The sequence below is a fragment of the Euleptes europaea genome, chromosome 17, assembly GCF_029931775.1.
Source record: "Euleptes europaea isolate rEulEur1 chromosome 17, rEulEur1.hap1, whole genome shotgun sequence".
Lineage (NCBI taxonomy): Eukaryota > Metazoa > Chordata > Lepidosauria > Squamata > Sphaerodactylidae > Euleptes > Euleptes europaea.
This window is the reverse complement of record NC_079328.1, coordinates 516,461-638,356: the sequence shown is the minus strand read 5'-3', so window position 1 is coordinate 638,356 and position 121,896 is coordinate 516,461. Positions and strand designations below refer to the sequence as shown.

Sequence of the window (121,896 nt, the reverse complement as noted above, 5' to 3'; positions counted from 1 at the left end):
GGGGAGAGGGAAGCAGCCCCCCCACCCCCGGGAGACCCTCTCAGCGCCCCCTCTGGCGCAGCGCCGCCCCTCCCCTGGCGGCCCGAAGGCGCGCGCGTGTGTGTGTGTGTGCGTGGGGGGGGCCACAGGGGGCTCCCGGGGAAGGGACGGCCGCCCCCCCCCGGTCTCTCACCCCGCTCCCCTGGCGCCCGTGGCTGCCGCGGTGCCCCCCGCCCCTCCCCGCATCAACAGATGGTGACCCCCCCTCGTGCGGGGGGGTTTCGGGTAGATCTCGGCACTTCCCCCCCCCCCGCGGCCCCTGCTGTGATGGCTGCAAACGGGGCGGGAAACATCGAGGTGGGGGGAGGGAGGCCGGACCCCCCCCGCTCCCCGCCTCTCCCCCCCCCGCAGCTGTCGGCTGATGGTCAGAGCCGCGGCCGCGCGGATCAGGCCGACCCCCCCCGTCCCATGTCCCGGGGGCGCCGGGGGGGGGCCTGGATCTAGCGCCACGTGTGCGGGGAGGGGAGGGTTGGGGGACCTTCGCACCCGCGCGCGTTGCATTTCCCTACTGGACACGGGGAGGGGGGGTTGGAGACGAGCAGGCCCTCCTGCTCCCGCCATTCGCCCCCCCCCGTCTCCTGCAAAGGGCCACCGGCCCAGCTTTACATCAATTAAATTGAATTTTTAATCTAATTTTACCGCCGCCCCCCCCCCCCGAAGTAGGTAATTTCCCCAAAAGATTAGAAGCAGGAGCTGTTGAATCTGCCTGGCTGAAAACAACAGCAGCGAGGGGCGACCTGAGATTTGGCGGACGGGGCTGATGCCCGCTGGGGAAATGAGGCCTCCCGTCCTGTTCTTCTATAGAAGGTGGCAGGCACATTGAGGGAATGGCGCCAGACGGGGGGGGGGAGTTTCCCCCCCTCTAGTAGTCTAGGCACAACGCTGTGTGTGTCTCCCGAACAGAGCAGTCCTAAGCAGGTGTCCTCAGGGGGTAGGTCCAGCTTTATTCAGCGGGGCGGGGGGGGGGGGAGGGGGGGCTGCTCCCAGCGAACTGCTCCATTAGGATTAGCAGTCTGACTCCTGTTAGCTGTAGTGCTGCTTGTTTGGCGAGTTTAAAGTTTTTACGGAGGGAACCAGTTGATGTAATTGTCTTGGTGCTCAGGAGTCATGGCAGCACGTTGCTCTGCATAATCTCCCAACCGAGTTCCTCCTCCCCCCCACCCCCCAGACCCTTTCCCATATGAGCCTGTACTTAGACATCACATCCTCAGTTCATTCTGGATTGGCAGAATAGTAAAATCCTTATTCCTTCATTTTCTTAGGTGCCTTAAATCCTGATGCAACCAATTTCATTCCAAAGGAAATGCAGACCTGCAGTCTACATTGGAACAGTCAGTCCAGGTGGGAATTGGATCGGGATTCAAGCAGCAGCAGCTTACCACCTCCTATTCATCCTAGGCACAGTAAACATGATGGCTCTTCAGCAGACCAGAGTAACTTTTGCAGTGTAGAGAGCCAGCACAGACGGCAGCCAGATTCTTTGCTTTCTGGCAGTATGGGTAAAACAAAAAGCCGTAATTTTCAGAGTCATCGGTGGCAGAGGTCAAGGAATGATAGAGCGCATGGCAAAAACCAGGTAAAACAAGCAACTGCCAGCGGCTTAGAAGACCCTGCATGTTTAGATACCAAGCTGATTTCAGGACAAAGACTGAATCCTAGAGAATACAGTGACTTCTCCTCAGATAGTGAAAAGGAAGCTGCAGATAACAGAGGAGCAAAGCCAAAGAAGACATACACGATGCATTCACGTGGAAGAGGGTTGAAAGAAAAGGAGAAGCATCCACCCAAACGGGATAAAAAAATACCTTCCAAGTGGAAGGATGAAGTCTATGAAAACATACCAGTGGTCGATCTGACTCAGTCAGACTCTTCTGAAGCATCCTTTGGGGGGAAAGTTGTGTCAGATGGCTTTTCTGACAACAGCATTGTGCGGAGAAGATATCCTTTTGCAAACAAATGTTTTAGGGAGCCTGTGCGGAATAAAGAGACCAGCAAAAAGCAAGATATGCCTAGGAGCAAAAATGCCAGACACAGTAAGAATGCATCCCTTCCACATCCTCCTAAAGAGCGCGTCAGCGAGAAGAGGAAAGAATCTGTGCTGCACGTAAGAGGAGCAAACTTTGTGAGTGTGCCGCAGACTCAGCCTGTGTATGAAACAGCCGCACATGGTGGCAGGAAACCCCCCATCCTTCAAGAGGGACATAAAAGCAGGCACTGGAAGAAGCAAAATGATGCACCGAGGAGTAAGGAAACACACACAGGTAGATTATTCAGTTCTGAGTCTTATATTTTGAACGCCTAAAAGTCAGCTGGTGTGCATTAATGCCCTTTCAAGAGGGCTTTTTCCTAGTGTTGCTTTTCCACACACAATGTGCAAAGCTAAGTCATCTTGATAAGTAGCTTTCTATGGATGGAAATGGTACAATTAAGCAAGGGTTTTTATGGCACTTGAATTATGGTGACGTTTTGTGACATTCAAATGCACATTTGTGATTGAAGGAACAAAAACATTATGGTTTCATTAAGAGCTGTATTTAACTCATTAAAAATGGATGTGATAGTTTAATATGAACCTAGTTGATTTCTTAGTTGCGTATTGGTGGTTTTCAAAGTGTGTTGTGGAAAACTGGAGTTTCTTGCGAGATTATTGGGAATTCCTCAACCAAAAGATCAGTAACTGTTAAAACTTCCCCGAAAGACAACTTGCCCGCCACGGCCAATCCTTCTGTGGCACAGTGCCAGGCAGCAGAGAGAGGCTTGGGATGCACTGAACTCTCAGTTAATGTGGGGCAACAATGAGGTCCAGCAGGACTGCCCTGTACTGTGGGCAAACCAATAGCATGCCCTAGAGCATGTCCAATTCCTCTGGCTTGGTCATGGGTTCTGTGGTAGGCATGCAGAAGTTCCTCGGATGTCAGGGTAGAAAGAATTCCATCGCGAGGAGGCTGTGTCACAGCACTGTAAGGAGGAGGCCGTGCTTTTTCTGCAGGTCTGCAATAAACGACATCCTGAAATGTAATGCTAGGCTGCTTGGGAAGGTATTGCACTGACGTTGTAATGTCGTGCTGTGCGAGATCGCTCATCTTTGTGGCGCTGCTGGGCCGACTGGTGTTCTGACATGGCCTGCTGTTTGGCTGTTATTGCCATGCTTTACATCTGAAGGGGTAATTACATAAAGTCCGGGTGCTTGCTACTGTGATGAAACAAGTATGTGAAATATCATGACCTTTACTGGTAAGTAGTACAGTGCCTTTTGCCTCTTGGCAATGTAACAAACTAGGCTTGAAAAGCAGGATTTGGGCAATGTTTAGGCCAAATCTGCTGCCTAGCTGAAATATTTTGCACTGCCCGATATTCATTCGCTGTGCTCCTTGTTCTGTGTGGTTTGGAGCAGTGGACTCTAATCTGGAGAACCGGGTTTGATTTCCCACTCCTACACATGAAGCCAGCTGGGTGATCTTGGGCTAGTCACACTGTCTCAGTCCCACCTACCTCACAGGGAGTCTGTTGTGGGGAGGGGAAGGGAAGGTGATTGTTAGCCAATTCGATTCTTTCTTAAGTGGTAGAGAAAGTCGGCGTATAAAAACCAACTCTTCTTCTTCTTAGGAAGCGGTCCCCAACTATTAACCGTGCCAGTTGCTAGTTTAACAAAACACGACATTGGGAAGGAAAGTGGATAGAGCAAAGCTAACTCTCATGAAGCTGCCTCATACTGAATCAGACCCTAGGTCCATCAAAGTCAGTATTGTCTACTCAGACCAGCAGCGGCTCTCCAGGGTCTCAGGCAGGGATCTTTCACGTCACCTACCTGTCTAGTCCCTTTAACTGGAGATGCCAAGGATTGAACCTGGGACCTTCTGCATGCCAAGCAGATGCTCTACCACTGAGCCACGGCCCCTCCTCTCCAGCGGGGCCTTGTGCCATTACATTGTTAAAGAGGTGGTTCATCCACACCCCCACTGTTGTCTCTGAGGACAGACAAATGGGGCATGGAGATGCCTTGGCTGGGAGCTGGGCGCTGCTGACTCCTACTTTAGAGAGTCCGGTGGTGGGGCCATTTCTTCTGTGTGAGAGGAGTGGCTGACCGCTGAAGGGGTTTATGAATCTCAGTGGGCCATGCTGAATTAGTTCATTTAGGATTCAGCTAGCACATCCCCACGTTTTAGTTGCATCTCTCTCCCTAACTATGTTTTCTCTAAAGTGGTGGCACCAGCACGCTTCTCGAAGAACTGGAACAGGAGAGAAGTGGCTTCCCATCTTACTCTTGCTCAGATCCCTTCCCCCAGTAACAGAGTGGAGGACAATATTTCTGTCTGTAGCGTCATTGGGTGGGAACACATTGTGGGGTCTCATTTACACTAATCGGTAAACAAAGAAACCGCAGACAGTGGAGTCGCTTGGTAACTTTAAACTCACCTCTTATAAGGCTGAAACGGACATAACGCATGTGTGCCGTCAAGTCACAGCTGACTTATGGTGACCCCGTAGGGTTTTCAAGGCAAGAGAGGTTCGGAAGTGGTTGGCCATCGCCTGGCTGAGAGAGTTCGGAAACTGACTGGCCCAAGGTCGCCCAGCAGGCTTCATGGGGAGGAGTGGGGAATCGAACCCAGTTCTCCTGATCAGAGTCCGCTGCTTTTAACCACAGGCAAAGCACACATGTGGCGTCTTCTGTGAGTGCCTTGTCATGTTAAAAGTACTTAACATGTGTGCCAACCGTGTCAGGGTCAGTATTCATGAACACATCTGCCTAGGCTGTTGATTGCTGCTTTCTGTGGGCGAGTTGGCCGAAGCAGTAGAGGTGCAGGTGAGCCTCCGTGAGCAAAGGGGCCTCTGCTCTCAACTACGGTTGCATCTGTTGCAACCCACATCGATAAGGTCAGGTTTCTTTTCGGAAAGAATTAGGCGGTTGGGTGGGGAATTTGTGACAAGTAGAACGTATAAGCAATATACATTCGTGTTTCTGTAATAAGGAAATACTGTAGCATCCCGGTCCCCTGAAGAGTTGAGGTGCATCCGAGCCCAGTGACGAGTTCCTTTAGGTACCTCTGCAGAGGATGAATACAGACAGCAAGGGGTTCGTGTTTATCAGAAGCGTTTGATGTTAAATTCTCATATGAGCCTGTCTGTAAGGGAAATGGTTAGGAAAGATAAATTTTTAAAAGAAATGTATTCTGACAGCAAAAATAACATTTATGAATCTGAAGTTGCCGTCAGGAACATGGTTAAGTGTTTAAAATGTTAACGGAACTGTTGCTTTTGCTTCACCCTGACTACTCTCCTACCATTTATTCTTGGGATAACACTTGTGTGTGTGTGTCCTCAATTTTTTTTTTATCAGGGTCTCTAATAGAGCAGCTTACCTCAGAGAAATACGAGTGCATGGTGTGTTGCGAGGTGGTCCGCGTGGTGGCCCCAGTGTGGAGCTGTCAGAATTGCTATCATGTATTCCACTTGAACTGCATTAAGAAATGGGCACGTTCACCAGCAGCACAGGCCGAAGGTTAGTATGTGCTCCCAGTTGCTAAATGTGTGCAGACGGTCATGGTGTCAGATCAACTGGAAGAAGGCGGAGTGTTTGGCTCTATGTTGTGCGGTCATTATGCTAGCGAATAGCCTGGTTCTAGGCATGATGAACTATATCAAAATCCAAAAATCTCAAGCACATATTTTGGCAGCACCATTGAGTTTTACTGGTTGACATGATGCGTGGCAAAAAGGGGGTTTGAATGTCAGGCTGTTGTGGCCCTGCACTACTGATGGTACTGATGCTACAACATGGTGAGACGCATTCACTGAAGACTCAACCATGCGTCAGAAGCACACAGTGAAGACAGGCTGTAAGTTAATGCTTTATGACGAAAACTCTGATCCAGAAGCAAAATGTTACATCTGTGAAAATACTGATGCCAGTTAACATACATTCCAGGAAATTTCTTCCTATTACACGGACCTACCCGTTCTGTGAGACTTTCCTTGCACAAATACTTGTGAGGATGATAATATAGCAGGGAAATTAAATATCAACATAGTGCCTAAATGATATTGGCACATTCACACTTCCCCCCCTTCATTGGATATTTCAGGTCTTGGATAAGGTTGTACTAATTATAGATGCAATACTTCAGTTTTTGCGAAGTCTTTTGCCTTCACTTTTTAACTAAAATTTCCACAGTTTGGAGAACTTGCCTTGTGCTTTTTTGAAGTCTCACTTTAGTTTTTGAGCAGTTAAAGGTGTAATTGTGTTACATGTAAATGCATACCTGGCTCTCAAGTGCTCCCCCCCAGTTTTCAGCCTCATATTCTGTTGCCTCCTGCTCAGTTCTTTTCTTGTGACAAGATTACCCAGCTGAAAAAAAAAACCCAGCATAGCTGCTGATGGGTGCTGTATTTTGCCATTGTCCTTTAGATGAACAGAAAAAAGTAGAGGGAATGCTCTCACCACCCACGCACCTGCTTGTTTCCCCTTTGCATCCAGGGCTAGGTATTTGTGAGACTGTTTGGCGTGCAGCCAGTGCAAAGTTGTGCTATTTCTGCCACCACATGATGTGAAGTAGAGGAGGCACGCACAGCCGCTGCTTCTTCCCCGCAGAGATGTTAGCCAGCTGCGAGTAATGCGGCAGGGCCAGTGGCTGGGACTCTGTATGGCTTTATAAATGCTGGCACCTCCTTCGGTCTTAGCATAGTAGGTACCAGGGATCTTTCCCGTCTGTAAAAGCACGGTAACCATTGCTGACTTAGTAAGTGTTCTGGTGGCTGATCTAGTTGTTGGCTGGAGTGAGTCAGTAACTGGGATAAATGAGAGAATGCTCAGACTAATGAGAGATCTGCATAGAAGAGGTTTTACAGTATCAGAATAGCTGTGAGTGCTAAGAAAGTATCTCCCAGGGAACACTTTATTTGATACTTTTGACAGTTGGCTATGATCTGTGTGAATGCATCTGGAATAGTTTTATGCACATGCGATTCCCCCCCCCCCAATTATATGCTAATAGAAGTATTGCAGCATTTGAAACAATCACACAAATCCAGAGACACAATTCCTTTATATGTTAAGAATCTGTATTTTTAAAAAATCTTAATTTTTTCCCTTGGCAGATGGCAATAGTGGTTGGCGCTGCCCAGCTTGTCAAAATGTTTCATCGCACATTCCTAGTGCTTACACCTGTTTCTGTGGTGAGTGTTTTTCATATTGGGAATTGCCTTGATGTTCTTTAAGGAAGACTTAGGCAGGGGTCTGAAACTTGCATCATTTCAGCAAATGCTTCCTAGCTACATAAATAGCATTTCCCCCATGTAGCGTTATGAACTTTTAACATGTTAACCGTAACCTTTTAACCTTATATTACAATGCCAGTCTTTTATAGCTGCCGTCTTTTGCATTTATCTGCAGTGAATTTCATCTTGCGGTTCTCCCGATCCCCCTTTCTCGTTCCGTGCTGAGGGGGAGAGAGAGAGAGAGAGAGAGAGAGAGAGAGACTGCTTGTTTGCCAGAATGCTTATTTGGAGTTTCATTTTCTCCTTCTCCTTTTCTCCTCAGAAGAAATGAGACACCAGAGGCTTTTTCAAGTTAACACCAAAAAACAGAGATTTAGTAAACACTGCAGTATTTTATAAGTTTCACTTCAGAGAAGGCATAGAGCTTTCATGGCTTAGTTGGTACAGTATTACAATCCTTAGATTCAGTTTACAAATTCAGTTCAGTTCCCAGAACTTCTTATAGAGAAGTTGGAGACCATACAATCTCTCTTCCCCAGAGAAACACAGAAATAGGGAGATTTCTCCTCAAATCTCTCTTCCAGTTCTCACTACAGGTCTACCCCACTTTTGTGGCAGTAATCCCTAAACAACACCCTGTATTTGGAACATCTCCTTCCCCAGAGCCTCTTCCCTTCCAGTGACCTGAGGAAGGGTCCCTTTCCCTCCCAGTCTCTGCCTGTCGCTCCGCAAGATTTGTTTCACACCAGTTTAGGCAGAACTGAATCCTCAAGTTCCCAGAGTCAAAGAACAGCTGCTGAACACGCAGGTTACCAAAACCAGAATACTCTGTGTGTTAAATGTATATGCTTATGACTTTGTTAATGAGCAATAAATGACGACTACTAAAAATCAGGATACAATCCCTTTCTTCAAAACAGAGTGAGCTCCTTAGCCCTGCCCACTCCCTTCCTTTGAGCGACTTTCAAAGATTAACTCTTTGTTCACCACAACTGTATTTATTCTGTCCTTTTATTACTTTTCCACTTTTCACTTTATGTTGTAAGCAAATGTTCCCTTCGTTGTTGCATTGGGAAAGATCCATGCAAGTCATTAGAACACCACTGAAGCCGTGCAGAATGCTTTTCAATAATCTTTTAAACTGGTTGATACGTATGTCTGTGTCTATCATCTTTCTTTCTCTCTGGGTGTATAACTCAACTGAAAAACTGGTATGGATAAAATTCTTACATTCTTTCTCTTCCATTTATGTCTGTGTGCCTAACATTGCTGTGTATGGATATATCAAACAACCTTACTTCCCTGCCTTGGGAAAGATTTTTATGAAATGCACCTGTGCCGTATGGTGTGGATCCTGCCATTTTGTCGGCTGCTGTACAGTTTTCTGTCACTATGGAAACATTCAGCTCCATTTTTTAGATACAGCTTGAATGATGTATGTTTAGATTTATAATGAGATACTAAGTTAAGTAACAGTTACAGTTGTAGCTGAATATCTGAGGTTGAGAGAATATATTGGTAGAAGGATAAAAGAGAATATGTGGGGCTACTAACTTGCAAGGACTGTGGAAACTTGGATTGTATTTACAGGTGAAGATTTGTGTAGGAGACCGGCGTACAAAGGAATGGAGGACAAAAAAAGAGGAAGAAAGGGGCGCTGTGAACTATGAACTAAGGACATTAGCTGGGCATTTGATACTGATTCATGGTTCTCAGGTAAATTATTAACAGTGCAATCCTGTGCCAGGTTACTCCCATCTAAGCCCACTAATTTTACTGCGCTTAGACTGGAGTAACTGAAGCATACGTTTATACTGTTAATCTGTTGGGAGATTATCAAAGAGCTCTGATAACTTTACAGGAGGAAAGACATTTGTAATCTGAATTGTAACTATGTTTAATTGTTTTGTTTAAATTTCATATAAAAATGTAAATTTTGGATATTTGCTTCCTTTTGTAGGTCGGGTTAAAAACCCTGAGTGGAACAGAAATGAAATTCCACACAGTTGTGGGGAACTCTGTAGAAAAAGAAGATCTGTTCAGGATTGCCCTCATTTATGTAATATGTAAGTATGCTTATAAAAAATTATGATGGACTAGATGATGTGCCTGAACTCTTGGAACAATTCGCAGTTTGTGTGTTAAGTGCTGTCAAGTTGCTTCTGACTTACTCCAACCCTATTGTGGACAGCCTTGCTCAGGTCTTCCAAACTGAGGGCCGTGGCTTCCTTTATAGAGTCAATCCATCTCATGTTGGGTCTTCCTCTTTTCTTACCGCCTTCAACTTTTCCTAGCATTATTGTCTTTTCCAGTGACTCTTGTCTTCTCATAATGTGACCAAAGTATGATAGCCTAAGTTCAGTCATTTTAGCTTCTTTTGATCTTATTTGTCTTTTTGGCTGTCCTTTTTTGGCTGCCCACTTATTTGTGTTTTTGGCTGTCCACAGTATTTGTAAGAGCCCCGTGGCGCAGAGTGGTAAGCTGCAGTACTGCAGTCCTGAGCTCTGCTCACGAACTGAGTTCGATCCTGACGGAAGTTGGTTTCAGGTAGCCGGCTCAAGGTTGACTCAGCCTTCCATCCTTCCGAGGTCGGTCAAATGAGTACCCAGCTTGCTGGGGGTAAAGGGAAGATGACTGGGGAAGGCACTGGCAAACCACCCCGCAAACAAAGTCTGCCTAGAAAACGTCGGGATTTGACGTCACCCCATGGGTCAGGAATGACCCGGTGCTTGCACAGGGGACCTTTACCTTTTTACAGTATTTGTAAAACTCTCCTCCAACGTCCCATTTCAAATGAGTCAACTTTCTTCCCGTCAGCTTTCTTCATTATAGAAAGAGAATTATAGAGTTGCAAGGAACCACCAGGGTCCGGCCCACTGCTCAATACAGGAAATTCACAACTACCTCCCCCCCACACCCCCAGTGACCCCTACTCCATTCCCAGAAGATGATAACAAAAACCCTCCAGGATCCCTTGCCAATCTGGCCTGAAGGGAAATTGCTTCCTGACCCCAAAGTGGCGTTTGGCATTGTCCTTGGCATGTAAAAAAGGGCCACAAGAGCCAAACACTGACGCAACCTTTCCTGCCCTCCCTCTGATGATCTGCCTAAGTTCACAAAATCAGCATTGCTGACAGATGGCCATCTAGCCTCTACTTAAAAACCTCCAGAGAGCTCACCACCTCCTGAGGAAGCCTGTTCCACTGAAGAACTGCTCAAACTGTCAGAAAGTTGTTCCTAATGTTTAGCCGAAAACTCTTTTGGTTTAATTTCAACAAGTTGGTTCTGGTCCCAACTTCTGAGGCAACAGAAAACAACTCTGCACCATCCTCTCAATGGCAGCCCTTCAGATACTTGAAGATGGTTATCATATCCCCTCTCAGTCATCTCCTCTCCAGGCTATACATACCCGGCTCCTTTGACCTTTCCTCATAGGACTTGATCTCCAGATCCCTCACCATCTTCGTTGCTCTACTCTGAACATGTTCTAGCTTGTCTGCATCCTTCTTAAACTGTGGTGCCCAAAACTGAACACAGTACTCTAGGGCAGTGATGGTGAACCTTTTAGAGACTGAGTGCCCAAACTGCAACCCAAAACCCACTTATTTATCGCAAAGTGCCAACACGGCAATTTAACCTGAATACTGAGGTTTCCTCCCAGCTGGGCGTTAGGGAGTCCAGGGAAGGGGGGGCGCTTTGGAGCGGCGGGGAGTCCAGGGAAGGGGGGGGTGCTTTGAACTGCTCCGCGCTGCCTCAAAGCCCCCGCCGCCCAGCTGGGCAGCGGGAGTCCAGGGAAGGCAGACGCGACGGCTGCGCGTGCCCACAGAGAGGGCTCGGCGTGCCAAGTCCGGCACCCGTGCCATAGGTTCGCCAACACAGCTCTAGGGGATGTCTAACTAGAGCAGAGTAAAGTGATACCATCACTTCCTGTGATGTGATCACTATACTTCTGTTTATACAGCCCAATTATAAAATCTCCAGTCACTTCTAGAAGCTTTACTGAGTATAAGGGCAGGCTAAGGGAGGCCCATCATTCCTAGCAGCCCATTCTCCTAAGGTCTTGTTTAGGATGGCAATCATAGGTTTCTTATTGCATGCAGGAATATTTTCTATCAAGTACCAATATTACTTAATGCAGTAAGAAACCTATGATTGCCTTTAGGAGGACTAAGAATTTAAGGGAACATCTGGTTGAGAGCAACACTAAAAATGTGTAAGTCATCAAGGGATTCTACCTGGCACGAATCTGCCTCTGGGGCATTTTGCCTGTGGAAATTGTAATTGTTGTAAACTAACACGTAATATGAAAGACTTTCTCAATCCTTTAGATGAGAAAAAATATATACGAAAGGATTTCACAACCTGCAACTTTACACAGGTTACCGTATTTTTCTGTGTATAAGATGATGTTTTTTAATAAAAAATGTTAGTAAAAAATTGGGGGTTGTCTTATACACGGAATATATGGAAAAATATGGGCGGGGGAGAGAGCGGAGGCCATTGGAAGGCCTGATTCCGGCTGGCCTGGGCAGCTGGGCTCTTCCCCACCCACTCTCTTCACAGCCCGTCACCCCATCAGAAAGGCTGGACCCAGGGGACATGAGATCAATACAAGACTGTCAGACTTTTTTAAAAAATTAAACTTATTCCTCTGTTTTTAATTTGTTTCGGATTCCCCTTTCATGCACCGGGGTTATACTCGTTTCAAGCTGCCAGATCACAGTGCGGTTATTCCAAAGCAGCCTCCCCTCCTCTTGAGGGAAAGCGCCGCAGGAGCCCCCTACACTGGGGCCTGGGTGAGTGGCCGAGGAAGTGGAGGGAGCTAAGGGCTTCTCGGCAGCCATTCTGATGTCGGGCACAACCAGCCCACACACCCGAGTTCCGCAGTATGCCCAGAAGGATGTCGACGGCAGGATGAGGATTGCGCCGCCAGTCAGCAGCAGCGGGCATCCTCGCGAAGCATTTGCAGCTCTGGGCGGCTGTTAATCAAGCCTCCGTCCAGCGCTCGACTCTCCCCTCCTTCCCCTCCCTTTGCCTCACTCTGCCGCGTCGCCCTTTCGCTCTGTCGCAGCCTTGCTGCTTCCCAGCGTGGCTGTTCCTGCCAACAATTCCTCCTCCAACAATCCATCACCGCGGCCCGCACGCCGCCTCCCTGCCCTCCCTTTGCTCTCCTCCCTGCTGCTTTTACACTCCTCCCTCCTCCTCCTCAGAGCTGAGTGCAGGGCCCATGGGACACTCTCGGCCGGCATCCAGCCTTCTGATGGGCCCTGCTCTCTTCCCCTCTCGTATTTTTCCATGTGTAAGATGCCCCCATGCATAAGACGACCCCTGATTTCTTAATTTTTGTTTTCAAAAAATAGGGGTCGTCCTATACATGGGGGCGTCTTATACACGGAAAAATATGGTATATACGTCATCCAGTGCCCCTGCAATAAGCTTTATGTTGGAAAAACAACAAGGGATTTAAGAAAACTTATAGGAGAACATACAAGTAATATAAAACTGAAAAGAACAAGTGCCCCATTAGCAAAACACTTTATTGAAAATAATCATAATCCTTCTGAGTTGATATTCTGGGCAGTACAGAAAATAACTTGTAAAAATGAGAAGTTGCTATTGAAAAAAGAAGCAGATTGGATTGTTATACACTGACACCCAAAAGGTTAAATTTATCCCTAGAATTGCATCAGCTTTTGTAAATTAGAGAGATACTAGTATATAGTAAGGTCCTTTCATTAGCAATTTATTCTCATAAGAACTACTGCAATAACTACAGGTTGGTAGTACGCATTTAGGCACAAATAACTTTTTTAAAAGTTTGAGCTAAAACCTGTTACGTGCTATACAGCTGTATATTATCTATCTCACTAGGATTTTTTCCTCTTTCTCCTCAGTACAATCTCAAAGACTAATAAGCTCTGGCAGTTTTTTTTGTATAGGATATAGCTTCATCCCCAAAGAAGCCCCTTGGGCAAAACGCGCAGGGAATTTTTATTCTGAGTAATCTACACGGTCAAAAGTTGATTTTCCTCTAAAATTCTCTTGTATGCTCTGGTAAACACCATGAATTTGCAATATGATCTTTAGTGCCTCTTGCTTTTTTGAATCCAGCTTGAACATCTGGCATTTCTCATTCCATATATGGCAATACTCTTTGTTGTAAGGTTTTGAGTATCGCTTTACTCGCATGAGAAATTAATGCTATGGTCTGATAGTTGCTGAGGTCTTTGGTGTCTCCTTTTTTGACAATTGGAATGTAAATTGAGCATTTCCATTCTGCTCTCAGTGTAACTTTTGCTTCACTTTCTAAAACTGTAGGTTCTTCTTCAAATGTTTCTTATTGGAAGGAATCTGCCATCTTTTGTCTCTTTTGTATAGTACTTCAGATTATTGTTTCCATATTTTCTTATTTTGTTCTGTTCAGTTAATGTATCACTATCTTGATCTTTCAGCATGCCTAACCTTGCTTTAAATTTCCCTTTGATTTCTTGATTTTTGTGGAACAGCTCTCTTGTTCTCCTTTTTTTGTTGTTCTTTTCTATTATAATCTCTTTGTCTCTAGGTACGAGTCACCGAAACTCTGCGTTTAGACTTTTGATTCTGTTTCTGTCCCCTTTTACTTTTGCTTCTTGTCTATCTTAAGAGTCATTCATCGAGGTTAAATGTGAGGATTTCTGTAACTTTCGGTAATAATTGGTCCATTTAGCCCCAGGCAGCAGGAACCATCATGAGGTCCTGGCGGGACTTTCAGACTAGGATCTGGGAGGCCTGGGTTCAAATCCCCTTCTGCCGTGGAACCTTTCTGGGTGACCTTTGGCCAGTCAGGTTCTCCCACCTCATCTGCCTTTAAGGGTGGTTATGAGGATAAAATGGAGAAGGGGAGAATGATCTTGTAAGCCGCATCTGGTCCCCAATGAGGAGAAAGTCAGTTATAAGTACGTAAAAGAAAGGGGGGAAAATCTTTGAAAACGTTTTATAGAAGGACATAAGGAGAGCTGGTACAGACATTACAGTGGAGATCCTTAACTTTGTGTAAGTAAGTAGGAGCAGCTGCTGAATCACATATTCCCTTTTGTTTAGTGGAAATCCTTAGTGGAAATCCCCTGTCAGCATTTATCACAGAGACGTGTTACATGGAATTTATCACAGAGACGTACTACATGGAATCTATGGTTAAGCAGAAAGACAAGGGGAATTTCAACTCCAGAAAGGAAGGGTAGGGGTGAGAGAAGGCATGAACTTGCTTCCCATCCCTTAACCACTGGATTCTTTGTTTTGCATCTACATCACAGCCTCTGATTCTGTGGTGGCAGGGGAGATGTGTTCGCTGTTATTATATCAGGTGCCTTCTCAAGAATCTTAGCTTTCGTTTGGGGGAAATACTTCTCTGTAATGTTAAAGAATGACGTTAATTACTATGGACACTTGGACTGAAATGGGAGCATCACACAATGATCAGGAAGTGGGGGTTTCAATGCCCTCTACAGCTTTCTGTTTTTTCTTCATTGCCTCTGCTCTTCTTCCTGTTGCTGCCTCTCTGTCCATTTCCAGGACCTTTCCCCTTAGATCTTTGCCACAGCCTGTGCAGAATTTTTGTTTCATCTGTACAGTGTGCCCTGTTATTAGATATAAACAAGTGGAAACCCACAAGGACTTATGGGAGGCATCTCATTTCCCACCTTTTCCTTTCCTGAAAGCCCCCATAGATTTTTCCCTTTTCCTGCTTCCTTCTCTCCTTAGGGTTGCCAGCTCCAGGTTGGGAAATTCCTGGAGATTTGGGTGTGGAGCCTTGGGAGGCAAGGTTTGACTAGGATGGCAACCCTAGTTCCCCTGGGGGAAATGGCTGCTTTGGAGGGTGGAGTCTGCGGCATTAAACCCTTCTGACTCCTCCCCTCCTCCAACCCTCTCCTCTCCAGGCTCCACCCCTCAAATTTCCAGGAATTTCCCAATTTGAAGTTGGCAACCCTATCTCCTTCCACCTACCTTTATCTGTCTTAAGTTTTTTGCCTCCCTCCCCTCTGCAGCTTCTATTTCGGAAAACGACAGTCTTTCTCCACAGTGGGGTCCGAAGCAGCTTACATTAGTCTCCTCTCCTTTTTATCTGTACAACAACTCTGTGAGGTAGGTTAGGCTGAAGGTATGTGACTGGTCCGGAATCACCCAGTGAGTTTCCACGGCGTGATGGGGATTTGAACCTGGGTCTCCCAGACCATGCTCTGGAGCTCTAACTGCTATACCACACTGGCCTTCATAGGGTGGCTGCTGTTGAACAGTAGCAAGCAGCCAGGCCTAGTTGAGTCATGCAAGTCTGGTGGTATCAAGTCACCCAGAGGATGCTGCCAGGCCTAGGGTTGCCAACCTCCAGGTGGGACCTGGACATCCCTCAAAATTACAACTGAACTCCAGATGACAGTGATCAGTTCCCTTGGAGAAAATGGCTGTTTTGGAGGGTGGATTTTATGGCATTTATAGCCTGCTGAGGCCTCTTCCCTCCCCAAACCCTGCCCTCCTCAGACTTCACCACAAAATCTCAAGGAATTTCCCAACCTGGAGCTGGCAACCCTAGCCAGGCCTGGCCCAGCGCGTCCTCCCTTAAAGGCCAAAGTAGGCCTGGGAAGGGCCCTGCCCCTTCCTGCTGCATTTTATTTACAGAAATCCAGCCTGGAATACTGTGGTTGCCTAATAACAGCGACTGAGGGAATCTGTTACTTAAAGCTACAGGCGCTTCTTTCATCATTTTCAGGTTTAAACTCCAACGTATATATTTTTTAATTTTGCATTTTTCTGCAGACCTGGGGCCCTTTTCAGGTTTGTAGAAAGATATGTCTTGCCCATTTACAGCTCCAGTCACCGGAATTAAGTATCTAAAGATTTAGCCGACTTCACTATTAGAATATAAGACAAGTGGGGGCCCACAAGAAACTTGGGAGAGCAGCTATTCCATTCACCCGACCTTTGCTTCCTCCCCTCTCCCCCTACTTCTCTCAGTCTTTCTCCCTCCTGCCACCCCTTTTCTTACTCTTACTCTGTAATTTTTGTTTCAGTTCAGAAATATTAGTATTGTAGTTACTCTCTCATACTACTGTTAGCATGTGAGAATCTCTTGGTCATGATTATTGCTGTTAGCTTTGGTGAACAAGATTGAACTGAAATTCTTTTATTTTTAAGTCTCTGTCATCCAGGACCTTGCCCATCATGCCCTGCTTTTATGACCAAAAAATGTGAATGTGAACGCACAAGGTGAGATCTTGGGGGGGGAGTATAACAACTTTTTTATTGTTCACAAAATAGTTATTTGGAGGTGTGATTGTTGTAATGCCTGTGAAGAACCAAAGGTACTTGGTTGGCTCTAAGCTTCCCCCTCTGTGAATGGAGAGCATGCGGGGGGGGGGGGAGCAATGTCTGCAAATGTCTCCCCCCCATACTGATGTCAAGGGTGGCTTTTTCTAAGGGGGTTTAGGGGACTGCAGTACAGGGGGGGAAAGGGGGGGAAGTCTGTATGAACAGAACTCCACATGTGGCTGTTGGCTCCTTCCCATCTAAAGTGATACCTTAAATCAGTGGTACGTGCTGTGCTGTCCATGGAGAACTGCATTTACCACCAACCCAAGAGCCCCATTTGTGTCTAACCCTGAGATGAGGCCTGTCCCTTGTGGGTGCTTTCACTTGTTTTAAAGTTGGGACCACCTGCTGACTCCCAGCCCCTCCAGGCAAGGGCCTTCCCCCACTTTCCTGAAATGTGGGGCAGGTGCCACCTAGGGTTCCAAAGAGGTGGCTCCCAAGGAAGCCCTTGGGTGAGTTTCGCTGCCTTAAATGTAGCACAGACCATTTTTTTAGGAATCTGCCATATCACTTCACAACGGTCCCGGTAGCTCTCTCATCTCGATTACGGTCTGTGCTTTTAGTGGCCGTCGGTCTGTCCTGGAAGGGCGCTGTTAGGGGGGAAAACAGAGTTACTTGAGAAGGGATGCAGGGGATGTATATTGGTATTTTGAGCCTTTAGTGGGATATTGTAACGAAGCATTTTTTACAGTGTGTGTTCTCTGCATGCACAGTGAACAAAAATGTTTTTGACTAGTCCAGCATGGTGTAGTGGTTAAGAGCGGTGGTTTGGAGCAGTTGGCTCTGATCTGGAGAACCGGGTTTGATTTCCCACTCCACCATATGAGCTGCGGATGCTAATCTGGCGAACTGGGTTTGTTTCCCCTCTCCTACACACGAAGCCAGCTGGGTGACCTTGGGCTACTCACACTCTCTCAGCCCCACCTACCTCACAGAGTGTCTGTTGCGGGGAAGGGAAGGTGATGGTAAGCCGGTTTGATTTTTCCTTAAGTGGTAGAGAAAGTCGGCATATAAAAACCAACTCTTCTTCTTCATAAGCGGATGCCACCTCTTTCTGTTGCACTTGCTTACCAATTACCTTCTGCCTTTATGACAAGCTAGATTCCCTCCTAAGAAGAATTTCCAGACAATTCGCTGTTTTTATCATTTATGGGATGGACCCTCATGGTTTCTTTTTTTAATGGGAGAAAATTGATATCCTGCTTGTTCCCCCCATCAATAGATTGGATCATATAATTATGTTTGCTAATGGAAGAAGATTCCACTGTTAGCCAAACTGATTCATAGGATTCATCCCAATGTGATTTTTATTCTGTGTGAATTCTTGTTGTTAAACCTTTATGGTGCTCCTAAACCACAAACTGATGCCTAGAATGGTTAACAACACTGTACCAGAAAAAGCATTCAGTTTAAAAACACTAAATGGGCACAATTAAGATGCAGGTTCAAGCAACACAGTAGTAACAATGATCAACATAGCTTAGTACATACATCAAAACCATAATACAGAAAGGAAAGGAAGACAGTCAGTTCTACCTGAAAGCCTGGAAGAATAAATAAGACTTTATGTAGTGCCAGAAGGACAACAAATCTGCTTCCAGGTGAGCATCAAACAGGAGGGCTTATTCCAAATCTCGGGTGCCACAGCTTGAAGAGGCCCTGCTCATAACTGCTGCCTGGTTCATCTCCCAAATATGCAGGGGGTGGAGCAGGTGCCTCATATGTTCCATATGATGTATGGCATGAAAGTGTTGCTGTGGACCAGCTCTCAGCTTGTTGAACCAACAGGTCCCTTAGGTTGCATTTTAGATCTTGGTACTGAGTAGTATGTTAACAAGGGGTATCCTTTTCTTAACAACTGGAGCTTTATTTTTTGTTGGCCAAAACTCTTTCAGTTACATTTCAGACTTAATTTATTCAGCATGTGGATTTGATCTGAGGTGGGCCTAAGAGAGAGAGATTCCTATTTAAACTGTGGGATTCGATAGTGAGATATGGCAAGCAGAACCTGTGTCTTTGGGTTGGGAGGCTCCCATTCAGTCTTGTATAGAAGAACGTGGCCAAGTAAATATGCTGAAGAGTTCATAATGCACAACTCCCCAAATCTAGCCACCTGTTTACCTCATCTTTGTCGCTGTGACACAAGACACAGCACACAAATAAAAACAGGGCAAAAAGACATCCTTGGCTATCTGGGACCTTAGATGGGACCGGGTGTTTTTTTTTTTTCCCCTGTTCATGGTGTCTTTTGCAAATAGGCCTTCAGATGCAGTGCAGAAAAACTATATGAAAAGAAAATACAGCTGTAGTATTTGTTTTCTTTCAATGATTCATTAAGCAAAAATGGCCCTCAGTGTGGATGCTGAGACTTGCCTTGAATAAAAGAATTTAAAAATGAGACCAGTTTTCACAGGGCATAACAATTGTTGAAAGCCAGTGCAGTTGTGGCTGATTACATCAAATGTGCATGTGGCTAGGAGTCTTGGTAGATCTCAGCAGTAGCAGATGTGCCAGCATGATGAATTTCACTGAAATTTATCTGTATGCATGCATTTCATTTTCAGGTGTATTTTATGGATTCATCTAAAGCATTTAGTATATGAAGTAGGTGTGACAAATGTATTATTCAATTTGTAGAAGAGATGTGTGAGAGGAAATTGGGCTGTACATGAGAGTGTTCTCATATCAAATGGAACTATTAATGCTGGACCCATATGCAGATTGTAAATTAAATTTTTGGTACATTGAATATTGATGATAATACAAATGCCCTTGTAGCTTGTGGTAATTTTAGTGTTTAGGATGCTGGCAGCTCCCCCTCCATGAAATGGAGTATCACTACATCCACTAAATTCAAGGTGAACTTTTGAATTTCATCTTAGAAATGTTCTGCATTTTCAGTTTTGAAGCACTGAGTCGCTGTAGAGTTTCTTTTTGGTTGGGGTGGCAGGGGGAGGACGCTTTGCCAACTTTAAGAATCAGTCTTGTCGGGAAGAGGACAGCAAACCATTAAACAGGAGAGCTGGAATATTGTCGAAGGCTTTCACGGTCAGAGTTCATTGGTTCTTGTAGGTTATCCGGGCTGTGTAACCGTGGTCTTGGTATTTTCTTTCCTGACGTTTCACCCGCAGCTGTGGCAGGCATCTTCAGAGGAGTAACACTGAAGTCCTATACCGTAGGTTTTGTGAAGGACTTCAGTGTTACTCCTCTGAAGATGCCTGCCACAGCTGCGGGCGAAACGTCAGGAAAGAAAATACCAAGACCACGGTTACATAGCCTGGATAACCTACAAGAACCAAGGAGAGCTGGACTTTCACAAAGCCCTCATGGAGGTTTGATGCTCCAGAGGGTTTATTTCCTTTAACCATGACTAACCGTGCAATCCTTAATGGGGAGGGGGGGTGAATGCCCATAGGAGACAGCATGACCCCTGCGCTGGCATCTATGCCACTTGCACCATGCAGACTGGCACGGATGCCGGAGTAGGGTGATTTGGGCTGGCTTCTTTGGACAGCGGTGGCAGTCCAAACCTTGGATGCCGGCACAGCCCCCCCGCCAGCATGTCCCTGGCTTATCTCCCCACGCTTCCTAACCCCTTCCCTCCCGGGAACAGCCACTCACGCCACTGTGTTGCTACATCAGCTGTGTTGCTGGCATAGCCTCACTGAAGTGAATAAGGCTTTTTTTACGGGTTTTAAATTTTTAAATTGTTTCCCTCCCTTTTTTTCAGCTGGGAAACCTCACGAGGGTGAGGCGGCAGTGCTGTCCACAACTGCCAATATGCCACCCCTCCACTCAGGAATGGGCTTGCCTGTGTTGCGTCTGAATATTTAAGCCATGGCGAACGGTTGGGCCCCAAAACTGTACATGGAACTGAAGTGGATGGCAGACTGTGGCTTGGATCCAGACTAGATTTTCCACTGAATTCCTCCTTGCTGCTGCAGACCCCCCCCTTTACATCCTCCCTCACAGTTCTGTATCCCCCAGGATCAACATTTCATAGAGATTGGTGGGAGGAAGGAGACAGGTAATTTCCATTTGACCGCTGGAAAATTTAGTCTGGATCCAGTCCCATGGTTCATTGCATCTGCACCAAGGAGTTGAAAAGTTATGTCAGTTTCCCATCTCATTAGCTTCTCTGCTTGCAACTGGACAAGCCAGTCTCTCTAGTATCTCTCTCTAGACATGACGTGTCAAGTCTGAGCTTGGAAAACTATACCGTAGGTTTTGTTGTGTCTTAGTCAGGGTTAAAGGTAGTCAGCCACTCTTTGTCCTACCAGCGGCTCGGTGCTTTGTGTGCCCCTGGGCCAGAAAGAAGGTGTTGGTTTTGAGACCTCTTCACTCATTTCAACATGCAGCACAATTTCAGCTTCAGAATTTAGATGCAAAAGAAAGGCTGAGTTTGGATCTGGGTGGTTTTGTATGAAGCACATTTTCTAACACCTTTATTCTATAGGACAAAGAGCTGGTTATGAGTCCAGGAGCACCTTAGAGACCAACAAGATTTTCGGTTCATAAGCTTTCAAGTGTCCGGGAGCTTCGTCGCTCAAAAGCTCATACCTCCCAAAATCGTGTTGGCCTCTGAGGTGCTCCTGGACTCGTATCTCGCTCTTTTACGGCACACCAGCATGGCTATGCTCCTGAAGCATTCTGCAGGATGTGCCCTTAAGAGGAAGAAGGCTGATGTGTTGGCAGCAAACATCAATTTGTGTTTCTCAAAGCCATGTCACCCTAAATTGCTGCTTTTAATTATTTGTAAAAATCATCTGTGCTGATGATAATGTATCAGTTGTTTACAGGGTAGGACCTGAATCAAGAGAGGTGTCATGTTCCGTTACTAAAAAGAAGTGTTTGAGGTTGTTGTGTTGATATAAGGTTTTAAAATCAGACATTTATGCTAGATTACCATCCAGGAGAGTGAAAGCAGGCAGGTTTTCTTATTTTTCTTACCATGGCTTATATAGATATCACATATCCAGTTCCATTGTTTTGGATTTATGAACTGTCTTCAGAGCATGCACTGGATTTCTCTTTGCTGTAGGCACACAAATATTAACAGAAAGTACTTCAGTAACTCCTGTTCTTTGTTCAAATGCCATTTGGCCACTTCACAAGATGACGAATGGAACCAAACTGAAAGGGGGTATATTCCGGGTGTTGTCTCTTGGGTGAAGAATGTCTGTCTGGTTGCGTTAGCAGCTGACTGCTTATTTGCAGACATACTACATTCCAACTAATTGTAACAAATTTGCATTGAAGAGGAGGTGAATCAAAATAAGACTGCCGCTTTAACATTACATTTTTTGTATAACCTGCTCGGTGTTACTACAACTGTGTAATTGTAACAAATGGTTTTAAAGTTTCAGATGGTGCAAAAGTATATGTTTTAACACACGTTCACAATGTGGTGCCAGAAGCATTTTTCCTGCTTAAATAAAGATCTCTGTGGTTTCCACTATTAGGAAATCTTACTCTCTCTAATTTAGCAACACCCGTCACTACAGCATATATCAGAGCCCTTATGGGAAATTCATGCTTGTATTTGTGCAGGTATTAATAGCTGTTTTTGCTAAATATATTAAGAGACTTTAAAAAGGAATGTAGGTGAATAAAGCTCCCGGACTAGATGGGTTAACCCCCTGAATTCTACCAAACTTTCTCACATTTAACTCTACAACCACTACAAGCAGCAATAAATCATATTTTTGTGGAAAAGAGGATGCCAAGCTCTTGGGAGGAGTAAAAAACGATAGTCATTCGAAATCAAAGATCTGATGTTAGATCGTATTGCCCAATACGGGGGCCTCGCCTAGGGAGCATATAAAGCAGGTGCTTTACCACTTGCACTGGCTCCAGCTGGAGTATCGGATCAGGTTCAAGGTGCTGGTTTTGACCTTTAAAGCCTTACATGGTCTGGGACCCTCGTATCTTCGGGACCGCCTCTCCTGGTATACCCCCTGAAGGACATTAAGATCAGCAGATGAGAACTTACTAGTGATCCCTGGCCCTAAGAGTGTGCGGCTGTCCTCGACGAGAGCCAGGGCTTTTTCGGCCCTGGCTCCGGCCTGGTGGAATGGCTCTGCCTGGTGACATCAGGGCCCTGCGGGATCTGAAGGAGTTCCACAGGGCCTGTAAGACAGAGCTTTTCCACCAGGCCTACAACTGAGGACAGCCGCTGATACCATCTTTACTGGCCTCCTCTCCCCCCACCCTCCCTTTGAATGGGAATAATGTCGACTCAAGGAGCGCCACCTGTACGGCGCTCACAGCTAATTCAGGAACTAGTGCGCCATCATGTTGGGAGTTTTATTAAGAGTTTTATTGTTTGATTTTATTAATGACTAGATGTATTGAATGGTATTTTATGTTTGAATGATGTACCTGCCCTGAGCCTGCTTGCTGGAGAGGGCGGGTTATAAGTTTGAAAAATAAATAAATATGCCTTCTTAATTATGAATATAAAGTTTTAACATCCGTGTTAACTAATAGAGTAAAAAATATGAAAAATATTATTAGTAAATGCATTTCTACAGATTAAATGGCCACAAGTGATATAATGCAACTGATATAATTCAATGCGCAAAGGCTTCTAAATCTAAAAATGGCTTTTCTCTTTCTATATGCTGAAAATGCCTTTGACAGGGTTGAACACATTTATCTGTTGAACTGTTTAGACAATTTTGGATTTAGAGATTACTTTAAAGATTGGTCCAAAATTATATTTGAACTCAAAAGCTAAGTTATATATAAACAACATACTATCACAAACCGGTCGAAATAAACAGGGGTGTTAAACAGTGCTTTCTCTCGTCAGCACCAGTGTTTACCATTTCATTGGAGCAAAGGTAGAATAAGTCCAACAAATTAACGTTTGACATCTCCAGTTGACGCTTATTGTGATAAGAGTACACAGATTAAAACTGATTACATAATGTATGAGAAAATCATGGATAAACAAGGAAAAATGAAATCCTGGCAAACAGTTAAAGATGAAGGAAAGAATATTCTGTGTTTTTTGTATTACCACATGGCATCAGATTGAGAGAACAAATAATAAGGTAGTCAATTAAGAAAGAAGACTTTTGAACAACGAATCACTGGAGACTCAAGACACTTACCGTATATACTCGGGTATAAGCCGACCCGAGTATAAGCCGACCCCCCAAATTTGAGGCCAGAAAAGGGAATTTCTTATTGACCCGCGTATAAGCCGAGGGTCAATAAGAAATTCCCTTTACCGGCAATGCTGCGCTCTAAAATGGCGGCCGCCATTTTAGAGCGCAGGGCCCTGCCCCAGGTCGCCCTCCTGCCGGCCTCCGGGCCCTCCCACCCCACCCCACCCCACCCCAACCCCAGTGCCATCCAAGGGGGGGAGGGGGGAGAGCCCCTGAACCCCCTACTTACTTGAATCGGCGGCGGCGGCGCAGCCTTCCTGGGCTGGCAGGAGGCCCCTCCCGGCCGGAGGAAGGCGGCCAGGCACACGGCCGGCGGCGGCACGGCCGGCGGGGGCCTCCTGCCTGTGCAGGAAGGCCCCTCCCGGCCAGAGGAAGGCGGCCAGGCTTTTTTTGGGCTGAAAAACTCGGCTTATACGTGAGTATATGCGGTACTAGGGAAATTTTATAATCTGTTATTACAATAAGATACTGAAACAAAGCAAGTAAAAGGCTGCATGATAAAATAAATGCAACACTTTGGAGGGGACATGAATATGAATCAGTGGGAGAATCTTTGGACTAAACAAATTAAGTTCACAGAATGTCAACTATTAAGAGAGAATTGGTATAAAATAGTTTTCATATGGTATATCAAACCTAAAGACATAGCAAAAGCTAACAAAGATTATAATGGGAAGTGTTGGAAATGTCAGAACACAGATACAACATTTTAATCGTATGTGGTAGACGTGTAAGAAAGCAAGATAATGATACATGATGAAATGCAAGATATTAAAACTCAAGTTTGTGCTGGGACCCAAAAAGTATGTTGTTAAATATTTTGCCAAGCAATATCCTAAAATACATAGCGAACTATTTTTTTTTAAGTATATGGTGATAGTGGCAAGAGTAATATATGTGATAAAATGGCAGAAATATACCCAGATTTGACTGAATGGATGAATAAGCTAACATAATATGCAATTATGGCAAAACTAACTTTTTAAATACATATAATAGACCAGTTTCAGGAAAAATGGAATGTTTTCTTTAATTATATAGCTAGAAATTAAGAATAGAATAAAACAGAAGAAAAATGATTTAAGTAATACATGTTTTATAATAAATATATCAGATATGAAGACATAGAGAATATATAGAGTATTGTAATTCAAAGAAATGAGTTATTAAAATGTAATTTCAAAAAAGTAAGCTCCATATAAACTATAATATGATTGTTTATGGTTAAATGTTTTTATATTTGCAAAAAGAAATAAAATTTTAAAAGCAACAACGGAAATTCATTGGACCCATTAGCTATATTAATTAGGTTTTTCACGAAAACTCTTAAATGCCCCTCGATGTGTTGCTGGCGTTACCCTTCGCTCCAAGTTTGGCCAAATGTCACTGGAAGCTAGGGCATGGTTGGCCGACTTTAAACTACAACTTAAGCTGCCCTTTAGCACTGGGGGGCTCATAGCTTCTCTGAAGCACGACCCTTTTAAATCCTCATGGCAAAAAATCTTAGATGAGAAATTGTCATTGTTGGGCTTCTCGCAGGATATGTTATTAGATCTTGGGAAAACTGAAGCTTTTACCAAAATTAAAAAGCTCATTAAAGAGCTCGATTATAACAGCACTACTTTTCGTGCTCGTCTCATCTGTTCAGCCCAGTTCTTCGGAATACCCCCTCCACGTGGTCTGCCTGCCTATGCCTATTATCTGACAACTCCTTGTCTTTGTAGAGCTTTTTGCTTGGCTAGATTGAATGCTAACCCTTCTATGGTAATGCAGGGCAGAATTCTGAATTTACCATATCCAGACAGGACCTGTCCTTGCTCTTCTGGCTCTATCGATTCATTAGCTCATTCCCTCGTGGAATGCCGCTTTTACGAGGAACTTCAATCACATTGTATCTCTCCCCTTTTAACATATAAATCTAATGCCTCTGTGTCTGACATAATACCTTTTTTACTAAGTGACAGGGATCCCAAGGCTACATTGTCAGTGGCAAGATTTGTTTCAGTCCTTATATCCCTCAGATGTTAAATATATGCTGCTCAAGATCAATGGATCAAGGAGCTTCTAAGGGATAAAGGAAAGGATATTAATTAGGCAGCGGTTCCCAAACTGTGCTCCACGGAGCACTTGGTGCTCTGCGAAATGTCTCCTAGTGTTCCGTGAAGAGTAAAGTAAATTACTACTGTCATTCAGTTTAGTATATAGGTGCTAGGTGAAAATTAGTGCACCATGATTAATTTCTCTCCTGAAAAGTGCTCCATGACTCAGAAAGTTTGGGAACCGCTGAACTAGAGAATCACTCAATAGAAGGAGTATTAAGATTGGTGCTCACCACTACTAGCTAAATTTATTTGCTGATAATTCACAGTGGGTAGCCGTGTTAGACTGTCTGCAGTAGTAGAAAAGGGCAAGAGTCCAGTAGCACCTTAAAGACTAACAAAAATATTTTCTGGTAGGGTATGAGCTTTTGTGAGCCACAGCTCACTTCTTCAGATACAGCTAGAATGTCTAGCTGTATCTGAAGAAGTGAGCTGTTGTGGCTCACAAAAGCTCATACCCTACCAGAAAATAAATTTATTTGCTGATGATATTGTTACCTTTTTAACTGACTCTGAGGATTCAGCAGATAATTTAGGAATGCTTATAAACAGTTATGGCTGTGTAGCTGGTTATAAACTAAACATTGAAAAGGCGTTGTTCTTTAATATAGGTTTGGGAAGATTCCATCTACAAAGCTGGTTAAGCAGAATCAAGGTTGTAAAAAAAATTTTTAACTGACTACTTGGAAATTAAGTTAAGCAAAAACAATGAAAACTTTCTTGACAATACTTTTAAGCCTATCATATCAGATATTAAAAATAATCTTGCTCTTTGGAAAACCTTAAGATTAAATATTATGGGTTGGATTAATGCTATTGGTACCAAAATTTACTATGCAATCTCCAATTTACCAGTTATTATCCCAGATAAGACTTAAGAGCTGGCAATCTATGATCCATGAGTTCATATGGAATGGCAAAAAACCTAGAGTTAAATTGTCAGTAGCACAACATAAAAATAAGAGGGACGGTTTAGGCATTCCCAATATTAAGTGAATCCACAATGCTTCTCGTTTAGCATGGATTGTTAAATGGATAGATGGTAGTCAAGACGTTTCTGAAACAGCAAATACAACAATATTAAGATGCCTCTTTCCATGGTTGAAAAAGCATTTAAGAAACAGTGTATAATAAAGAAAATTGGATAATGAACAGTCTCCTGCAAATATGGGATCGTTATAAGAAAAAAATATCACCCAATATTTCACCTTTGGCGTTGGTAGTAAGAGACCTATTTAGTTTACAAAAATCTAATTTTCATTCTTTGGCTAAATGGAAGTTCTACAACTTAAATACATATAATTGGTTGATTGTAGGTAACACTATTATTGATTTCCAAGAAGTTAATCGAACAAGCTATAGTAACATTAATTGGTTTGAGTATTTACAGATCAGGTGTTATTTGATAAAGTATTTGCATAGAGGTTTAGGAATAAGATGCCTGACAAAATTTGAAGAATCCATAAGCAAAAATCAGGAGCGGCTACCTTCCAAAATTCATGCGATTTTATGTTCAACAGTTAATGTGTCTAAACATCCGTTTTAATCCAAGTGGGGAAAAGATCTGGGTTATGAAGTTTCTGAAGGAAAATGGAAATATATCTTTACACATGATTTAACTTTTTCAATTTCTCTTGAATTTAGAGAAAATCTGAATAAAATGTTATACCAGTGGCACTTGTCACGGCATAAATTATCTAAAATCTGCAGAGATGTACACAATATATGTTGGTATTGTAAATCAGTACCAACTAATGCAGATTACTTACACGTATGGTGGACATGTGATAGAGCAAAAATGTATTGGTTCTCTGTCATAGATTATTTCAAAAAAGGTTTTGGAATAGACTTCCCTTTTTCATCTGAAGTTATATTGTAAAGCTACACTTCTATGATTCCGAAAGATAAACGTTATCTAGTTTCCCATATGTTAACAGCTGCTAGATTAGTTTTGATGCATTATTGGAAATCTGATTTAAGCCCCACAGTTGATGAATGAATCTTGAAATGTAAGGAAATCTTTCTTCTAATCATTCTGACTAATTTAAAAAAAGGTTATGTGTGGTAACAACAGAAAATTTTGCAAAAGTTTCTTATAAAAACGTTATAATGTATAACTTTATAATGTTAATGCAATGGATTATTTAAACTATAATAAAGTGAGTTGTTTAAAAAAAAAGTTTAAAAAAGGAATGTATGTGACTGCTTGAAGTATAAATGTCCGATTCTGCTTTGGCCAGCAAATGACTAGACTGTGATGACTGATTCAGTTTTCTTCTGTAGCCATTCAGTTCGATGTGGGCATTCTACTGCAATTCAGTGTACCAATATATGTGGGAATATTTTGAATTGTGGTAAACATAACTGTACCCAGATATGCCATTCAGGAAAATGCCAACCATGTAAATTGACTGTAAAGCAAGGTGAGTAAAACATTATTAGAGCATACCCAGTTTTCAAAATCACCTGCAGGAAGTTAATAAAACAACGTTAAACTTTGGAAGAGTTTATTGTTTGAGAATAAACGTTTTCAGAATTGTATGCTTGACAACCTAAATAGCCCAGACTAACCCAAGTATGGAAGCTAAGCGGTGTTGGACGTGGTTAGTGTTTGACCACCCAGAGACCACCCAGAAAGAGCAGGGGAAGGTAACGGCAAACCACACTTGCTCATTTCTTGAAAGCCCCTTGAGTTTTTGCCATAGGTCAGCTTCGACCTGATGGCACTACAACTACTACTACGACTACTTGTTGTTGTTGTTGTTATTGTGATGATGATGATGATGATGATGATGCTTAAACCAGTTCTTAGAAGGAGCGATGGAACCATCGCATGCCGGAATTCATAGTCTGGAGTGGCCTCTTCCCACATTGCTTACCTCAACAAAGGTAGCTGCTGGGGGTGGGAAAACTGAGCAGAGCAGGTTCAGGGGGGGAAAGGCTAATCCTGCACTGGGACAGGGGTAGGTGGCTGGGAGGTTGGAGAAGAAGAGTAGTGAGGGGGCTGGTACTGTCCCCTCTTCCCCAGTGCAAGGGTGGGGGCTGGGGGGGGGGAACTGCACCTGGTCGCTTAAGTTATCTGTGATGGCTCCAAACAGCCACGGTGTTTGTTTTCTTCCCATTCAAGCCATTTCCCTCCTAGTTGCTGAACCTGAGAACTGAACACCATAGGAAATCTATAGTGAAAATAAATGATTTCTTTCAAAGAATTTTCAGTCTTTGATGGGAATTGCATAGTAGCCATGATTAGATCATGCTGCTGAGTTAATGCAGATTTCCAGAGCTTTCTGGGTTCTTGAGTCTTAACAGCTATACCTGGTCTACCTTTCTGTCACAAAAGTTACTGGAGTATTTGCTTCAATGCTAATGCTTCCTAATCATCTAGTAGAGGTTGCTGGTCCTATCTGAATGATGGATCATAAGACAGGAACTGCAGATCCTTAGAAACTGTATCTTGTTAGTATAAGTGTTGTCCTTCCTAGAATGGCTTATGAATCTTGCCTTATAATGAATCTTGCCTGTCTTTCCCCCTCCCCGCCAATACTGTTCTCCATGTAGAGTGCTACTGTCAGAGTACCTTTCGAGAAGTCTTATGTGGAACAAGTGAAGAACAATTCTCCTGTCTCAGAACTTGCGGCAAGTAAGGGTCTTATTTTCATTTGGGCTGGAAAATTCAGTTAGTCTACTCCCAGGCAAATGGTAGACTTAACGTGGGTCCAATTTTCTTTCTAATTTCAGAAAACTGTCTTGTGGGAGGCACGACTGTGCCCAGGTTTGCCACCCCCAGTCTTGTCAGCTTTGCCCACGGCTTCCGGAAGTTGTGCACAGCTGCCCCTGTGGTCAAACTCCTCTTAGCAAATTATTAGAGCTGGGGTGTACGGAACGTAAACTCTGCACGGATCCCATCCCATCATGTGGAGGAACATGTGGCAAACCTCTTCCTTGCAGTAGCTATGGTAATTAGAATGTTGCTTACTTGTATATATAAAGTGCCTTTAAGTGTTAAATTTTTGCATGCTCCAAGCTGGGTTTTTAAAATAAAAAAACACGCTTGTTTTATATAGAAATGCATGCACCTCTATGAGAACAAGCTAAATTGAATGTTTGCTGATTATATCTCCCCTTACTAGAGTTTTCTCCCTCTGCTCCATTTCTCTCCACACATGTTTGCAAGATACATAGTTCCAAAGAATAGTTCCCTGAGCTAGAGCATTTGTGATGAAGAGTTAATAAGTTGGGTGTTGTCCCACTGTATGAAGAGCCTATGTGGCATCACAGATGGAGAACAGGGAGCAAAGCCCCGGCTTGGCATTGAAACTCGCTGTGTGACCTCCAGGATAGTCTTTCCCTCTCACCAGATTGTTGTCAGAATCAGTGTGACACTCTTTATGTGTGATGATCTGAACTTCATAGAAAAATTTTGTGTCTTTAAGAATAGTTTTGAGAAATGCTGCTAATGAAATCTATATCCCAGAATTTGTGACCACGTACCCCTTGGGGGTGCTAACACTTGTGCATGATAGGAGATAAATTTTGTTATTTGTTTTATTTACTTAACCACTACACCTGATGTGGAAGCAAGTGGATTAGGAGTTCCTCCAGGACATAACCACCAGCAGTCTTGCTTTATAAGAAACAGTGTCTTTTATTTACAGTGCACAGATAAAACATACCATCACATACACTTCTCCACTACTACTTCCAGGCTGTAATTGGTATTATTGGTGTTACAGAAGCACAGTTACACAGCCTTATATACACTCACTGCAGCTGATCTGAATTACGCCACCTGTGGACCTGTGCAAAGCATTGCATCAGCAAACTGCCCAGATCCGTATTCCTGCAGTTCCCTTTGGTACCAGCAAGGCTATTGATTCTGCTGACATCATCTTTGACCTCTCAGATCTCTCAGATCTGACAGCTATCACACAGCTGTTACTGTCAGATTATTACAATCAACTTGATACTCTGACAACACCATGCTAGGAGCCAGCATGGTGTAGTGGTTAAGAGCAGTGTTTAGAGCAGTGGACTCCGATCTGAAGAACCGGGTTTGGTTTCCCACTCCTGTGCATGAGTGGCAGATGCTAATCTGGTGAACCGGATTTCTTTCCCACTTCTCCACATGAAGCCAGCGGGGTGACCTTGGGCTAGTCACAGTTCTCTTAGAGCTCTCTCAGCCCCACCTACCTCACAGGGTGTCTGTTGTGGGGAGGGGAAGGGAAGGTGATTGTAAGCCGGTTTGATTCTTCCTTAAGTGGTAGAGAAAAGTCAGCATATAAAAACCAACTCTTCTTCTCCTCCTCCTCTTCCCCCCCAATTGAGGTCCAAAGCAGCTTGTCATCTCTTCTGTTTTATCTGTATGACAACCCTGTGAGATGCACTAGGCTGAGTGCATGTGACTGATCCGAGGTAACCCAGCCAGCTTCCGTGGCGGAGTGGGGGCTTCGAATCTGGGTTTCCGTATCCTCTTTTGGTTCTCTGACCACTGGCCACACTGGCTTGACGGCACGCTGGACCCTTCGATCTGCAGGCACTTTGCACTCCACTTTCTGCTCGCGGTGGAAGTCTAGCAAAGCAAAGCTCTCAGCTTGTGTGAGAGGAGATACATTTTCACTCCCTTCCCCTTCCACACTGCACCCAACCTTCAGCATCAGCTTTTGGGGATCACAGTGGGCTGCTAGAGGAAGAGAAGATTTGGAAAGATCCACCTCCCCACATTTTGAAGCCAAGAGATGCTGTACAACGTTATATATCTATCTCCACAGCCTGGAATTGTTGGTTGTTTAAAGTTCAGTTGTAGGTTTTAAAAACTTTGTTAAAATACATTTTTTTAATAATTATGCCCAGATGCTGTTCATACGTGTGAAAACCTCTGCCATGAAGGAGAATGTGGAATATGTTCTCGCACATCAAAGGTTTACTGCAGATGTGCCTCAAAAACAAAGGTAATGGAAATGAAAGGAACAAAAACCACTGTAACAAGACCCTCTTGTCTTCCTAAAAGCATCAGTATGTCACGAGATTAGCTAGAGACATCTCTACTACACTAACGATGATTTTTTTCAGTTCGCACACTGTTATGCTGTTTATCTGTATCTGCACCGTAGCTGAAAGCAAAAAGCCTGCAGAGAGTACTGTAGCATATGGAGGTCTTAGCAGACCTTTTCATAACCGTGCTTTCTGTATGTGTCTAGTCATCTTTTGCAGAGCTGTCTGTCTCTATTTGTACACACGCATACACATGCTGCCGCCTTCCCCCTCCAGTCCTGCCTAGACACTGCCCTCCTCCCCTCGGCCTTTGTGCTCCCCCTCCCCAGTCAGTGGCAATGAGGGACGGGGCCTTTTCGGTGCTCTTCCTCCCAGCTCTGAAATGCCCTCCCCCAAGCTTAGTGGCATCTTTGGATTTTATTCGTTTGCTGCCAGGACTTCGGTTTTCGTTAACTGTACGTGTATATACCTGGGATGCATGCCAGCGCCAAAATTTGGATTTAGAATTTAAGCCACTTGCAGTTTCAATTAAATTCAATAAGAAACAGCCATTTCCCAAATACATTTTAAAAGCTGCTTTCCTTCCACCTCTCTTTACTTTGTCTGTGCCAGCGCCATTTTGCCCCCCTGGGGGTATCATGATCTGGGATGATTGTATTATAAAGAAGAAAACTGTGTAAATGCATAGAAGCCTATTTGACATTGATTTCAGGCTTTTTGTAGTTTAGAACTTAGTTATATAGTGTTAAGCATATATAGTGTGCATATTGCAGTAGTATATCAGTAAAGGTGCATATGTTAAAGAAAATTAGTGGCTGTGTACTGAGATTATTTCCTTAGGGATTTACTAACCTTATATCAGTACACCTCCAGTTTATAGTAGCGCCATTTTGCTGGCAGATGTGGCAAGCGCCCCGTGAACTGTTGCAGTCTCCAGGCTGTGGAACCCAGGAATTAGGCAAGGACTGTGATCTGGCATTCAGCACCCTGAGTGCCAGTGTCCCCAGGGCAGTGGTGGGCATGGCTGTCGAGGCCTGCCAGTGGCACAGCAAAGCAGCAGGCGGCTGATACTGGAAGTAGGCAAATACCCTGGGCAGGCTTGGTAGGCAGGCCGGAACAGCAGACAGCTGGTGGTAGAAAGGCAGGCAGCTACTCATAACAGCATTGGGCACAGGGAAGTTGAGTGTGCCCAGGGCCAGTCCTGGGAAAGCGTTTGGAAGAAGGGAAGATTCAGCAGTCCCTGCCTATGAGTCAGGACTAGAGGGTGCCAGTTATACCTGCACAAACAAAGGCCACATCAGGGAAGACCAGCAGTGGGCGGTTAAGCGAAAAAACCACTTTTCTACCAACGTGTAGTGGTTCAGAGCGGCGGACTCTAATCTGGTGAACCAGGTTCGATTCTCCCCACTCCTCCACATGAAGCCAACTGGGTGACCTTGGGCCTGTCACAGTTCTCTCCGAACTCTCTCAGCCCCACCTACCTCACAAGGTGCCTGTCGTGCAGAGAGGAAGGAAAAGCGATTGTAAGCCGGTTTGAGACTCCCTAAAGGTAGAGAAAAGCTGGGTATAAAAACCAACTCTTCTTCATGTTTCACAGTGCTGCTGTGTAGGCACACTGTTACCTAAAAAACATACCTGCTGCAGTAGAATACAGATAGGCAAAATGAAAAAATATCTCATGCATAATAGACAACACGAAGTTTGTATATTTATCTAACAAATCTTATACACCTGAAAGGGACCTAGCCTACATATAAAGTTTCCCTACTAGTGTGCAAAGCTCATTGGTTTGTGAATCTACGAATTTTAAATCTTATTTTTAATTATTCAATAAATATATACACTAAGGGGTGGAGAAGGAGTTAAATATTGGACAAAGTGCCTGGAGAGGGACTGTTTTAGCACACAGAATGTTAATCATAGCAAGTGGTCAAGGAACAGCAGGTGGTTCATGACACTATTTCCTCCTTTCAGTGAGAAAGCACTCGCATGGAAGTGTTTTCTGTGTCTGCGTTAGGATTCCATAAGTGCAGTCAGGCAGAAATTCTAGCCTTTTTTCTCACCCAAGTCCTTCACTCATAGCAAATCCACAGCAGTGCTGTTCAGGGTACACTTGGCTCCTTGCTCTCCCCCCCCCCACCCCGGTTGGTGCCAGGCTGAGTATATTTCACTTTCATTTTATACCACTTGACCGCAGATCATTTTGCCATTTTCTTTTGTCTAACTTTTATAAATATGATTAAGTAAGAAATCCAGACCTAACTAATTTTTGGTCACTTTGTGCACTGATCTTAACTAAAAACTAGATTTGTAATTATTTATGTAGCCATTCTAAAATTATGTTACCTTTTAAACTGTGTGTTCCCAAAAATTTTTTTTTATGAATTTTCATATCTTGATATTTAATGGATTTCCCCCCAACTAATCCACGATTGAGTCTACTTGGTTAGGAGTCTCTTGGGGAAGATTTGATCCAGCCAGAATTATATAAAGCTTTCCCATGCTGGTGGTCTCCAGTGCTAGCTAAACTCTTCTCGCAAATTAACCAAACAGGTCTAATACCGACAGGCTGGAGGCTAAGCATAGTTGTCCCCATTCATAAGAAAGGGGACAAAGCAAAACCACAGAATTACAGACCTATAAGCCTACTTGACACAGTGGCAAAAGTATATAGCAAATACTTGCTACGTTAGTTAGAAGAATGGGTAGAGGCGAATCACATCATACACCTGCACCAGGCAGGATTCAGATTGGGTTACCTCACCATGGATCACTGCCAGACTCTCCACCAACTGGCCTTCTCGGGTATAAACGGACCAACGAAAGTGTTATATGTAGCATTTGTCCACCTGGCTGCTGCATTTGATTCTATTGATAGGAATCGATTATGGCAAAAATTAGCAGATTTGAGCATTGACAAGCGGTTATTATTTTCAATACATGAGTTGCACACGGACACTTTTGGCCAAATTAGAGTGGGAACATCTGGCTCTCTGACTAATGAAATCCCAATTTGTATGGGGGTAAAGCAGGGTTGTGTCTTGGCACCTCTGTTATTTAATTTGTGTATAAATAACATAGTTGAAAGTCTATCTGGCCTTCAATTTGTCTCACCATCCCTAGGAGAAAACAAAATATCCATTCTATATGCAGATGACATGGCTCTAATCTCTCTTACAAAAATGGGTTGAGAAGGCTGTTACAACAATTAGGTATTTACTGTAAGGAGGAGGCCCTGGATATAAACTATGAAAAAACAAAAGTGGTGGTTTTTAGAAAAAAAGCTAAAACCTACCTATGGAGTATACTCGGAAACCAAATTAAGCAGAGCAGGTCCTTTAAATATCTTGGTCTAACATTTAGAGAGAACCTAAACTGGAATTACTATCTGGCATCTATAAGGTCCTCTGCAGCAAGGATCGTGGGTTCCATCCTGACGCTTTACTACACTAGGGGAGGTCACCTCATAGAGCCCGCCATAAAATTATTTAAAAGTAAGGTCATTTCTCACCTCCTATATGGAGCAGACGTCTGGGGTTGGAAAGAGGACAATATTGCAAATATAGAAATAATTCAAAATTTGTTCTTGAGGCGTATTCTGGCCCCTCCTAAGGGTACTCCAGTCGCAATGATGAGAGCTGAAACAATCTTACCATCTCTTAGGGCCCGCGTCCACCTTGAGGTTCTAAAACCATTTAAAAAAAATAGAGCGGACAGATCAGACTCATTTAGCAAACTGTCCTTTGATGTTATGCTCTCGAGGGACCCGGCGCGATCAGGCTTTATAAACAAATTACTAACCCAGTACTCCATCCTCTATGACCTTCTAAGACCTTCAGCAGCCAACATGCAACTAAGAGACTGGGGTGTTTAGGTGCAATGCCCTGTTTGACAGGGCGTCAATTCAGAAAGCATAGTCTGCACCATGGTTTAAGTTATTTAAAAGCGACCATCTTAGAGCCCAGTATCTAGCTAAGATTTCAAATTATAACCTTAGAGCAGCATTTTCTGCTCTATGGTTTCAAACTATGCCAACGGCCATTTTAGTCGGGCGGTACAAACAAATCCCCAAGGATGATCAACGCTTGTGTATCTGCAATACCCGTGTGCAGGAGGATTTACCCCATTATTTATTTCATTGTCCACTCTATGCACAGCCCAGGACTAAGTTTCTGGATGGGCTACTAGTGGGTACAAACCTCCTCTCAGAAAAGGAGAAAATCATATTGTTGCTGTCTGACTCCAACGAGTATATTTCTCATAGGACATCATTGTTTGCTCTGGCAGCAAGAAAAATAAAGAGCTAAGGTAGTTAGCTCTAGAGCAGAATCCCACAAATGACGTTGTTTTTGGTGGTTCATATCAATGTTAATCCTACTAGATTTTATTTTCTTGTACGTGTCTCTTTTTTACCATTGTGCTACTCTGTGGATGATGTTTTGTGAAGGCCTATGGAGCCCCATGGGGCAGAGTGTTAAGCTGCAGTACTGCAGTCAAAAGCTCTGCTCGCGACCTGAGTTCGATCCCGACGGAAGTTGGTTTCAGGTAACCGGCTCAAGGTTGACTCAGCCTTCCATTCTTCCGAGGTCGGTGAAATGAGTACCCAGCTTGCTGGGGGTAAAGGGGAGATGACTGGGGAAGGCACTGGCAAACCACCCCGTAAACAAAGTCTGCCTAGGAAACGTCGGGATGTGACGTCACCACATACAAATAAATTCTACTACTACTACTGGTTAGGAGTTTCCAGTTCTTGGTGCTTTTGGCGTAAACAATTTCAAATAAACTTAAAAGAAAATTTATATACAAGAATCCAGTAAGACTGTGCCCCATAATGATACTTTCAAAGAAAAGGGAATTTTGCAACCACAAGAGATTGTTTAACCTGTTAAACCAGGTTTGAATCCCCAACCTGCCAGGGAAACTTGCTGGGTGACCTTGGGCCAGTCACGCATTCTCAGCTTTGACCCTGGCTGGTATTGGGATGAGAGACCTCCATGGAAGTGCGAGGTCATGACACGGAGCGGGCGATAGCAAACCACCTCTGAATGCCTTGAAAACCCCACTGGGGGTCGCCATAAGTCAGCTGTGGCTTGATGGCCGAAAAAAAGCATGCAGACCACCTCTGATCTGTTAGGTCCTCTAACTGAATCAAGTTGCTGTCTTTATAGTGTCCTTTATTCAGAGGTAAGTCCTGCTGAGCTCAGTGCAGCATACTCCTTAGTAAGTGTGCTTAGGATTGCAATCTTAGATATTTGAAGTCTTATATGAAATGGTGGTCTCAAGGATTAGTAGGTTGGCGCTTATGGGTTGCTTGATGAATATGAAGTGTATACTGCAGTGAAAGCTTCATTATCTGGCACTTCGGGATGCTCAGTGATGGGGCCTCACCCAGCGGGCAAGCCCCTTCGTCCCCAGCCGCCAAACCCCCGTGTCTTCGGGTACAGGCACACCCCACTCCCACCTCTGCTGCCACCAGCTTGATTCTCCTGCCATTGCTGGGCTTCTGACAAGTGGCACCGCCAGTTGTCACCATCCCCAGGAGCCTCCTTCTCTTGAGCATGCCTCCGTCTGTCAGGAGCTAACTGTGCTGGGCGGCAGCTGGTCTGCTTGTCTTCCTGCTGTATAGCATGGTGCCGCGGCTCAAGGGAGGGAGGGGAAAGGTCCCGTCACAACCGTGGGGGCCGTCGCTCTGCAAAGCGTGCTGACTGTGGATTCTTCTGAGTAGGGACCGGGTCAGAGTCAGTGGCTTGATTGTCCAGCATATTTGATCAACTGGTAAACCCCATTGCCCATATGAGTGCTGGATAGTGAAGCTATGGCTGTGCTCTCCCTGTCTGGTGTTGAAAGCTGACAGTTCCTGTGTGCTTCTGGAATCATTGCTCAACAGCTTTTAAAACAAACACAGTTCTCATCCTAGTGATTAGAAGATGTGCAGAATTTTTTTTGTGGTGATTAAACTATAAAAGTTGAGGTTTCATACAATATTTTATTGTCCTTGAATGTTGTTCTTATAATGTGCAGAATTTAGTTGTGACACCATTTTCTTTCCTTTAGGAAGTTCCCTGTGCCAGTCTCAAAAACCAAGGTAAATAGTTGTAAGCTGCTTGTTATATATTAGCACACTTATGAGAAAGAGAGAGAGAAGCCTGTACAACGTCTGAGCTTCGGCTGCCCTCCCCCCAGCAGTCTCGCTGCTGCTGCGCCCTGGGCGGAAGCTTAATAGGGATGGAACCTTTATTCACAAATTTCTGTTTGTCACAAGGAACCCTGTATGTACCTAGCATTCTGGATCACAACCACTGTGGTAACTCTTCCTGTTAGTCCATACACTGAATGGTAGAAGCGGGCTTTTAAATTTAAAAAGAAAAAAAAAAGAATGGTAGAAGCAGGCTTTTCATAGAAAACAGTCGGTGCTTGTGTGTGTTGTAGTCCAAATACACTGGAGATCTTCAAGGGGCTTTGCACGGCCTGGGTGTTTGTCAGGGCTTTTGAGGGGTTTAAACGGGAGGCATCTGAAAGGTGGGATTTGGGGTTTGCTATTCTATTTTGGTTTTTTTAATTATTATTGTAAGACACCTTGAACCATGAGGGAAGGCGGGCTTCAAATGCTTTAATTAATAAATATAGGTGAAGATTACTCTTCAGTTTTTTCCCCTTGAATGTTTACAAACTGAGAACTCCTGCATATACAGGGAGCACAGATATTTGGCAGATTTTCCCACAAATGATCTATAATGATATTGTCTGTTAGTTGTGGCATTTCTTCTGAGAATGTTACCATCATCTCCTGGCCTTGTCGTTTCTGATTTGACCTGAATGGGAAAAGAAGCTAGATAATTAATGGTATCACACTTCAAATCTGATCCATAAGAGGGGGGGCAGGAAGGTTTGCATCAGTGTTTGGCTCTCATGGCCCTTTCTTGCATGCCCAGGGTAGTGCCAGTCGCCACTTTGGGTCAGGAAGCAATTTTTTCTTCCAGGCCAGATTGGCCAGGGATCTTGGGGGGGGGAGCAACTTCTGGGCATGGAGTAGGGGTCACTGGGGGTGTGGGGGAGGAGGCAGCTGTTAATTTCATGCATTGTGCAGGGGTTGGACTAGATGACCCTGGTGGTCCCTTCCAACTCTATGATTCTATGAAATCAGTGGTAATTTAAAAAGAACAGTTTTCTCTAAAAACACAGAAACGTCATATTTACAGATACCGAGTTATGGTATCTGTATAAGAATGCAGTTTGCCTTCTGCCTATTTCATTACTCTTCTTACATTGAATCACATCTGCTTATTAGAATTTTAAAGATAATAGTTTATGTATGCTAGAGATAGTAATTTTCATTTCATTATATGATGATTTAAAATGTGGTTTCTGCCCTGTAGTTGAAGTTACATTTTTGTGTGACAAGCGGTGCAACAAGAAACTGCCGTGTGGGCGACACAAGTGTGGTGGGGTGTGCTGTGTGGTAAGTGCATAAATTGGTGTAAAAGGAACTGTCTAGTTCCTTGAAACATTTTTATTCATTATTAGCATATTGAAGAACGGCCAATAAGCGCTGCAGCTGCCCCCAACCCCACCCATTTAATGCCCTTCTTGAAGCTCCCCCAGCGTTCAGAGATGGCTTTGTGAAGAGGGGCACAGGGGGGAGCTGCACTGAGAATTGGAAGGTGGGGAAGATCCGTTCCACCGGTTAAGTTTTGCTTGTTGTTTTTTGGATCCAGCTGATCAGATGTTTCCATTAAGTCTGGAAACATCTGGAATTCTGGAATGCAGGACCCAGAGCTCATAGTGCATTAGTTGCGCATATGTACTGTAATTGTCAGGTTCTCTAGCCAACCTGTGCAATTCCCAAAAAGCCACTCGCTCAGACAGCCAAGTCAGAAGCAGGTAAACTTTATTGTAGAAGCATCATGTACAGCTAAGGTAACTTGCAGGTTTTCAAAGCTGCTAATGGCGGGCTTGGTTACAGGATAGTACTTAAGACATTGTTACATGATTACACCACAGGTGCACATACTAACAGGCTTGGGAAAGGGATAGATAACAGGAAAGGGACTGATAAAATGTCTGGTAGAGAGGAGAGCGAAGCAACCCAAAACAGACTGCAGCTTGTTAGCTGCTCAAGGCCAAGGTAGAGGGCGGGGGAAACCGGGAGTGAGAACAGCAGAGCAACTATGTAAACACCTCGCAGGGCCTTAACTCATGTCAGGAGCCTGACTGCTTGTACGAGTCAGGTCCACCACGGCTAGTATGGTCAACTGAAGAAGAAACAAAAGACCACCTCTGACAGTAATGTTACAAGTCTTTATTAACAAGATTCTGTGACCGTAGTATTAGTAGCAGTTAGTGTTTAGGTTTATTTTGTGCTTAGGTTTATTTTGTATAATTCATTATGGTCAGTTAATTTGGTCATTCACTGACTGGTACTTGCATTGCTGTTTATTAATATTCATAGAACATTTCTTTTCACTCATTCAAAAGAGCTGGGGAAACCCAGACACTTCGGATCAAGAAGTAGTTTAGCATAACTATCAACATCTTGTTTTTTTTATCAAATACCGTCGTTCATGAACATTTTTTTAAAATTGAGTTTTTTTGCAGGATAAGGAGCACAAATGTTCTTTAATATGTGGACGTAAGCTCAGTTGTGGTATTCATAGATGTGAAGAACCTTGCCACCGCGGGAACTGTCAGAAATGCTGGCAGACAAGTGAGTGTACATTAGGATTCTCTGTTTTTCTGTCAGTTAAAGTGATTAAAAAAATTAACAATTCACATTTTTTGTGATTGGCTGCAGTTCACTGGAAGTTAGTTGTGGCTGAATCCCACTTTTAGTGGATAATGCCCTAGTGCCTATGATGTGTTCTGAATACTGTCTGTTCAGTAAACATTCTAGTCTGTGATTGTTTACCTAAATAGGATAACAGTCAGGCTTCTTTTCTACTATAGGTAGGATTGTCTCCATGTGATGCTTAGACTATGTTTTAAGAAGTCGGTCTGGTTCGTTACTTTTAAGAAGTCGGTCTGGTTCGTTACTTAGTAGATGTAGCCTCCCCCCCCCCCCATCATGAGCCCCGCTTCTCTTCTTGCAGAAGGGTGCCAGTATGGAGACACAGTTGATAGAAGTTGACACCCCCAGTGTGCTGATGGAGGCTGCCGTTGACTGGATCAGTCTCTCTAATATTTTTGTCGAATTATCCTGACCTCTGATTGTCCTGGTGAGGGTGACCCTCAACCTGCTATGCATGTTATATTGTCATCCTAAGCAGAGTTATGCCATTCCAAGTCCATTGACTTCAGTGGAATTAGAAGGGTGTAACTGCTTAGGATGACTGTTAAATCAGTTTGTCCTTCCTTTTTTTTGAGGGGTGGGGGGCAGCCTTCCCAGCTCAGTCACAACAGGCAGATTTCAACTCTGTTCCAACACTGATTTAATAAATTGTTCTCTCTAACTCACTTGCAACAATCTCTGTTTATTTTGTTTTTGTAGTTAGAGACTACCAACCATGTTTGCTTTTGAATTTCTTGAAAAGTATGTTAATTTTGCTCTCATTTTTGAGCTTTTTAAAAAATGATGGCTCCTGGCAAATTATTGCCAAAGAGCACTCCATTTTCCCTTTATGTACTGTCTTCGATTTTCTAGCATTACTTAGTAATACTTTTAGTAATATTTGATAATACTTTTAAAAAATCATGATGAGCCTTTTTTACTGCAATTCAGTAAGATACCCATTGCCCTTCAACAGTTGGAGCAATTTCGTTTTGTGAAAGGTATTTCTTAGTCAGCTTCTTAACTATTTTGAAGCAATGATTTTACTTAACTTCTGTATACACAGCAGGTCTTCCTTTTTTTCCTTGTGCTCTTATCCAGGTTCTGTCTTCTTTATCTAATTTATTCTAATTTCTTAACATTGTCTGGAATTGTTTATTGTTGTGCTTTGCTGTTTTCATAACTGAGATTTTATTTTAACAGCTTTGCCTTAGAAAACTATTGATCCTTAAATTTGATTGAAGTGCAGATTAATTTGTATTGGTTTTATTCTTACAGGTTTTGAGGAATTAACTTGTTATTGTGGTGAATCAGTGATTTATCCCCCAATACCTTGTGGTACTCGAACACCTGAGTGTAAAAATTCATGTACCAGACCCCATGAATGTGATCATCCAGGTAAAATCTACATTCAAACTTTAATGTTTGTAAATGTCAAACAGACATGGAAAATCTACACTTTCCAGGGTATCTTATAAAGAATACAGATGTATTGCTTTGAAGTTGGCTGTTAGGGGGAAAGTCCTCAGATTTTTGAACTCCTGCACTTCTTCTTTTTTTAAAAAATAAACTGTTTATTTAATTCTTGCACTTCTAACTGTGCAATCCTTACAGGTGGGGGGGAGGCACAAGGAGATAGGAGCCGGCGTGAGCCCTGCACCAGTGTTAATGTCACTTGCACCAGCTGAACTGGCACTAACGCCGGCGCAAGACAGTAACACCGGCTCTGGGGAGCAGCCCGGCAGCACAAGCCATGGGCACCAACGCTGGCACAGCCTCACTGGCAGCGTTTTCCCAGCACAAGGCTCGTGCTGGCATCAAAGGGGGCATTCCTGGGGCAGAGCTGACTTCAGTCAGTTGCCAAAGCCCTTTTGGCCCAGGAACATCTCTTTTTTGCAAGTGCCGAGTTAAACCTGCAAAAAATGCCAGCGTAGCCCTGTGAAACTCTATGGAGGAGTTTCACGGAGCTTGGGGGGGATTTCATTTTATTGTAGCTTCTGCGCTTCTGCAAGCCGCTCAGGAGGCGGTGCAGCTATGCCGTCTTGGAACCTGTCGTAAGTACCCCCCCCCCATTAGGATTGGGCTGCCTTTCTAGTATGAGGGCATTCAAACCATTTTTTAAAAATTAGACATTGACATTTAAATTGAGTTAGTTCAGTAATTGAACTTTACATATACTTTGACTTTTAATAGAAAATACTCTTGGATCCTTTATGCAAATTTCCTATATTCTATTGCCAATAGAGATATCAAGGAAATGGTTATTTGGTCAGTTGTTCATTTGAACAATATAACTTAAAATGAGATCAGAATAAATAAATGTGATTTGGTTTCCCATGTAGAGCAATAACATATTAGTGTCATCTGTTTACAGTGTGAGGTAGGCAGGTTCAGACCCCCGTTTAGTTCATGTTCTAATAAACAGCCCTTCTCTCCTGAGCTCTACAAGACAGGGGACCATTGGGACAGCCACTTACTTTAAATGACTTTTCTTGTTTCTCTGGAGTTTTCCCTTTACACTGTAGCCCAGTTGAGCCTGACTCTTATATCCTATGACTTCTCGCAAGGGAGACCTGAATGTATTTGTTTGTTGGCTTAAGGAAGCCACGATACAGGAACTTGAAACTTGGACTGTTCTAGGGTATTTATTAAAGTTTTTTTGTTTGTTTTTAATAACCTGGTCCATAATACCCCAAGTTCATATAGCATGGTGTTAGTAGAACAGCCAGAAAAAAGTGAACCGTTGTATTCTATTTAAGTGACTTAAGTTGGAAACTGAGAGCCAACATGGTTTAGTGGTTAAAGTGTCGAACTAGGATCTGGGAAACCAGGTTCAGATCCCCACACTGCCACAGAAACTTGCTGGGTGACCTTGGGCCAGTCACACACTCTCAGCTTGAACCCTAGCAAGTATTTGCATGGGAGACCTCCAAGGAATGCCAGGGGCAAAACGCAGAGGCAGGCAATGGCAAACCACCTCTGAATGTCCCTTGCCTTCAAAACCTATGGGGTGGCCATAAGTCAGCTGTGATTTGATGTTAGACAGGCAGACAGACAGATAGATAGATAGAAAACCCGTGTCTTACGTTGTTTTTTACAATCTGTTTTGTTATGTTCTGTATTTTCAGTATATCATTCCTGTCACAGTGAAGAGAAGTGTCCACCATGTACATACCTTGTCCAGAAATGGTGTATGGGAAGGCATGAAGTAAGTCTATGTGTTTTTTGTGTGTGCATACAAATATAATACAGTGGTGTTGTTTTTCATAATGTACATATCACTTTATAAACATAAGATATTGTACATCTTCATGGCCTCTGTGCAGTCCCACATGAAATCTGCTCATGCGCAGGCCAGACACGGAGAAACTTTAGTATAGAAAGCTTCTAGAAGGGACGACTCCCCTCCCCTCTCGCCCGTTTCCTGCCTGACAACAGCTTTTCCGCCAAAACAGGTGAGGGGGAGGGGTGGCAACCATCCCTCAGTTCTTCCTTCGCTGCCGCGGAGTTCGAACGCATAGAGAGCTTCTCTTCACTTTCCTCTTCTTTCTCTTTTCGATTCTACAAGAGTGTTCTGCATGGCCCTGTTTAAGAATGATGTGTCCTGCGGCACTAAGATGTCACAGAACGACGACCACAAAGAATGTTTATACTGTCTGGGTGAGGGCCATGTCACCAGTGCTTGCAGAGTCTGCAGTAGCTTCACACCCTGGGCCATACAAGGAAGGGAGGCTAGACTTAAAGCCTTCCTATACGAAAAGGCACTGGCCCCCTCGAAGCCTTTGACTACCAAGGCAGGGAAATGGACGTGGTCTGGCTCTTCTTCCTCTAACTCCACCCAGAAGAAGGCTTCCTCTGAACCTAACCCCAAAAGGTCTACCAATACTGGGTCGAGCTCCAGGGGCCACTCTCCACGCCATTACTCGCCACTGGTACCAAAAAATTCGGAACCGAAGAAGAAGCCTCAGTCCAATTCCCCGGTAGTGGCCCCTCTCATGGTATGGAGTTGCCGACGGAACCAGTGCAGAAATTCCGCTCGCCTAGGCGTCATGCCCCCTCAAGGGAGCAATCGCCTAAACAGCTACCCTCGCAGGCTCCAAGAAGAACCTCCTCTTCGGAGCACCTCTCCGAGGGGTCCCATGATTTGCTTGTCTCCCTCGGCTCAAGGCTCCATTCATATCGATGTGCCTTCAACCTCAGACTCCTTCATATCTACCCGGCATCGGCATTCGTGGAGAGAATTGGTACAACACTGATTTGGACAGCTACAGGACCAATTCATCTCGTCGACAGCAGACCCGATCGCTACCGTCTTTCCTCCCCAGAGCTGTACCGTTCACCTCACCTTTACAGGCGTAGCAGGTCACCGCTGATTAAGAGTCGCTACTCAGAACCGAGTCATTCTCCTACTCCACAACGCCCAAAACGACAGCCTCTCTATATACCAGGGGGACACCAAACCCGGTCCAGCGGTCAACAGGATCGTGATCCTCCCTCAGGATGTGAATCACGCCACTCCCCACGCTTCAGGCAGGTCTTGGATCCCTCTGTGGACTAAGACTGATTATGGAGAAAGGTTGGAGAGATGCTTGGAAACCTCCTCGATCCTGTCTCCAGATGATATGGTGGGGGACCCCTCGCCCGTGTCCCCCACAGAGGATATTTGGCGTATAACAAACAATTAACCAGGATGGCTACCACCATCGGTATGGTGGTAACTCCACTTGAGCCAGAAGAGGAGGACCCCGTGATGGACGTGCTCCATTCAAAAGAAGTAGCGCCCATTCCCATTCCCATGGTGAAGGGTATTCGCAAAATTGCCCTTTTTAACTCTGCCAAACCCTCCTCACATCCCCCTGTAGCACTTAAGGTGGATAACCTCTATAGAGTCCAAGATGCTGACTCTGAATGTCTCTACCACCGTGTGTGTGTGTGTTAAGTGCCGTCAAGTCGCTTCCAACTCATGGCAACTCTACCACCACCCACCCAATAACCCAGTGGTTGCTGAGACACTAACGTCCAAAGGCAAACCAGGCCCACACGCATCCCCCCTTGATAAGTAAGGGAGGAAGCTGGATCTCTTGGGCTGTAAGGTATACTCCCTGAGATCCCTGGGTGTACATGTAGCGAGCCATGGGGCCCTCATGGCTCTCTACAATATGTTTATGGGGGAACAATTCTATGATCTGATAGATCTCCTTCCCGAGGATAAAAGGGTGATTGGATGAGCTATGCAATCAGAAGGCTTCAGGATGGGTTCCCACCAACTTTATTCAGTGAGGCATACGGCCGACATGGCCAGTAAAGTTATGGCCTCCAGCATCCTCTTGCGTAGGCATTCCTGGCTCAGGTCCTCCAACCTTTCTCCGAAAGGCCAGACTCGAGGACATGCCATTTGACGGCAAGGCCTTGTTTCATGAAGCAACTGATGAGTTCTTGCATAAGTTCAAAAAAGACCGGCTTATGGCCAAGTCCCTTGGGGTTACAACCCAACCATCTACTGCCCCCTCTAAACAAAAAATTAGGCCTAGATCGGGCCCACCTTACTTCCAAATAGAATAACAGAGCATAAAGGAAAGGGTGACAGCTATGTGGCTGTCTTGCTGAAACTTGGTAATATAGATGCACAGGAAGGGTGAGAGATTACATATTGAAAACAAAGTAGGTTCCCAGAACTTCAAAAAACAAAGTAGGTTCCCAGAACTTCAAACAGAGAGTGGTAGGCATAACAGCCCTTGCAACCTTGGCTGCGGTTCAGTAAGGATAACATTCCTTGAGTCTGGATGGCAGGATGTACAAAGAGTGAACAACACTGATATGCCTGACATTCTGCCCCCCTTAAGGCCCCCTCCCGCCTCGCGAGGGGGACGGTCTATCCAGGTAGGCGGTGTGGAAGGCGGTTACTAAGTGCAGGGCGGAGACATCCTGGGCCCGCACCCATTCATCGTAGGCCGGGGGGAAGTGCTTCCATCGAATAAGATACTGCAAGGATTCATGCCGTATACGTGAATCTAGGATCTTTGACACTTCGAAATGCTCCTCCCCCCCCCCACCATCACGGGCTGCTCAGGAGGTGGCTCCGGATGCCAGTCTGAGGAGGCGACATGAGGTTTAAGGAGGCTGACGTGGAAAACAGGGTGGATACGTCTCAGGGTTTTGGGGAGGGTCAGCTCCACAGTGACAGGATTGATGATCTGGGCAATGGGATAGGGTCCAATGTACTTGGCACTGAACTTATGGCAAGGTCGGGTGGACCGTAGGTTTTTAGTGGAAAGATACACTAATTCACCGACCTGGAAATCTTTGCTGGGGGAGCAATGCTTATCTGCCTGCTCCTTATATTTGCGCTTGGCTCTCTCCAGGTTGCTTACCAGCCAGGGCCAAGTGGTGCGGAGGGTATGTGCCCAAGAGGCTATATCGGAATCCCCCTCCCCCTCAGGTACTTCTACCGGAGCAATAGGACCGAAGTCTTGACCGTACACAGCATAGAAAGGGCTGAACCCTGTAGATTGATGGACAGCATTATTGTATGCATATTCTGCAAAAGGTAATAGTTCTACCCAGTCATCTTGGTGGTAATTAACATAACAACGTAAATAACATTCCAACACAGCATTAACACGTTCGGTTTGTCCATCCGTTTGGGGATGGTAAGCACTTGACAACCCTTGTTCCACCCCCACCAGTTTAAGGAATGCCTTCCAGAATTTTGCTACAAAACTACTTCCGCGTTCGCAAATTATCTTGCGCGGATACGAGTGTAACCGGACCACATGCGACATGAAGAGGCGGGCCAACTTGGGGGCGGAGGGAATACCCGCACACGGAACCAGATGTACCTGTTTGGAAAATAAGTCAATAACAACCCAAAGTACAGTTTTTCCCCCACTAAGGGGGAGATCCGTCATGAAATCCATGGCAATCACTTCCCAGGGTTTGCTGGGAATCTCTAGTGGTTGCAGTAGTCCTGGGGTTTTGCCTTGAGATCGTTTGACTGTGGCACAGATGGGACAGCTGCGAATAAAGGAGTCTACATCAGAACGCATTCCCCCCCACCAAAATTGTCTGCGCAACAAGTGGAGAGTTTTCAGAAACCCAAAGTGTCCTGCAGTTTTAGCTCCATGGGCTAACTGTAGAACTTCTCGTCGAAGTATTTTAGGCACGTATAGTTTTGAGTCTTTGTACCAACAACCTCCTTTCTCAAGTACACCTTGGGGCAAGGTTTGGGCAGTGCGTTCGGCTAGGCACTGAGTCCGAAGGGAGTCTAGGAAGGTATTGGAGATGGTCACCCCCTCTCCTTTCGTAGGAGAGGGTGAATCAGGAGTTGGTGGAGGTGGAGGGAGAGGAGGGACTGGTTGCTGCGGAGCGCTGGAAACAGGTGGCGCAAGGGGGGCAGGCGAGGGAGCCTGCTGGTCTGGGCTGGATACCTTGTTGGCTACGGTATGGTTTTCCTGCCGGAGCCGGGTTTGGGCTCGGGTTTGCACGGCTAGCAGGGGCAGGGCTTCCCTTTGCGCCAGGGTAAATAAAGAGTCTGTCGGTCGATCAGGTTTTATTGGATATTGAGGCAACCGGGATAGGGCATCTGCAAGCACATTCTGTTTCCCGGGCACATGTCTGAGAACGAAACGGAATTGAGCAAAGAAGTCTGCCCAACGCTGTTGTTTCGTGGATAATTTATGGGTCCCGGTGAGGGCAGCTAGATTTCTGTGATCGGTCCAAACTTCAAAGGGGATCCCGGATCCCTCCAGGAATTGCCTCCACAGTGTAAGGGCATGGTGGACGGCTGCTGCTTCCTTTTCCCAAATGGGCCAGTTTAGTTGGGAATGTGCAAACTTCTTTGAGAAGTAGGCACAGGGATGCAGGAGACCGTCCGTTCCTCTCTGGAGTAGAGCCCCCCCCCATGGCTACGTCGGATGCATCAACCTGCACAATAAACATTTGGTTCGGATCTGGGTGCTGCAGGACCGGTTCAGAAGTGAAAAGTAATTTAAGGGCTACAAAGGCAGACTGGCACTGAGCAGTCCACAGTATTTTGGCAGAGGGCAATGTCGCAGAAACCCCTTTGCCCTTCGTTTTCAGGAGGTCAGTGATTGGCAGCGCCACTTGAGCAAAATTGGGAATGAAACCGCGGTAGAAATTGGCGAAGCCCAGGAATTGCTGTACTTGTTTGCGGGTGGAGGGCGGAGTCCAGTCCAGTACCGATTGGACTTTAGAGGGATCCATGCTAAGGCCACGGTGAGAGATTATGTAGCCCAAAAACGTTATCTGCTTTCGGTGAAATTCGCATTTAGACAGTTTTGCATAGAGTTGGTGGTTACGTAGTCGTTGCAAAACTTCTCTGACCAGAACAACATGTTCCTCCATGGTTTTTGAATAAATAACAATATCATCCAAATAAACTACCATGCCGCGGTACAACAAATCATGGAGGATTTCGTTAATGAGTTGCATGAAGACCCCTGTGGCCCCCTTCAATCCGAAAGGCATCACAAGAAACTCATACATTCCAAAACAGCTAGAGAAGGCGGTGAGGGGTTCGTCCCCCTCACGAATCCGGACGCAGTAGTAAGCTTCCACCAAGTCCAATTTGGAGAAAATGTGACCCTCCTGTAACTGCCCCATGATATCTGAGATCAACGGTATGGGGTAGGCGTTGGCTTGGGTAACTGCATTAAGCTTTTGGAAGTCAATGCATAAACGCAGGTCACCCTCCTTTTTCCGGACAAAGAACGCTGGGGCTGAGTTGGGAGCGTTCGATGGCCGAATGAACCCTCGAGCAAGATTTTTATCCAAAAAATCACGTAATACAGGGCGTTCGGAAATGCTCATGGGGTAAATCTTGCTTTTAGTCAGTGTGCAGTCTTTATCTCAATGGCACAGTCGGTGGCACGATGGGGGGGGGCAAGGCGTCACATTCTTTAACATCAAAGACATCTGCAAAGTCTCTGTAAGCGTCAGGCAAAGGCTGTGGCGATGCGGTATCGGAGGTTAAAGCCGGAGTGGGTGGAGACGTTACTGCGACTCCTTGTCGGTGCTGTTCGCACATAGGATTGGTAAAGGAAATAGTATCCGTTTCCCAGTCTATATAAGGACTATGGCCTTTAAGCCAATTAATCCCTAGGACAACTTCGAACCGAATGGGGGCTATGGTGAAGTCTATTTGTTCCCAATGGGAACCTATACCCATCGCCACTCCCTGTGTGCGATGATCGACTGGTCCCCCCTTAAAAGGGCTTCCATCCATCTGGGCAAATTGGACAGGAGCGGGTAGCGCCTCGGACTTGACTTTGAGAGCTGCAAATGTGGCTTCACTAATTAAAGTGCGACCGCAGCCAGAGTCAATAAGTGCCTTGACAGGCAGTTGGGGGGCCCCCTTATAGTGTTGTAACACTGCGTCCACATAAACAGTGGTTTCCACTTCACTCACCTTGACGGGAGCTTTGGGTTTAGCAGGAGATTCTGCAGGGGTCTGTGGAGACGCTCCACTCACCAGAGACCGAATCCGTTTTTTGACAGATCAAGAGGGGTTTCCAGGTTTAGAGCTGGAGCGTTCCACTGATCCTCGTCAGAAGAAGGAGAGTTGTCCCCCATTGGGGCACTTGTAATCCGAGACCCTGCGGGGTCGCTTGGTGCAGAAAGGTTAGCCGATTCCTCAACGTGAAGTGCAGAGGGTGTGGGTCGTCCCGGCGCTGTGCTGCAGGTGGCCGCGGTGCCTCTGCGTTGAGGTCTTCCTTGAGCTCGGAGTGGCACGCTGGGGCGGGTGGTCTCCGGTCGTTGAGGGCAAGTCGCTGCAAAGTGGCCCAATTCCCCGCACACGAGGCAAGCCCCCCTCTGGAACCTCGTTTCGCGATCCTGAGGTGGTCGCGTTGGTTTCCACAGGCTGGGGAGCGGCGCTCTTGATGGGGCTTTTTGGGAGCTCTTATCCTTGTGTCATTGCCGGACCAGGGATATGAAACGTCGGCGGCTTTCAACTTCTTCCGCCAGTAAAATCCAATCTTCGAGGGTGTTGGGATCGCCTCGCATATATGACCAGTTCAAAATGTCAGGGTGTAAGGCTTCCCTGAAGTAGTGGATTAGGGTGGCTTCCAGCCAGTCTTCTATTCTACTGGCTAGTCTCTGGAATTCATCTGCAAATTCTCGGACTGGAGAAGAGCCTTGCCTGAGTTGTAGAAGTTCTGCCTTGGCTCGTTCTCCCATAAAGGGGTCTTCAAACCGTCTCCGCAAGGCAGTCATGAAATTGTTGAGGGAGCGGATAGACCAAGACGGAGTGTCAAATTGGAGGACCATCCAGTCAGCTGCTTTCCCCGTCAATAGAGAAGCTACAAAACGGACTCGGCTATCCTCTGTGGGAAAGAAGTGCCCTTGTTCCCGCATATAACTGTCCACTTGATGTAGAAAACAGGGTAGAGTCTCGAGCGAGCCATCATAGGTCATTTTCAATCGGGGTTGTTTCCATGGACCGGGTATGGGTTGTCCCAGTTGTATGGGTGCCCCGGGAGCTGGGGCAACTGGCGCTCCGGGGACCAGTGGTTGAACGGGGAGGTTAGCTGGTGGTTGAGCTGGCACCACCGGCTGAACTGGTGGGTGAACTGGTGCGGCGGGCCCGGGGAGGATGGGCTGCGCCGGGGTTACCTGCGCCCGCTGTAATCGTTCGTTTTCTTGGAGCAAACGTTCCATTTGTTCTTGGAGACGGTCTACACGATCATATAATTCTCGGTTCTGCGCTCACAACAAGTGCACCTCGTCCTCAGGTCCCCCCGTACGGTGCGCCCGGCTGGCTCGGAAGCCCATGGCCCAGTGGGAGCTGTCTCCATACAAGTCCTCCTCGTCAGAATTGTCGGACCCCTGAAGCCGTTCTGCGAGGCGCCGTGCGCGTTGGGTGGTGCGGGACGGGGCAAAAGTCGGGGAAAACATTGATCCCCACGAAGGGCCAGTTTGACCGGGATCCTTGGGGCGCACACTCGCCCGTGCTCGTTCCGTAGCCAACTGTTGTTCCTTGTCCCGTGCGGCTTGAGCTTTGGCCGCCGCCTCCGCCGCTGCTTCTCTGTCCGCGAGAGTTTGAGCGGCCTCGAGTTTCAAGGTAATATCAGCGGTCACAAGCGGTAAAAGTTCCTTCTCCAAGAGGGCGAGGAGCGGTTCGGACTCCCCACCCAACAGCGGTTGAATCTGGACTGCGAGCGCAGGTGCATTAGCCCCGAAAGTTGGGGACAACAATTGTGATAGAGTGGCTACCGTAGTATCCTTGGTGAGATCCACAAATAGAAGCGCTGTTTGGATAGCGATCCGTTTCGCCTTTGCCTGACAGTCGGCTGCATTCGGCACCAAAGAAAAACCTGCCGGTGTGGCTCCTGCCATGGCTCCTGTTGAGTGAGTTTCACGAGTAATAAGTTTATCCAACAAACCGGTTAGTATTTGTAAATCCTCCGCTGCTAGTTGGGCATCATCTACCAACCGCTCAAGGACTTGGAGGTCTAAACAGGTGTTGGTATCCTCAACGTCAGACATCCAAGGAAAAGTCACTAGAGAACGCCATTGGGACTGTAGTAATCCATTAAGGCGACTAACTTCCGTGCTAGTCCTGCTCAGCTCAGCTACAACGTCCCGAAAGAGATTGGGGTCGTCACCTTCCAGGGTTGGTCCAGACACCCGTAGTCCGGGGATCACAACCAGCTGGTTTGAGATGAATCGCACGGGGCACCGGCCCCTGTGGGATCACTCGGAGAGCGCTCTCCTCGCTCCCATCCGAGTGGCAGGCGAACCCTCCTGGGCTCCAGCCTGATGGAGGAAAGTAGATAGGTGGGATAGAGATAGCTGTCACAATGTAAGCCCTTGGTCCAAATGAACCAGAAACCACGACATAGACAATTAGGTCCAAAGAAGCTGGTCTTTACTGGTCAAATAGAATAACAGAGCATAAAGGAAAGGGTGACAGCTATGGGGCTGTCTTGCTGAAACTTGGTAATATAGATGCACAGGAAGGGTGAGAGATTACATATTGAAAACAAAGTAGGTTCCCAGAACTTCAAAAAACAAAGTAGGTTCCCAGAACTTCAAACAGAGAGTGGTAGGCATAACAGCCCTTGCAACCTTGGCTGCGGTTCAGTAAGGATAACATTCCTTGAGTCTGGATGGCAGGATGTACAAAGAGTGAACAACACTGATATGCCTGACACATGCACTAAATTTGAAAACTACCTAATGGTGAACATCTGAATAGTACTGGATTTTGTGCATAGGTTCCTCATGTATCTTCTGTTATACACATATGTCTGTCTGATGGCTTAGAATAGGTATTACAAAACCATTCAGAAGTGGAGATCATTACCTTTAGAGAGCCAGTGTGGCATAGTGGTTAATAGCAGTGGACTTTAATCTGGTGAACCGGGTTCAATTCCCCACTCCTCCACATGTAGCCTGCTATGTGACCTTGGGCTAGTCACAGTTCTCTTAGAGCTCTCTCAGCCCCACCTACCTCACAAGGTGGCTGTTGTGGGGAGGGGAAGGAAAGGTGATTGTAAGCCACTTTAAGACTCCTTATAGGTAGAGAAAAGTAGGGTATGAAAAACAACTCTTCTTCATGCAACTATTTGTAAGAAGTCACTCTACAGCATTAAAAGGGCCTTCTGAATTTATGGCATGGAGACAGTATTTGTGCTTTTTAAGTGTCCCATTGGTACTGGATGTTATCTGATTCTGTTTCATTTTCTCTTCCTCTGGTTCAGTTGCGCAACAATATTCCTTGTTACCTCACTGACATCTCCTGCGGCCTTCCTTGTGATCGAATGTTAAAATGTGGCATGCACAAATGTAAAAGGATCTGCCACAAAGGGGAATGCCTCATAGACGAAGAGTGCAGGCAACCATGTACTATTCTGAGGCTTCACTGCAACCACCCATGCATGTCTCCGTGCCATCCATCTTTACCTTGTCCGACAACATCTTGCAGTGCAAAGGTAGGCCGGTCTCACAAAGCAAGAATCAAGCTTTGACCTAAGACGAAACTATGTCTTTAAAATCCTGTTTGAAACCCCATTCAAGCTGGTATATACTGATGCTGAAGAACATTTTCATGAAAAGTTATGCTTTGCTTGACACCCCACAAACTGAATTTAAGCCATTGTTGTCCCAGAAGTTGATATCAAGCCATACTTGATATCCATACATTCGAGTCTGATCTTCACAACTTTTCTTCTTCGTTTTTTAACCTGCAATGCCAGGCCCAGATCTTGCACAAGTGATTCTCTTCTCTCTCCCCCCACCCCCATTCTTATGCTGTTGTCACTTTCTGTCTATCAAATTGGTTGTGCCACATTGAACATGCATTACTGTGGCTTCCAGCATAATCCTAACAAGAGTTGTACCCTTCTAAGTCCATCGAATTCATTTCTTAGGATTTTATTTATTTATAAATAAATGTAAAACATTTTTAGCTGTCCTTCTTTCTTACAGAGCCCAAGGCAGTTTGCAATAAAAAGTAGAATACACATAAAAACCAAATTTTAAATTTACACTTTAGGTTTGCTAATAACTTCATCTAATGTGGCTCTACATAAAACTGTATTAAATTGAAAGTTCTTTTTAAGTTCTTTTCAGGAGTCTAAATTGGGGAAATAGAAGCAAGTGAAAAATAGAATTCCTGTCATCATTTCTCCCCTTGGTGTTCTCCTCATTTAAATTTTAAGGCAATACGAGGACACTAGATGTGACCCCAGAAATACAGAGTTACTCCAGTTTAATCTCATTAATAGCAATGGGAATAGATTGAACACATGAAGCTGCCTGATACTGAATCAGCCCACTGGTCCATCAAGGTCAGTATTGTCTACTCAGGCTGGCAGCGGCTCTCCATGGTCTCAGGTTGAGGTCTTTCATGTCAATGCCAACCTGCTCCTTACTGGAGATGCAGCCAGGGATTGGATGTGGGCCCTTCTGCAGGCCAAGCAGAGGCTCTGCCACACTGAACCACAGTCCCAGAGTACACTGTCGCACTGTCATACTCTCAGTCATTCCAGGAAGATTTTTGTGCAGATGATTTGAGTTGCCAAAGTGAATCCAAATGTTGCCGTGGGTGCAGTTTTTTAGGTTGCCCAGGTAACCATGGCCAATGCTTGTCTGTGGTTGCCTAGGCAACCTAAAATAGCTACTGAGGTCTCATGAGGTAGTCTTGTGAAATTTCAGTTCTTTTTTTACTATACTGTGAAACTTAAATATGTTCAGTAGTAAGAGAGGAAGTGTGGGCAGCACAGAGACTGGGGTGGGGAAAAGTAGAAATTGGAACAAAAGAGTGGGGAAATGTGGACCTCAGGAGGCTGAAAGGAGGCTGAAAGGAAATTCCCCTCTCCTCTGAGTGTTGCGGTTCCCCTTCTAGTCTACCTTAACAATGCTAGTCAATTGCCTTTTGAGGAATCAAGTGTTGTCAGCAAAGGTTTTGGAGTATTGGATGCCTGCCATGTTTGGGGAAAGTATTTAGTTACTGTTTTTGTGACAAAACAGGTTGAACTTCAGTGTGAATGTGGAAGAAGAAAGGAGGCGATGGTTTGTTGGGAAGCATCTAGTATGTATCAAAGGTATGTAGTAATTTTTTTTTTTACAATCTTCTGGGCACTAATCAGATGTAAACACGTCAGCTTTTTTTCTCTGAATACAGTTGCATTTATTTCCACTGTCCTTTCGTTCCTCTAGAACAGGGGTGGGGAACTTTTTCTCCTGCCAAGGGCCATTTGGGTATTTATAACATCATTCACGGGCCATACAAAATTATCAACTAGAAAATTAGCCAACCAGGCCCCAAGCAGGCAGCTACCCCAGATGCCCCCCCGTGCGCGGGCAAGCAGGCAGGCATCCAACCGGTGGCAAACTCGCCCACCTGGTGGCACAGGATGGTCTGTTGCACCACCTGGGTGTAGCTGTCCAGCTGCATGCCGGAGTTGCTCCTGCTCCGCATGGTCGGGGCCGGATTCTACAACCGGCTCCTGCTACCTCTGCCTGCAGGGATGAAATGAGGGCACACGGGCTAAGAACTTGCCCCCTCCCGCGCATTCTAGCCCTGCCCCCTTTAACTTCTCCATTGTCGCCACTTCCGCCTCCAGCCCTCTTGTAGTACAGAGGGAATATGTTTCTCCATGGCCCGGGTGGGAAAGGGTTAACACCGTTTCTTGGGTGGTCTAATGACTCTTCTGCAAGGGGGGGAAAGTTTCCTTTTCTCAGGAAAACAAATTCACATCCGTCTTGAATAGAGGCTATTCCTATCTGCGGGAGGGGGCGGATCACCAGTCTTAGATCCTTCTGATCTAGATATCTGCCAGGACCCATGAAGGGCCAGACCAAATGATTTTGTGGGCCTTAAACGGACCCCGAGCCTGACGTTCCCCACCCCTGCTCTAGAAGAAATTGTGTTTCCTTGAACATACATTCTGCACTGTGTGAAGTGTTCTTCTCAAGCTGCTTATAGGATGTGGCCTTACAATATATAGTTCCTTTACTGAAAAATTCTGTTTCTTTCCCTGCCCCCTGCCAGCAGGTTAAAGGTTTGGCTCTGTGTTAATGTTGACTGTACTGGGGAAAGTAACAGTCTCTCCATACACTATTAAACAGAAAACATTTAAAATATTTAGACTTGGAATATTTTTGTATTCCTCATTTTAAAAAACTCATTGTGGCATCATTTATATTCTTATTCACAACTACACAGTTGATTAACCTGAAGTCCACCTATGGAATGGTTTCTGATGTGGACCTTTATATACCACCGTACATTAGTTTAAAAGTGTGTCTGAATTAACTAATAAGTAATCCAACGCATTGGGTATCTTAGAATTTTCTTCTCCAGCTGCGTATTCAGAATACCAGAGTAAAATAATTAGACTTCTTTTGACAAATCCTGCCAGGGAAGCAGGGCATTTTAGTAAGACATCCCTTTACTAATTTGGCACTAATACCTACATTGAATGTCAGTTAATTTGCCCCCCATTGGCAGAGGTCGCGGCCAAAGGTTCATAAACAGGATTTGCAACTTTTGCAAATAGAACCTCCTGTGGAAATGTGTAATTTATTTTCCAGCATTCCTGATGAGAGGGATTAGTTTATTCCAGAGTTGCAAAATTCTTTGAGGTTAATGGTGTCTTTATCCCTGTTGTTTACCCAATCAGTGCCCTCACCTTCTGTAGCCTCATTCGTGGTCCATAAGGTATCATTCTCTTCCAGAATAGCTGCAATTTCCATAGCTTCTAAGTTGACAGATCCACAACTGGGAGATTCAGTGGAGATTAGCAGATTGATTACCAAAAAAGAAATGAAACAAGCCAGGTAATGAAACAAATGCTTAAATACAATCTACCTGCTGCTGACAAGAGATGTTTCCAAGCTTTTTCACTAAGCATTTGCTGTTAATGGTTGTTTAGAACTCAAGTGCTTGCCTGGGCATTTTACTTTGCAGAACAGAAGTTGTTCTCTTTAAGCTTTGACTGCTGGTGGCCCTTCTATTGCTGGTGTGCTTCTGGGCTTTTCCATAGTCTCCTGTGGAAGGTTAGGAAAGCTGCTTCATGGAGAATTAACCAGTTCAGCCAGTGGGTCTAAATAGTAGCTTTATAAGTCATGTCATTGTAATTGTCAGCCTTGATTCTTGCTGGACAGTCTTTTTTAAGGGGGTTTCATAGCAGAGTATTCAGAAAAACATAATTGCTTTCTGCAGTCTGCACTTTCTGTTTATCTAGGCTGCAGTGTGATGAAGAATGTTTGGCGCTTGAAAGGAACCGGTAGGCAATGACCTTCATAATTTATTTTTGATAGGACCAAAAATTAGCTTCTGTTTTTAGGATGTGTAAAAATAACCATATAGAAGCAGATTATTAGGAGAGAATAAGCAAGATAGTGTAGTTAGGGCATGCTGTAGTTCCACTGTTGTTTATTTGACATAATCTTAAATCGGTAATTCCTGAAATAATCATGCTAAATATCCAGGATACCGTAGTACAAGAGCTATTTCAGGAAGAGCATATAGAAGCAAATGACACGGAATGGAGAAGGTGGCTGAAGGATGGTCTTGTACAGCATGTAACAAGGCCTTAAAAGTATTTGACTTCCATCATATGATGTACTGGGGCGTGGTTGGGTTAAAATATAGATGAACAAGGTCTTTTGCACATTTAATGTTTTCAATCAGGCGGTTTGCTGAGGCTCTCCATATCGATGACAATTCTGATCCTTTTAATGTTCGTTCCTCTGCACCCAAATACAGTGACATCTTGAAAGAGGATGGGAGGTATGTAAACTTGCTTAGAGGTTTGTGTGTCATCCAGAAAGCACAGAGTGTTTCCACACAAGTGGGCTATTGATTTCATTTGAGGAGCTGATGCTTGGAGAGTTCTTCTGGTTGTTAACGCTGATCTGTTTGTGATAAGCACCCCTTCTCCACACATTCATCTGATTGGGTTATCTGTTTTAATGTTTCCTTTTTTCCCTCTTGGTGACTTCTCCCATGATGTTGGATGGAGCCTCAAAGCCAACACTCATGGCAATAGCTGACCTGTGTTCTTAAATGCAGAAAGGCCCCATCACATGTAAAGCAAGATTACATTCAACTTAAAGTACAAATGAGACCTGGATCAGGGTGTGTGGTGTGTCTGAACCTTTTGCTGCTTCCCGAGTGCATATCCACTTCTAGAATGAAGCCTGATTGCAGCGTCAGGAAGCCCCCACTTGTAGGGCTCTTTTTGAACTTTAAATTTTGCCCTTGCTTTACTCATTATTAAGGCTGACACACATTGAAATATGTGGGTCTTTAAAATTGCAAGGTCAAACTGTCCTGAATATCATCATCGAGGTAATCTGCTAATGCACAGAAAACAGTTTGAAGCTTTTGAAATCTAGAAGATGTGTTTGCTCTTCCCCTTCTGTCTGTTTTTTAATTATACACACACACACACACACACACACACACGTATATATATTTTGCCATCAAGTCACATCTAACTTATGGCAACCCCATAGGGTTTTCAAGGCAAGAGACGTTCAGAGGTGGTTTGCCATTGCTTGTCTCTGCAATCAAAACAAGGAACATTAACACAGAGTTAAGAATAAAGGTTGCACTATCTGCTACAAGTAGGATGATTTGGAATTACCTGTATTGACATACTTTTCTTTGAACCTAGTCTTTTCTTTGAACCTATCGCTTTTCTCTTTGGAGAAAAAGCTGTGGAAATCTAAGTATTAAAAAATTAACACTCAAATGTAAAATCCATATAGTTCTTGCATTTTGGAGCAGTAATTTTCTTCATCAGAAGAAAAGCATTGTCTAAATTGGGGGCGGGGGACAACTCTTAAAAAATGTGCTGAAATTTTTTGCCGCCAAAATTTACTATGGTAAAATGAGATATGCAGTAAAAGAATGAAACATTTTGATAAGTTTGAATTATTGAGGAAAACTGCTTATTAGTATGCTTCAGTTGTTACAGTAGCCTTGGAAGTGATTTATATTCTTCATTATTTCAGAAAGGATTTCAAGTTTGTCAGTGAAACTGAGAAAGAAATGAAAGCCCTTGTAGAAGCTGTCAATAAGGTTAGTAAATGAATCCTGTGTATTCCCAAGTATAGTGATGGTAAAAGCTATGTATAGTTACCATTTTTTTAAGTAATCCTGTTTTATACAGAATTTGAAGTAAAAGAGGAAGAATCGCCACTGAATATGGATATTTAAAATACAATCTTATGTCAGCTTCATTGTCATAAACTGTTTTGACATAGGTTTTATTGCTAGGGTTAATGATGTTGACCCAAAGATACAATATTTGCTCATCAGTCGCTGTCTTGTTAACTGTGCTTAATTCCTCCTGCTTTGCCAAGTAGACTTCTACATAATGGAAACTTGTAATAGAAATTACAAGCTGGATCCAATACTACCACCAGTAGAGTGAAGCTGATGGAGCTAGATTGCCTCACCTCTCCACTCCTGTTGCAGCTTACTGAGTCCCCTCCCTGTTCTGCTTGGGTGGGGGGTGTCAAAGGACCTTCAAGGGGAAATTGTGGGATATACCTAGGATAGGGGAAGTTGGCGGAAATCTCCGTCCTCTTCTCCACCAGCACAACTGCCATTCCTCTGATGTATCTACCATTACTCTGGCAGATTGGCACGTTTGGATCTCACCAAGAGATCTGTACTGTATTTTTATCCAACTCATAAGGTTAACATGTCTTTCTTGGCCTAATATAGAGTAAACATACAAAGAAGAGTCATTGCTTCCCACCCATGAATAGAGAACACCGCAGAATCATCCATGAGCTTGCTCAGGCTTACGGCATTGAGAGTGTGAGCTATGATAACGAACCAAAGCGCAATGTTGTTATCAGTGCGGTGAAGTATGTTGTTCCATTTTCTTGTTATAAGTGGCAAAATAATCACCTTTAATAAATGCAGTAATATTAGTATTTGCTATATTTCAGCCAGTGTGTTTTTTACATTTACAATCAACACCTTGGCCATTCTTTGTGTATTAGATATTTTTGAAAATAGTGCTTTGCATTTGAATAGAAAAATTGCTATGAAATCGCATTGAAAACATTGCCATTTTATTCAGTGCCTATATTTTTCTTGGTCACCTCTTATATGTTGTTGCGGGAAAACGTAATTACGGGTACAGTCATTAGAGATAGTGGCTAGGGGTGTGCACCACTTTTTTTGGTTTCGGGTTTAATAGACCCAGAAATTTAAAAAAAAAAAAAAAACAGAAATATTGAAAATTTTCTGGGTAATAAACCTGAACCGGAAAAATACGGGGCACAAAGCTGAAGGCTGGAATCAGAGCGAGACCAGCCCTCGGTTCTGCATCTCTCTCCCCCCGCCCCCCCCAGCTGAAGTTCACATGGAGTTCCGCTGGGGTGGGGAAGAACTTTATTCATCCCCACCCCAGCACAGTCTTCAGTTTTTCGTCCCTGGACCCAGCCAGAAGTAGGTAGGGAAAGGGAGGGAGCAGGGTTTTAAAAAATGCGGCAGCGCAGTTGAAGTTGATGTATTTGGGGATCCGCTTTTTGGCTCCCTTTAATTGCCACCATTTTTTTCTGTATGCCCCTCCCCCCAAACAATACCAAAAATGTATTCCCCCTCCCCCCGGTTCTGCATATTGATATGCACACCACTAGTAGTGGTTGTTAATGGATTTATGCTCTATAAAGCTTTCTAATCCCCTTTTAAAGCCATCTGTGCTAATGCCAATCACTATGTCTTTTGGCAACTAATTAAACAGTTTAGTACCTCGTTTTGTGAAGAAGTATGTCCTCTCATCTGTTCTGAACCCATCAACTTCTTTGGGTGCCCGTGAGTTCTAGTATTATGGTAAAGGAAGAAAAATTCTAGCCACTTTCTCCAGCCCATGCATCATTTTATAGACTGCTGTCATGTTCCACTCTTACAGCCCATTCCTGGGGGATGGGAATTACGCCGTGGCTGGCGCAGCAACGGGAGAGTGGGGCCAACTCCTAAACAGTTTGCTGTGCTGCGCCCCACCCAGAAAAACCACGAAAATACACAGGAGGTGCCCAATGGCGTGGGTGCGCCGGGGCAAAAGGGGCAGGGCTGAGCAGTCAGCGGGGAGACAGACACGTGGGGGGGGGGCCAGGCAGCGGTGGGAAGGCGTGGTGGCAGTAGGCAAGGCCAGCAGGCTATGTGCCCCACCCCCGGGGCAGAAGTGGTTGAGGTGAAGGAGGGGGCAGGGGGTTGGAGGCAGGTGGTGGGTGTGGCCAGGGGACCTCCCAGTGCCTGCTGGGAGGAGGGTGGGGGTGGGAAGGCGTGCTTGTGGGGGCATCCTCCCAGCCCCGCTTTCCCCAATCCAACATATTGTCATGGTCCAGCCGGGTCCAGGGGACACTGAGGACTCCTCTGATGAAGTAAGCTGGCAGCCCTGGCTTTGATCCCCAGCCTGTAGCTGAGATTTTACAGAAAGAAGCAGCCCCTGGGGCCAGACTCAGACCTGCAGCCAGGAACTAGCAGAGCAACCCCTCAGCGCTCCAGCTTTGAGCCAGCTGCAGAAATCAGCTGCCTGTCTGCTCACTCCCCCTCGTCACCAGGGCCTCAGGAACAGTGGAGGAGGCAAACACGTAGGGCCTTACAGGAAAAGAGACAAAGTGCCCGCCTAGCAGCTCGGTACCGACCCAGCATTGACAGCAGGGATGAGTGTTTGCAGGAGCAGGTCTGAGGTGGCTGGCAGGTGCAGGGCATTACAGGCTGCCTGAGTGGCATCCTGTTTATAAGCAGCTGGAAAGGGCGTAGCTGTGTGGAAGCAACACATTTATCCACTCCTGACTTTGCTGTGAACTGTTTGCTTTATCTGGACCTCGGCTTAAACCTTTGGACCTGGCTTTTGGTTTACCCTTGGACTTGCCCCTGTGAAGTTTGAAACTGTTCGATGTGTGTGAGTTGGGGGTCGTGATAGATTGCTTCCACCCCAAAAACCAAAGCAAACTCACCATCCCTCGCTGGCAGGATGTAAGGGGCCGACATCTCTAAGGCAGTGGTGATTCAACTCCAGCCATTACAAGCACAGATAACACAGCTCAGTCAAGCCTTGGCTGTGCTCCAACAACAACCGTCTGCGTCCGTCGCTGCCAACTGGCCTGTCAGCCTTCCAGAGACATTTGTGGGAGAGGTAGAGGATTTTCCTGCTTTCTTTGCCCAGTGTAAATTATACATTGAACTCCAGGCTCGGGACCTTTCTACTGATAAGATGAAGGTCAGCTTCGTGTTAAGCCTCTTAAAGGGACAGGCTGCCAAATGGGCCACCCCTCTGCTGCTTGACCAGTCCCCATTGCTGGATAGGTTTCCTGCTTTTGAGGCCCATTTGCGTGGGTTTTTTGCCAACCCCCTGAAGGCTGAAAAGGCTAACCAGTGCATCAGGCACCTCAAGCAAGGGAAGGAGACGGTTGCAGCATATACAACAGAATTCCAGCTATTGGCTCAAGACCTGGAGTGGAACGAAGCAGCCCTATTGGACCAGTACCAGGAAGGGCTGTCAGAAGAGCTGCAGGATGAACTAGCCCAAGTAGAGCACTCTGCAACCCTCCAAGCTTTAATTTTGCAGATTGACTGGCGGTTGGAGACCCGAAGGCAGGTGTGCAAAATGGGCCACCCTGGTCTGGTGGTTTGCCAACCACCCCTTGTGTCCACGAAAGGCCGGCGGAGGAACCCAGGCAGCGAGAAGCTGGCCGGCCATGCCTGTCAGAGATAGAAAAAGACAGATGCTGAGCCCTGCATCTGTGTTTATACTGTGGACGTTCTGGGCACTATGTCAGTTGCTGCCCAGAAAAAAAGGACAGTGCCAGCGCGGATGTTAAACGCCAAGCCCCAGGTCAACATGAGTCATAAGAACATAAGAAAAAACCATGCTGGATCAGACCAAGGCCCATCAAGTCCAGCAGTCTGTTTACACAGTGGCCAACCAGGTGCCCCCAAACAAGACGACTGCAGCAGTCAGATAGTTGGGGCATGCTGCAGGACTAGATGGCCGCCCCAGCATCGGTCCTGGACCTTTCCTGGTCCCTGTGAAGTTGCAGTTGCCAGATGGGCGTTGGTTGTGGGCCTATGCTTGATAGATTTAGGGGCCTCCCGGTGTTTCATGGATGCCTAGTTTGCCGCCCAGCATCGGGTTCCACTACATCCCAAGACTACCGCTGCCCTGGTGGAGGCCATTGATGGTCGGCTACTACGGTCTGGACCTGTCACTCAGAAGACTGCACCGCTGATCCTGGAGCTGCAGCGCCACCATGAACAAGTGCAATTCGATGTGGTCTGTATGCTTCGGTTTCCCATCATGTTAGGGTTTTCCTGATTGGCTCTCCACAACCCTGCCATCAACTGGGCATGTCAGGAACTGCAGTTCAGGAACCCCTGCTCACACAAAGGCTGCCCCACTGACTTGGGGGAAGCTGCCTCTCCAGCCCTGGCCGGCCTCCCCGAGAAGTACGCAGATTATAGGGATGTATTCGAGGAGAAAGGGGCGGATGAGCTGCCCCCCCACCGGCCATATGACTGCACCATCAACTTGGTACCTGGGGCCCCTCTCCCCGCAGGCCGGTTGTACCCCCTCTCTGAGCTGGAACTGGAGGTGCTTCGGGACTTCCTGACCAAGAACTTGCAAAGGGGGGTTATATGACCCTCTACCTCCCCAACCTCAGCACCTGTCCTCTGTGAAAAAGAAGAGTGGAGAGCTCCGGTTGTGCAATGACTATCGGGCTCTCAACAAAATTACCATCCGGGACAGGTACCCCTTGCCCCTCATCCCAGAGCTGCTGAAACGCCTATGAGGGCCAAGGTGTTTACTAAGCTGGACCTCCGTGGCACCTATAACTTGGTATGGATTCACCCAGGGGATGAGTGGAAGACAGCATTTGCCACTTAGAACAGTTGATGCCATTCAGTCTATTTAATGTTCCGGCCATGTTCCAGCGCTTGATGAATGATGTATTTCGAGATCTGCTGGACAAGTTTGTCATCATCTACTTGGATGACATCCTGATTTATTCCTAGGATCCGGACAGCCACATCGAGCATGTGCGAATGGTTCTGCACCGGCTTCAGCAGCACGGCCTCTATGCTAAACTGGAGAAGTTCAACCTTCTGGCCATGGAATTCCTGGGACACCGCATCTCCCCTTGGGGCATCATGATGGACTCCCAGAAGATAGAAGCAGTACTCTCCTGGCAGGCTTCCCAGAACTGAAAAGATGTACAGCGTTTCCTTGGTTTCGCAAACTATTACAGACAATTTAGTCCTGAGTTTGCGTCCTTGGCAGTACCCATGACCAGGCTGCTGCGGCCACGGCACCGGAGGCACACTGGGCTTTTCAGGACCTAAAAGAACAATTTGCTGCCCAGCTTCTCCTGCGGTATCTAGACCCCATTCTGCCCTTCACCGTGGAAGCCAATGCCTCAAATAGGGCTATTGGGGCCATACTTCTACAACCCGGACAGCCACTGGGCCCCTGCAGCCATGTGCTTACTACTCCAGGCAGCTCACATCGCCTGAGCAAAATTACACTATCTGGGAGCGGGAGTTGTTGGCCATCAAAGCAGCTTTTGAGGTGTGGAGACACCACCTGGAGGGGGCTTGACACCCGGTGGTGGTCCAGACAGACCATTGGAACCGGGAAAGCCTGCAGATCGCAAGGCAGCTGGACCAGAGGCAGATCCAATGGTCCCTGTTTTTCTCCAGATTTAACTTCACCATCACATACATCCCCAGCTCCCAGAACAAGAGGGCGGATGCCTTGTCCAGAGAACCAGAATACTCAGCCTTCCCAACTCAGGAGCGCCCTCTCACTACAGTCCTGCCACCTGATAGCTTTGCCACCATCCAGCCCAGTACCTCCCTCAGGAAACGAATAGAGCATCCGCAGCAAATAGACCCCTTCACAAAGAAGCAGCTCCAGGCCCTCAGGGACTCTCAAGGAAAAGCTTCATGGTGCAGGGGGATGTACTCACCCACCAGGGTAGGATTTGTGTGCCTCCAGGGGCCTTAAAAGCAGAAGTCCTAAATCTGGTACATGACACCAAGCTGGCCAGGCACTTTAGCCGCTACAAGACCCTTCACTTCCTGACTCGAGACTTTTGGTGGCCACTGATCCGGGTGGACATTAACCAGTACGTAGTGTCCTGTGAACACGTAAAGCTTACAGGAAAAGAGAAGCTTGAACCTTCGGACCTGGCTTTTGGTGTATACCCTTGGACTTGCCCCTGTGAGGTTTGAAACTGTTCAGTGTGTGTGTGTTGCGACTCGTGACACATGGACTGCAATAGCTAGCTGCCACCCCCAAGCATGTTAGTGCCCGGCCCTGCCAGGGAGCCCCAGCTGAAGTTTCCTTACCAGGATCCAGGTCCCTGGGGCCTGCTTCCAGAGTTGACGGCCCCTGGCTGTCATGGCTACCCAGGAAATCTGAGCTGGCTAAGCTTCCCAATGACGGGGGAGTCACAAGGGGGTCCAGCTGGAAGTTCCATGCTGTGGAAGAGAGGGAGGGCAGTCAGAGCAGTCAGGGGATGGCTCAGATCCTGGGGGGAGCTGCCAGGGGGCTCGAGGGTGACTCACCGTGGAGGACCTCCACCCCACATCCCGCTACTGAGGTGGTGTGGATGAGGGGGTGCATCACACACTCAGGGCCCTCCAGTCCCGTCACCAGAGCATGTTCGAAGGAGCTCCCCTGTACCATCAGATGGTGCACACGCTTCTTGGCCTAGCTGAACAAGTTGTTCCATCACTTCAGGCAGGAGGGGCCCGTTCTGGCGGTGTGACCGAGGGCAGTAACCCTCCTGGCAGCATCCTCCCAAAACTCGCATTGCCACAACTGTGAGGACATCTGTAGATCCTGGGGGATGGCGACGGCGGCATTTTCTGCCACGATCCCAAACAGTAACACCTTTTTGGTGTTGGGCCAGCAAGAGAGCTGCCGGGACACTGGGGATGTCTCTGCCATCAGCCGTAGCTGACATGAGAAGTGGGCGATGCACAGCAGACCCCACAAATAATGCTTCCACCATGGGTCTCGGCACTATTGTCTGGGGTGGCATTCCTGGATTTACAGGCATGGGAGGAGAGCCAGGGCTCGACGTCCTAGTGCGCACTGCCAGCCATGCCGAGCAGGCAGACTGCCAGAACTGGCTGGCTACTGGTGACCCATTGCCTCCTCTTCCCCACCCTCATCACTCGGCCACCTGAAACTTGTACATCTACTCCCGGCTCTGTATGTCTGGGAGGCCATGCCCTGCAGGAGGTGGAGGCAAGCACGCAGGTTCAGAGAGATGGGGGAGCAAGCGTTGTGGTGAGGTACTTGGGGGCCAAGACCCAGGGAACCCTCTTGGAGACCAAATAAAGATCTCTGCTGGCACACATCCCCAGTCTCCAGTGTTATTTTATGCTGCTGCCCAGACCAGGTTCTCACGATGGGCGTGGTCGCACGGCCCGGCAACCCCAGCCAAGTTTAGGCACAGCACCTAACAAAGGGGGAAGAAGAAGGGTCTGCACGGCCAGGCTGGGCATAACCCCCCTCTGCTCTGGGGTGAAGAGAGAGCGGGTTGGGCGCTCCACTTTACTCTGGTACTGGGGAAGTCGAGACAATGCATCTGCCAAATGATTTTGTTTGCCGGGAACATGTTCTAACACAAAACGGAACTTCGAGAAAAATTCCGCCCAACGCACTTGTTTCTCAGTAAGCTTATGTGTCCCCTTTAAAGCCTCCAGATTTTTGTGATCTGTCCACACTTCAAAGGGAACCTCGGCCCCCTCTAGGAAATATCTCCATACCGTCAAGGCATGTTTAACCGCAGCTGCCTCCTTTTCCCAAATGGGCCATTTGAGCTCCGATTGGGAAAACTTCTTAGAAAAATACGCACAACGGTGTAGTTCTGCTTCCCCCCTCTGTAGAAGTGCCCCTCCCATAGCTACATCAGAAGCATCTACTTGAACAACGAAAGGTTTTTCACAATCAGGATGCTTGAGCATGAGTTCAGAAGTGAACAACTTTTTCAACGTCTCAATGGCTCGTTGGCAGTCAGGCGTCCATGCCAACCGGGAAGACGGCAGGGTAGCTGAACTTCCCTTCCCTTTCGTCTTTAACAAGTCAGTCATGGGCAACGCAATCTGCGCAAAATTGTTGAGAAACCCCCGATAGAAGTTTGCGAAACTGAGAAATCGTTGCAGTTATTTGCGAGTAGTGGGCGTCTCCCACTCTGCCACGGCTCGTACCTTTTCAGGATCCATTGCCAGCCCCTTATGCAAAATCACATACCCCAAGTAGGTCAATTTGTCTTGGTGAAACTCACATTTGGACACCTTTGCAAACAGTTGGTTTTCACGGAGGCGTCGCAAGACCTCTTTAGCCAACCTTACGTGTTCTTCATACGTCTTAGAGTAAATCAGAATGTCATCAAGATACACAATTATCCCTTTGAATAGCAGATCATGTAGCACTTCGTTAATCATCTGCATGAAGACACTAGGGGCACCACTTAACCCGAAGGGCATCACCAGGTACTCAAACATCCCAAAACAGCTGGAAAAAGCTGTCAGCTTCTCGTCACCTTCTCAGATTCGAACCCGGTAATAAGCCTCAACCAAATCCAGTTTAGTAAATATACAGCCCTCCTTTAGTTGGCTGAGCAGATCCGGAATCAATGGAATGGGGTAGACATTAGTCTGGGTGACCGCATTGAGTCTGCGGAATTCTATGCATAAGCTCAGGTCACCCGTCTTTTTCTGCACAAAAAAGGCTGGAGCAGAACAAGGAGCTGTGGAGGACCGAATGAAACCATGGGCTAAATTCTTATCTAAAAAGTTCTGGAGCACCGACTTCTCTTTCGGACTCATGGGGTAAATCTTTCCCTTCAGTAGTTTGCCTTCCCCCACCAGTTCAATAGCACAGTCCGTCTTACGATGGGGAGGGAGAACATCACACTCTTTCTCATCAGACATGTCTGCAAAGGCTGCGTATTCCTCAGGCAGTACGAAGGGAACAGATTTTTGGGGTGCTGCAACCATGGCTGCACACTTCCGCATGGCCACTTCTCTGCGGTGGCGCTCACACTGTGGTTGGCTGAAAGCAATAGTCCTGGCCGCCCAATCGATGGTGGGGCTATGTCCTTGCAGCCAATTTACTCCAAGTACCACTGGGTACCGAATCCCCAGCACAATGATGAAATGGATTTGCTCCCAGTGTGCTCCAACTCCCATTACTACTCGGCCCGTGAGCCTATCTACTGGGCCTCCTTGAAAGTCACTGCCATCCATTTGAGCAAACTGGATGGTCTGGGGTAAGCACACTGCCCTCACTTTTAAAGCCTTGAAAGTCTCTTCACTGATCAAAGTGTGTGCGCAACCCGAGTCCACTAGGGGCTCTACCTTAAGCTGAGGACCCCCCTTGAAACTCTGTTGAACAACATCCACAAAATGATTCTCTGCTATATCGCTTACCATCACTGGAGCCCCCTCCTTCTCGGTGGTGGGAGTCTGCTGCGGAACCCCGGAAACAGCAGACCTGGTCCTTTTTTTTGTAATCAGTAGATCCCGTTGGATCTACTGACACTGGGTCCTGGCCCCCGTTGCCGGTCGGGACAAGGTTGAGTGTGGAGGGCCCCCAAGTCCCGTCCTCCTCTGAGGGTGACAAGCTATCCAAGCTCGATAGGGTTGGATTTGTAATACACGATCCCGTTGGATCAAGTGGTGCTGTGTCCTAATCCTCTCTGTCGGCTGGGGCGAGGTTGAGTGCAGAGGGCCCTCGCCTTCCGGGCATGGAACCCTTGCGGCGCTCTTTGCCTTCGGGTTGAGCCGCCTTCTCCTTGGTCGAACGCGAAGTGGTCGGAGGTCCCTCGGGGTGGGAAGGGCAAGCAGCAGCAAAGTGTCCCATACCACCACACACCAGACACGCTCCACTCCGAAAACGTTTTGCTCCGTTATCGAGTCGACCACCCTCTTTGGCGGTCGGGAGCCCCCTCTCTGGGCTGTCCGCTCTAGTCACAGCTCTGAACCTAGCGCCTTGCGCTCCTTTGGTAAGTTCAAGAGCTGCTGGCGATTCTCCACTTCCACCGCCAGTATAATCCGCTCCTCCAGATCGGGAGGGTCGCCTTGCATAAAGGCCCAGTGAAGAATTTCCGAATTTAGTCCTTCTCAGAAATACTGCACATAGGCGGCTTCGCTCCAGTCCACCACTTTAGTAGCAAGCAATTGAAATTCACTCACATACTGCATCACCGTCTCGGTTCCCTGGTGAAGCTGAAAGAGGGCCGTCTTGGCCCTCTCACTCTGCAAAGCGCCGTCTAAGCGCCAACATGAAACCAAGGGAGTGCAGCGTGCGGGAACAAAGGTCGAACTGCTGGACCACCCAGCTCGCCGCTTCTCCCTCCAGCAGCGATGCCACATAATGCACATGACTCTCCTCCGAAATGAAGGTAGCCCTCTGCTCCCTCTTGAAGCCATCTACTTGTAGTAAAAAGTAGGGAAGCCTTTCTCCTGAACCGTCAAACGAGACTCGCAGCTCCCTCCATGTAGCTGACAGTGGAGGGTAGGGGGCAGGTTGTCCCAGCGGGGTGGGCTGGCCGGGTGCAGCGGGTGTCGGGGGAGCGCCGGCCCCCTGCGGCACGGCAGGTGCAGGGGCTACGGTGGGAGCGAGTTACTGGGGCTGTGGCAGTGCCAACTGCACCCGACGAAGGTCGGCCTCCTGGAAAAGTCCCTCAATTGGGCCTCGCAACCCCACTACTTGCCTCACAAGCTCTTGCTTTGGATAGGACTGGTGCTGGCATTCCTCATTATCATCCATCCCCTGGAACGAAGGTCTCCAGGGATCCTCCCGGCTGTCAACGCCGGTCTGCCGTTGCGTAGCCCCCAGGAAGGCTGCCTCATATGGGGAACACGCTTCCCCGGCTGTGCATAAAAGTTCTCCAGTCTTGGGGTACCTAGGGGTCTGTGCATATCTGCATCTGGCCACCCGGACATCTCTCGTGGGACACTCAGCCCCCGCCGGCCCCTTCGGCGTCCCCCTGGGTTCAGCGCTTGGCCTCCAGCATGGTGCACTGTTCTGCCTCCAGCGCGGCGAGCCGCTCCTTGGCAGCGGCCCACTCAGCCTCCTCGTGCTCACCTTGCCCAGCTGCCACCCTGGCGAGCCACTCCACATCTGCCTGGGCGAGTCGTGCCTCCTCCAAGAGAAAGACGAGCCACTGGGCCTCCTCCCGGACACGCTGCGCAGTACCCGGTCCGGTGAGAAGCTCGGCGTCCCCCTGGACGACTCGGGCATCCATCATCTGGGCACGTTGAGCGGCTACCAGCCCTGCGAGCCGCTCGGCTTCATCCTGGGCGAGCCGTGCCTCTCTCAGGAGCAACTGTCAGAGGTCCTCCTCCGGAAAGCTCCGCTCTGCTGCTTCGACCTCCTCCACAAACTCCACAAAAGGTGAAAAAGAAAATACAGGGATTAGCACCCTAATGTCAGTTCAGGCGTCTATCCCTAGGTTCCCATAAACAGACACGCTTAGGCAGGTGAACCTAAGCAATGCTAATTTATTAGGAGCAAAAAAGACAGATTTCAGAAGTTGACTACCTTTCACGCAGGAAAGGGTGCTAATGGGGTCTAAGCAGGTGGGTTACAGTTTAAAAGCATTCTAGGCAAAAAGCATTACAAAGCGAAACCACAGTGCCGTACTAAGAGATAACGATTCAAAGACATAACAAGATTTGCAGCATGAGAACAAAACCTTGACCAGCAGCCAGAGCCTGGCCTTGACAGGAAGCCAGCCTCTGGCCTGTAGCTGCCAAACTCCCAACTTCAAAGGAAGCAAAGGCCTTACAATGGGTTTGGGTTGTGGTTCCATCATGGGAGGGCTCCAGCAACCACACCTTGGAAGGCGCACTCACTACCCACACCACAGGACCCAGGGTTGTTCTGGCCTCCCCACCAAGCTCCATGCGCTGTGGTCGAGGTTGCAAAGGTCTGGGTTTTGAGGCAGGGAGGAGCGGCAACCAGGGAGGGCAGCCAGGGCTCAGGAGCGCGTACAGCTCCCACGCTGAGTATGGCCAGGCCCATTCAGGAGGGCATGACTGCTATTTCAGAGTTGATTAGGGCCAGCTCCTTATCTGCGATGGTAAGGCCGGGATCCAGGGTTCAACGACAACACCTCAATAGAATCTGTAAGAGAGTCTGATCAGGGGAGCTCGGTCACATGTTGTGTGGACCTTGCTCTCCTGGTTGGGTGTTAGTGCGAAGTGAAAGGTTGGGTGAGGGGGGTCACCCCCATGTCGGCCGCTACCAACATGAGTGCAGCCACCCTCACGCTATGTGCCCTGAGTGGACCTGTTCGTGAGGCGGTGAACCCCTCTGTGCAAGGGGGTCCCTGTCATCTGAATGCCCCGCTGTGGGTGGATAGGCACGCACGCTCAAAGTCCGCTCCTGGGGGAGCTGAGCGACAGCATCTTCAGCTGCATGAGTCTTACCTGTCAGAAGTAGTGTTTATGAGGGATTACCTGTCTCACAATGGGTCTCCTCTGGGGGCACAGCCATTTCCGGACCGGGCCCATTGGCCAGGCACTTGGTCTTATTCCACAGGCCACCGGGGAGCGCTGGGCAGGGCCACAGCGAGGCGGCCAGACAGCTCAGACGGAAAATTACATGGAACTCTGTGGGCTGCACCAGGTATATACACCTGGTGTAACTTTGCGTTGTCAAATGTGGCTGTTTCTGTGTTGAAAGCCCTTAGGAACACGACTAGTGGGGGTCATGCCCCCAGGGATGCCCCCTTCGGGGACGGCGTAGGCCCCAGTGCTGTTCTGCTGCTGGTGCGGAGGTTGTGCCACAGCTCCTGCGATGTGGCTCGCCGCCGCCTCTCTGCACAAGCCTTCTCTTACGTTGGCGCCCATGCCAGTTTAGACGGCACAAGTGGCATTTGTGCCGACGCTGGCCTTCCACCATCTCCTAAGCCGATTCGGCCCCCAACCTCAGGAATGGGCTGTAAGTTGTCTTCTTTTCTAAACTGAAAAGCCCCAGATTCTTTAGCATTTCTTCATAGGAAAGGTGCATCTAAACCCCTGGTTACCCTGTTCTGGAAAGCAGAATTGTACACAATATTCCAATTGTGCATTCACCATAGCATCTACGAGGGCATTATGGTATTGTCCATTTTAAGTCCTTTCATAATAATCCCCAGCATGGAGTTTGCATGTTTCACTTCTGCCCCACACCCATACACACTGGGTTAACACTTCCATCGCTTTCATCAAGCTACAACCCCACAATCTCCTTCTTGCTGATTGAGACCCCATCAGCATATATTTAAACTCAGTAATTTTTGTTCCACACTGCATCACCTTACACTTAACTCCACCGAGGGGTATTTGCCACGTTGTTGCCTACTCAGCCAATTTTGAGAGATCCTTCTGGAGTGCTTCAAATTCAGCCCTTGGTTTTCACCATCCTGAATAACTTGGTATCATCTGTAAACCTGACCACTATGCTGCTCACCTCCAATTCCAGACTATTTATGAAAATAATAAATAACACTGGGCCCAATAGTGATCCCTGTGGGACCCCACTGCTCACTCTCTGCCATTGTGAGAAGTGGGCAGAACTCTGAAGAGGCAGCATAGAAATATAAATAAATGAATAGTACTCCTACTATCTGCTTCCCGTTTAACCAATTTTAATCTGTAAGAGGACCTGTCCTCTCATCCCATGACTGTTACATTTGCTCAGGAGTCTCTAGTGAGGGACTTTGTCAAAAGTGTCATAGTAGTTTGCATTATAAGCTACTTTTTCACATATGATGGGGATGACCAATGTGAGTACCATGGACTACCCAGGTTGTCATTTAATTTCTCTGTGCTCTGTATTTCTAGACAATGCATGATTATTAAATGAAACCATTGTCCAAAATTGTGGATTTCTTGCATGAAAATGGACAGATAATCAGAATCACGATAAAAGGAAAAGCAAACTGCTTATTTCCAAATAAGAATAAACTACGCAGACATTAAAAAGTGTACAGCTGCTGTCATGCAGATGTCACAGGACAGATTTCATTGATATTATGACTTCCTTTTTCCAGAGGGAAATCAGTTTGTCCGACAATTGCTCTGACATCTCTGCTTACCAAGGAGAGGCAGAGCAGACCTCCACCCCCTATTCCTCATCACAAGCAGTCAGAGAAGTAAGTACTCCTCCATTCAAGTATTAAACCTGGCTGTTCATAGAAAGGGAACTGCCAGTGGTATATTTATCCAGTAGTTGTCATGTGAATCTAATCTCAGGGTGACATTTTTTGGTATTTGGTTGATCTGGAAAGATGATCTGTTAGTTGGATCCAAGTTATTTTGAATGAGTAGTGTGCATGAGTGGACAGTTTTTATGTGGTCTCTCTAGTGTCGGAGTATGAAGGAGAATAAAGGAAGGACTCTTAAAATATTCATTGAAATGTACAGAAATGTGTTTTTGAGGGTGGGAAAGCATTCACAAAGGCATTAGGGAAGAGTGTGAAACCAGTAGAAATCAGTGTTACATAAGTTTTAAAATTTAAATTTGTGAATGTGACTTTTTTCTGGGGTTTCGCTAGTTATAGTTATGCTTGTTTTTCTCTCAGTTGCTGAACTATGATGTAATGTATTTCACTTTTTTATAGACTTAAGTCTTGAATTTGAATAGTGACAAAATGGTGGAGTAATGAAGCTCTTCTGTTATTTATAGTACTTATTCAATCACTTTTAATGTTGTTTTACCTATTGCATTATGCCTTTATTGTCAATATAATTTTTTCTTGTAAATATATAGTGTTATGAGATAATTCTTTTCTGAAACCTTGCTGGCTTTAAATTATGCTTGCATTTCTTCAGTTTCTAGAATCTTGGTAGAACGTATTTTAATGCTCTGATATGCTTGGACAGTTTTAGTACATAATGAATCTGTTTAATTCTTTTTGAACATCCAGAGGACAACACCTGGATGTATGGAATGGCAACAAAGTATATATAAATTAATAGATTGCAAGATTCCTTACAGCATATCAGGCTCCAAAGATTTCTTCAGGGGAAAATCTTTATATATTGTTTATATATAAGTCTTTATAAATATTGTTCATCTTCAGTCATTCAGTGCAGCCCCACATGGGGTAGAATTTTTCTAGCTCATAGGAAGAGCAGGGGGTGCCCACCCTTTACTCTCATTGGATGATCTTCCCGCCCAAATCACCCTAGATACAAGGGGGGTGCCCCTCTCCTCTCACTTTTTTTTTTTTTGCAACCTTCGCGAGTAGAGGTTCTTTCTAGCATTCGTAATTCGCCCACTGTTGGATTGACTGTTTCTATATGTCGTATTAATCTGGGATCGGTGTGAGGTAGCCTGACTGACCTACCCGTGCCCGTCTGTCCGACCTCAGTTTCAAAACGAAAAATGGCCTCCTGGCCTCTTTTTAAGAAGTGCACTCGCTGCACTATGAAGAATCATAGAATCATAGAGTTGGAAGGGACCACCAGGGCCATCAAGTCCAACCCCCTGCACAATGCAGGAAATTCACAACTACCTTCCCCCTCCACACCCCTAGTGACCAGAAGATGGCCAAGATGCCCTCCCTCTCATCATCTGCCTAAGGTCACAGAATCAGCATTGCTGACTGATAGCCATCTAACCTCTTCTTAAAAACCTCCAGGGAAGGAGAGCTTACCACCTCCCGAGGAAGCCTGTTCCACTGAGGAACCGCTCTGTTAGAAAATTCTTCCTAATGTCTAGACGGAAACTCTTTTGATTTAATTTCAGCCCATTGGTTCTGGTCTGACCTTCTTGAGCAACAGAAAACAACTTGGCACCCTCCTCTATATGACAGCCCTTCAAGTACTTGAACATGGTTATCATATCCCCTCTCAGTCTTCTCCTCTTCAGGTTTAACATACCCAGCTCCTTCAATCTTTCCTCATAGGACTTGGTCTCCAGACCCCTCACCATCTTTGTTGCCCTTCTCTGGACACGTTCCAGCTTGTCTACATCTTTCTTAAATTGTGGTGCCCACAACTGAACACAGTACTCTAGTTGAGGTCTAACCAGAGCAGAGTAAAGCAATACCATCACTTAGCGTGTAATCTGAACACTATACTTCTGTTGATGCAGCCCAAGACTGCATTTGCCTTTTTAGTTACCACATCACACTGCTGACTCATGTTCAGTGTTTGGTCTACTAAGACTCCAAAATCCTTTTCACACACACTACTGCTCAAACAAGTCTCCCTCATCCTATAATTATGCATTTGATCTTTCCTACCTAAATGCAGAACACTCTCCCTACAAGCACTAGTTATTTGCTTATATTCCTCTTTGGTTATAAGGCCCTCCTTCCACTTCCTAAGTGAGTCTTTTTTATTTCTCAACTCTTTAAAAAGCTGTTTATGGGGCCACCCTGGCCTCTTTAGGCTCCTCCCATTTTTCCTTCTCATAGGAATGGTTTGGGATTGCGCTTTCAGTATTTTATTTTTAAGAAATGCCCACCCTTCTTGAACTCCCTTCTCCTTAAGTATTTCTGACCATTGGATTCTACCTAGCATAAGTTTAAGTTTGTTAAAATTTGTTCTTTTGAAGTCCAACCTACATGTCTGACTACGTACAGGTTTTCCTCTCCCCAAGATTGTAAATTCCAAGAGTACATGATCACTGCTACCCAGGGTACCTACTACTTTAACCTCATCGACCAGTTCTTCCCTGTTGGTGAGAATCAAGTCTAAGATAGCAGACCCTCTTGTTTCCCTGTCCACCTTCTGGAATAGGAAGTTGTCAGCAAGACAAGTCAGGAATTTATTGGATCTTGCATTTTTAGCAGTGTTGGACTTCCAACAGATATCCGGGTAATTAAAATCTCCCATGACCACCATGTCCCGTCTCTTTGAGAACTTTGTGATCTGGTCTAGGAGTGTCCCATCCAAGTCCTCTGCCTGGTTTGGCGGTCGATAGCAGACCCCCACGAGAATATCACGATTATTTCTTATTTCTTTTATGTTTACCCATAGAGTCTCGACTGCACTACCATGCTCAGATTCATGTACTTCTTCACAGGTGTACACATCTTTGACATACAGTGCTACTCCTTCCCCCTTCCTTATCAATCTATCCCTTTTAAACAAGTTGTACCCCTCAATCTTAATATTCCAATCATGAGTGACTTCCCACCAAGTTTCAGAAATGTCTATTAGGTCAAACTCTCCTTCCTGTATTAGGGCTTTGAGTTCTTCCTGCTTGTTTCCCATACTATGCACATTAGTGTACTGACATCGGAATTCGTGGTTTATGTGCCCCGTGGTTTTTGTTTCTGTACTTACCTGTGAGCTTATGTTTCCTTGCCTACATGCCACTCCCTGCTGTGGCTCAGTGGTAGAGCCTCCGCTTTGCATGCAGAAGGTCCCAGGTTCAATCCCCGGCCTCTCCAGTTAAAGGGACTAGGCAAGTAGGTGATATGAAAGACCCCTGCCTGAAACCCTGGAGAGCTGCTGCTGGTCTGAGTAGACAATACTGACTTTGATGGACCGAGGTCTGATTCAGTATTAGGCAGCTTCATGTGTTCATGCCGCATTCTGATCAAAATCAGGAGTACTTGCTGTGTCTGGGTGAAGCACACATGATGCAGGCCTGTACCATCTGCCAAAAATTCACCCAAAGAGCACTCTCTGATAGGGGTTTCCACCTAAAAGCTGCTGTTTGGGAAAAGCCCCTCACGACTGTTACCACACATGTGAGGACACCAGGGACAACTCCGCAGAGACCCTCTTTGTCCCGATCAACCCTGGTGCACTCGCCTGAAGTGTCCGTGGAGACGACTTCGGCCCAACCTCCACCCAGGCCTTCATTGAAACCCCCCGACCTGGTTTCACTTCCGTCAGTTCCTGGGACCTCCTCAGTTCCACCGGCTCCGAGAGGCTCAGTTCCATTGATCCCACCACCTACCATTGGTATGCCACAGCATTCGGATCCAGCTGTTTCGGTTCCAACCGTCTCAGTTCCATCGGTTCCAACTGTCTCGGTTCCATTGATTCCAAAGCCCTCCAGTTCCAAATGAGAGGCCTCTTCACACCGCTGTGGGGTTCCCTCTTCAAAGAAGAGCAAGCTAAAACATGTGGGAAAAGTTAAGTCTTCTAAAAAAAAGGACAGTTCAAGCAAGCCTCGCTCTCTCCATCCCCAGAGGTTGTCCTGGTCACTTGAGAGACTCCCTCGTTCCATGCTGAATTGCCTGATCCCTTAGTCTCGGACTTGGGGCAGGATCCAGGACACCAGGTGCCTATGGCCCAAGAACCTTGGAGCCAGTCAGCACAGCCTTCAACTATGTTAGTTGACGCGTTTCGCATCCTGGATGGATGGAATCCTGTCACTAGAGAGGCTTGGATATTACCGGCAGATCCCTGCAGGGTGCCTCATAGTAGTCACCAGCATGTCACCATTCATTTGCACAAGCACCTTCGTATGCGGAGTCTCAGACTTATGATGAGGATCCAGCTGCACTCAGCTCTGAATTTGCATCTGGTACCTCCCCCGATGAACATGTGGGTGATCCAGAGCCCATTTCACTTAGTGAAGTGCTAGCTTGCATGCAGAACAGATGATTCACATGGCTAGAGCTTTAGACATTGACATAACAACTACAGATAACAAACCAAGAGATAAGATCCTGAGTAGGTTAAGCGCAGACTCACCTGGGATTGTTGCTTTTCCTATTTTAGAAGATTTGCAGGACATTAATGTCCCTATTCTTTCCAAACCGGCTTCAGCACCACCCACCACTAGAAAGATTGAGAACCTATTGAAAACCTGATCCGTGCCCCTGCTTGACCCCTGAATCCTCCACCTTCCTCCATCGTTACGGAGGAACTACAGAATAAACAGAGGTCTGGGCAGCACACTCCAGTCCTTCAGACAAGGAGAGCAGATGATTAGATATGATCGGCCAGAAGCCGTATTCCTCAGCTGCCTTAAGTTTCCATATCTCTAACTATCAGACGATTATGGGGGGTGGGATACCAGTTCTTCCTATGGGAGAAGCTGGCCCTCCATTTTGATGGTATACCTGAGGAGGCTAAAAGAGCTATGCAGCAGGTTCAGTCAGAGGCTGTCCTTTTTCCAGGACAGATTAACCTATTTCTACCGGGACAGGGAGCAAATTTGTCAGGACTCTTGGGCATTACGAATTATTGGTTCTGGTTACTCTTTAGAGTTCACCCAGTTACCCCCCCCACACACACACACACACACACATGTTTTCCCTCTAGGTTGGCCTGTTAATAACACCATGCCTGGATTGTTGGACCATTTGCGGGAGGCTCGTTCCACAAGGGAGCCATCCAAAAGCTCCTCCCCCCCCCGATGATCGGGGCTTCTATTCCAGGGTTTTCCTAGTAGAAAAGAAGGATGGGGGGCGTTGCCCTACATTTGATTTTCGTGGTTTGAATAAATATCGGTTAAGAAGTTTAGAATGGTTTCCCTCCCTTCTGTTATGAAATTACAACCAACAGGTGAGAGAGCCAGCGTGGTGTAGTAGCTAAGAGCATTGGTTTGGAGCACTGGAATCTGATCTGGAGAACCGGGTTTGATTCCCCACTCCTCCACATGAGCGGCAGAGGCTAATCTGGTGAACTAGATTTGTTTCCCCACTCCTACACATGAAGCCAGCTGGGTGACCTTGGGCTAGTCACACTGTCTCAGCCTCACCTACCTCACAGGGTGTCTGTTGTGGGGAGGGGAAGGGAAGGTGATTGTAAGCCAGTTTGATTCTGCCTTAAGTGGTAGAGAAAGTCGGCATATAAAAACGAACCCTTCTTCTTCTTCTTCAGTGTTATGGACCTCAAAGGCGCATATTTCAATATATCCACGCAAACCACAGAAAATGCCTGAGATTCAGAAGGGGATCTGACATTTACCAGTAAACTACCTCCCCCCCCCCCACACACACACACCCAGTGACCCATACTTCATGCCCAGAAGATGGCGTCCTCCCTCTCATGATCTGCCTAAGGTCACAGAATCAGCATTGCTGACAGATGGCCATCTAACCTCTTCTTAAAAGCCTCCAGGGAAGAAGAGCTTACCACCTCCCGAGGAAGCCTGTTCCACTGAGGAACCGCTCAAGCTGTTAGAAAATTCTTCCTAATGTCTACATGGAAATTTTTGATTTAATTTCAACCCGTTGGTTCTGGTCCAACTCGGCACCCTCCTCTATATAACAGCCCTTCAAGTACATGGAAATGGTTATCATATCCCCTCTCAGTCTTCTCCTCTTCATGCTAAACATACCCAGCTCCTTCAACCTTTCCTCATAGGACTTGGTCTCCAGACCCCTCACCATCTTTGTTACCCTCCTCTGGACACGTTCCAGCTTGTCTACATCTTTTTAAAATTGCGGTGCCCCAAACTGAACACAATACTCTAAGTGAGGTCTAATTAGAGCAGAGTAAAGCGATACCATCACTTCGCGTGATCTGGACACTATACTTCTGTTGATGCAGCCCAAGATATTACCTTAAAAGAATGCAATTCTTTAGGTTGGATAAAGGTTTATTTGGTTCTTGTAGGTTATCCGGGCTGTGTAACCATGGTCTTGGTATTTTCTTTCCTGACGTTTGCCAGCAGCTGTGGCAGGCATCTTCAGAGGAGTAACGAAAATACCAAGATCACGGTTACACAGCCCGGATAACCTACAAGAACCAATGAACTCTGACTGTGAAAGCCTTCGACAATATTTTAAAGGTTTATTTGTTTGGTTCTTGTAGGTTATCCGGGCTGTGTAACCGTGGTCTTGGTATTTTCTTTCCTGACGTTTCGCCAGCAGCTGTGGCCGGCATCTTCAGAGGAGTAACACTGAAGGACAGTGTCTCTTCATTGTTACTCCTCTGAAGATGCCTGCCACAGCTGCTGGCGAAACGTCAGGAAAGAAAATACCACGGTTACACAGCCCGGATAACCTACAAGAACCAATGAACTCTGACCGTGAAAGCCTTCGACAATATTTTGTTTATTTGTTTGTTACGCTGGTCCCAAGAAGGGGAAATTGGCATCAATGACAATTTCCAGGTGGGTGGTTTCTGCTGCCTACAGGGCAGCCAGAAAGAATTGTCCTTTGCCGGTTGAGGTATACTTGACACGAGCCCCGGGGTCTCGAGCGGCATTTCATTGCAAGGTCCCTTTGGTTGACATCTGCAGAGCTGCTACCTGGGTGTCTGTGGACACCTTTGTCAAGCATTTATGTGTTGGACCTGCAAGCAAGAAAGGAGGCTGACATGAGTCAAGTGTGGTCCTGCAACCCCTGTTCCAGTAAGGTTGCCCCACCACCTCCTGCAGTGAGTGGCTTGCTAAAATCCCATATGTGGAGCTGCACTGAATGACTGAAAATGAAAACAGAGTTGCACTTTGCCTGTAGCCGTTGTTCATCGAAGTCTTCATTACAGACACACGTCCCCCTCCCATCCTGCTCCGCGGTGGCCTCTTTTACTGTCTTTACTGTTTTGCAGGAGCTCACGGTGGCATCCGGAAACTGAGGGGAGAGGGGGTGCCCCTCAGTATCTAGGGCTATTTTGGGTGGGAAGATCGTCCAATGAGAGTAAAGGGCGGGCTCCCCCTGCTGTTGCTGTGAGCTAGAAAAATTCTACCGAAGGCAGCCCTGCTCCAAATCGGCCCCCTATGCGTGTGTCTGCACTGAAGACTTGGATGAACAGCAGTTCCAGGCAAAGTGCAACTCTGTTCTACTTGGGCAAGCTCAAGAGCTGCATTTTCCAGTGACTGAGGCAGAGGCACCTGCCCGGTGGCCCCATCGCTTGACCAACAGGTAGGGTCACTTTGCAAGGGACACCAAAGGGCGGGGCTCCCTTCTGTTCCCAGGTCATCTCTGATTGGATAACAGGAAGGAACTTGTTCTCAAGCTGAATGCTGCCAGTTCCTTTTTTCTCCTCTCCCCTGTAACCCCCATTTTTACGTAGGGATTTGGGTGCAAAGGGAAGATTTCAGTCAGGGAGAAGCTTCAGCTCCAGAGGTGCCTGCCGCCTTCTCCTTCCCGCGCCTTGCTGCTTCTTTGCTACCTGCCGTGTTGTCTGTTACCATGGGGAGAGGGAAAGGAGACATCCAGCCAGTGGAGGTCTTGTGCTGCTGTGTTTTGAGGTCCGTAAAATATCTGACCTGGTGTTCCGGCCTCAGCCCCACTTGGCAGTGTCACCATGGTGTTCCACGATGTATCTCAGCCTGCAACTGTCGTCTTCATGAGATGCTAATGTAGCTATAGATGATGCCTGCCTGATCCCCATCCCAAGGGGAGGGTAGTAAATAACTGCCTTACCCACAGTGTTGTTTCCTCCAAAGAGCCAGCCATTACTGGGGACAATGGCTCCTTCATTGCATGGTGCAACCCCTCCCCCCCCCAATGTACCCTGAGGTCTTCTGGAAGACCACTGACTCCCAAGCATGACTGTGCTGACTAGTTTTCTTCTGCTAATGTAGCATTTGACAGCAGCGAGTTCTAGTGAGTATTCTTAGCATAATAAGAGACGCCTACTTCATGGATGAACAGCTTTGGTGCATCACACCAGCAGCAGGTCTGGACTTGGAGTTGTGACTTCATGCTTTCAGCAGTGTCAGGGGAGGACAGTCTATAAGCTCTGGAGTGTAATACACACGTGCACGCACACAAGAAGGGGGAGTGAGACATATGCTGGGGAACAGATAGTTTAGGTCTGGTGATATAATATTTGCTTATATTCCCCCCACCCCTTTTGTCTGTGTTAGCCTATCATATGTCATATGTTGTATAGTTCCTGTAACAACTTTTATCGCTTGTTTTGTGGCATCGTTCTTTTAATTCTGGGGTTTTTCTGAACTGTGGGCACAGTTATCAGCAGTGGAGGGAAGCCCCTTTCCTCCTCAGAAGTGCTTTGCCGCTTCTCCCTGCATGTTGATCAAAAAGAGGTGTTTTCCCATTAAAGACGGTCCTCTCACTGAGGTGAGGTATTCTCTGGTAAGGCCAAATCTGCTTTTTTAAAAAATGTTCTAATTTTTCAGAACATTCACGGTATTTCACTGTGTTTATTTCAGGCATGGGAATAACAACCCAGGACAAGGCTTCAAAGAAGAGCCTGTGATCGACTACTTTGATGTACAAGACTGAAGTAATGAATTGTGTTTTTGGAGTAGAGCGACTGCTGCGGTGTGGACCGTTTTATCGAAGTGCATTCTGCTGAGTTGAATTCAAAGTTCGTAATTCAAACGGATTGGCCATCAAAATTTAGCTGTTGTGACACAAAGGAAAACTTGAAACCAATTCCATGTTTTGGGTGAAACTGCCCATTTTCCTGTGGGAGGCAGTGAGAGTTACAAGTATTTATTATTTTATTTATTCTTTAGACTTATATCCTGCTCTTCTTGGCCCAAGTAAAAAGCATAAGTATGACTTTCTGAGAACTCAGTTCATAACAACTAGAAATTAAGAAAACCGAGTGGATTCTTTCTCATCTGGGTAACCTGCTGGTTGTTCTGATGCAAGACTGAATACCATTAATAACTTTCAGTTGAAAGAAACAAGTAAATGAACAATTATTAAGGAAATGGGATAAAGAGTTACATAGACAAACCCATTTTTCAAATGACAAGGTATACTCTCCTTGCAGTTATCTCCTGCAGCTTTGTCACCAATACGATTGAACCTTAGTTTGTACCAACATTTTCTAGTACTGAGTTGCTTCTGCCACAAATTCTTCTTCCTTTGGCAATGCTAGAAAAAGAATTTTTTGGGGGGTCATTTTCAGGTTCATCTTACGGGTTTTTTTTTTTAATGGAAAACTTTCTCTTGGATTTACTCTTCAGTTCAGCTAACAGTGTAGCATTTAGTATGTGCTTGGCTTGTGGTGGTAAATAAACATTGCACTTGTAGCAGTTCTTTCAAGCATGAAAGAAAACTGTTGTGTCCCGTGTGTTACAGGCAGCCAATGAACTTGCCTGTTGCACATCCTTTGAAATCTGGACCACATTTTGCCAAAGGTAGCTTCTGGTTCCCTCGAGATATGTCCGAGCGCTTACTGTCTTTCCTTATGCAAGTGTCAAACAGACATCACATTTTGCCTCAGAGTCTCTTTGTTGGCTGCTTCTGATGTTACAGTTCTGTTTGGACTTTCTCACCCAGCCGTTCCTTGCAGATATATTAATTTGGGAAGGGAGTTTAAATGAGGGTAGTCAGTTGTGCTTGTCTTACTGCAGTTGAACTTTGCCTTTCTGTAGATCATCTGAGGCAGCCTTTTTTAGGAATGCAAGAAAACTTGACGGGGACAGGCATGCCTGTGTGCGACTTAAGAGCAAGTGCAAGCTCTTGGTGCATTATTACTTTGCCATGTGAATGGAATGTCTTGTTAAAAATAGTGACACGTAGGCAGATGATAGACCACACTCCCAGCAGAATTTTAGACTTGTGAAACCCAGGCATTGGTAAAGATTAGACATTATGGCCTCTCTACAACTAAAATTATGCACTTCCCCAAATTTAGTTTCCTGTCATTCATGTATAAAAATTTACTAGCCCATGGCAGTATAAAAATACCTGAGTCTTCACAACATTGTGCCTTTTTCAAATATTTCCAAAGGAGAGAACGGACTCCCTTTAAAAAAGGGGAAAAAATGTGTAGTGAGACCTTTGCCCCAGGCACCGCATCCAGTAACTGGTTTTCCTGCATGATGGGGGCTTTGCACAAACGTCAACTGTTGTTCTCGCTCTCTCTGTATGTGTGTGTGTCTTACATATTCACTGTCTCACGCACACAGAGGATGCTAGTGCAGGTGAGCCAACAGGTCCATGTAAATTCAGTGCCCATGTTTTCAGAACCGGGAAGGGGTATTTGGTGTGTGTGTTGGGGGTGTCTGTGGATGGTTTGTTTTAAAGCGATTGGCCCCACTGTTGCTGAGTGGGAGGGTGCCCCAGTTAATATGCGCTTTCAGTTGCCGCTTTTGCACATACTGGTATGTCTTACTGGGAGCTGAACTCTCAGCTGTAGTTTTGAAATCACCTGTTTTCTTGGTGAAGAAAGTATCCCTTTATACCCTTCTGGTTTGGTTTCCACTTTATTGTAACCGAGATGCAGAGGGGGAAGTCTTCTCTGTGCTTACAAATAAGGTAATGGATTCGTCCATACAAACAGCACAGGTGTAATTTTAGGTACTGCAGCGTATGATTATATTAAATTGCTCTGATTATTCAGTGCTGTTGTGTGCATTGATCTGTGTGTAACCTAAAATGTGTGAAAACTGCTATGGAGACCATTCCTTATGCCATTTTTCATGATGTACTTCATGATGAAGTGAAATTAATAGATTTAAAACCTTGTTATTTTATTTGTGGAATTTATCTATACCCATTTGCACACGTGCGCACACACTTTCCTGCTTGCTTTCAAGTTCAGTGGTGTAATAAATTACTATGTATTACTAAATAACTATATAAAAATCTGTAATAAAGTTCCAGATTTAAAGTGTTATTTTTGCATTTACTTGATAGCTATTGGTGACACACACAAATGTAGAGGCAGCTGAAAACAATAAAAGAAGGTCTTCATCTTTCTGACGGCTGTCATGACCTGCATTATTAAAACATAATTAAATACTTTACCCCTGTTGTCATGGCTTTTATTCCAAAAGTGACTTCCCTTTAGAAAGTAACAGCAGAAGTAGCCTAAATATGGGGCTTAATCAGCAGAATACCGGTCGTTATGTGAAAGGTGAGGAGGGGGTGCCTGTATCTTATGAGAGCCCTGTGTTCAGGGTGGATGGGGTGTCAGGCCTTTGCTGTTAGCAGGAGTAAAGGCTCTTGACATGAGTAGGCCAGTTTCTGGCTACACGTCAAGTCTTTGGTTCTCATGCCTGTAAACTCTGTGTACAGTTTCGCTCGTCCTGTTTTCCACAGCTGCGCTAATGTTTAGTCTTCCTGGGAATCGCTTGCAAACTGCATCACCAACTTGGAACCCTGGCGAAGCTGCAGCAGCGCTGTCTTGGCTCGCTCATTTTGGTGTGGATCCTCAAAGCGCCGTCTGAGGGCAAACAGAAGTCATCAAGGGACTGCAAATCATACTGTTGGACCATCCAGCTCACTGCTTCCCCTTCTAGCAGCGAAGCCACGTACCGCACCCAGCTCTCCTCCGACTGAAAGGCGGTCCCCCTGCTCCCTCATGAAACCGTCCACTTGGATCAAAAAATAGGGGAGCTTCTCTCCGGAGCCGTCGAAGGATGCCCGTAACTCTCCGGAAAACTGGCGGCTGGGGTTGAGGCGGAGGAGGTGGCGGTGGTGGCGGGAGTACGGGCGCTTGCGGCGGTAGAGGTTGTTGGGGACCTGTCCCACCACAAGCAGAGCAGGGCGTACTAGACGTAGCTCGTCCACCTCTAGCCAAAGTCCCTCCAATAAGCCCCGCAGCGTAGCTACATGCTCGACCAGTTCATGGCTTTGATGCTGAAGGCGTAGGTAGTCCTCGTCCCACTCTCGCCACTTTTGCTCCTGGGGTGGAAAGTCCTTGTCCCTTTCTCCGGGGTGGAACATCAAGGTGGGGGACCAGGTATATCTGTTCACAAAAAACCTTCGCTCCCTATGCCCGTGTAAAATACTCAGTGAGAAGTATGTGGGGCCCTTCCCAGTCTCACGGCTCATTAATGAAGTCACAGTGGAACTCAGCCTTTCAAATCCCTGAGGGGCATCCATCCAGTGTTTCAAGTCAGTTTGCTAAAGAAATACGTGCCCGCACCAGAATGGCACCCCGGTCCTGCTCCCGAGCTCCCAGTTGGTGGGGGGGTGGGGAGGAACATTTCGAAGTTTCCAAGATCCTAGATTCCCAGATCCGCGGCAAGGTGCTTTACTATCTGGTTCGCTGGAAGCACTTGGGTCCTGGTCATGATGAGTGGGTGGCTGAACACCATGTAACGGCCCCTCGTCTGGTTTGCCAATTTCACGATGCTTACCCCCAGAAACCTCGCCCAATTGCTGGGAGGGAGGGGGGCCTTAGGGGGAGCAGAATGTCAGGCCTTTGCTGCCAGCAGGAGTAAAGGCTCTTGACATGAGTAGGCCAGTTTCTGGCTACATGTCAAGTCCTTGGTTCTCATGCCTGTAAACTCTGTGTACAGTTTCGCTCGTCCTGTTTTCCACAGCTGCGGTAATGTTTAGTCTTCCTTCCTGGGAATTGCTTATCTCGGGGTTGCTTAGCCATGTTTACCTTCACAGCCTGTAGTGCTTTTAAACATGTAACTGCCTATCTTCGCCATTACCAGCTTCACCTGCTGGTGGGCAGTCAACTCTTAAATCTGCCTTTTGCTCCCAATAAAGTCTTACTGCTTCAGATCTACCTGTCTGGATGAGTTTGCTTATGGGATGCTAGGGACAGACACCTGATACTGACGGGGGTGGGGTGGGGGGAGGACGTTGGTCCAAGTTGGTGGGCAGGTGTTGTGACAATGCCTGCCAAGCGCAGTCCCTCCCCACCCCTAGTAGGTCCAGTGTTGGACTAAAACCAGAGAGACCTGTGTTCAAATCTCCACTCAGCTGTGTCGTTCACTCGGTGAACTTGGGCTATCCACTGCCTTGCAGCTGAATGCAGCTCATGGCATTGCTATGAGGCTGAAATAGAGAATGGGGGAAATAAAAGCACGTAGAATAGAACTTCTGGGTGGAATAAAAATCAGAGCTGTCTGGTACTGCCCAGGTCACCCACCACCTAATTCAGCCATAAGAAAGCTGTTTACACTAGAGGTGTTCCATTGTGCACCCTTTGTTAGCTTCCAAGAGGCATACTGATGAATGAGGAACATTATCTTTGAAATCCCAGACAGGTCTCAAGAGAGTGTTGTGAGCTATATTACTGCAAAAGTTACTGTATTTGTGTTCAACTTGTAAACTTTTAGTACTAGAGTAACAGCTCAGTGGGAACACTAGGGTGAAAATGAACAGTGTCCTGAAGATGTACTGCTAGTTTTGATTGAAGAGGTGGCTGCTTCAACACATTTCTCCACCAATAAGACAGTTTGCAAGATGGAGGTCTTGTATTGCTATTAGCTCAAGTACCTCTTAAAAACAAGGCACGTTCTGCCTGCAGGCTCTCCGTACAAAGACAGAAAACAAAAGGAAGAGATGGGTATCATGAAAGGGAGAGTAGTAACTGAAAAAGACTAGCCAGAGGTTTTGATAATTTACTAAACAAAGAACTGAAGGAGTTATTGGCAGGACAGTGAGAATTCTATTAAAATGGCACCACTGTGGGAGGTCAGAAGACACAAGTGGGGTGAGATGGAGTGGAACTAAAGTGGCCATCAGTAGTAAATGCAAAATGAAAGAAAGCAAAGGGAACAGATGTGATCATAAATGGGATTGTGCCTAGTTAGGACTGGGAAATTTGGGGATGGAGCCTGGGGAGGGGCCTCAGCAGGGTGTAATGCCTGTAAGCACTTGTCCCGTGGTAATCCCACAAACAGCATCCAGAGACAAAGAGTCCAAAAATGAGCTGATTTAATGGAAAACATACAGGTATGCAGCGCTTACAGGTACATTGGCACGAATGGCAATTGGGAGTACAGGGTAGGCATATAAGGGAAAGTATCAGTTACAACAGGTCAAGGCGCCCCCCCCCCCACTGAGGAGCCGTTCCCACGGGAGATAGCACTGAAATAGGAATTCAGCGGTTAGCCAGTTCGGCCTTGAGAGGCACCTGGTGGAATCGAAACTAAAACAGAGTCTGACAAGCTGCTTAGAGCTGTGGAAAGCAGGCCTGACAGTGCCGCAGAATCTATTGACTGAAGCAGCCATTTTCCTCAGGGGATCTAATCTCTGTTGTCAAGAGATCCATTGTAATACCGGGAAATTTCCGGGCCCCACCTGGAAGTTGGCAACTCTGCCTAGTGTTCACTTTGAGTTTTCCATCCATCCATAACCTTATTTATTGGCATGATAGCAAAAACATCGAATACAAAAATGAGACATCCAGTGCAAAATGCAGAGCAATTTTAAAATGGCCATTCTTTGGCCAGGCATATACAAATAGTAACTACAAACAACTTTCATAATCCTTATAGAGGCCAGGGAGACCATTATATAACCTGAATCTTTCATTCATTAACTACATAAGAACATAAGAAAGGCCCTGCTGGATCAGACCAAGGCCCATGAAGTCCAGCAGTCTGTTCGCACAGGGGCCAACCAGGTGCCTCTAGGAAGCCACTAACAAGACGAGTGCAGCAGCACCATCCTGCCTGTGTTCCACCGCACCCAAAATAATAGGCAGGCTCCTCTGATACTCGAGAGAATAGGTATGCAGCATGACCAGTATCCATTCTAACTAATAGCCATGAATACCCCTCTCCTCCATGAATATGTCCACTCCCCTCTTAAAGCCCTCCAAGCTGGCAGCCATCACCACATCCTGGGGCAGGGAGTTCCACAATTTAACTATGCGTTGTGTGAAAAAAATATTTCCTTTTATCTGTTTTGAATCTCTCGCTCTCCAGCTTTAGCAGATGACCCCGTGTTCTAGTATTATCGGAGAGGGAGAAAAGCTACACTCACTCTTGCTCCAAAGTAATAGTAAGAAATTTAGCAACCACTTCAGAAAGCTGTGGATTGTGATCCTTTAATAGTTGATGGACTATCCATCTACTTTCACTGTCCTCGCTATTTTTTACCCATGGGGTAATTAAGTTCTCTGGTTTGGCTCTATGTTTCTCACAGAACAATAACACATGTTCCGTGGATTCAGGCGACTTTCCATTACAGCTGCATACTCTATTCCTGTAGGGCATTTTTTGGTATCTGCCACGTGTGATCGCTGTTGGTAAAGTATTCAGTCGGGCCAACATGAAAGAACATCTTAAGGACGGGGAGATCAGATCGTAGAAGTACTTTGGCAGTGTGTTCGGTACAGGTATTATATCATAAAAAAGTGGTGAGCAGGTCTTCTGTGCTCCAGCTATTAATCTCTGATAGTCTATGTCAAGAATGCGTCCTTTATTTCGGTAAAAGTTTGTTTTTCGTTCCTATTAAATAATTGCTCCATGGATAACCCAATGGTTTGGAGTTGTTTGACTATTCTGTTGTACGAGGCAGAGTACGTGCTTTCAGCAAGCATCAGCACAGTCAGACTACCTGGAGTTGCTCGATAATGTATTCGTAGCCAGAATCTAAATATAATTAACCAGGCCCGGGATGATAAAAGGTTCTGACCAGTCTCTAAGCATAGATTCTCATAAGAAATACATCTTGGTGCTCCCAGAAGCTTATGAAGGAACATGGTCTGGATTTTCTCAATTGCTGGGGATAATTTCAAACCCCAAATCGGAATACCATAGAAAAGTTGAGATATTAATTTAGCTCTGAAGAGTCGGATTGCCGCTGGGACATATTGACCACCTTTGGAGAATTTTTTTTTTTATGATGGCTCCTATCTTGTACGAAGTGAGATTCTTCACCATTTTCTGATGTAGATGCCAGTTCAAAGTGTGATGAAAATTGACTCCAAGGTATTTAAATTGTAATACCTGTTCTATCTTCTGCTCATTCACCCTCCAGCTTTCTACTTTTGTTGACCTTGTGAATGTTAGGTTCTTTGACTTTTCAGAGTTGATTTTAAGATGATTTATTTCGCAATATTTCACTAACATTTAAACTACGCTGCATGCCAATTTTTGTATAAGCAAGTAAAACTGCATCATCGGCGTATAGAAGTACTGGAACCTGATGGCCATTGAGATTCGGGGCATGATGATGGTTCGCGGATAGGTTAGCCACCAGATCCGCTATATATGGATTGAATAGGTATGGTGCCAGCACGCAACCTTGCTTCACACCTTTATTAGAGATAATCGGGGGGTTGGATTGGTCAAGCGGTCGTACTTTGAGTTTTATGCTAGATAGAACAAAAGTGATTTCTAAAGGAGGGCCTATACTGGTAAATGGCATATATTAATTGTTATATACCCCCTAAATAAAACTCCACATTAGGATGATAAATGTTAAGCCTTGCACTGGTACGGCAATCTTGTTCTGCTTGGACCATGTGTGCTATAAAGTGGGATAATTTTGACAAAATCCAAGGTATTTGGCAGAACTTCTCTACCTCCCAGTGGAACACGGTGCTTCCAGGGCAGACAGAGGCTCTCAAAATGACTCAAACGGTTAGAAGAACGATGGTAAAAGCAAAAGCGTTTAAGTTCAGAGTAGCCTGGTGCTTATTGGCATTCTCCCCACTTGAGATGTATTGTCAATATATTCTATTAAGAAACTATATCTCCATCCCTCTCAATAGATTACATTTGTATAAAGCTTGACCTGAACATGAAGCAGCTCATTTACCATGCTTAGTGACAATGTTTCTAGATTTTATATCTCATTGAAAGATATGTTATCTTGCTTAACCTGCCACTTCAGGTAAAGATGCAACTTTGAATTGTATTAGAATTCTTTTTATTGTTAGTGCTTCAAAATTATTAATGCAAAAGTAAAAAACACACTAGCATATATATGAAGTATATGAAAGTTAAATTACATGAAAATATCTAACAGATTCTAACAGATTATGACAGATCTGAATTCCGCAATTAAAATACAGTAGTTACATACCCATTAATATGCCATGTCGGGAAAACTCTCATACAGACATGTCTGCCAAAGAGTCTCCAACCTTTACAATTTTAAGTCCCGATTTATACCTTTCCAGAGTCCAATTGTTATGAGAACAGTGAAATATTGCTATGAGAATATTGAAATATCCTCAAGCATCAAAAGACATGAAATATATGAAATAGACAAAATTTCTCACAAGCATTTATCCTTAACTTTGATCTCTTGTCAGATGAATAGATGACATAGGAAACATATAAACATAGATAACAATATGCATTCTCAAAATAAGTTCTCAACCTTCAAATTTCCTTCTTCAAAGTTAATTAACCACAAAGACAAATAATCATTATTAAAATGTACATATGTGCACTTTATATTAAACTTAAAAAACAAGAAACATGATTAAGAAACCACAAAGGCTGAAAATCCCGCCTCCTCTCATCATGTGAGTGTAAAGTGTACTACTCTAATTATTTTTTTCTATGTACTTTGAAAAGTAAACAATCTTATCTCATAGGTTGGCTTTTCTCCCAGACTTCAGCTGACTTTCTTTGCAGTTTATCAAATACTTTCCTGTCAGGAGCAGGCCATGAGGATGGTATGTGGTAGTGTTTTTGTGCTGCTTCCAGGTGCTGTTGTGCTATTCTGTCCAAGGCCAGTCTGTGCCCCGTGTTTAGTCTTCACAGATTCCCATACTGTGGGAATCGCCAAGTGCTCCTTCCTAGCTGTTGGAGGGAGGGGGTTGCCTGGGTAACCGGTTATCTCCTTTTGCTCTCCCATATATGCTGTGTGCCTTGCCTTTGACCCTTACTAGTGTCCTTTTGAATATGGCTTCTGAAACCTGTCGATTCTAACCAATAAAACTGCTTTCGTGGATTTGCCATTTGCTGAAATCTGTTTATAGGTTTGCCGCAGTGCTAGAGCTTACATTAGGACACTAGTCCTATCCTTACTTGCTGACCTTGGCTGGAACCCTGGAGGGTTCGCCTAGACACTCATCTCCTCGGTTTGGGGCGCTGGACGAGCTCCCCGAGGACCCTGACTTTCTGCGTGCCGTCTTGGAGGAGGCGCAGCAGACTTATGCGGAGTCCACCCGGCTGGTTGGGCTGGTGATTGATCAGTGGCGTCGCCTGGCAGCGGCGACCCCCTGGAGGACTCAGGACGCTGATCTACATGCCCACAACAACCTTTTGGGGCTAGATACTTTGCTGGAGGAGGCCCGGTTGGCGCAAGAGGACTTTGCTCTCCTAACTCGGTTGTTGGTTGAGCTTGCACTCAGCGGGACGCAACCGGAGTTGGCGGTGTGAGAGTTCCCAACTCCCTGGGCTAACTTCGCAAAATCACTGCTCAGGCTTGAATGCAGAAACAATAGATTTATTGAAGGCTTCAGACAGATGAGACAGACACGGATTCAAAGTTGCAAGTGAATTGGCATAGCCGGGTTACAAAATATATCTATTCCAGGGCACTAGGGTTCACACTGATGTTATGGGAAGTTACAAGATAGATTGGTGCAATACAAAACATCAAACGGGTCCCAGCAAGGCTGCTAGGGCTATCAGATCTTCAAGGCCGGACTCGGCCTGAGGGAGTGCTCACAGGAAGCGCGGTAGGGGAGGGCACCTGGGAAAGACAGCAGAGGCGCCGGGTTGCGGGGAGGTGTGAACCGCTTTTACGAGTTCAAAGAGATAGGCAAGGATCAAAGTGGGGAAGGGGAGTAAAGAATACCAGACCCTCACATTCTGCCCCCCTTAAGGCCCCCCTCCCGCAAGGTCAGGAGGACGGGGCTTATCGGGATAGGCGGTGTGGAAATCTTGTACCAGGCGGGGGGCAGCCATGTGTGGGGCTGCCACCCATTCATCGTGTGCAGGTCCCAGATGTTTCCACCGGACAAAATAGAACAATTTCCCCTTTTTCCATTTGGAATCCAACACTTTAGACACTTCCAGATGGGTGTCCCCTCCCACAACCGTAGGAACCACAGGTTTCGGAGGGGGGTGGAACTGGGGGGCCGCAACGTACGGTTTGAGGAGGCTTATATGAAAGACGGGATGGATGCCCTTAAGGGTCTTTGGAAGCTCGAGTTCCACAGTGACTTCATTGATCACCCGGGTAATGGGAAAAGGGCCCACATACCGATCGTTGAGCTTTTTGCAGGGTCGGAGGGAGCGCAGGTTCTTAGTGGAGAGATAGACCTGCCCCCCCCCACCTTGAGTTCCCAGCCCGGGGATCGATGTTTGTCAGCTTGTTCCTTGTACTTGCTCTTGGCACGTTCGAGATTTTTGAGCAACCAGGGCCAGGTAGACTGGACTACTCGTGCCCACTCCTGGACCTCGGGGACTGTTTCGAGCTCTGGGGTGACGGGAGCGGAACCAAAAGGACCAAATTCCGTTCCGTACACTACGCGGAAAGGACTGAAACCTGTGGAGGAGTGGGGGGCATTGTTATAGGCGTATTCAGCAAACGGCAGCAGATCCACCCAATCGTCTTGGTGGTAATTGACATAACAACGGAGGTAACATTCGACCACTGCATTTACCCATTCCGTTTGACCATCAGTCTGAGGGTGGTAAGCTGAGGAGAGACCCTGTTCTTCCACCCCCATCAATTTTACGAAGGCTCGCCAGAATTTGGCGACGAACTGGACCCCCCTGTCGGAGAGGACCTTCCTAGGGACCGAGTGTAGTCTGAGGACATGAGTGACAAACAACTTAGCCAATCCCTGGGCCGAGGGGAGTCCGGCGCAGGGAACGAAGTGGACCTGTTTGGAGAAAAGGTCCGTGATCACCCATAGAACCGTTTTACCCCGGCTGGGAGGTAGGTCGGTGATAAAATCCATGGCGATAACCTCCCAGGGTCGGGTGGGGCTCTCCAGGGGTTTTAATAGTCCAGGGGGTTTTCCCATTCTTTTCTTGGCCGTAGCGCAGGTGGGGCAGCTGCGCACGTACAATTCTACATCGGCTCTCATACCTGGCCACCAAAATTGTCTTCTCACCAGGTGCAGTGTTTTGACAAAACCAAAATGACCTGCCAGTTTGGCGCCGTGGACCAGTCCCAGAACTTCCTTACGGAGAGAAGTTGGGACGTAGAGTTTCCCCCCCTGTACCCACCAGGAGTCCTGTTGCTCTATGCCCATAGGGAGAATCTGTTGCTCCATTTCCTGCTGGGAAGCGTCCCGGAGCCTTTGCTGAAAGGCCTCCGGGATCCCTTTGAGCATGGGATTCTCTGGCAGCCGGGCTTGTGACCGGGTGGTGACAGCGAGCCCCGGGATTTCCCCTCGTTGTTCTGGGGTGAAAAGGGAGTCCACGGGGCGGTCAAAATCGTTGCGGTACTGGGGAAGTCGGGACAGGGCATCTGCCAGGGCATTTTCCTTTCCGGGGACATGCTTGAGAGTGAAGCGGAATTTGGCGAAAAACTGGGCCCACTGAATTTGTTTGGCGTTGAGCTTCCTAGCCCCTTTGAGAGCCTCCAAATTTTTGTGATCGGTACACACTTCGAACGGAAACTCGGCCCCCTCCAAGAAATGTCTCCAGATGGTGAGGGCATGTTTCACCGCTGCCGCCTCCTTCTCCCAAATAGCCCAATTGATTTCTGATTGGGAGAACTTTTTGGAGAAGTAGGCGCATGGCCGCAGTTTCCCTTCCCCGTCCCTTTGCAGTAGGGCCCCTCCCATGGCTACGTCGGAGGCGTCCACCTGAACCACAAAAGGCTTAGTGCAGTCTGGGTGGGCCAAAACCGGCTCCGACGAAAAAAGCACTTTAAGCTCGTCAAACGCCTGTTGACAGGGGAGAGACCACTGCAAACGGGCCGAGGGTAGAGCGGCGCTCGCTCCCTTCCCCTTGGTACGCAAGAGGGAAGTGAGGGGGAGGGCTACCTGCGCGAAATTGGGGATGAAGTTGCGGTAGAAATTGGCGAACCCCAAAAACTGTTGTAGGTGGCGGCGTGTGGTGGGGGGTTCCCAATCCCGCACGGCTTGAACCTTTTCGGGGTCCATTTCCAAGCCCTGGTGGGAAATGACATAACCCAGGAAGGTGATGGAGGGCTGGTGAAATTCGCATTTGGACACTTTGGCATACAGCTTGTGTTCACGCAAGCGTTGGAGGACCTCGCGAACCAACTTAACGTGTTCCTCCATGGTTTCAGAATAAATGAGAATGTCATCCAGAAATACCACCACCCCCCGAAACAACAAATCATGTAAAACCTCATTGATTAATTGCATAAAAACACTCGGGGCCCCAGAAAGTCCGAAAGGCATAACAAGGTACTCAAACATTCCAAAACAGCTGAAAAAGGCCGTTTTGGGTTCGTCCCCCTCCTTAATGCGGATGCGGTGGTAGGCTTCCACCAAATCCAGTTTAGTGAAGATTCGGCCCTCTTTCAGTTGCGCAAGAAGGTCTGGAATGAGAGGGAGGGGGTAAGCGTTAGACTGGGTGACTGCGTTCAGTCTGCGAAAGTCTATGCACAGTCTTAAGTCCCCCGTTTTTTTCTTAACGAAGAACGCGGGGGCGGAGTACGGGGCTTTGGAGGGGCGGATGAAGCCCCTCGCCAGGTTGGTGTCCAGATAGTCCCGCAGCACCGCCTTTTCGTTGGGACTCATGGGGTAAACCTTCCCCTTGGACAACTTGCCTTCCCCCACAATTTCAATGGCACAGTCTGTGTCCCGGTGTGGGGGCAATTCGTCACATTCCCTCACATCGAACACATCCGCAAACTGGGAATATTCCGCGGGCAGGCGGGGCGGAGGGGTGACTTGGGGTAGGGATCCCACCAAAGCGGCGGCCGGGGTGCAAAGCACTCGGTCCTTGTCGTGAGCCCTGCAAGGGTCCTCCGGGAACGTGAGGGTTCGCTTGACCCAGTCGATCGAGGGATTATGCCCCTGCAACCAATTCATCCCCAAGACTATGGGGGCAACTATGGGGGCAATAGTAAAATATAAGCGTTCCCAATGTTCCCCCACAGCCATAATCACCGCAGCGGTACGGTGAGTAACAGGTCCCTTCTTAAAGTCGCTACCGTCCATCTGGGAAAAGCGGAGGGGACCTGGGAGCAGTTTGCGTCGGACGCCTAACTTTTTGGCGGCTTCCTCGCTAATCAAAGTGCGGGCGCACCCGGAATCTACCAAGGCGGGAAATTCTAAAACTGGACCCCCCTTGGGCAGCGAGAGGTGTGCCCGAATATAAACATTGTCCTCTTGGGCGCTTACCATCGGTGGAGCTCCTTGCACAACAACGGGAGCGGTCTGCTGAGGAGCCCCCCTTACAGCAGACCGACGGCGTTTTTTGCCGGCATCTCCCACTCTTCCTCCTCACTGGATGAAGGAGACATGGTAGTTGTAATCCGTGACTCGGCCGAGTCAAAGGCTGCATTTGTAATCCGGGGTCCCGATGGACCAGTGGAGGTGGAGGCCTCCTCTTGGGCGCTCGCGTGCAGTGCGGTGGGTGCGCTCCGGCGTCCAGGAGCGCCGCTGCGGCGTCGAGGTTGGTCCTCCGCCGGGGTTTTCCCCGGTTCGGCCGGGGTTGGGCGAGGGGTAGCTGGGCGTCCGGAACGGGACGGGCACTGCGAGGCGAAATGGCCCTTGCCACCGCACACCAAACACACCCCGGTTTCAAAGCGCTTGCGGCGTTCGGCTGTGGAGGGGCCCCCCGGGGTTCGGGAATCCTTGATACCACCGGGCCGGTCCCCTTTCGGCTTCGAGTCGCGACCGGTGCGCTGTCTGGACAGGGTGAGGAGCTGCTTCCGATTTTCGATGTCGGCGGCGTGGCGCACCCAGCCCTCGACGTCCGGGGGGTTGCCTTGCATGAAGGCCCAATGTTGCAGGTCCGGGTTTAGTCCCTCCCTGAAGCACTGCACCCGGGTAGCCTCGCTCCAGTCCAGAATTCTGCTCGACAGAGACTGGAATTCACTCGCATACTGTGCCACCGACTTAGTCCCTTGGCGCAGTTGCATCAGAGTGGCCTTAGCCCGCTCCCCCAGGTTCGGGTCCTCGAATCTGTTGCGGAGAGCGACCATAAACTCATCCAGATTCCGCAGCACAGGGGAGCGGAGTTCATACTGTAACACCATCCACGCGGCCGCTTCTCCTTGGAGAAGGGAGGCCACATACTGGACCTGGGACTCTTCCGAGGTGAAGGTCCGGGCCTGTTCCCTCATAAAAATATCCACTTGGACCATAAAGAAGGTTAACTGATCCCCCGACCCATCGTACGTGATTTTCAGGTCACGGCGGGCCGGAGCGCTGGGAGGAGCGGGAGGAGTCGCCGGCGTTCCATCCGGAGGGTTGCCGGGGGGAGGCTGTACCTTCAGTGCGTCCATGGCGGCTGCCATCTCACCCATCACGGCTTGCATGGCATCCATCCGCTCCAGCATAGCTTGGCGTTCCTCCTGCCAGAGCCTCCGTTCCTCGTCCATCAGGACCTCTTTACGCGCAGGGTCGTCCACGAGCCCCGTGCCGGACAATCCCAAACGGCGATGCTTCGCCTCGGTCCGGGAAAGCGACCAGCCCTTCGGAGAGTCCAGCCAGGAGTTAAAGGTGTTCTTGGGCTTCGTACCCAAGCCCGGTCCCGGGTGTGGGGCGCCGGGTACCTTCCGCCTGGCATCCTCCTCCTTTGGGTCCGGTTTCTCCGGAACCTCGGGTTTCCCCGGTGAAGCCGGGGGGGAAGAGGGATCCTCGTCGCCTGGCATTACTGTCCCTTAAGGTACAGACGCAGAGCGAAAAGGCAGGGACTTGCAACTTAATGTGAGAGTTCCCAACTCCCTGGGCTAACTTCGCAAAATCACTGCTCAGGCTTGAATGCAGAAACAATAGATTTATTGAAGGCTTCAGACAGATGAGACAGACACGGATTCAAAGTTGCAAGTGAATTGGCATAGCCGGGTTACAAAATATATCTATTCCAGGGCACTAGGGTTCACACTGATGTTATGGGAAGTTACAAGATAGATTGGTGCAATACAAAACATCAAACGGGTCCCAGCAAGGCTGCTAGGGCTATCAGATCTTCAAGGCCGGACTCGGCCTGAGGGAGTGCTCACAGGAAGCGCGGTAGGGGAGGGCACCTGGGAAAGACAGCAGAGGCGCCGGGTTGCGGGGAGGTGTGAACCGCTTTTACGAGTTCAAAGAGATAGGCAAGGATCAAAGTGGGGAAGGGGAGTAAAGAATACCAGACCCTCACAGGCGGCCCCAATTCAGGGGCCTGAGTTCTGTTTCCCAATGGCGGGGGCTCAGGGGGGAGAGGTTCCGCAAACTGTTCTGGATCCTGCCCTATGCCGCCGGGAAGCACAGAACGCTGCCGCCAGGACAGTCCTGGTTCTTGTGGATTTCACTCCGACCACGGCGACGGTGGCCGACGTCGAGAAGATACTAACTCCTGAATTCAGTCCTGCCTCTGCGGATCTGGCTCAACAGGTCCAACCGCTGTTGGGCCAGCACAAGAAAATCCAAATGCTCTTGGAGCAAGCGGCCGAACCAATTGTGACAGCTGCCGCCGCCGCCAAACTCGAGGCGAACCGAGCGCTCGCTGACCGGAGGCAGGCGGAGGAGCAACTGTTGGCGGATGTAGCCGCCACTCGGGCACGGGCAACGGCATGAACTGGAGCACGGTCGAAAGTTAGCGGGGGACTGGACTGGTCTCTCCCCTCATTTTTTGGGGGGGCTTTCCGGAACCTGGCCTGCCCCGGGAAGTGGCACGCAGGCAACGGCTCACTTTTGCTCCTGATGTGCAAGAGTATTCGGAGGAGGAGGACTTGTATGCAGAGGAGGGCAACTGGAATATGAACTACCGAGTCAGCCAAGCCCAACGGACTGGGGGGGGGGCTGAGGAGGAGATCCATGCCTTGAGATTTCAAAACCGAGAGCTGTTGGATCGTATGGCCCGTATGCAGGACCAAATGGACATGTTGATGAATGAGTACGGTCGCCTACAGCGAGCTCAAGCAGCGCCTGCGCCGGCACTGGTCCCAGGCCAACAACCCCCAGGCCAGCAGCCTCCGGGGCAGCCGGCCCCGGTACAACCGACTCCCGGGCAGCCAGCCCCTGGTCAACCACCGGCACCACCACCAGTGGGACTGGTCCAGCCTGTGGTCCCGGTCGTGCAGTGGAAGCAACCCCGTTTGCAAGTGACATTTGATAGCTCCGCGGACGCTTTGCCCTGTTGCCTACACCAAGTGGACAGTTACATGAGAGAACAAGGGTATTCCTTTCCCACGGAAGACAGCCGAGTAAGATTTGTTTCCTCACTTGACTGGAAAAGCTGCAGAATGGATGGTCCTCCAGTTTGATACCCGGGCCCGCTCCATACTGTCGCTTAATGAATTCATGCGAGTGTTGAGAAGACGTTTTGAGGATCCATTTCAAGGGGAGAAGGCCAAAGCGGCCCTCCTACAACTCCGTCAAGGATCCTCCTCAGTCCAAGAGTTTGCAGATGAGTTCCAAAGACTCACTAATAAAATAGTGGATTGGACTGAAGCTACCCGGGTGCATTACTTCCGAGCAGCGTTGCATCCTGAGATTCTAAACTGGGCATACATGCAGCGAGACCCAGCCACCTTGGAAAAGTGGATTTTACTGGCGGAGGAAGTGGAAAGCCGCTGCCAGTTTATTTCCCTTGCCCGACGGCAGGCCAGGGAGGGGGTAAGCCAGAGAAACCCTCCCAAACCTGCCGCTCCTCAGGCCCCGCGGAGGCCGGCTCTACCTCTGCAAGACCGAGCGTTGCGGTTTCATAGGGGAGCCTGCCTCATTTGCGGTGCCATGGGTCACTTCGCTGCCACTTGTCCGTCACGTCCGGGACTGCCGAGTCCCACTCCCCAGCCAGAGGGGACTCCTCGCGGAAGAGGACGCGCTCGAGGGAGAGGCACCGCAGCCAAGCGGAGCTTCGCTCCACGTTGAAAAGCGCCCCCAGCTCTGCACGCCGGAGAAGTGAAGACGGACCCTTCACTAGCGGACCCGTCGGGGTCCAGGATTACAGTTACTACTCCTGGGGAGGGTAGCTGCACTTCTTCAGAGGAAGGTGACCACTGGAACTCCCCAGCCCTTAACTTGGAGTCTCCCCTCAAACAGCCAAAAAACGGACCGGGGTCTGCAGTAGAAGGAGCAATACTGCAGACCTCCACAGGTGTTCCTGCGAAACCCAAGGCTCCTTTCATGGTGAGTGACGTAGAAGAGACTGTGTATGTAGATGTGATATTACGACATTATAGAAAAGGTCCTCAATTACAAGTTAAGGCCTTAATAGACTCTGGATGTGCCCACTTGTTAATTAACGAAACCACTTTAAGGCGCTCCAAGTGAAGTCAGTCCCTTTGCCGGCACCTGTTCAATTTGCTCAAATGGATGGCAGTGATTTCAGGGGGGGCCTGTTGACCGTCGCACTGACGGAGTGGCGATGGGAATTGGCCACCATTGGGAACAAATTAACTTTACTATTGTGCCCAATGTTCGATATGCTGTGGTGTTAGGAGCAAATTGGCTCAAAGGACGCAGCCCCACCATAGACTGGGAAGCTGAGACTTTAACATTCAATAGCCCGCTGTGTGAGTTACACCGATATGAAGTGGCCGTTAAAACCATCATCAAATCAATTCCTGCCCTGGCCTCGGACACCTCCAGTCCGACCCAAGTGCCGCCCAAATATCAAGGCTTTGCAGACGTGTTTAATGTGCAGGAGTGTGATGTGTTACCCCCCCCCCCATCGGACGGACTGTGCTATTGAAGTGATGGGGAATGGAAAACTGCCAAAGCGTAAGATTTACCCAATGAGCCCTACGGAACGGACGGTGCTCCTCGAATTCTTAGACAAGAACTTGGCTCGTGGTTTCATCCGACCCTCCACCACGCCCTATTCGGCACCAGCTTTCTTCGTGCGTAAGAAAACAGGAGATTTGTGTTTGTGTATTGACTTTTGAAAACTCAATGCTGTTACTCAATCGAATGCTTATCCCATCCTCCTCATTTCTGATCTCTTGGGACAATTGAAGGAGGGACACATTTTCACCAAATTGGACTTAGTCGAAGCTTATTACAGAGTCAGAATCCGGGAGGGGGATGAATCTTTGACAGCCTTTTAAAGTTGCTTTGGGATGTTCGAATTTATGGTGATGCCTTTTGGATTAAAAGGGGCCCCGGGGATCTTCATGCAACTCATTAATGAGATCCTCCATGATTTACTGTTCAAAGGAGTGGTGGTCTATTTAGATGATATTCTCATTTACTCTAAAACCATGGATGAGCATGTTGCCTTGGTTCGAGAGGTGTTGCAACGTCTCAGAGACAATCAGTTGTATACTAAAGTGTTTAGCATACTTGTATGCTAAAGTATGCTAAATGTGAGTTCCATAAAAAGCAATTGACTTTCCTAGGATATATTATCTCGCACCAGGGACTGACTATGGATCCTGAAAAAGTGCAAGCGGTGCTCGGTTGGGAACCACCCTCTACCCGTAAACAGGTCCAAAGATTTCTCGGGTTCATGAATTTTTACAGGGCGTTCCTCCCACATTTCGCTCAGATCGCGCTACCCATCACGAACCTCCTTAAAACTAAGGGAAAGGGGAATACAGCCACCTTACCCAACGCCCGGATGGAGTGGACCCCCCAGTGTCAAGCCGCCTTCGATAGTCTTAAGTAGCTTTTTACATCCGAACCTGTTTTGCATCACCCAGACTGCAATCAGCCATTCGTAGTGCACGTAGACGCTTCCGACGTAGCGATGGGGGGTGCGCTCCTGCAGTGGGGGGGAGGATGGGCACTTGCATCCGTGCGCTTATTTTTCTTAAAAGTTCACTCAATCCGAACTTAATTGGGCCGTTTGGGGAAAGGAAGCCGCCGCAGTAAAGCATGCCCTGACAGTGTGGAGGCAGTTTTTAGAGGGTTCCAAGGTGCCTTTTGAAGTGTGGTCCGATCACAAAAACCTAGAGGCCCTAACGGGGGCTTGCAAACTGTCAGCGAAGCACGTGCACTGGGCGGACTTCTTTGCCCAATTTCGATTCGTCCTAAAGTATGTACCAGGGAAGCAAAATCTACTGGCTGACGCTTTATCCAGACTTCCCCAATATCCCACCAAGGCTGATCGGCCCACAGAGTCGCTCTTCACCCCTGCCCAACGAGGTCTATTGCCCACCTTAGCTGTACAAACCCGTTCTCAGACCCGACCCCCACCACCGCCACTTTCGATGGGAGGGGAAGCCCCACGCCCGGATGAGCCAGCAGCGCCACCCGCCTCGCTTTCTCCTCCCCCTGAGCGACTGACAGCCATAGGTCCAGAGGTGCGGGGACCTGAGCGCACCATTCAGTCACTCCCTGCACCTGTGTCGTCTCCGTCCCCGGTCCAGCTGCCCACGGGCACAACACCAGAGGGGGTGGAAGGACTGATTGATTCCTTTAAGGAGACTTCGCAGTTATCAAGCGGAACTTTCCTTGCAGGCCCTTCCAGCTACTCTAATTAAACGCGGGGAATTTTGGTACAAAGATTCTAAATTGTCTGTTCCGGAAGTGTTGCAGGGGGAGGTTTTGGGTTTGGTTCATGGCGCCAAGACTGCAGGACATTTCGGATTTCTCAAGGCATTACATTTACTACGGAGACAGTTTGGGTGGGTGGGCATGCGGTCAGATGTGGACACCTTCATCCGCAGCTGCCCCATATGTGCAGCAGCCAAACGGTCTCAGGGCAAACCGCTGGGACTTTTGCAACCATTAGAGATGCCCTCAAAACCATGGGAAGTGATTGCAATGGACTTCATGACTGACCTACCCCCTAGTGGGGGAAAGACAGTTCTTTGGGTGATTACTTATCTGTTTTCAAAACAGGTGCATCTTGTACCCTGCGCAGGTATCCCTTCAGCCCCGACATTGGCCCGCCTCTTTGTGTCACATGTCTTCTGTCTCCATTCCTTTCCGCGCAAGATAGTGACGGACAGGGGTTCAAATTTCGTTGCCAAATTTTGGAAAGCTTTTCTCAAATTGGTCGGAGTAGAACAAGGACTGTCTAGTGCCTTCCATCCCCAAACGGATGGTCAAACTGAATGGGTGAATGCGGTGTTGGAATGCTATTTACGCTGTTACGATAATTACCATGAAGATGATTGGGTAGACCTGTTGCCTTTTGCTGAATATGCTTATAATAATATGGTTCACCAATCCACAGGGTTCAGCCCTTTCCAGGTTGTCCATGGTAAAGAGTTTGGCCCTGCTGGTCATGTTGATGTTTCTGAGGAGGAGGGGGGAACTGACGTGGCCGGATGGGTCCATTCAAACAACCTGGCCATGGCTGGTTAAAAATCTGGAGCGAGCCAAACGAAAGTACAAGGCTCAGGCTGACAAACATTGCTCCCCCGGTAAGGAATGCAAGGTGGAGGATCTCGTCTATCTGTCCACCAAGAACCTACGATCCACCCGCCCGTGCGATAAACTCAGTGCCAAGTACGTGGGTCTGTTCCCCATTTCCCGGATTATAATCCAGTGACTGTAGAACTCTCCTTGCCTAAGTCTCTACGGAGAATTCATCCTGTGTTCCATGTCAGTTTTTTAAAACCATACATTCCTTCCCAAAAATGGCATCCTGAGCCACAACCCGAAGTGCCTGAAATGGTGGGGGAGGAACATTTTGAAATAGCTAAAATACTGGACTCTCGCATTCGTTATGGTACCCTTCAATACCTGGTCTGCTGGAAACATTTTAGTCCCACCCAGGTTGAATGGGTGCGTGCCTGTGATGTCTCCGCCCCCTGCTTGGTACAAGAATTCCATGCCGCCTACTCTCACAAACCCATGCTGGGAGGGTGAAGGGGGGTCTTTAGGGGGGCAGAATGTCAGGAGCAGTCCATAAGGATTGTATGTGGTAGTGCAATAGTCCTGCTTCCAGGTGCTGTTGTGCTATTCTGTCCAAGGCCAGTCTAAGCCCCGTGTTTAGTCTTCATAGATTCCCATACTGTGGGAATCGCCGAGTACTCCTTCCTGCCTGTTGGAGGGGGGGTTGCCGGGGTAACCGGTTATCTCCTTTTGCTCTCCCATATATGCTAACTGCCTTGCCTTTGACCCTTACTAGTGTCCTTTTGAATATGGCTTCTGAATGTATATCCCCTCAGTAATGGAGCCCAAGGTGGTATTTACAGATAAAGAAGGGAGGGTCCTCTTGGTGGAAATTGTCTCTGGCATCCAGAAAATTTTGTTAGTTGGTATTTATGCACCCAATAATAACCAAAAAATATTTTATGATAATTTAGCATTGATACTAGCGGAATATGCATCTGAAAAAATGATATGGATGGGAGACTTTATCCAACCTAGGTTGGATAGATCCTCAAAGAAGAAAAAGGGTAAATGTAAGGGTAAGCTACCAGGTATTTTTAATAATCTTATTGAACAATGGGAAATGTTTGATATATGGAGATTGTTAAATGGTAAGAAAAAGGGATATACTTTTTACTCATCTAGACATTCTTCTCATTCAAGAATAAATATGTTGTGGCTTTCTAAATGTATTACAGGTTGGTCGGAAACTCCGGAAATTTTACCTAAGGTACTGTCTGACCATAATGCACTTTTGATTAGAATTCATTTTGAAGATAGAAGAAATAAACCATGGGCAATAAACGAATATTTACTGAAAAATAAGAAAATAGTGGATAAGTTAAAGGTAGATATACAGAATTTTTTTTAGAAAATGTAAAGATGTATCAGATGAAATAGTGTGGGATGCTAGTAAATCAGTAATTAGAGGACTTCTGATACAGCAAAATTCAAGATGGTTTAAAGAGAAGGAGAGGCAAAAAAAGATTTTAGAGGAGATTAAACAAGGAGAGAGACAGCTTAGAAAACTGCAAGATAAAGTATTAAAGAAAGAACAGTTGGAAAGAATTAAAAAGCTACAACTTCAATATGAGTTTTTATTAACTTCAGAAATGGAAAAAAATAGACAGAAATTTTTTGAACACGCCAATAAACCGGGTAAATTACTAGCATGGCAAATTAAATCTAAGGAGAGGAAATTACCAATATTGAAAATTAAGAAGGACGGGAAAATAACAACTGATAAACAGAAAATCATGGAAGCATTTAGGGATTATTATTCAAATTTATATAAACAGAATGTAGAATTAGAGAGCGAAATAGATGTTTATTTAAATAATTTTGATTGGGTTCGGTTATCTCAAGAATATAAAGATTTATTAGATTCGGCTATAACAATGGAGAAATTAAGAACAGTTATTGGAAAAAGTAAATTAAATAAATCCCCAGGAGAAGATGGTTTTACAGCAATTTATTATAAAACTTTTATAGAACAATTGGCTCCACATTTGCTGAAAGTGATGAATCAATGTTTGCAGAAGGGTTTTATCCCACATACTTGGAAACAAGCAAATATAGTGTTAATTCCAAAACCAAACACGGATTTGCTGGATGTCAAAAATTATAGACCAATTTCTTTATTGAATAATGACTACAAATTGTTTGTAGCTATTTTAGCAAACAGACTTAAAATTGTACTGAATCAGGTTATACATGAAGATCAGGCAGGATTTCTCCCAGGTAGACAAATTAATCAAAATGTAAGAGTGGTGTTAGATATTATAGAAAATGCAGAATCTACTACTGAACCTATTGCAATGATTTTTTTAGACGCAGAAAAAGCATTTGACAATGTAAATTGGAAATTTATGAAAAAAGTAATAGAATATATGGGTTTGGGTAAAAAAATTCAAATATCTATTGATAAATTTTATACTTATCAAACAGCTAGATTGTTAATTAATGGATGCATGACATCACAATTTGAAATTCAAAGGGGCACAAGACAAGGATGTCCGCTGTCGCCCTTATTGTTTATATTAATATTAGAAGTTTTATTGAATAAGATTAGAAATAATGTAAAACTGACTGGCTACAAAGTTGGGAAAAATCATTTTAAGGTAAAAGCATATGCTGATGATATAGGTTTTTTTAATCTAATCCTAATAATCAAATTGATGAATGGAATAAAACTTTGGAGGTTTATGGAAAACTTGCAGGATTCAAAATAAAAATAAAATGAAAATACTGGTTAAAAAACTGACGTTGTTGCAGCAGCAAGAACTATTACAACATTTGGGATTCTCAATTGAATCGAAAATAAAATATTTGGGTATATGGTTAACCTCAAATAATTTAAATTTATTTAAAAATAATTATGTTAAAATATGGCAACAAATTTTTAAAGATTTAGAAAATTGGAGAAGGATACCATTAACACTATGGGGAAGAATTGCTGTGGTTAAAATGATGGTTTTGCCTAGAATGCTTTTTTTGTTTCAAAATTTACCAATTATAAAAGGGGTTAAAATATTTAAAATTTGGAGAAGAGATATTTTAATTTTTTTATGGGGAAAGGAAAAACATAGGATTGCTTATAACAATCTAATTGAATTAAAAGAAACAGGTGGGTTAGGGTTACCGGATTTAAAAGTGTATTACGAGGCAGCCTGCTTTATTTGGTTAAAGACTTGGATACTATTAGATAATATTAAACTTTTAGAATTAGAAGGTTTTAACCTGCGTTTTGGATGGCATGCATATTTATGGTACGAAAAGCAAAAGATAAATAAAGATTTTTATATACATACTGTTAGAAAAGGATTATTTCAAATTTGGAATAAATATAAAAGGGTTTTGGAAGTTAGGACTCCAGGATGGATTAGACCAATAGAAGCATATATGAAGAGAGGAAGTCATTTAAATCTAGATGTGGATAGATATAGTGAAATTATAAAATTTAAGGATGGAGAATGGGAGTTAAAAAGTAAGGAAGAACTTAACATTAAAGACTGGTTCATGTATTACAAATTAAAAGACATATTTAATAAAGATAAGCAATTGGGTTTTAACAAATCTAAATCTAATTTAGAAAAAATACTAGAGAAGGGAAATAAAGGTATGATTGGTAGAATATATAAATTATTAAGTGAAATTAATTTGGAACAGGAAAGAATTAAACCAGTAATGGTGAAATGGATGAGGGAATTAGGATTTAATATAGATTTGGATGTTTGGGAAAGATTATGGAAAAGGGAGTTTAAATTTACAATTACGAATGAAATTAAAGAAAATTTATATAAAATGTTTTACAGATGGTATATTACACCTGTGATGACAGCTAAAAACAAAAAAGGGGAGACGGATTTATGTTGGAAATGTGGTAAGGAAAGAGGTACCTTTATGCATGCATGGTGGACATGTAAAAAAATTTAAAAAAATTGGATAAAAGTTGTAAAAGAAACTAATAATTTGATTAATATTAGTGTAAAAAGAAAGCCGGCATTTTGTTTATTAGGAATACCACAAGAAAATTTGAATAAAAATGACAGAATTATTTGTCAATATAGTTTTGCTGCTGCAAGAATTGTAATTGCAAAAAATTGGAAGCAAGCGAATAAACATTCAATAAATGATTGGAGAGAGAAATTATGGACTTATATGAGGATGGCCAAATTAACAGAATTCCTTCATGGAAAGGATATGGAAGAATTTAAAAATACATGGAAAAAGGCCGCCACGTATTGGGATAAACTGGCAAAAACGGATTTTATGAAGTTATTTAGTGAGTTATAGAAATTAGTTTTTTTTAATATCTATACATTATAGAAATAATTATAATTTTAAAACTGATATGCCACGTCTGCGGATGTCAGGTGAAGGGTCACATGAGGGGATGGGTGGTGGGAAAGGGGGTATCTTATAAGATTTAAAAATTATATTTAAAAAAATATTGTATTAATGAATATATATTGATACTCCTGGCTCTTTTTTAATTGTTATTTTACGTTATTATTATTATTTTTTCTTGTTTTGGTTGTTATAATTTTTTTTGTATATTATAAAACTCAATAAAAAATTTATATATATATAAAAAAGAATATGGCTTCTGAAACCTGTCGATTCTAACCAATAAAACTGCTTTCAAGGATTTGCCGTCTGCTGGAATCTGTTTATGGGTTTGCCGCCTACATTTCCTGGCGTCCTTTTTTTTTTTTTTTTGCAAGCAATCTACTCTCCCGGATGTCACTCTCCCGGGGAAACACAAACTCAATACCAAAAAGGTTCAATTTAATGCTGCAGTTTGTCAGTATCTACTCTTATTAACCTTATATATGTTGAAAACCACAACAATTTCTGCTCACTGTAAAATCTTTTTCTTGTATTAAATTGATTTTCCTCCTTGGTATGAAGGGCAGGAAAGGTTATAACTGGGTACCTCAGGAACACCGTCACAATTTACCGCAGGGGTAGCTAACAGTAAATAGTGCCAAGCATTGAGAGGCCATTAAAAACATTTCTTTGGCTTATTTCACAGCAGTGCTTAGTGCTGTGATTGGGCAGTATGGGGTGGGAAGTAGTCCTCAGTTGACACTGAAACCTGACTCTCTGAGGGGGTTAAAAAGAGGTATGTAAAATCAGGTGTGCAAAAGATGGGAGTTTGCAATCTATGTGTTACCTGGGAAATCCAATCTCCCCTCCAGTATATAAATAAAGCAGGATTGGAGACTACTTTGCTCCTGCTAATAACTTCAAACTACTTTGCAGTCTTATCTAACTCCACTGAGGCCCTCCACCTAAATGCTATGTGTGTGGATCAAAGAGGAGACCCAAATGCTATGGCATGAGGAAAATGTTGAAAGCTCTAGCAGTACCTTGAAAAAGCTCTTTTAATTGACTGCCCAAATGCAGTGCTTTCAAAGTCTGACCACCTAACTCAGCTGGTAATGTAGCATAACAACCCGGAGCCAAGATGTGCTGAGTCATTTCAGAGAATTGCTCCACAGAGGCTTTCACGCTCCAGCTCACACCAACCTAGCAGAGCAGGGTGATTCTTATCAGCTAGTTTTACAGCCTCATAAGATCTGTCTGAATATCCACCGACACAACGGACACATATTCCTCCTTGGAATACAAAGCTCCACGCTGCACAGCATTTGAGAACTCTATTTGGCAGCAGAATTAGACACCTGGACTTGAAATCAACCAAGACTCTTAACAACTCCCACCAGGCACGTAAATGGTTACTAACCTTTCACTGTCCAGCTATCCTTTCATTACTTCTTCAGCAGAAACGCTTTCTAAATGCCAAAGGAATGTTTCCATCGTGGGTGTTTGAGAATATAATACTATCTCCACTTCTTAATTTGAAAACATGATACCCTTCTGGTTTGGTAGCAGTGGAGAAGCCTCCTGAGGGAACTCAAGCCAGCACCCTTCACCATGGTTTAATTAGCTGGGCTGACCCTCCTGCCCCTACAGAGGCAGGGGCAGAGTGTCTCCTCCAAGACAACATTGAGGAAGATCTGATTAGTAGTTGCTGCCGAGCACAGGGAGATCACTGATAGACTAAAGCGACTGAGCCATAGACTCCTGGGAATAAAGGACAGTTCTGTATTATTGTCTCAGCCCTCCACTCCTGTAGTGGTTAATGCAGAGGTGGTTCTATCTAAGCCCACTTCAGCTTTATCACACTCTGTATTACCTAATTCCTTACAGACAGCAAATTCTCTCCACCTAAATAATACATCTTTACTCTTTCCTCTGCTACTGCTAAGGGAGACAAGGACGAGATACCCAGCTGCTACCTCAAGGATTTTGAGCCCAGAACTTCTGGGCCTCCTGTACAGAACTCAACGGATAACCCCTCTGTTTTAGACCAAGTTAAAATGGTGTTATTTTTGTGGATTCGGAGGGGGGAGACTAGAAATGACAGAGCAAACAAATCCCCTCTACTCTTGCGTAGTAGGGGCCCTTAGAAAAGCCAACTGCCACTAATTGACTAATCAAAACTAATGAGGCCACTGCTCTAAACATTGTCTCTTGGAATATCACTGGTTGGAAAAGGAAAGCAAGTGACAATTATTTTCCTCAATTTTTTTTGAACAGGTTTGATATTATTTTATCACAAGAGAAATGTCTGAAACAGATTTGTATTTAAAAGGTTCTATTTTGTTCACTATGCCTTCTGTTGTAGCTGGTTCCCAGGATCATCACAGTGGGGGCTTATGTTATTTGCTCACAACCTCTTGTTAGCCAAATTGCTGTTATGAATATTTATATGGGGAATTAGCAAATCAATAACTGGCAAATGACGTAACTAAAAAGGAACTAACCTATGTATACCAGAGTCCGTACCATGACCCTCAAAATAAGGCAGAGGCAGTGGATTTAGTTAAAAAGATTTTTACTCAGTTAATATATGCACACACATAAGCAAAACAGCAACTTTCATAACACACATACAGAGCCTAAGAAGTAAAGGTAGTAAAAACAGAACGTTCGCCAATGTGGCAGGGTCCTTTTGAAGAGGGGCGATATTCACCTGATCCTGAAGACAGCGTCCTGGGTTCCGTGGGGCAAAGATGAGAGAGAAAAAGGGGGGCAGGGGATTCTCGTGGCTTGGCCAGCAAGGCGGGAGGGATGTGTGGTCGGGCAGCGCTTACGCAAACCAACAGAGTACAGCAAGTATGAAGAGGAGAGAGATAGCTACTGAGTGTATACTGGTGTCCTCAGATATACCCTTCTGGGGTGGGGATAATTAGATTACCCCCTTGTGGTTCCCGGTATGAACAAAGACCTTGATGGTCGGCTGAGTGGTAGGGCAATGGGCAATTTAGACGGGCTACACCTAATCCATTGACTAAGCACATTCCGGGAGGGTCAGGAAACTTTGGTAGTTGCGATTATACAGTCCAAGACAATGATTTACAGGGTTGCGCCCGGGTGCCTCATTCATTCAACTCCAGAGGTGCAATCTTCTGCTGTTGTTATCTCGGAGACTTCTGATGGGCCATCAGTCATGCAGATGGAGGGTGGGGTGGGCTGCCTGCACGTCTGGTCGCTCTCTGCAAGATGGCAACTGCTGGAGACACGATCTGGACACAGAGAAAATTGATTTCCTCTGGTTCTACATGAGGGCTTTCCTCCATGTCCGTTTGGCTGGGTAGTACGGGGGCCTCTGTCCATGACGTCTGGGCTTGACTCCCGTCTGGGGATGGCGGTGGCACGTGTCTCTTTGGTTACAATTCAGGAGATGGCAACCGCTTGGCTACACTCTCTTTGCTCATCATATGTGGCTCTTCCAGCCTGTCCTCCCCTGGCATAAGGTTTTCATATCAAATTACCTGGGGTTACCATATTGTTTATAAATGTGTATTTTCACCCTCACAGGAATCATGTAATTTCCCAAACTCAATAGTATACTTTTATCGAATTATATTGTACACCTAGAAGCTTCCTACCCACTAGCAGAAACTTTTCTAGCTGGAGATTTTAATGCTAGAATAGGGAAAGATTATGTCTCTTTAAGATCAGCCATGCATCTTGATGCAACTCATCTTTCCATAAGACAATACAAAGATTTTTCAGCAAATCATGCTGGGGCACTTCCGGCAAACTTTATTACCTCCTCTGGTAAATCCATTTTAAACTGTGCATTTCCCCATGATAGCCCAGATGGATTTACATTCTGTTGCCCATGGGGGAGTAGTGTTATTGATTATATAATTGTCTTCCCTCAAACAAGGAGGTCTATTCAGGACTTCTGTGTGAGCAATCGTGTAGATAGGGATCATTTTCCAGTAATTACTATTCTAGAATATGTCCCCCGTTTTTTTACAACATTGCTCTTCTCCAATTCTGAGCTCTGTTAGCATTAGTATTTCTAAGAACTAAAGTTGCAGGCTTTTTTCACTAGAAGAAGGCTTCAGACTTTGCTGAGAGCAGAAGGATACAGACCATTATGCTGGAAAGAGCTGATAACTATTTTCATTGAAACTACAAATAATTGAATTAGAAATCAAATTGACCGTTCTCTTTATTGAAAGAAAAGTCTGACATTGCTCTTAGGGGATAGTCATAATCACATTATACATCAGTTTTATACCAGTTTTACTGCCATTGCTTCCCACCAAAGAATCTTAGGAACTGTAGTTGGGTGAAGGTTGTTGGAATATTAGGTTAACAGAGTGCTCAAGGCACATAACGCAGCAGAGTCTAGCTGGTTTGTGCTGCTAAGAAAGTTCCTTGCAAAACTAATATTGTTTATTATATTTATTATTATTATTATTTCTTTATTATTGTTGTTGTAAGAAACTCCATTCTAGACAGGAAAGACTGGACTCGAATCTAAGTAGCTAGGATGGATAGAGATGTGGGATGCATATCCTGCCCTCATGGTGCCATGATGGAGAACAGAAGTGGGGAGAGAAGGTGTCAGTGGGAAGGAAGGAAAATCCCCTGTGAATAGCAATCTACACATCAAAGAGATAGCATCAGAGCAGCAGAAAGGGAAAATGTTCATGACCAGCGTGATTAAGAGTGGTAGACTCTAATCTGGGGAACTAGGTCTGTTGCTCCACTCCTACATATGAAGCCTGCTGGGTGACCTTGGGCCAATCATAGTTCTTTCAGAACTCTCTCAGCCCCACCTACCTCCCAAGGTGTGGGGAGGGGAAGGGAAGCCGCTTTGAGACTCCTTAAAGGTAGCGAGAAGCAGGGTATAAAAACCAACTCTTCACCAACTTCAACTACTTCTATCTAGTTATCTATCCATCCATCCATCTATTGTCCCCCTATGAAGTCCAAGGCTAAGAGATAGCGAAAAGTCCTTAACTGCCAACAAAGGTGCTGTTAATTCTCTGTGAGGTACCTCTAACACCCTCCCTCCCACAGCAAAACTCAAAATGGGATTATCTGAGCAGGGAGAAAGAGTATTTGTTGGTGTTAATCTGCCTTAGTGTTGAATTAAAAATGCATGTAGTGTTTAAGTTAAATTTGATTAACTATTCTGTGTTGTGATAGCATTTTCTTATAAATTCCATAGATGCTGTCTATAGAATATATCTATATAGCCAGTCCATCATGTCTCTCTTTGCTTCTTCAATGTAGGGTTTATCTTTGGGGTTAATATCTTCTCTCTTGCGATGTACAAATCCATGTGTTTGACCTGGATAGATTTTAACTTCAAAATCAACTTTGCAGTGCTCTTTCAGTTTCTGTTCTAGTATGGTGACCTATAACAGAAAATTATTAGTACTGAACTAATGACATTATTTCTGAAAGACTAACAATTTATCATGTCCAAAAGCAAGTTTTTTCAAGATAAAATGCATATAGAAAATATGAATATGGAAAAGCAAACAAAGCAAAATTCTGTACACATTCTGTACCCTATACAATACACACATCCACACCAACATCCTTAACAGGCATCAAAGATTCTCATTAAGAAGTAGATATGTGTAAAGATAATATGAAGATTATTACTTGCCCAATCCAAAGGCCAACAAAACTGGCTGTGCACCACTTAGTTGGGTAAAAAGATTCAGTACAAAAACTTCCATGGACACATGACTATAAATTAATATGCATACCTCTGGTAGTAGTGCCTCTTTCCTATCACCTTAAGCACTGTTAAATACACATCATCACCTCTGGACAAAGAATTCAAGATACTTCAGAATTTGAAAGAGGGATGGATCCTGGTAAATTTCCTACCACTCAGTCCTTTCTCCAGGGTGAATGTGAGGTCAGGATCCAAAACTATGATCCCCCAGTAACTGAAGATCTAACTAAGGTGAGATGATGGAGATCTGTGTAGTGGTTCATAAATAAAAATAGCAGCCATGTGGGGCTTTGATTCCAATTGTGGGCTCGGGGGTGAGGAGAGCGGGGTTAACTTTCCACCACTGCCCTGCATGGTTTTGCCCTGCATGGTTTTGCCAGTCAAAACAATCCCCCCCCCCACCTGCACTCTTTCCTTGGAAGGAAAAAAGGCAGGTATCTATTTCAAATCACAGTCTCAATCTGTATCAGGACCCTACGTAGCAGCTATTTTTATTTTTAGAAATGCTGCAAAGAAATGATCACAGATTTCCTAACATTTACTGAGGGCCCTGAGATGATTCAACAAGTCTGCTTTTAAAAAACAACAACGTACCTGGTCTAGAGGAATGGCTTCATCTTTCTCCCCAAAAATGAAAAATGTGGGGTTCAATAAATTGTACCTGTCCTCTGCCAATCTGATAACTCCTAGAATGCAAAAAAGAAACCTACATTCAGTTGAGTAATTTACAGTTATAAAAATGAAGCACAGAGTTTATTTAAAATATTTGCAATCTCCTGCTTGTCTATCAAAGCATTGGGACGGAAGGCATGGAACAGCTGTGGCAGCAGAGACCCTGCCGTGTACCAGTGGAGTAACCGAAATCACTGGGTTAGGTCAGTAAACTCAAGTATCATAAAGCTCAAAAAAGCTTTATTAATAGAAAAGTTCAAAAAAGAGATTAAAGTACTGGTTACATAGGCAAATAGGCAAACTGGCAAATAAAACAATAAATCTAGCTGGCTGTATAATACTCAGCTATTACATAGTTGCAGATCTTAAAAGCTATACAGATGTTGTTCCAAGCGACAGTATGGCATGCTGTAATTGAAGTAAGTTAGATGAGATAGAAAAGAGAGAAGAAGAAGAGATGGCTGCTGTATGGCTTAGCCAAACTTAAGGAATCATAGAATCATAGAGTTGGAAGGGGCCACAGGGTCATCTAGTCCAACCCCCTGCACAATGCAGGAAACTCACAGCTACCTCCCCCACACACTCTCAGTAACCCCTACTCCATGCCTACAAGATGACCAAGATGCCCTCCCTCCCATCAACTGCCCAAGGTCATAGAATCATCATTGCTGTCAGATGGCCATCTAGCGGGGGGAGGGGGAGGGGAGTTTTTTCTAAACTAAAACCTCAGTATTCAGGTTAAATTGCGGCGTTGGCACTTGGTGATAAATAAGTAGGTTTGGGGTTGCAGTTTGGGCACTCGGTCTCTAAAAGGTTCGCCATCACTGATCTAGCCTCTGCTTAAAAACCTCCAGGGAAAGAGCACTTACCACCTCTCGAGGAAGTCTGTTCCACTGAGGAACAGCTCTAACTGTTAGAAAATTTTTCCTAATGTCAAGATGGAAACTCTTTTGATTTAATTTCAACCCGTTGGTTCTGGTCTGACTTTCTGGGGCAACAGAAAACAACTCGGCACCATCCTCCATATGACAGATGGTTATTATATCCCCTCTCAGTCTTCTCCTCTTCAGGCTAAGCATACCCAGCTCCTTCAACCTTTCCTCATCGGACGTGGTCTCCAGGCCCCTCACTATCTTTGTTGCCCTCCTCTGGACACGTTCCAGCTTGTCTACATCCTTCTTAAATTGTGGTGCCCAAAACTGAACACAATACTCTAGGTAAGGTCTAACCAGAGCAGAATAAAGCGATACCATTACTACGCGCTATCTGGACACTATACTTCTGTTGATGCAGCCCAAGATCCCATTTGCCTTTTTAGCTACCGATTCACACTGCTGACTCATGCTCAGTGTTTGGTCTACTAAAGACCCCAAGATCCTTTTTGCACACACTACTGCTGAGACAAGTCTCCCCCATCCTATAAATATGCATTTGATTTTTCCTACCTAAATGCAAAACTTTACATTTGTCTTTGTTGAAATGCATTTTATTGGTTTTAGCCCAATTCCCCAGCCTGTCAAGATCATCCTGTATCCTGGCTCTGTCTTCTACTGTATTTGCTACCCCTCACAATTTAGTATTGTTAAGTCCGCGTGGGGAGGACACATGAGGTCGGAGACGGAGTTCAAACAGCAACCACATTTATTGTGAACAGGAACAGAACTAGAGAACACAGTGCAATGGCCCTGCTTATATGCACCCCTGGCCACTTACAGCCACTCCCCCCCGATCAGTGATGGGGGGAAACAACCCCGGGTCACCAATGGCACGTGCCGGCTTAGGGCCAATGGCGCTTGCCAGTTTGGGCCAATGGTGCATGCAGGACTTAGGATCCTTCGTTTAGGACTCAAGCTCCTAAGTTCCCCCTGCATACCGCCTAACTATATACATACATAACACCCCTCCCCCTAAGTCCGGACAATGCAAGAACACACAAAGTCCTTTAGGTGGCTCGGTGGTGCTTGGGTGCGCTGAGAACGACAAGGCATAGGAACGGGAGTTGCCGACTGGGAAGTCAGCGTGAGGGACGAATCTGCGGTGGCAGGGGCGTCCTCTGTTGAGCCGTCCACGGTGGACATGTTGCCGGGGGAAAGTCGGTCTTCCGGCCACTCACATTCCAGCGTGACTGCTGGCTCCTGTGCCGTGGCACTGGAACGCATCAGTGTTGCTGGGACAGGAATGGAGGGTGGTGTTGCTGGGCCAAGCCCTTGAGGAGGTCCTCCATGAGGTTCTGGAAGATGCCTAGGGCCATGCTGATCCCGAACTGCAGGAGCATAACCCGGAAGGCCCCCCGGTGGGTGACTATCATCTGCACCTTAGCCGATTCCTCATCCACCGGCAACTGCTGGTAGGCCTGGGCGAGGTCCAGCTTGTCGAACACCCGGCCCCTGGCGAGAGAGGCCAGGAGGTGGCTGACGACTGACACCGGGTAGGCATGGCTCTGGAGCTCCTTGTTCAAAGTACATTTGTAGTCCACGCAGATGCGGACATCCCCGTTGGCCTTAAGGGGCATGACGATCGGGGTTTCCCACTTGGCATTGGGGACAGGCACCGGGACGCCCTGCGAGATGAGATGGTCGATCTCTGCGTTGATCCGGTCTTTGAGTGCGAATGGGACCCGGCGCGGCTTGAGGCTGTTTGGGGTGGCGGAGGGGTCGACATGCAGGCAAACAGGAGGCCCCTTGTAGCAGCCAAGTGGGCCCTTCCAGACATCCTCGAACTCCATCCAGACGGAGTCGAGGGCGGGCAAGCAGATGCGGTGGATGCCCGCGGGTTTGATCCCAAGGGCCGGGAACCACTCGAGGCCCAGGAGGCTGGCACGGGGCCCGTCGACCACAATGAGGCGGAGGCGGCCGGAACGTTTGCTGGAACTGGATGTTCACATAGGCAACGCGACGATGCTGGTAGTCGGAGATGAGGATGTCGCACGGCTGCAGCTTGAGAAGGGTGGCATGGTGCCCCAGGTCGCGGAAGGTGTCCCAAGAGATAAGGGAGAGGGCCGAGCCCAAGTCGACCTTCATTTCGCAGGGGGTACCCTCAATCCGGACGGAGATGGAAACCTTCTCAATGCCGTGTACTTCGTGGAGGTGGATGCTGTGCAGCTGTGCATCGTGGCAGCAGCGGCATGGCACGGAGCGCTCGTCATCGTCCAGGTCATGGACGGGCTGAGCAGTGCCATCTTTCCTGTCCAGGCCTGCCGGCCGGCCCTTCTTCACAGAGCTGCAGACCTTCGCGATGTGGCAAGCCCAACAGTTGGCTTCGCGGAAATGGCAGGAACGGCGGTTGTGCTGGTTGCCGCAGCTGCCGCACGGGCAAGCCCTGGGGCCCTGCGACCGGTGCGGCCTGGCGGACATTTTGTGGGTCTCGTCCGTGGAGTCGCCATCGCTGGCGTCCCCATATGGACAGGGGCCACTTTGCGAGGCTGCGTGGCGGTGGCACAGTCCCGGATATGGTCGCTTCTGGCGGTGGACTCGGCTGCGGTGGCCTCCTCAATGGTGGTGGCCAGGGTTGAGTCCTTCTTGGCAACAATGCGGTGGCGGACCTTTTCGTTGCGGAGGCCGAAGGTGAGCCGGTCCCGAAGAGTCCCATCGAGGTCCGGGAATGCGCAGAACCTGACGATCTGGCGCAGTGCTGCGAGGTACTTGGCGACGGACTCTCCGGATTCCTGGACCCGCAAGTGGAAGTCCAGGCGACGGGCCATCTGGGTGGGCTGCGGAGCGAAGTGTTCGCCGAGAGCCTTCATAATGGCGTCGAACGAAGTGTCGCCCAGCTTCACAGGGGCCAGGAGGTTCTGGGCCAGCTGAACGTCCGGGGGCCACAAACGCTAAGGAATGCGGCGCGCTTCACCTCGGCGTCCGTGATTGCGTTGGCGGTCAGGTAGATGTCGATGCGTTCAGCGTAGCTTTCCCACTCGCAGGGGCGGGAAGTGTTGAACGCCTCCACGGATCCAATGGTGGCCATCATGCGGTGTGTTTCGTCTCCCATGTGTCGGAATGAATCAGCCAAGGCGAGCTAGCCTGCCTACCGGGCACTGTGAGGTCGCGGAAATGCAAAGCAGATTTCAGCGAGAGTGATTCAGCAGGGGTAGCTGGACTGCCTACCGGCCTTCATCGCCACTGTTAAGTCCGCGTGGGGAGGGCACACGAGGTCAGAGACAGAGTTCAAACAGCAACCGCGTTTATTGTGAACAGGAACAGAACTAGAGAACACAGTGCAACGGCCCTGCTTATATGCACCCCTGGCCGCCTGCGGCCACTCCCCCCAATCCGTGATAGGGGGAAACAACCCTGGGTCACCAATGGCGCACGCCGGCTTAGGACCAATGGTGCATGCAGGACTTAGGATCCTTCGTTCAGGACTCAAGCTCCTAAGTTCCCCCTGCATATCGCCTAACTATATACATACATAACAAGTATCTGCAAATTTAATAAGCATCCCCTCTAGTCCTTCATCCAAATCATTTAAAAAGATATTGAACAAAACAGGCCCAGGACAGATCCCTGAGGCACTCCACTAGTCACTCCTCTCCAAGTGGATGAGGAACCATTAAAAAGCACTCTTTGGGTGCGATCTGTCAACCAATTACAAATCCACCTAACAGTAACAGGATCTAAACCACATTTTCCCAATTTGTCAGTAAGAATATTATGGGGACCCTTATCAAAAGCCTTACTGAAATCTAGATAAACTATGTCTACAGCATTCCCCTGATCCAGCAAGGTAATAACTTTCTCAAAGAAGGAAATAAGGTTAGTCTGACATGACTTGTTCTTGAGAAACCCGTGCTGGCTCTTAGTAATCAGATCCATCCTTTCTAAATGCTCAAGGACGGACTGTTTGATGATTTGTTCAAAAACTTTTCCCATTATAGAAGTCAAGCTGATGGGTCGGTAGTTACCCGGATCCTCCTTTTTCTCCTTCTTGAAGATAGGGGCAACATTTGCCGGCCTCCAGTCTTCTGGAACCTCACCTGTTCTCCAAGATTTCTCAAAAATAATGGACAGAGGCTCAGAAATTACATCCACAAGTTCTTTAAGTACCCTTGGGTGCAATTCATCTGACCTTGAGCACTTCATTTCATTTAAAGAAACTAGGTGTGTGTGCACTACCCCAATGCCAATCCTAGACTGCAACTCCCTTCCCTCATCATGTGTTCTGTTAATGCCATGTTGAGTATCATTTCCCTCGCAAGAGAAGACTGAGGAAAAGTAGGAATTGAGCAGTTCTGCCCTCTCTTCATTCTTCCCTGTTACAATTTGACGTTCTGGTCCCCGCAATGGGCTTATCTTGTCCTTGTTCTTACTGTTACTCTGTACATAGGAAAATAACCCTTTTTTGCTGCGTTTAGCATCTCTCGCTAGCCTAAGCTCATACTGAGCTTTAGCTTTCCTAACACTCTCCCTGCAAGCACTATTTGTTTGTATTCATCTTTGGTTATAAGGCCCTTCTTCTACTTCTTAAATAAGTCTTTTTTATTTCTCAACTCTTTAAAAAGCTGTTTATGGAGCCACCCTGGCCTCTTTAGGCTCCTCCTATTTTCCCTTCTCATAGGAATGGTTTGTGATTGCGCCTTCAGTATTTCATTTTTTAGAATCATAGAGTTGGAAGGGACCACCAGGGTCATCTAGTCCAACCCCCTGCACAATGAAACACCCTTTTGAGCCTTTGGCTACATGTGAGTTATCCCTACTGTTGTATAAGGCTGCCTTTCTGGTTGCTATCACCTCGGCCAGGAGGATCAGCGACCCCGCGGCCCTTTGTCATTCCCACCCGTTTCATGTGGACCGGGTGGTTCTGAAACCTAAACTTTCATTTTTGCCCAAGGTGGTTTCCTCTTTCCACCTTTCCCAAGATATTGTACTACCCGTATTTTTTCCAAATCCATCTTCCGATGTGGAAAGGCCTCTGCATTCTCTAGATGTCTGTAGGGTCCTCCTTTTTTACCTGCAAAGAACCACAGGCTTTAGGGTAGATGATAACCTTTTTATTTGCTTTGGTGGCCACCGCAAGGGACACCGGGCATCTCCGCAGACCTTGTCAAGGTGGATTACCACAGCCATTACACTGTCTTATGAGAGAGCACACTTCGATTGCCCAGACATGATCAAGGCACGCTCCACAAGAGCTTACTCTGCCTCCGTCGCATTTCGTCTAAAATCGACCTCCGGGACATCTGTCGAGCGGCAATGTGGTCGACCCCTTCTACATTCATTAAGCATTATGCGGTCAACATGGATTCATCTACGGAGGCAGCAGTGGGATGTATTGTCTTGCAGTCATTATTTCGGTGACTGTCCCACACCCACCATCCTGGTAAGCGAGCTTGCTACTCTCCCAATGTGGGACTGCATAGACGCCATGCAGATGAAAAACAGAGTTTCACTTACTGTAACTGTTGTTCATCTGGTGGTCTTCTATGCAGGCACACATCCCGCCCTCCTTCCCTGCTGTGGGACCTCTCCGCAATACACGTGGTTGGTTCTGTGGTGGCAGGTTGGAGAACTGGAGGGGAGAGTGCTCCCTGTGAGGGTTCCCAACCTCCCTGTGCAAACTCCATAAAATCACTTGCTCAGACGGTCATGCAGAACCAAGGAACTTTATTGGAAGCTTCAGGTTAGTATAGGCCTTACAATAGCAAAGTTGCAAGTGCTAGCAATTTCACAAAGACAGAATTATAACCCCTACAGGGAAGCAGATGTCAAATGTATGTTATGGGAATCTACGAGATAATTGTGCATGGTACAGGAACATCAAAGATCTCAGGAAGCTCGTTATTGCTATCTACACACCAAGGCCATAGCTGGTGGGAGGGAGTCGGAGAGAGCAAGGGAGGTGGATGGTGGGAAGAGACATTCCAACCTAGGGCCTGCTGGACGCAGCGCCTGAACCAAGGAAAGGCAAAAAGCCTGGACTGCTTTTACGAGCCCGGGGGGGGGGGACACACAAAGCAAAAGCTTACAGACCCTTACATTCTGCCCCCCTTAAGGCCCCCCGAGTCCGGGTAGACGAGGCTTGTCAGGATAGGCAGAGTGAAACTCTCGAACCAGGCGGGGAGCCGCCACATGGGGAGCGGCCACCCATTCGTCATGGGTGGGCCCCAGGTGCTTCCAGCGGATCAGATAGAACAATTTTCCCTTTTTCAGCTTAGAGTCCAATACTTTAGAAACTTCAAGATGCGATTCCCCCCCACAACCGTAGGAATTTTGGACTTAGGGAGGGGGTGGAAGTGAGGGGCAGCGATGTACGGTTTAAGTAGGCTGATGTGGAACACCGGATGTACCCCTCGAAGAGACTTGGGGAGTTCCAACTCCACCGTGACGTCGTTGATCACTCGGGTGATGGGGAAAAGACCTACATACTTGTCACTAAGCTTTTTGCAAGGCCAAAGTGAACGTAGGTTCTTTGTGGAAAGGTAAACCTGCCCTCCCACCTTGAGTTCCCACCCCGGAGACCGATGTTTATCGGCCTGGTCTTTGTACTTGCGCTTGGCCCTTTCCAGGTTTTTCTGCAGCCAGGGCCAAGTGGTCTGCACCACCTGTACCCAATCCTGGACCTCCTGCACCCCTTCAAGTTCAGGAGTGATGGTAGGAGAACCAAAGGGCCCAAAGTCTTTTCCATAAACCACATGAAACTGACTGAAACCTGTGGAGGAATGGGGGGCATTATTATAGGCATATTCAGCAAAAGGCAGTAGGTCTACCCAGTCGTCCTGGTGGTAATTGACATAACACCTTAGATAGCATTCTACCACAGTATTGACACGTTCGGTCTGACCATCGGTCTGGGGGTGGTAGGCTGAAGAGAGTCCTTGTTCCTCCACCCCCATGACTTTTAGGAAGGCCCTCCAGAATTTGGCAACGAATTGGGCCCCTCTGTCGGAGAGGACCTTCCTCGGGATCGAATGATACTTCACCACGTGATTAATAAACAGTTTAGCCAACTTTTGGGCCGATGGTAGCCTCGCACAAGGAACAAAGTGAACCTGTTTAGAGAATAAGTCTGTTATCACCCCCTGTTATCACTTGGGGGTAAATCAGTGATAAAATCCATGTCGATCACTTCCCAGGGCATAGTCGGGGTCTCCAGAGGCTTTAAGAGTCCAGGGGGCTTTCCCATTCGTTTTTTGGCAGTGGCGCAAATGGGACAGCTGCGTACGTATAACTCCA

The 121,896-nt window shown here is 46.4% G+C and overlaps 2 protein-coding genes across 2 annotated transcripts in view; one reads left to right on the top strand and one right to left on the bottom strand.

Moving 5' to 3' along the window:
• Positions 1 to 1,297: 1,297 nt before the first annotated feature.
• On the top strand, positions 1,298 to 82,260 carry NFX1 (nuclear transcription factor, X-box binding 1; the record flags this gene model as incomplete). Its single annotated transcript, XM_056862503.1, has 23 exons — positions 1,298 to 2,300; positions 5,378 to 5,539; positions 7,135 to 7,212; positions 9,215 to 9,320; positions 16,423 to 16,494; positions 28,154 to 28,293; positions 29,429 to 29,510; positions 29,609 to 29,826; positions 31,721 to 31,818; positions 37,916 to 37,946; positions 39,238 to 39,320; positions 40,457 to 40,565; positions 41,904 to 42,023; positions 43,754 to 43,833; positions 53,348 to 53,578; positions 55,119 to 55,192; positions 56,829 to 56,930; positions 57,338 to 57,379; positions 57,787 to 57,885; positions 59,115 to 59,181; positions 59,833 to 59,978; positions 73,182 to 73,283; positions 82,172 to 82,260. Coding segments are annotated over 23 exons (3,318 nt in total), but the record flags the coding sequence as incomplete, so codon positions are not given.
• Positions 82,261 to 112,512: 30,252 nt separating this feature from the next.
• The window catches only part of LOC130489118 (carboxymethylenebutenolidase homolog), a 21,417-nt gene continuing 12,033 nt past the window's right edge, over positions 112,513 to 121,896 (bottom strand). The window contains exons 4-5 of the mRNA XM_056862847.1: positions 113,654 to 113,745; positions 112,513 to 112,727 (exon numbers count right to left, since the gene is read on the bottom strand). Coding sequence (XP_056718825.1) covers positions 112,545 to 112,727; positions 113,654 to 113,745 — 275 coding nt within the window. The 3' untranslated portion in view covers positions 112,513 to 112,544. The remainder of the gene's footprint in view (positions 112,728 to 113,653; positions 113,746 to 121,896) is intronic.